Here is a 144,179-nt window from a genome sequence, read left to right as displayed (position 1 = left end):
TGCACAATGAAGACTTGCATGCGGCGCTGTTCACACTATGGTAATGCACAGCATCCAGGTTAGCAGCCTATTGGTTTTGCCCTTCTATTAGATTAGGTGGGCTGCCCAGTGCTATCCAAATGCATCCCATGTGAACAGACACCACAGTTTACAAGACCAAATGGGCCCAACTGCATCCAGAAAAATAAAATGCAAAAAACACATATGTGGTGCAACGTGACATTGGTGGATGGTGTGAGAAATGATGTCCCAGATGTGTTCTATCAGATTAAGGTCTGGGGAACGGGTGGGCCAGTGCTGCATTGGGAGGAACCCAGGGCCAACCGCACCAGCATATGGTCTCACAAGGGGTGTGGGGATCTCATCTCAGTACCTAATGGCAGTCAGGCTACCTCTGGCGAGCACATGGAGGGGTGTGCGGCCCTCCAAAGAAATGCCACCCCACACCATTACTGACCCACTGCCAAACCGGTCATGCTGAAGGATGTTGCAGGCAACATATCGCTCACTATGGCATCTACAGACTCTGTCACTTCTGTCACATGTGCTCAGTGTGAACCTGCTTTAATCTGTGAAGAGCACAGGACACCGGTGGAGAATTTGCCAATCCTGGTGTTCTGTGGCAAATGCCAAGCGTCCTACACAGTTTTGGTCTATGAGCACAATCCCCATCGGTGAACGTCGGGTACTCAGACCATCCTCATGGAGTCGGTTTCTAAACGTTTGTGCAGACACTTGCACATTTGTGGCCTGCTGGAGGTCATTTTGCAGGGCTCTGGCAGTGCTCCTCCTTTTCCTCATTGCACAAAGGCTGAGGTAGCGATCATGCTGCTGGGTTATTGCCCTCCTACAACCCCCTCCATGTGTCCTGTTGTACTGGCCTGTCTCCTGTTAGCACTTCAAGCCTCTGGACACTACGCTGACAGACGCAGCAAACCTTGTCACAGCTCGCATTGATGTGCCACCCTGGATGAGCTGCACTACCTGAGCCAGTTGTGTGGGTTGTAAAGTCGTCTCATGCTACCACGAGTGTGAAAGCGCAACCAACATTCAAAAGTCACCAAAACATCAGCCAGAAAGCATTGGTACTGAGATGTGGTCTGTGTCCCCACCTGCAGAACCACTCCTTTATTGAGTGTGTCTTGATAATTGCCAATAATTTCCGTGTATTGTCTATTTCATTTGCACATTTGTGAAATTGATTGTCAAACAGTGTTGCTCCCGAAGTGGACAGTTTGATTTCACAGAAGTTTGATTTACTTGGAGTTATTTTCTGTTGTTGTAACCCCTTCATGACCTTGGGATTTTCGGTTTTTACATGTTCGTTTTTTGCTCCCCTTCTTCCCAGAGTCATGACTTTTTTATTTTTCTGTCAATATGGCCATATTAGTGCTTATTTTTTACGAATCAAGTTGTACTTTTGAACGACATCATTGGTTTTAGCATGTCGTGTACTAGAAAACGGGAAAAAAATTCCAAGCGCAGTGAAATTGCAAAAAAAGTGCAATCCCACTCTGGTTTTTTGATTGGCTTTTTTACTATGTTCCCTAAATGCTAAAACTGACCAGCCATTATTATTCTGCATGTCATTACGAGTTCATAGACACCTAACACGTCTAGGTTATCTTTTAACTAAGTGGTGAAAAAAATTCCAAACTTTGCTAAAAAAAAAAAAATTGCACCATTTTCCGATACCCATAGCGTCTCCATTTTTCGTGATCTCAGGTCGGGTGGGGGCTTATTTTTTGCGTGCCGAGCTGATGTTTTTATTGATACCATGTTTGTGCATATTTGTTCTTTTGATCGCCCATTATTGCATTTTGATGCAATGTCGTTTCGACCAAAAAAACGTAATTCTGGCGTTTCAAATTTTTTTCTCCCTACGCCGTTTAGCGATCAGGTTAATCCTTTTTTCTATTGATAGGTCAGGTGATTTTGAATGCGGCGATACCAAATATGTGTGGGTTTGATTTTTTTTTTATTGTTTTATTTTGAATGGGGCGAAAGGTGGTGATTTAAACTTTTATTTTTTTTTTTTTTCACATTTTTTTTAAACTTTTTTTTAAACTTTTGCCATGCTTCAATAGTCTCAAGTACCTCTATGGTTACAATGTAGAAGCATCCCTGATCCCCGATCATGTGACGGGGGTCGGCGATGCACGCATTTCCAGCCGCGCGGCCCAAAGCTGTAGTTAAATGCCGCTGTCTGCGTTTGTCAGCGGCATTTAACTAGTTAATAGCGGCGGGTGAATCGCGATTTCACCTGCCGCTATTGCGGGCACATGTCAGCTGTTCAAAACAGCTGACATTTCCCGGCTTTGATGCGGGCTCACCGCCGGAGCCTGCATCAAAGCGCGGTATCTGACCTCGGACGTACTATCCCGTCCGAGGTCAGAAAGAGGTTAAGTGTTCCCTTTATTTTTTTGAGCAGTGTATATAACTGCACATACAATTCTTAGTTTAACATTCTGATCAGACTGTATCAAGCCCACTGCCACTTCATGGCAAACCTCTTTGTGGGTCCCTATTGACCTAATGGAGTGGAACCTCACAGCACCCATACTGCAAGACAAAGTCCCCATGACTCTAGACCGTGCCGCCCCACCAGCACAAAACCACAGCAACAATGTACTGTGAATTTCAGTTAACTTATAGATTCACAGCAGATGAATCTAATTTTAGGTGATTTTAACAAACTGGTGTATCCTTCCATTGACTCTACAGCAGATGGCTTCTTTGTCAAAAGCTCAGACTTTATTCATTAGTCTATCCAATTCTGCTAGACCAAGTAAGACTGCAACACCCCATTGATAAAGATTTTTGTTTTTAAGACTTAGGGTGCATCAGTAGTGTGGGCAAGGTTATATAGGGCTCATGATTCTTAGGCTACTTTCACACTAGCGTCGGTACGGGGCCGTCGCCATGCATCGGCCCGACGAACCAATGCAAACTGCGAAAAAAATGAACAACAGGGCAGCGGATGCAGTTTTACAACGCATCCGCTGCCCCATTGTAAGGTCCGGGGTGGAGGGGGCTGAGTTCCGGCCGTGCATGCACGGTCGGAAATGGTGGACACGACGCACAAAAAAACATTACATGCAACTTTTTTTGTGCTGATGGTCCGCCAAAACACGACGCAACGGTCACACGACGCATGCGACGTGTGGCCAGACTTCGCAATGCGTCGCTAATGCAAGTCTATGGAGAAAAAACGCATCCTGCAAGCACATTTGCAGGATGCGTTTTTTCTCCAAAGCGACGCATTGCGACGTACAACAAACAACGCTAGTGTGAAAGTAGCCTTACAGCATAGGAGACAATGATTTTATCACAACTGCTGCACCCACAAAACTAAGTGATATATTGCTGGAACCAGGCTTTCTGTCCTTATAACATGCTGCTGTAAAATTGTCTAGCAAAATCCTGACAGATTCCCTTCTTAGATAATAAAGAATGAAAATAATAAAGAAACAAATCAGTATGCATCTTGCTGATGCTCTTTTTCAGGTCACTAAACTAAATAAACACTGTGTACATAGGATTCAACCAATTAAGAAAAATCAACATCAATTGCACCAATTGTACTATGAAAGAGCACAATAAAGACTTACGGTAAAAATTAATTATTGGCAGAGTAAAATAGCTGGCATTTACCTATCTGTCCAACTAAGACAAAATAAGCCAAAGCAGCTCTGCATATAACTTTGATAAACATGATAACACAAAAGGATAACAAGTAGGGTTGAGCGACTTTTAGGTTTTTAGGATTGAGTCGGGTTTCGCAAAACCCGACTATCTCAAAAGTCGAGTTGAGTGAAATCGGTCGATTATCGCGAAAAGTCGGGAATCGACCGAAACACGAAACCCATTGCAAGTCAATGGGGAAGCATAGTTGGTAGTGAGTAGAGGCCAGGAAAACACCTACAGTGCCCATTTTAATGGCAAAAACATCCATTCTTGTTACTGAAGCTTGTCAATCTTAATTTACCTTTTAATAATAGTTAGGCATTGGAAATTGGGGGTCATTTGGCTAAAGTTGGGGGGGTATGGCTGGTTCAAGTATTTAGTGGGGCCAGGGAACGTGGACCACATATGGCAGTGGAGCAGTGAGAGGTAAGTATTTCAACTTTGCAAGTGCTGTGATCCTGAGCAAGCAGGGGGGGCCCACTCGTTCGCATTGGCACTGGCACAGGGCCCCTAAAAGTACGGCCGTGTGTTTGCACGGCGGGGGCGCCTCCCACCGGCAGCGACACTTTTGCGTACTATGAGAGGCCCTGTGCCAGTGACATCGCCAACGAGTATTCCCCCACACCTGATGAAGGAACCTGCACTTTCATCTGCACCTTCCTCTTTGTCCCCGTGTAAGGTGGTATAGTATGCGGGAAGGGGAACCTGACTTTCAGCAGGGTCAGATTCTGGCTGTGTAGTGTGCAAGGGGAATGTAGTGGTCTGGGTCACTGTACCAGCAGACTCATCTAGCACTGGCTGGGCAATGGGCAGGATGAGGAGGAAACACAGATATAGGCCCAAATAATAAAGTGGGCTAAATGCATTTCAAAATTGGTAACAAGACTAACCAGGCGGCATTGCTTTGTTCACTGGAGGACAACTGTAATGAAAGGCTGACACAGTGAGTAGGCACAAATCAGTTAGTAGGCTAAATGCAGTTCAAAGTTGGTAACAGTAGTAAACAGGCGGCACTGCGTTGTTCAGTAGAGGAGAACAGCGGCAGACACCGTTAGTAGGCCCCAACCAAACAAGTAGGCCAACTGCAGTGTAATCTCAAAACTACTTAATGAAAGCCTGAAGATAGAAGCTCTGGAAAGGATACCAGGAGAACACCTAGGAGCGGCAGACACCGTTAGTAGGCCCCAACCAAACTAGTAGGCCACTGTTGTGAATTCTGTGATCAAGCTCCCTCCTGTGGTCACGAGTGGTACTGCGGCTTCTGAGTTTCCTTCCTCAGGTGATGAGGTTAAGTCATTAGGTGCTGCTCTATTTAACTCCACCTAGTGCTTTAAACCTGGCCTCCAGTCAATGTTCTAGTTTTGGTCTTGCTTCCTCCTGGATCGTTCCTGTGGCCTGTCTGCTCAGCATTAGCTAAGTTCTGCTTGTGTTACTTTTGTTGCTATATTTTCTGTCCAGCTTGCTTTTTTGGTTTTGCTTGCTTGCTGGAAGCTCTGAGACGCAGAGGGAGCATCTCCGTACTGTTAGTCGGTGCGGAGGGTCTTTTTGCCTCTCTGCGTGGTTGTTTGTAGGTTTTTGTGTTGACCGCAAAGCAATCTTTCCTATCCTCGGTCTATTCAGTAAGTCGGGCCTCACTTTGCTAAATCTATTTCATCTCTGTGTTTGTATTTTCATCTTTACTCACAGTTATTATATGTGGGGGGCTGCCTTTTCCTTTGGGGAATTTCTCTGAGGCAAGGTAGGCTTATTTTTCTATCTTCAGGACTAGCTAGTTTCTCAGGCTGTGCCGAGTTGCACAGGGAGCGTTAGGCGCAATCCACGGCTACCTCTAGTGTGGTTTGATAGGTTTAGGGATTGCGGTCAGCAGAGTTTCCACGTCTCAGAGCTCGTCCTATGTTTTGTGGTTTTTGTCAGGTCACTTGTGTGCTCTGAACTTCAAGGTCCATTGTGGTTCTGAACTACCTATTCATAACAGGCCACGTGCTTTATATTATTAAAACTACTTAATGAAAGCCTGAAGATAGAAGCTCAGTAAAGGAAACCAGGAGAACACCTAGGAGCGTCCGACACCGTTGGTAGGCCCCAACAAAACTAGTAGGGCAAATGCAGTGTAATATTAAAACTACTTAATGAAAGCCTGAAGATTGAAGCTAAGGCAAGTAAACCAGGAGAACACCTTGGAGCGGCAGACACCGTTAGTAGGCCTCAACCAAGCTAGTAGGCCAAATGCAGTGTAATCTAAAAACCACTTAACGAAAGCCTGAAGATAGAAGCTCTGGAAAGGAAACCAGGAGAACACCTTGGAGAGGCAGACACCGTTAGTAGGCCCCAACCAAACTAGTAGGCCAAATGCAGTGTAATCTAAAAACTACTTAATGAAAGCCTGAAGATAGAAGCTCTGGAAAGGAAACCAGGAGAACACCTTGGAGCGGCAGACATCGTTAGTAGACCCCACCCAAACTAGTAGGCCAAATGCAGTGTAATCTAAAAACTACTTAATGAAAGCCTGAACATAGAAGCTCTGGAAAGGACACCAGGAGAAAACCTTGGAGCGGCAGACACCGTTAGTAGGCCCCAACCCAACTAGTAGGCCAAATGCTGTATAATCTAAAAACTACTTAATGAAAGCCTGAAGATCGAAGCTGAGGAAAGGAGACCAGGAGAAAACCTTGGAGTGGCAGACACCGTTAGTAGGCCCCAAAAAAACTAGTAGGGCAAATGCAGTGTAATATTAAAACTACTTAATGAAAGCCTGAAGATTGCAGCTAAGGCAAGTAAACCAGGAGAACATCTTGGAGCGGCAGACACCGTTAGTAGGCCCCGACCAAACTAGTAGGCCAAATGCAGTGTAATATTAAAACTACTTAATGAAAGCCTGAAGATAGAAGCTCAGTAAAGGAAACCAGGAGAACACCTTGGAGCGGCAGACACCGTTAGTAGGCCCCAACCAAACTAGTAGGCCAAATGCAGTGTAATATTAAAACTACTTAATGAAAGCCTGAAGATAGAAGCTCAGTAAAGGAAACAAGGAGAACACCTAGGAGCGGCAGACACCGTTAGTAGGCCCCAAAAAACAAGTAGGGAAAATGCAGTGTAATATTAAAACTACTTAATGAAAGCCTGAAGATTGAAGCTAAGGCAAGTAAACCAGGAGAACGCCTTGGAGCTGCAGACATTGTTAGTAGGCCCCAACCAAACTAGTAGGCCAAATGCAGTGTAATATTAAAACTACTTAATGAAAGCCTGAAGATTGAAGCTCAGGAAAGCAAACAAGGAGAAAACCTTGGAGCGGCAGACACCGATAGTAGGCCCCAACCAAACTAGTAGGCCAAATGCAGTGTAATCTAAAAACTACTTAATGAAAGCCTGAAGATAGAAGCTCAGTAAAGGAAACCAGGAGAACACCTTGGAGCGGCAGACACCGTTAGTAGGCCCCAACCAAACTAGTAGACCACATGCTTTACATTATTAAAACTACTTAATGAAAGCCTGAAGATTGAAGCTAAGGCAAGTAAACCAAGAGAACACCTTGGAGCGGCAGACACCGTTAGTAGGCCCAACCAAACTAGTAGGCCAAATGCAGTGCAATATTAAAACTACTTAATGAAAGCCTGAAGATAGAAGCTCAGTAAAGGAAACAAGGAGAACACCTAGGAGAGGCAGACACCGTTAGTAGGCCCCAACCAAACTAGTAGGCCAAATGCAGTGTAACCTAAAAACTACTTAATGAAAGACTGAAGATAGAAGCTCTGGAAAGGAAACCAGGAGAACACCTAATAGCGGCAGACACCGTTTGTAGAACCCAACCAAACTTGTATCCCCAATGCAGTTTTCAAATTCCAATAGGCTGAAAACCTGACAATTGCAGCTCATCTTTTTTAAGAGGAGGACAGCTGTATTGAGTGGTGCAGACAAACACTGGTAGTAGGCCTTAAACAAAAAAGTTGGCTCAATGCAGCTTAAAAAAGGTTACAGGGGTACACGGGCAGCATTGGTGTGGTCAGGGGAGGGCAATTGGAAGGAGGGACCGCAGACAGACTAACTAGGCCTAAAATAAAAAAGTTGGCTCTATGTAGGTTTAAATAGTTTCCAGGGGTACACAGGCAGCATTGGTGTAGTCAGAGGAGGAGGAGTATTGGAAGGAGGGACCGCAGACAGACTAACTAGGCCTAAAATAAAAAAGTTGGCTCTATGCAGGTTTAAATAGGTTCCAGGGGTACACAGGTAGCATTGGTGTGGTCAATGGAGGACAATTTGAAGGAGGAACCGCAGACTAACTTACTAGGCCTAAACTAAAAAAGTTGGCTCGATGCAGTTTGAAATAGGTTCCAGGGGTACACAAGCAGCATTGGTGTGGTCAGCGGAGGACAATTGAAAGGAGTGTCTAACACAATTAGTACTCCAAAATAATAAATAGATATTAATGTCTTGCAAAAAAAATAAATAAAAAAAAATAAACAGGTGGCATACCTCGGTACAGGGGTGGGCTCCTCTGCTGACTTGCAGACATTAGTATGTGGCGCAAAGTATTAACTCATGTAAATGTAGGACAAGGCCCCTGAATATTTTTACTAGCATCATACATGTCAACAAATTGGTATTGGCAGTGCCATTGAAGGATTTAATCGCGTAGACTAAGCAGTGGTGGAGCAGTGAGAGATAATTTTGCAAGTGGTAGAGCACTGTTTGAGCTTGGGGGGGGACACTTTCTTGTGGCTGGCGGTACTGGCCCAGGGCTCCTCATGTTACAACGGTGTGTCTGACGTTGGGAGCGCAGCACCACCACCAGAGACACTTCATTGTACTATGAGGGACCCTGTGCCAGTGCCGTTGCCCAAAAGTGGACACATCCACCTCTTCAGACAAACGGCACTCTCACGGGTGCTTGCGCCAAGTGGTGACCATGGCCCCGTGGGGGGAGTCAGCCCACTTAGGGAGGTGTAAAAATGTTGTATGCTGGACATACAGCAGCTGCAAATGGAGAAATTGGAGCAGTCAGTAAGACCAGTCCAAAAGCAAGACTTTTTTACAGGAAAACTAGGTGTCAGCCGGGAAAGGTGGGGCAAAATAATAAGAAATCCATGATTGGTTCATTTTAATGAAGGTTAGATAATCAACATTTTGGGTAGCCAGACGACTCCTTTTTTCGGTCAGTATTGAACCAGCAGCACTGAATACCCTTTCTGATAGCACACTAGCTGCTGGGCAAGCAAGCTCCTGCAATGCATATTCTGCCAATTCAGGCCAGGTGTCTATTTTGGATGCCCAGTAATCAAATGGGAATGACGGGTGAGGGAGAACATCGATAAGGGAGGAAAAATAGTTAGTAACCATACTGAACAAATGTTGTCTCCTGTCACTTTGAATTGATGCTGCAGTACCTGTCCTGTCTGCGGTCATTGCAAAATCACTCCACAACCTGGTCAGAAAACCCGTCTGCCAATGCCACTTCTGATTTGTGCACCTCTAACACCTGTGCCATGTTGCCCCCTGCAGCTCGTGTGAGAACCATCACCGCCGCTGTGTGCTGGGAATGCCTGAATCAGACGGTCTACAAACAAGAGTTGGTTGTTTGGTTGCCAATATTTGCTCAAGGTTCTCATGTGGCATGATATTTTGCAATTTCCCTTTATAGCGTGGATCCAGGAGGCAGGCCAACCAGTAATCGTCATCGGTCATCTTTTTTATAATGCAGGGGTCCCTTTTTAGGATACGCAAGGCATAATCCGCCATGTGGGCCAATGTTCCAGGTGTCAATTCACTGCTTGTGCTGGGTTGAGGAGCACTTTCTGGCAAATCAACGTCACTTGTCTCCCTCAAAAACCCTGAACCTGACCTTTGAACGCCACCAGTTTCTATTGCCCCCTGAGAAGCTTCCTCATCCAAAAAATATTCATCCCCATCATCCTCCTCGTCCTCCTCCTCTTCGCCCGCCACCTCATCCAGTAGACTTCCCTGACCAGACAATGGCTGACTGTCATCAAGGCTTCCCTCGTCCTCGGCTGCAGATGCCTACTCCTTTATGTGCATCAAACTTTGCATCAGCAGACGCATTAGGGGAATGCTCATGCTTATGATGGCGTTGTCTGCACTAACCAGGCGTGTGCATTCCTCAAAACACTGAAGGACTTGACACAGGTCTTGTTGCAACGTCGATTATTAGGCGGTGCTGGGGAAGCTTCAAAGATCGCTGATGGTTCTGCATACGGCTGGAGTGTACGGGCGAATGGCGGATGTGCGAGAAAAGTCTGTGCACCTTCAGGAGCAGGTCGGGTAACCCCAGATAACTTTTCAGGAAGCACTGCACCACCAGGTTCAAGGTGTGAGCCAGGCAAGGTATGTGTTTAAGTTCTGAAAGGGCTATGGCAGCCATAAATTTCCTTCCGTTATCACTGACTACCTTGCCTGCCTCAAGATGTACACTGCCCAGCCATGACTGAGTTTCTTGCTGCAAGAACTCGGACAGAACTTCTGCGGTGTGTCTGTTGTCGCCCAAACACTTCATTTCCAACACAGCCTGCTGACGCTTGCCACTAGCTGTTCCATAATGGGACACCTAGTGTGCAACAGTGGCAGCTGCGGATGGAGTGGTCGTGCGACTGCGGTCTGTGGACGAGCTCTCGCTTCTGCTGGAGGATGAGGAGGAGGAGGAGGAGGGGGGGCGAACGCCTACAGCCAACTGTTTCCTAGACCGTGGGCTAGGCAGAACTGTCCCAATATGGCTGTCCCCTGTGGACCCTGCATCCACCACATTAACCCAGTGTGCTGTGATGGACACATAACGTCCCTGGCCATGCCTACTGGTCCATGCATCTGTTGTCAGGTACACCTTTCTACTGACAGATTGCCTGAGTGCATGGACAATGCGGTCTTTTACATGCTGGTGGAAGGCTGGGATGGCTTTTCTCGCAAAGAAGTGTCGACTGGATAGGTCGTAGTGTGGTACTGCGTAGTCCATCAGGGCTTTGAAAGCTTCGCTTTCAACTAACCAGTAGGGCATCATCTCTAACGAGATCAGGCCCACTGTATTACACTACACACCTTCAGTGGCAGACAGTGGCTAGCAGATATATATATATATATATATATATATATACTAGATTGTGGCCCGATTCTAACGCATCGGGTATTCTAGAATATGCATGTCCCTGTAATATATGGACAATGATGATTCCAGAATTTGCGGCAGACTGTGCCCGTTGCTGATTGGTCGAGGCAACCTTTATGACATCATCGTCGCCATGGCAACCATTATGACATCATCGTCGCTGTGCCCGTTGCTGATTGGTCGAGGCCTGGCGGCCTCGACCAATCAGAGACGCAGGATGTCTAAGTCCTTTATGACATCATCGTCGCTGTGCCCGTTGCTGATTGGTCGAGGCCTGGCGGCCTCGACCAATCAGAAACGCGGGATTTCTACGTCGATGCTGTGCCGGTCTCTGATTGGTCGAGGCCTGGCGGCCTCGACCAATCAGAGAGCCGGGATTTCCAGGACAGACAGACAGACAGACAGACAGACAGAGACGGAAAAACCCTTAGACAATTATATATATAGATACTAGATTGTGGCCCGATTCTAACGCATCGGGTATTCTAGAATATGCATGTCCCTGTAATATATGGACAATGATGATTCCAGAATTTGCGGCAGACTGTGCCCGTTGCTGATTGGTCGAGGCAACCTTTATGACATCATCGTCGCCATTGCAACCATTATGACATCATCGTCGCTGTGCCCGTTGCTGATTGGTCGAGGCCTGGCGGCCTCGACCAATCAGAGACGCAGGATGTCTAAGTCCTTTATGACATCATCGTCGCTGTGCCCGTTGCTGATTGGTCGAGGCCTAGCGGCCTCGACCAATCAGAAACGCGGGATTTCTACGTCGATGCTGTGCCGGTCTCTGATTGGTCGAGGCCTGGCGGCCTCGACCAATCAGAGAGCCGGGATTTCCAGGACAGACAGACAGACAGACAGACAGACAGACAGACGGAAAAACCCTTAGACAATTATATATATAGAAGATATATATATATATAAAACAGGGACTGTGCTACAATAACAATCTCCCTACAATGATCGCAGGACAAGTATGGCTGCCAGAAGTAAAAAGGACTGCTGCACACAAAAGTGTGGACAAACAAAGTGTAACGGGGTCTACTGTGCTGTAGTACCTCTTTCAGCACCCCCCGTGTTTCAGGAGGTCCACTCTGCTTTTGCTAGATTCTGAACGAATGACGCTGGCAGGAATTTCTTGATTACATGAGAGCATATAAAAGCTGACTGCTTCTCCACGTATTTCCAGTCTAAAGAACACACTTTATTCACAGCACACAGAATATATTACACAGATACACAGGGCAGGCCAATAGGAAAACAGCAGGCCAGACATACATTACAATAGCCGCAGGGGGCCGGAGCCTGCCAATATTTACTGTGGGAATTACAAAGGTGGGGGAGGTCAGAAAGAGAATATCTTGTCCAGGGGCGCAGCCTGTGGACTGATGCATTTCAGATGGAAACTATTATACATACATATACTGCATAATATATTCTTGGTGCTGGGGGGTTCTGTAACACAAAGAAACAAGAGAACTGTGCAGAAAGAAGCAACAGGATTTTTGCTTTGAAAAAAGCAGTTGGTTTGCACAGCGGCGTACAAACAGCAATGCAGCTATCAGGGAGCCTTATAAGCTACAGAAATCTAGCCTCCACTGTCCCTGCAAACAAAATTTGGTGTTGGACAGTGGAAATCGCTACAGCATAAGCGGTTTGGGGGTTTATATTCCCTGTCTAACAATATCCCTACTTCTGATGAAGCAACCTCTCCCTATGCTCAGATCGGCAGAAGTAACATGGCGGTCGGCGTGCACGCCCCTTTATAGCCCCTGTGATGCCGCTGAAAGCAAGCCAATCACTGTAATGCCCTTCCCTAAGATGGTGGGGACTGAGACCTATGTCAGCACGCTGCCCACACTCTGCGTCCACCTTCATTGGCTGAGAAATGGTGCTGAAAGCGTCATATAAAACGCGACTTTGGCGCGAAGATCGCCGACTGCGTGGCCGATCCCACACTGGGATCGGCTCGGGTTTCACGAAACCCGACTATGCCGAAAGTCGGCGACTTATGAAATTGATCGATCCGTTTCGCTCAACCCTAATAACAAGCAATAGCTCACCATTGGATGTCTCCACCAATGCATATATAAAAGCAGAGATCCAGACAGCCAATCGAAATAGGAAAAATATGATTCATAGACATAAAAACTACTATTTTAAAAATTAATTATATTATTCACTAGATGGCAGCCCGATTCTAAAGAATCGGGAGTCTAGAATCCATATATACTTTATTTATTCAAATGTAAGAATAATACAATTAATAAATAATAGTAAGAAAGAACAAAAATAATAGGCAGTATAGGGAGAAAACACCAAACATAAGTTCAAAATTGGTGTGAAAATGTCACTGAACCACTTCACAACTAAATATATATAGTTTTGGTAAATGGTATTATCATTTTTTTGACGAAATTCGGCAGGAGCTTGAAGAGCAACGTCACTGGGCCCGCCTCCACGCAGTAGAAACTTGCTGTGAGGTAAAAATTCAAAAATCACACCAAAATGGCGGGCGGAGTGTGTCACAGTACGGCACGTTTCTGATTGGTCGCTCGCAGCAGGCGGCAACCAATCAGACACTGGACACTGTTGACGTCACTTATCTCCGGACATTAGCTCCGGACATTAGCTCCGGACATTAGCTCCGGACAAAGCCATGGAAGTTGGCACAAATTGCAGGAAGTAGTATTCTAGGCAATTATATATTAGATATCCCATTAGAAAAAATCGCCATAGCAGGACAGCGATGCATGTTGATGTATTTTGACATAGTGTTAATTGTAACATACAATATGCTGAAAAAAAAAAAAGACTAAATAGCCACAGCCAGCTCACCGATCCACGCAGGTGCACGGAACTTCATCTCGGACCAGGATGAGTGAATAGCAGAAGGAATAGAAGAAAGGCGTTCCAGCTCCTTTAAAAATTTCAAAAACTTTATTTCTCCATTAAAGTGCGAAACAGCAATCCTTGCCTTAGTGCAAAAATGTGAGTGCAGAGTACATGCGACGCGTTTCGATCTAAATGATCTTACTCAATGCATTGAGTAAGATCATTTAGATCGAAACGCGTCGCATGTACTCTGCACTCACATTTTTGCACTAAGGCAAGGATTGCTGTTTCGCACTTTAATGGAGAAATAAAGTTTTTGAAATTTTTAAAGGAGCTGGAACGCCTTTCTTCTATTCCTTCTTAATTGTAACATATTCTGTTATAGTACTTGATCATTTTAAAAACCCTTAGACATTCCCCTCATGAACACTTCTGGTGCATTGAAACATTTCTACGAACAAGATAATAGCAGTTTAAAAATACTTACTTTTTTGAGATTTGTAAGGATTAAAAAGCCTAAATGTGTGTTGGAGGGTAATTGGAAAAGAGTACTTCAGAGAGCTGGCAACAGAGGATGTCAGAATACCTGACATGCAGAGTCCAGTTCCGTCACTTGGAGGGAGGGAGGGGCATAGGTGGTTTTTCTTTTTGGATACTGCCCTTCCCGTGGTTGTTCCTTCCCAGTGAAAGACCTGGCTATTTATTGCTTGCGTTGAGAAACACGTGATGGTGTCTCCGCGGCTTTTCTACATTCATTTGCATATTTCCCATAAGGGATGGGAGCAGTGTTCTGGATCACTACGTTGAGAAACACGTGATAGTGTCTCCGCGGTGTTGGATGTTTTGATCTCCCCGAGGTCATTCATCCTTATGTTTATAAAACCAGTTAGGGGAACTTTCTAGTGTGGCCACTGCGTAGCTTCTGCCAATGTCCTCCGCACCTCATCTTTCAGTTCGGCAGATAGTAAAAAAGAATTTGAAATTGGCAAATATATCTCTTGTAATACAAGTAACATGATCTACTATGCAACATGTAGCTGCCCTTTAATATATATAGGCTTGACATCACGGAAAGAGTGCGTGTAAGAGAGCACGTGCGGGACATTGGTGCAGCTAGGACAGTGGAGGATGTGTTGACTCTTAAGGCCATTCCTAGACATTTTAGGATGGTACACAACTGCAGTCCCATGGAATTTTAAGGTTGGGGGGATAGATGTGGTACATGTAGGAATTGGGGGGGACATTGAAAAATTCCTAGGACAGTGAGAGTTAAAATGGATTGTGACGTTGGGGACTATGAAACCTGCTGGCCATAATGATTCCCTGAAATTTTCCCCCTTCTTGTGATGTAAATAAAGCAGTTAGGACCCCTAATGCCCTCCTTTTTGGTATTTTTAACTTTGTGTGTCTTTGTTTTTAATATTTGTATTTTTTTTGCCCATATAGTTTGATATGTTATGTTATCCCTGCGGGATCGTTCTACTCACTATGGGTTTTAATCCTGATTCAGTCATCTATAATGAGCATGTGAAGATTGGTGTCATGATGGAAGCCATTGGAAGAGGATCTAACAATTATCTCTTATCTGTGACCATGGACGGAATATAATCTTTATGTGCTTCATTATCTTCCTCCTTTTTGTTTATATATATTACTAGCTGAAGAGCCCGGCGTTGCCTGGGCATAGTAAATATCTGTGGTTAGTTAGAGTACCTCACTTCTCTTATTTTCCCATCACGCCTCTCATTTTCCCAATCACATCTTTCATTTTCCCCCTCACATCTCTCATTTTCTCCCTCACACCTCTCATTTTCTCCCTCACTCCTCTCATTCCCCCCTAACACTTGTCATTTCGACCTCACATCTGTCATTTTCCGATCACTCCACTATTTTCCCTCACTCCTCTCATTTTGCACTCACACCTTTTCATTTTCACCTCACACCTCTCATTTTCACCTCAGTATATACATGTTTGTCATCTCCCTTATATATAGCTTACACCTGTATGTCATCTCCTGTATATAGTATATACCTGTATGTCATCTCACCTGTATATAGTATATACCTGCTGTGTGTCATCTCCCCTGTATATAGTATATACCTGTATGTCATCATCTCCTATATATAGTATATACCTGTATGTCATCTCCTTCTATATATAGTATATACCTGTATGTCATCTGTTATGACCTGGTGGTTAGGACAATAATGGACCTGGTGGTTAAGAGCACACGGAAAGACCTGATAGTTACTATAATACAGGACAAGCTCAGGGACGTGGGAACTCTGCTGACCGAAATCCCTAATCCTATCACACACACTAGAAATAGCTGTGGATTGCTCCTAACGCTCCCTATGCAACTCGTCACAGCCTAAGGAACTAGCTAGCCCTAAAGATAGAAAAATAAAGCCTACCTTGCCTCAGAGAAATTCCCCAAAGGAAAAGGCAGCCCCCCACATATAATGACTGTGAGTAAAGATGAAAATCACAAACACAGAGATGAAATAGATTTAGCAAAGAGAGGCCCGACTTACTGAACAGACAGAGGATAGGAAAGGTAACTTTGCGGTCAGCACAAAACTACAAAAAACCACGCAGAGGCGCAAAAAGACCCTCCGCACCGACTCACGGTGCGGAGGCGCCCCTCTGCATCCCAGAGCTACCAGCAAGCAAGACAAAAATCAAAATAGCAAGCTGGACAGAAAAATAGCAAACAAGAGAAAAAACAAGCAGGAACATAGCTTCTGCTGGAGAATACAGGTCACCAGAACGATCCAGCAGCGGACTAGACCAACACTAGAACATTGACAGGTGGCATGGAGCAATGATCTAAGTGGAGTTAAATAGAGCAGCCAGCTAACGAATTAACCTCGTCACCTGTGGAAGGAAACTCAGAAGCCGCAGCCCCACTCACAACCACCAGAGGAAGCCCATGGACAGAACCAGCCGAAGTACCATTCATGACCACAGGAGGGAGCTTGACAACAGAATTCACAACAGTACCCCCCCCTTGAGTAGGGGTCACCGAACCCTCACCAGAGCCCCCAGGCCGATCAGGATGAGCCAAATGAAAGGCACGAACAAGATCGGCAGCATGAACATCAGAGGCAAAAACCCAGGAATTATCATCCTGACCATAACCCTTCCACTTGACCAGGTACTGGAGTTGCCGTCTCGAAACACGAGAATCCAAAATCTTCTCTACCACATACTCCAACTCTCCCTCGACCAACACCGGGGCAGGAGGATCAACGGAGGGAACCATAGGTGCCACGTATCTCCGCAACAACGACCTATGGAACACATTATGGATGTCAAAAGAAGCTGGAAGGGTCAAACGAAATGACACAGGATTGAGAACCTCAGAAATCTTATACGGACCAATGAAACGAGGCTTAAACTTAGGAGAGGAAACCTTCATAGGAACGTGACGAGATGACAACCAAACCAAATCCCCAACACGAAGTCGGGGACCAACACAACGCCGGTGGTTAGCGAAACGTTGAGCCTTCTCCTGGGACAATGTCAAATTGTCCACCACATGAGTCCAAATCTGCTGCAACCTATCCACCACAGTATCTACACCAGGACAGTCCGAAGACTCAACCTGCCCTGAAGAGAAACGAGGATGGAAACCAGAATTGCAGAAAAACGGCGAATCCAAAGTAGCCGAGCTGGCCCGATTATTAAGGGCGAACTCAGCCAAAGGCAAAAAGGACACCCAATCATCCTGATCAGCAGAAACAAAGCATCTCAGATATGTTTCCAAAGTTTGATTAGTTCGTTCAGTTTGGCCATTTGTCTGAGGATGGAAAGCCGAGGAAAAAGACAAATCAATGCCCATCCTAGCACAAAAGGATCTCCAAAACCTAGAAACAAACTGGGAACCTCTGTCCAAAACGATGTTCTCCGGAATGCCATGTAAATGAACCACATGCTGGAAAAACAATGGCACCAAATCAGTGGAGGAAGGCAATTTAGACAAGGGTACCAAATGGACCATCTTAGAGAAGCGATCACAAACCACCCAAATGACCGACATCTATTGAGAGACAGGGAGATCCAAAATAAAATCCATAGAAATATGCGTCCAGGGCCTCTTCGGGACCGGCAAGGGCAAAAGCAACCCACTGGCACGAGAACAGCAGGGCTTAGCCCGAGCACAAGTCCCACAGGACTGCACAAAAGAACGCACATCCCGTGACAAAGACGGCCACCAAAAGGTTCTAGCCACCAAATCTCTGGTACCAAAGATTCCAGGATGACCAGCCAACACCGAACAATGAACCTCAGAGATAACTCTACCAGTCCATTTATCAGGGACAAACAGTTTCTCCGCTGGGCAACGGTCAGGTCTATCAGCCTGAAATTTTTGCAGCACCCGCCGCAAATCAGGGGAGATGGCAGACAAAATTACCCCCTCTTTGAGAATACCCGCCGGCTCAGGAACACCCGGAGAGTCGGGCACAAAACTCCTTGACAGGGCATCAGCCTTCACATTCTTAGAGCCCGGAAGGTTTGAAACCACAAAATCAAAACGGGAGAAAAATAGCGACCATCGAGCCTGTCTAGGATTCAACCGTTTGGCAGACTCGAGATAAGTCAAATTCTTGTGATCCTTCAAGACCACCACTCGATGCTTGGCTCCTTCAAGCCAATGACGCCACTCCTCGAATGCCCACTTCATGGCCAACAACTCTCGATTGCCAACATCATAATTGCGCTCAGCAGCCGAAAACTTTCTAGAAAAGAAGGCACATGGTTTCATCACCGAGCCATCAGAACTTCTTTGCGACAAAACAGCCCCTGCTCCAATCTCAGAAGCATCAACCTCGACCTGAAACGGGAGCGAAACATCTGGCTGGCACAACACAGGGGCAGAAGAAAAACGACGCTTCAACTGCTGAAAAGCTTCTACAGCCGCAGAAGACCAATTGACCACATCAGCACCCTTCTTGGTCAAATCAGTCAACGGTTTAGCAACACTAGAAAAATTACTGATGAAGCGACGATAAAAATTAGCAAAGCCCAGTAACTTTTGCAGGCTCTTCACAGATGTCGGCTGAGTCCAATCATACATGGCCTGGACTTTAACAGGGTCCATCTCGATAGTAGAAAGGGAAAAAATGAAACCCAAAAATGTAACCTTCTGAACTCCAAAGAGACACTTTGACCCCTTCACAAACAAAGAATTCGCACGAAGGACCTGGAACACCATTCTGACCTGCTTCATGTGAGAATCCCAATCATCCGAAAAGACCAAAATATCATCCAAATATACAATCAGGAATTTATCCAGGTACTCTCGGAAGATGTCATGCATAAAGGACTGAAATACTGATGGAGCATTGGAAAACCCGAATGGCATAACCAGGTACTCAAAATGGCCCTCGGGCGTATTAAATGCTGTTTTCCATTCATCGCCCTGTTTAATTCGCACAAGATTATACGCCCCTCGAAGATCTATCTTGGTGAACCAACTAGCCCCTTTAATCCGAGCAAACAAATCAGACAGCAGCGGCAAAGGATACTGAAACCTGACTGTAATTTTATTAAGAAGGCGGTAATCAATACAAGGTCTCAAAGAACCATCCTTCTTGGCCACAAAAAAGAACCCTGCTCCTAACGGTGATGACGACGGGCGAATATGACCTTTCTCCAAGGATTCCTTTATATAACTCCGCATAGCGGCGTGTTCTGGCACAGATAAATTGAACAGTCGGCCCTTAGGAAACTTACTACCAGGAATCAAATTAATAGCACAATCGCAATCCCTATGAGGAGGTAGGGCACTGGATTTGGGCTCATCAAATACATCCTGGTAATCCGACAAAAACTTCGGGACTTCAGAAGGAGTGGACGACGAAATTGACAAAAATGGAACATCACCATGTACCCCTGACAACCCCAGCTGGACACAGACATAGATTTCCAATCTAATACTGGATTATGGACCTGTAGCCATGGCAACCCCAAAACGACCACATCATGCAGATTATGCAACACCAAAAAGTGAATATCCTCCTGATGTGCAGGAGCCATGCACATGGTCAATTGGGTCCAGTACTGAGGCTTATTCTTGGCCAAAGGCGTAGCATCAATTCCTCTCAATGGAATAGGATACTGCAAGGGCTCCAAGAAAAAACGACAGCGCCTAGCAAACTCCAAGTCCATCAAATTCAGGGAAGTGCCTGAATCCACAAATGCCATAACAGAATAGGATGACAGAGAGCAAATCAGAGTAACGGACAAAAGAAATTTCGACTGTACCGTACCAATGGTGGCAGACCTAGCGAACCGCTTAGTGCGCTTAGGACAATCAGAGATAGCATGAGTGGAATCACCACAGTAAAAACACAGCCCATTCCGACGTCTGTGTTCTTGCCGTTCAGCTCTGGTCAAAGTCCTATCACATTGCATAGGCTCAGGTCTATGCTCAGATAATACCGCCAAATGGTGCACAGCTTTACGCTCACGCAAGCGTCGATCGATCTGAATGGCCAAAGACATAGACTCATTCAGACCAGCAGGCATGGGAAATCCCACCATGTCATCCTTAAGGGCTTCAGAGAGACCCTTTCTGAAAATTGCTGCCAGGGCACATTCATTCCACTGAGTGAGTACAGACCACTTCCTAAACTTCTGACAATATATCTCTACCTCATCCTGACCCTGACACAGAGCCAGCAAGATTTTCTCTGCCTGATCCACTGAATTTGGTTCATCATCCTGGCGCAAGGGAAAATGCCCAGTCTTGAGGGTCACCACGTAACAAAGAAATAATGATTTTCACTTGTTGAGCAGGGTCACCTGAGGAGCGAGGTTTCAAAGCAAGAAACAACTTACAATTATTTTTGAAATTCAGAAACTTAGATCTATCCCCAAAAAACAAATCAGGAATTGGAATCTTAGGCTCTGACATCGGATTCTGAACCACAAAATCTTGAATGTTTTGTACACTTGCAGTGAGATTATCCATTCAAGAGGACAGACCTTGAATGTCCATCTCTACACCTGTATCCTGAACCACCCAGAGGTCTAGGGGAAAAGAAAGGCAAAACACAGTGCAAAGAAAAAAAAAATGGTCTCAGAACTTCTCTTATCCCTCTATTGAGATGCATTAATACTTTGGGCCACCTGTACTGTTATGACCTGGTGGTTAGGACAATAATGGACCTGGTGGTTAAGAGCACACGGAAACACCTGATAGTTACAATAATACAGGACAAGCTCAGGGACGTGGGAACTCTGCTGACCGAAATCCCTAATCCTATCACACACACTAGAAATAGCTGTGGATTGCTCCTAACGCTCCCTATGCAACTCGTCACAGCCTAAGGAACTAGCTAGCCCTAAAGATAGAAAAATAAAGCCTACCTTGCCTCAGAGAAATTCCCCAAAGGAAAAGGCAGCCCCCCACATATAATGACTGTGAGTAAAGATGAAAATCACAAACACAGAGATGAAATAGATTTAGCAAAGAGAGGCCCGACTTACTGAACAGACAGAGGATAGGAAAGGTAACTTTGCGGTCAGCACAAAACTACAAAAAACCACGCAGAGGCGCAAAAAGACCCTCCGCACCGACTCACGGTGCGGAGGCGCCCCTCTGCATCCCAGAGCTACCAGCAAGCAAGACAAAAATCAAAATAGCAAGCTGGACAGAAAAATAGCAAACAAGAGAAAAAACAAGCAGGAACATAGCTTCTGCTGGAGAATACAGGTCACCAGAACGATCCAGCAGCGGACTAGACCAACACTAGAACATTGACAGGTGGCATGGAGCAATGATCTAAGTGGAGTTAAATAGAGCAGCCAGCTAACGAATTAACCTCGTCACCTGTGGAAGGAAACTCAGAAGCCGCAGCCCCACTCACAACCACCAGAGGAAGCCCATGGACAGAACCAGCCGAAGTACCATTCATGACCACAGGAGGGAGCTTGACAACAGAATTCACAACAGTACCCCCCCCTTGAGTAGGGGTCACCGAACCCTCACCAGAGCCCCCAGGCCGATCAGGATGAGCCAAATGAAAGGCACGAACAAGATCGGCAGCATGAACATCAGAGGCAAAAACCCAGGAATTATCATCCTGACCATAACCCTTCCACTTGACCAGGTACTGGAGTTGCCGTCTCGAAACACGAGAATCCAAAATCTTCTCTACCACATACTCCAACTCCCCCTCGACCAACACCGGGGCAGGAGGATCAACGGAGGGAACCATAGGCGCCACGTATCTCCGCAACAACGACCTATGGAACACATTATGGATGTCAAAAGAAGCTGGAAGGGTCAAACGAAATGACACAGGATTGAGAACCTCAGAAATCTTATACGGACCAATGAAACGAGGCTTAAACTTAGGAGTAGGGTTGAGCGAAACGGGTCGAACATTTTCAAAAGTCGCCGACTTTTGGCTAAGTCGGGGTTTCATGAAACCCGATCCGACCCCTGTGCGTGGTCGGCCATGCGGTACGCGACTTTCGCGCCAAAGTCGCGTTTCAATGACGCGAAAAGCGCCATTTCTCAGCCAATGAAGGTAAACGCAGAGTGTGGGCAGCGTGATGACATAGGTCCTGGTCCCCACCATCTTTGAGAAGGGCATTGCAGTGATTGGCTTGCTGTCTGCGACGTCACAGGGGCTATAAAGAGGCGTTCCCGCCGACCGCCATCTTACTGCTGCTGATCTGAGCTTAGGGAGAGGTTGCTGCCGCTTTGTCAGAAGCAGGGATAGCGTTAGGCAGGGTCCATTAACCACAAAACCGCTTGTGCTGCAGCGATTTGCACTGTCCAACACCACCCTCGGTGTGCAGGGACAGTGGAAGTTTTTTTTTTTTTTTTCCCCCTCAGCGCTGTAGCTCATTGGGCTGCCCTAGAAGGCTCCCTGATAGCTGCATTGCTGTGTGTACGCCGCTGTGCAAACCAACTGCTTTTTTCAAAGCACAAATCCTCTTGTTCCTTCCTTTCTGCACAGCTATCTTTTTTGTTTGTCCACACTTTTTATTTGATTTGTGCATCAGTCCACTCCTTATTGCTGCCTGCCATACCTGGCTGAGATTACTGCAGGCAGGGAGATAGTAATTGTAGGACATTCCCTGTTTTTTTTTTTTTTTGGTGGGAGATTAAGATTGGCAATTTGGCATTTCTGCTAGAGTGCCATCCCTGTGTGTGCCATCTCTCTCACATAGTGGGCCATAGAAAGCCTTTTCATTTTTCTGTATTTTTTTTTGTGGGGTGTATAAATTCTCCCTGATAAAAATACAGTGGGAGATTAATATTAGCCTTTGGGCTTGTGTGCCAGTCCTGAGTGTGCCATCTCTCTCACAAATAGTGGGCCATAGAAAGCCTATTTTATTTTTTTTTGGGTTTTATAAATTCTCCCTGAAAAAAAGGGAGATTAATATTGGCCTCTGGGCTTGTGTGCCAGTCCTGAGCGTGCCATCTGTGCCAGCCCTGAGCGTGCCATCTCTCTCACAAATAGTGGGCCATAGAAAGCCTATTTAATTTTTTTTTTGGTTTTATAAATTTTCCCTGAAAAAAGGGAGATTAATATTGGCCTCTGGGCTTGTGTGCCAGTTGTGAGCGTGCCATCTGTGCCAGTTGTGAGCGTGCCATCTCTCTCACAAATAGTGGGCCATAGAAAGCCTATTTAATTTTTTTTTTGGTTTTATAAATTTTCCCTGAAAAAAGGGAGATTAATATTGGCCTCTGGGCTTGTGTGCCAGTTGTGAGCGTGCCATCTGTGCCAGTTGTGAGCGTGCCATCTCTCTCACAAATAGTGGGCCATAGAAAGCCTATTTAATTTTTTTTTTTGTTTTATAAATTTTCCCTGAAAAAAGGGAGATTAATATTGGCCTCTGGGCTTGTGTGCCAGTTGTGAGCGTGCCATCTGTGCCAGTCCTGAGCGTGCCATCTCTCTCACAAATAGTGGGCCATAGAAAGCCTATTTAATTTTTTTTTTGGTTTTATAAATTTTCCCTGAAAAAAGGGAGATTAATATTGGCCTCTGGGCTTGTGTGCCAGTTGTGAGCGTGCCATCTGTGCCAGCCCTGAGCGTGCCATCTCTCTCACAAATAGTGGGCCATAGAAAGCCTATTTAATTTTTTTTTTTGGTTTTATAAATTCTCCCTGAAAAAAAGGGAGATTAATATTGGCCTCTGGGGTTGTGTGCCAGTTGTGAGCGTGCCATCTGTGCCAGTCCTGAGCGTGCCATCTCTCTCACAAATAGTGGGCCATAGAAAGCCTATTTAATTTTTTTTTTGGTTTTATAAATTTTCCCTGAAAAAAGGGAGATTAATATTGGCCTCTGGGCTTGTGTGCCAGTTGTGAGCGTGCCATCTGTGCCAGTTGTGAGCGTGCCATCTCTCTCACAAATAGTGGGCCATAGAAAGCCTATTTAATTTTTTTTTTGGTTTTATAAATTTTCCCTGAAAAAAGGGAGATTAATATTGGCCTCTGGGCTTGTGTGCCAGTTGTGAGCGTGCCATCTGTGCCAGTCCTGAGCGTGCCATCTCTCTCACAAATAGTGGGCCATAGAAAGCCTATTTAATTTTTTTTTTGGTTTTATAAATTTTCCCTGAAAAAAGGGAGATTAATATTGGCCTCTGGGCTTGTGTGCCAGTTGTGAGCGTGCCATCTGTGCCAGTTGTGAGCGTGCCATCTCTCTCACAAATAGTGGGCCATAGAAAGCCTATTTAATTTTTTTTTTGGTTTTATAAATTTTCCCTGAAAAAAGGGAGATTAATATTGGCCTCTGGGCTTGTGTGCCAGTTGTGAGCGTGCCATCTGTGCCAGTTGTGAGCGTGCCATCTCTCTCACAAATAGTGGGCCATAGAAAGCCTATTTAATTTTTTTTTTGGTTTTATAAATTTTCCCTGAAAAAAGGGAGATTAATATTGGCCTCTGGGCTTGTGTGCCAGTTGTGAGCGTGCCATCTGTGCCAGTCCTGAGCGTGCCATCTCTCTCACAAATAGTGGGCCATAGAAAGCCTATTTAATTTTTTTTTTGGTTTTATAAATTTTCCCTGAAAAAAGGGAGATTAATATTGGCCTCTGGGCTTGTGTGCCAGTTGTGAGCGTGCCATCTGTGCCAGCCCTGAGCGTGCCATCTCTCTCACAAATAGTGGGCCATAGAAAGCCTATTTAATTTTTTTTTTTGGTTTTATAAATTCTCCCTGAAAAAAAGGGAGATTAATATTGGCCTCTGGGGTTGTGTGCCAGTTGTGAGCGTGCCATCTGTGCCAGTCCTGAGCGTGCCATCTCTCTCACAAATAGTGGGCCATAGAAAGCCTATTTAATTTTTTTTTTGGTTTTATAAATTTTCCCTGAAAAAAGGGAGATTAATATTGGCCTCTGGGCTTGTGTGCCAGTTGTGAGCGTGCCATCTGTGCCAGTTGTGAGCGTGCCATCTCTCTCACAAATAGTGGGCCATAGAAAGCCTATTTAATTTTTTTTTTGGTTTTATAAATTTTCCCTGAAAAAAGGGAGATTAATATTGGCCTCTGGGCTTGTGTGCCAGTTGTGAGCGTGCCATCTGTGCCAGTCCTGAGCGTGCCATCTCTCTCACAAATAGTGGGCCATAGAAAGCCTATTTAATTTTTTTTTTGGTTTTATAAATTCTCCCTGAAAAAAAGGGAGATTAATATTGGCCTCTGGGCTTGTGTGCCAGTTGTGAGCGTGCCATCTGTGCCAGTCCTGAGCGTGCCATCTCTCTCACAAATAGTGGGCCATAGAAAGCCTATTTAAATTTTTTTTGGTTTTATAAATTCTCCCAGAAAAAAAGGGAGATTAATATTGGCCTCTGGGCTTCTGTGCCAGTCCTGAGCGTGCCATCTGTGCCAGTCCTGAGCGTCCCATCTCTCTCACAAATAGTGGGCCATAGAAAGCCTATTTTTTTTTTTGGGGGGTTTTAGAAATTCTCCCTGAAAAAAAAAGGGAGATTAATATTGCCCTTTGGGCTTGTGTGCCAGTACTAAGCGTGCCATCTCTCTCTCTCTCTCTCTCAGTCAGTGGGCCATAGAACGCCTATTTTTGGTTTTATTTGTTTTCTAAATTCTCCCTGAAAAAATCATTTTATTTTATTTGGTTTCTAAATTCTTCCTGATAAAATCATATTTTTTTTATTATTTTTTTTTCTAAAGTCTCCCTGAAAAAAACAAAACAAAAAAAAAAACAAACAAAAAAAACAGTGGGGGATTAATATTGGCCTTTCTGCTTGTGTGCCAGTCTTGACTCCTGTGTGCGTCATCTCTCACTCAGTGGGCCATAGAACGCCTATTTTTTGTTTTATTAGTTTTATAAATTCTCCCTGAAAAAATCATTTTATTTTATTTGGTTTCTAAATTCTTCCTGATAAAATCATATTTTTTTTTATTATTTTTTTTTCTAAAGTCTCCCTGAAAAAAAAAAAAAAAAAACAGTGGGAGATTAATATTGGCCTTTCTGCTTGTGTGCCAGTCTTGACTCCTGGGTGTGCCATCTCTCTCTCTCTCTCTCTCTCTCTCTCTCTCTCTCCAATTGTGGTCCATAGAAAGCCTATATTTTTTTTCCTTGATTTGGGTTCCAAAATCTACCAGAGAAAATAACTACATCAATCATTGGTAGAAAAATATTGGCCTCTGGGCTTGTGTGCCACTCCTGACTCCTGTGTGCGTCATCTCTCACTCAGTGGGCCATAGAACGCCTATTTTTGTTTTTATTTGTTTTATAAATTCTCCCTGAAAAAATCATTTTATTTTATTTGGTTTCTAAATTCTTCCTGATAAAATCATATTTTTTTTATAATTTTTTTTTCTAAAGTCTCCCTGAAAAAAAAAAAAAACAAACCCCCCCAAAAAATGGGAGATTAATATTGGCCTTTCTGCTTGTGTGCCAGTCTTGACTCCTGGGTGTGCCATCTCTCTCTCTCTCTCTCTCTCTCTCTCTCTCTCTCCAATTGTGGTCCATAGAAAGCCTATATTTTTTTCCCTTGATTTGGGTTCCAAAATCTACCAGAGAAAATAACTCCATCAATCATTGGTAGAAAAATATTGGCCTCTGGGCTTGTGTGCCACTCCTGATTCCTGTGTGCGTCATCTCTCACTCAGTGGCCCATAGAAAGCATATAGTTTGTTACATTTGTTTTCTAAATTCTCCCTGCAAAAATCTATTTTTTTTTTTTTGGGGGGGTTTCTAAAGTGTTCCTGAAAAAAATAAAAATAAAAAAAAAATAATAGTGTGACATTAATATTAACATTTGTGCTTCAGTGACAGTCCTGCGTGTGGGGCATCTCTCTAATTTGCAGCCACCAAAAACAGAGTGTGTAACATTGGGCCTGATTTTCGCTGTGGTCTCACCAACCTGTAAAGGGGTAGCTAAATCATACTGAAGTTATAGCTCACCGTGTAAGTTGTGTGACTGCAACAAATAACGTTAGTTTGGTTACGTTTTTAAAACAATGAGGAAGTCTAGTGGAAGAGGTCGTGGCCGGGGGCGTTCATTGTCAGCTGGTAATGAGGGTAGTGGTAGTGGTGGAGCATCAGGTGGTCGTGGGGAAAAAAATATTGCACCTAAGTCTGGAGCTGTGGAGCCAGGTTCGTCGTCCGGCTACACAAGGCCTCGAACGCTCCCTTTTCTGGGATTAGGAAAACCGCTTTTAAAGCCGGAGCAGCAAGAGCAAGTTTTGGCTTATCTTGCTGACTCAGCCTCTAGCTCTTTTGCCTCCTCTCGTGAAACTGGTAAAAGTAAAAGCAGCGCGTCGTTAGTGGATGTTCACGGTCAGGGACAAGTCACTTCCTTGTCCTCTTCAGCAAAAACAACAACAGAGAAGAATGCAGCAGGCGACACAACGGGTTACTCCATGGAGCTCTTTACACATACCGTCCCTGGCTTAGAAAGTGAAGCAGTTAACAGTCCATGCCCATTACAAGTTGAATCTGACATGGAGTGCACTGACGCACAGCCACAGCCAGACTACTATGCTGGTCCTTTGACTCAGACCACAACATTGCCCTCGCAGGGTGCTGATCAAGAATCAGACCCTGATGAGACTATGTTGCCCCATCACGAACGCTATACCACCGAACGACACGGTGACACAGACGAAGTTGCGCAGGAGGTACAAGAAGAGTTATTAGATGACCCAGTTCTTGACCCCGATTGGCAGCCATTGGGGGAACAGGGTGCAGGCGGCAGCAGTTCTGAAGCAGAGGAGGAGGAGGGGCCGCAGCAGGCATCAACATCGCCACAGGTTCCATCTGCCGGGCCCGTATCTTGCCCAAAACGCGTGGCAAAGCCAAAACCTGGTGGAGGACAGCGTGGCCATCCGGTTAAAGCTCAGTCTGCAATGCCTGAAAAGGTATCCGATGCTAGAAAGAGTGCAGTCTGGCATTTTTTTAAACAACATCCAATTGATCAGCGCAAAGTCATCTGTCAAAAATGTTCTACTTCCTTAAGCAGAGGTCAGAATCTGAAAAGTCTCAATACTAGTTGCATGCATAGACATTTAACCACCATGCATTTGAAAGCTTGGACTAACTACCAAACGTCCCTTAAGGTTGTTGCACCCTCGGCCAATGAAGCTAGTCATCAACGCAACATCCCTTCCGGCAGTGTAGGACCACCATTTAGCGCACCACCTGCTGTATCTGTGCAGGTATCTTTGCCAGGCCAAAGCAGTCAGGGTCAGGGAATCACCAGTTTCGTAGTAGGAAACACTGCATCTAGGGCACCGGCGGCAACAATACCATCTCCCACCGTCTCTCAGTCTGCCATGTCCACCGGCACCCCCGCTAGTTCCACGATCTCCAGCTCTCCAGTCCAGCTCACCCTACATGAGACTATGGTTAGAAAAAGGAAATACTTAGCCTCGCATCCGCGTACACAGGGTTTGAACGCCCACATAGCTAGACTAATCTCGTTAGAGATGATGCCCTACCGGTTAGTTGAAAGCGAAGCTTTCAAAGACCTGATGGACTACGCTGTACCACGCTACGAGCTACCCAGTCGACACTTTTTTTCCAGAAAAGCCATCCCAGCCCTCCACCAGCATGTTAAAGAGCGCATCGTCCATGCACTCAGGCAATCTGTGAGCACAAAGGTGCACCTGACAACAGATGCATGGACCAGTAGGCATGGCCAGGGACGTTACGTGTCCATCACGGCACACTGGGTAAATGTGGTGGATTCAGGGTCCACAGGGGACAGCAAGTTTGGGACAGTTCTGCCTAGCCCACGGTCTAGTAAACAGTTGTCTGTAGCCGTTCGCACCCCCTCCTCCTCCTCCTCCTCCTCGTCCTCCTGCAGAAGCAAGAGCTCGTCCACAGACCGCAGTCGCACAAACACTCCATCCGCACCTGCCACTGTTGCACACCAGGTCTCCCATTATGGGGCAGCTACTGGCAAACGTCAGCAGGCTGTATTGGCTATGAAGTGTTTGGGCGACAATAGACACACCGCGGAAGTTCTGTCCGAGTTCTTGCAGCAAGAAACGCAGTCGTGGCTGGGCACTGTAGATCTTGAGGCAGGCAAGGTAGTGAGTGATAACGGAAGGAATTTCATGGCTGCCATCTCCCTTTCCCAACTGAAACACATTCCTTGCCTGGCTCACACCTTAAACCTGGTGGTGCAGTGCTTCCTGAAAAGTTATCCGGGGTTATCCGACCTGCTCCTCAAAGTGCGTGGACTTTGCGCACATATCCGCCGTTCGCCTGTACACTCCAGCCGTATGCAGACCTATCAGATTCTTTGAACCTTCCCCAGCATCGCCTAATCATAGACGTTGCAACAAGGTGGAACTCAACACTGCACATGCTTCAGAGACTGTGCGAACAGAGGCGGGCTGTTATGTTTTTGTGGGAGGATACACATACACGGGCAGGCAGTAGGATGGCAGACATGGAGTTGTCAGGTGTGCAGTGGTCGAAGATTCAAGACATGTGTCAAGTCCTTCAGTGTTTTGAGGAATGCACACGGCTGGTTAGTGCAGACAACGCCATAATAAGCATGAGCATCCCCCTAATGCGTCTGCTGATGCAAAGTTTGACGCACATAAAGGAGCAGGCGTCTGCACCAGAGGAAGAGGAAAGCCTTGATGACAGTCAGCGATTGTCTGGTCAGGGCAGTGTACATGACGAGGTACCGGGCGAAGAGGAGGTGGAGGATGAGGAGGATGATGGGGATGAGTATATTTTTAATGAGGAAGCTTTCCCGGGGGCACGGGAAATTGGTGGCGTGGCAAGGCCGGGTTCTGGTTTTTTGAGGGACACAAGTGACGTAGATTTGCCTGCAACTGCCCCTCAACCAAGCACAACCGCAGATTTGACAACGGGAACTTTGGCCCACATGGCGGATTATGCCTTGCGTATCCTCAAAAGGGACACACGCATTACAAAAATGATGAACGATGACGATTACTGGTTGGCCTGCCTCCTTGATCCTCGCTATAAAGGCAAATTGCAAAATATTATGCCACATGAGAACTTGGAACTAATATTAGCAACAAAACAATCAACTCTTGTTGACCGTTTGCTTCTGGCATTCCCTGCACACAGCGCCCGTGATCGTTCTCACACGAGCTCCAGGGGCCAGCAGACCAGAGGTGTTAGAGGGGCAGAAATCAGAAGTGGCGTTGGCCAGAGGGGTTTTCTGACCAGGTTGTGGAGTGATTTTTCTATGACCGCAGACAGGACAGGTACTGCAGCATCAATTCAAAGTGACAGGAGACAACATTTGTCCAGTATGGTTACAAACTATTTTTCATCCCTTATCGACGTTCTCCCTCAACCGTCATTCCCATTTGATTACTGGGCATCCAAATTAGACACCTGGCCAGAATTGGCAGAATATGCATTGCAGGAGCTTGCTTGCCCGGCAGCTAGTGTCCTATCAGAAAGAGTATTCAGTGCTGCAGGTTCAATACTAACAGAAAAAAGGACTCGTCTGGCTACCCAAAATGTAGATGATCTAACCTTCATTAAAATGAACCACAACTGGATTTCAAAATCTTTTGCCCCACCCTGCCCGGCTGACACCTAGCTTTCCTATGAAAAGGTCTTGCCTGTGGACTATTCTGAATGACTTTTCCAATCTCGTAATTTTCTTCACCTGATTGTCCAGCATACGACATGTTTCCACCTCACGAAATGGCCAAACTCCCCACACGGGGCCGTGCTATCGCCACTTTGCGCTTGGACCCTTGAGAGTGCTGTTTGTCTGAAGAGGTGGGTGTGGCCGCTTTTGGTCGACGGCACTGCCACTGGGTCCCTCATAGTACAATAAAGTGTCTCTGGCGGTGGTGGTGCGCACCCAACGTCAGACACACCGTTGTAATATGAGGGGCCCTGTGCCTGTACCGCCGGCCACAAGACAGTTCCCCCCCCCAGCTCAAACAGTGCTCTACCACTAGCAAAATTATCTCTCACAGCTTCACCAATGTGTAGTCTAGGCGCTGACATCCTTCAATGCCTGGCACTGACAATACCATTGTTTTGACATTTTTGTTATGTTAGGCCTTCGAAGCCTGTCTGCGGTCCCTTCTTTCTACAACTACTACACTGACCAGGCCACTGCTGGCCGTGTTACCCTGGAACCAATTTAAAAGTGCCTACAGTCAGCCCAATTTTGTTATGTTAGGCCTTCGAAGCCTGTCTGCGGTCACTCCTTCCACTAGACTTCCACAGACCAGACCACTGCTGCCCGTGTACCCCTGGAACCAATTTAAAAGTGCCTACAGCCAGCCCAAGTTTGTTATGTTAGGCCTTGGAAGCCTGTCTGCGGTCACTCCTTCCACTAGACTTCCACTGACCAGACCACTGCTGCCCGTGTACCCCTGGAACCAATTTAAAAGTGCCTACAGCCAGCCCAAGTTTGTTATGTTAGGCCTTGGAAGCCTGTCTGCAGTCACTCCTTCCACTAAACTTCCACTGACCAGACCACTGCTGCCCGTGTACCCCTGGAACCAATTTAAAAGTGCCTACAGCCAGCCCAAGTTTGTTATGTTAGGCCTTCGAAGCCTGTCTGCGGTCACTCCTTCCACTAGACTTCCACAGACCAGACCACTGCTGCCCGTGTACCCCTGGAACCAATTTAAAAGTGCCTACAGCCAGCCCAAGTTTGTTATGTTAGGCCTTGGAAGCCTGTCTGCGGTCACTCCTTCCACTAGACTTCCACAGACCAGACCACTGCTGCCCGTGTACCCCTGGAACCAATTTAAAAGTGCCTACAGCCAGCCCAAGTTTGTTATGTTAGGCCTTCGAAGCCTGTCTGCGTCCCGTTCTTTCAACTACAACTACACTGACCAGGCCACTGATGGCCGTGTTCCCCTGGAACCAATTTTAACTTGCCTACAGCCAGCCCTATGTTATTATGTTAGGCCTTCGAAGCCTGTCTGCGTCCCGTTCTTTCAACTACAACTACACTGACCAGGCCACTGATGGCCGTGTTCCCCTGGAACCAATTTTAACTTGCCTACAGCCAGCCCAATGTTAGGCCTTTGATGCCTGTCTGCCGTCACTCCTTCCACTAGGCCTCCACTGACCTGTCTATTGCTGCCCGTGTACCCCTTGAACCAACCTAATAAAATATTTAAAAAATTAATTTGATTATAAAAAATAAGATCGTGTTGAGATCTCAAATGCAGACATTTTAACAATCAAAACAAACACACAACAAATATCTGGAACTGTACTACAAAGGTCCAACAGCTACAATTTCTTTCTCCTGCAAGAAGTTAACTGAAAGTTTTTTGGAGTTGTTAACACAGATATGGCATCCACCGAGTGTTGTCCTGTCGCGTCTCCTTTAAATTATTTCCAATAAGATGTTAAACTATTAATTTAATAAAATCAATAATTAAAAAAATAATTGAGTAAGTCAAAAGCACATTGCAAATAAACATTAATTACAAATCAAGAAGCATGGCGCGTCCGAGGGTGAGTAGATACCGAATAAGAATATAATCACCCTCGGACGCGCAATGCTTATTTACAACAGCCTTCCTTCCTAAGAATCAGCCCTTCCGTGGTGTAGAGAGAGGTTGTGTTACACTCCAAGGTGTTCCCCAGGTTGCCTTTCCTGAGCTTCGATCTTCCGGCTCTCGTTTAGTAGCTGTTGGAAACTACGCTGCATTAGGCCTACAAATTTGGTATGGGGTGTAGAGACAGGTTGTGTTACACTCCAAGGTTTTCACCAGGTTGCCTTTCCTGAGCTTCGATCTTCATGCTCTCGTTTAGTAGTTGTAGAAAAGTACGCTGAATTAGGCCTACAAAATGGGTATGGGGTGGAGAGAGATGGTGTTTTACACTCCAAGGTGTTCCCCAGGTTGCCTTTCCTGAGCTTCGATCTTCCGGCTCTCGTTTAGTAGCTGTTGGAAACTACGCTGCATTAGGCCTACTAATTGTGTATGGGTGAAACAGTGGCGCATCTGCGGTCCCTCCTTCCACTAGGCCTCCACTGACCTGTCTACTGCGGCCCGTGTACCCCTTGAACCAACCTAATAAAATATTTAAAAAATTAATTTGATTATAAAAAATAAGATCGTGTTGAGATCTCAAATGCAGACATTTTAACAATCAAAACAAACACACAACAAATATCTGGAACTGTACTACAAAGGTCCAACAGCTACAATTTCTTTCTCCTGCAAGAAGTTAACTGAAAGTTTTTTGGAGTTGTTAACACAGATATGGCATCCACCGAGTGTTGTCCTGTCGCGTCTCCTTTAAATTATTTCCAATAAGATGTTAAACTATTAATTTAATAAAATCAATAATTAAAAAAATAATTGAGTAAGTCAAAAGCACATTGCAAATAAACATTAATTACAAATCAAGAAGCATGGCGCGTCCGAGGGTGAGTAGATACCGAATAAGAATATAATCACCCTCGGACGCGCAATGCTTATTTACAACAGCCTTCCTGCCTAAGAATCAGCCCTTCCGTGGTGTAGAGAGAGGTTGTGTTACACTCCAAGGTGTTCCCCAGGTTGCCTTTCCTGAGCTTCGATCTTCCGGCTCTCGTTTAGTAGCTGTTGGAAACTACGCTGCATTAGGCCTACTAATTGTGTATGGGTGAAACAGTGGCGCATCTGCGGTCCCTCCTTCCACTAGGCCTCCACTGACCTGTCTACTGCGGCCCGTGTACCCCTTGAACCAACCTAATAAAATATTTAAAAAATTAATTTGATTATAAAAAATAAGATCGTGTTGAGATCTCAAATGCAGACATTTTAACAATCAAAACAAACACACAACAAATATCTGGAACTGTACTACAAAGGTCCAACAGCTACAATTTCTTTCTCCTGCAAGAAGTTAACTGAAAGTTTTTTGGAGTTGTTAACACAGATATGGCATCCACCGAGTGTTGTCCTGTCGCGTCTCCTTTAAATTATTTCCAATAAGATGTTAAACTATTAATTTAATAAAATCAATAATTAAAAAAATAATTGAGTAAGTCAAAAGCACATTGCAAATAAACATTAATTACAAATCAAGAAGCATGGCGCGTCCGAGGGTGAGTAGATACCGAATAAGAATATAATCACCCTCGGACGCGCAATGCTTATTTACAACAGCCTTCCTTCCTAAGAATCAGCCCTTCCGTGGTGTAGAGAGAGGTTGTGTTACACTCCAAGGTGTTCCCCGGGTTGCCTTTCATGAGCTTCGATCTTCCGGCTCTCGTTTAGTAGTTGGTGGAAACTACGCTGCATTAGGCCTACAAATTTGGTATGGGGTGTAGAGACAGGTTGTGTTACACTCCAAGGTTTTCACCAGGTTGCCTTTCCTGAGCTTCTATCTTCAGGCTCTCATTAAATTGTGGTTAAATGGAACAACTGCATTTGGCGTACTAGTTGGTTTGGGGCCTACTATCGGTGTCTGCCACTCCTTGCTGTTCTCCTGGTTTCCTGTCCTGAAATTCCATTTTCAGCCTCTCGTTAAGTAGTTGTTAATGTTAGACTGCATTTGGCCTACTAGTTGGGTTGGGGCCTACTATCGGTGTCTGCCACTCCTTGCTGTTCTCCTCCACTGAACAAAGCTGTGCCGCCTGTTTACTACGGTTGTCAATTTTGAACTGCATTTCGACTACTTACTGATTTGGCCCTACTCTCTGTGTCAGCCTCTCATTCCAGTTGTCCTCCACTGCAATGCCCCCTGGTTATTCCTGTGTTACCAATTTTGAACTGCATTTAGCCCACTTTCTTCTTTGGGCCTATATCTGTGTTTCCACTTCATCGTGCCCATTGCCCAGCCAGTGATAGATGAGTCTGCTGGTACATTGACCCATAACGCAACATTCCCCGTGCACGCTACACAACAACATTGTGACCCTGCTGAAAGTCAGGTTGCTCTTCCCGCATACCATACCACCTTACACGGGGACAAAGAGGAAGGTGCAGATGAAAGTGCAGGTTCCTTCATCAGGTGGGGGGAGGAATACTAGTTGGCGACGTCACTGGCACAGGGCCTCTCATAGTACGCAAAAGTGTTGCTGCCGGTGGGAGGCGCCCCCGCCGTGCAAACACACCGCTGTACTTTGAGGGGCCCTGTGCCAGTGCCAATGCCAACGAGTGGGCCCCCCCTGCTTGCTCAGGTTCACAGCACTTGCAAAGTTGAAATACTTACCTCTCCCTGCTCCACTGCCGTGACGTGGTCCAGATTTCCTGGGCCCACTAATTACTTGAACCAGCCCTACCCCCCACAACTTTAGCCAAATGACCCCCAATTTCAAATGCCTTCCAATTATTATAAGGTAAATTACGCTTGACAAGCTTCATTAAGAAGAATGGATGGTTTTGACATTAAAATGGGCACTCTAGGTGTTTTCCTGGCCCCCACTCACTGCCGACTATGCTGCCCCATTGACTTGCATTGGGTTTCGTGTTTCGGTCGATCCCGACTTTACGTCATAATCGGCCGATTTCACTCGACCCGACTTTGGACATAGTCGGGTTTCGCAAAACCCGGCTCGACTCTAAAAAGGTCAAGGTCGCTCAACTCTACTTAGGAGAGGAAACCTTCATAGGAACGTGACGAGATGACAACCAAACCAAATCCCCAACACGAAGTCGGGGACCAACACAACGCCGGCGGTTAGCGAAACGTTGAGCCTTCTCCTGGGACAATGTCAAATTGTCCACCACATGAGTCCAAATCTGCTGCAACCTATCCACCACAGTATCTACACCAGGACAGTCCGAAGACTCAACCTGCCCTGAAGAGAAACGAGGATGGAAACCAGAATTGCAGAAAAACGGCGAATCCAAAGTAGCCGAGCTGGCCCGATTATTAAGGGCGAACTCAGCCAAAGGCAAAAAGGACACCCAATCATCCTGATCAGCAGAAACAAAGCATCTCAGATATGTTTCCAAAGTTTGATTAGTTCGTTCAGTTTGGCCATTTGTCTGAGGATGGAAAGCCGAGGAAAAAGACAAATCAATGCCCATCCTAGCACAAAAGGATCGCCAAAACCTAGAAACAAACTGGGAACCTCTGTCCAAAACGATGTTCTCCGGAATGCCATGTAAATGAACCACATGCTGGAAAAACAATGGCACCAAATCAGTGGAGGAAGGCAATTTAGACAAGGGTACCAAATGGACCATCTTAGAGAAGCGATCACAAACCACCCAAATGACCGACATCTATTGAGAGACAGGGAGATCCGAAATAAAATCCATAGAAATATGCGTCCAGGGCCTCTTCGGGACCGGCAAGGGCAAAAGCAACCCACTGGCACGAGAACAGCAGGGCTTAGCCCGAGCACAAGTCCCACAGGACTGCACAAAAGAACGCACATCCCGTGACAAAGACGGCCACCAAAAGGTTCTAGCCACCAAATCTCTGGTACCAAAGATTCCAGGATGACCAGCCAACACCGAACAATGAACCTCAGAGATAACTCTACCAGTCCATTTATCAGGGACAAACAGTTTCTCCGCTGGGCAACGGTCAGGTCTATCAGCCTGAAATTTTTGCAGCACCCGCCGCAAATCAGGGGAGATGGCAGACAAAATTACCCCCTCTTTGAGAATACCCGCCGGCTCAGGAACACCCGGAGAGTCGGGCACAAAACTCCTTGACAGGGCATCAGCCTTCACATTCTTAGAGCCCGGAAGGTTTGAAACCACAAAATCAAAACGGGAGAAAAATAGCGACCATCGAGCCTGTCTAGGATTCAACCGTTTGGCAGACTCGAGATAAGTCAAATTCTTGTGATCCTTCAAGACCACCACTCGATGCTTGGCTCCTTCAAGCCAATGACGCCACTCCTCGAATGCCCACTTCATGGCCAACAACTCTCGATTGCCAAGATCATAATTGCGCTCAGCAGCCGAAAACTTTCTAGAAAAGAAGGCACATGGTTTCATCACCGAGCCATCAGAACTTCTTTGCGACAAAACAGCCCCTGCTCCAATCTCAGAAGCATCAACCTCGACCTGAAACGGGAGCGAAACATCTGGCTGGCACAACACAGGGGCAGAAGAAAAACGACGCTTCAACTGCTGAAAAGCTTCTACAGCCGCAGAAGACCAATTGACCACATCAGCACCCTTCTTGGTCAAATCAGTCAACGGTTTAGCAACACTAGAAAAATTACTGATGAAGCGACGATAAAAATTAGCAAAGCCCAGTAACTTTTGCAGGCTCTTCACAGATGTCGGCTGAGTCCAATCATACATGGCCTTGACTTTAACAGGGTCCATCTCGATAGTAGAAAGGGAAAAAATGAAACCCAAAAATGAAACCTTCTGAACTCCAAAGAGACACTTTGACCCCTTCACAAACAAAGAATTCGCACGAAGGACCTGGAACACCATTCTGACCTGCTTCATGTGAGAATCCCAATCATCCGAAAAGACCAAAATATCATCCAAATATACAATCAGGAATTTATCCAGGTACTCTCGGAAGATGTCATGCATAAAGGACTGAAATACTGATGGAGCATTGGAAAGCCCGAATGGCATAACCAGGTACTCAAAATGGCCCTCGGGCGTATTAAATGCTGTTTTCCATTCATCGCCCTGTTTAATTCGCACAAGATTATACGCCCCTCGAAGATCTATCTTGGTGAACCAACTAGCCCCTTTAATCCGAGCAAACAAATCAGACAGCAGCGGCAAAGGATACTGAAACCTGACTGTAATTTTATTAAGAAGGCGGTAATCAATACAAGGTCTCAAAGAACCATCCTTCTTGGCCACAAAAAAGAACCCTGCTCCTAACGGTGATGACGACGGGCGAATATGACCTTTCTCCAAGGATTCCTTTATATAACTCCGCATAGCGGCGTGTTCTGGCACAGATAAATTGAACAGTCGGCCCTTAGGAAACTTACTACCAGGAATCAAATTAATAGCACAATCGCAATCCCTATGAGGAGGTAGGGCACTGGATTTGGGCTCATCAAATACATCCTGGTAATCCGACAAAAACTTCGGGACTTCAGAAGGAGTGGACGACGAAATTGACAAAAATGGAACATCACCATGTACCCCTGACAACCCCAGCTGGACACAGACATAGATTTCCAATCCAATACTGGATTATGGACCTGTAGCCATGGCAACCCCAAAACGACCACATCATGCAGATTATGCAACACCAAAAAGTGAATATCCTCCTGATGTGCAGGAGCCATGCACATGGTCAATTGGGTCCAGTACTGAGGCTTATTCTTGGCCAAAGGCGTAGCATCAATTCCTCTCAATGGAATAGGATACTGCAAGGGCTCCAAGAAAAAACGACAGCGCCTAGCAAACTCCAAGTCCATCAAATTCAGGGAAGCGCCTGAATCCACAAATGCCATAACAGAATAGGATGACAGAGAGCAAATCAGAGTAACGGACAAAAGAAATTTCGACTGTACCGTACCAATGGTGGCAGACCTAGCGAACCGCTTAGTGCGCTTAGGACAATCGGAGATAGCATGAGTGGAATCACCACAGTAAAAACACAGCCCATTCCGACGTCTGTGTTCTTGCCGTTCAGCTCTGGTCAAAGTCCTATCACATTGCATAGGCTCAGGTCTATGCTCAGATAATACCGCCAAATGGTGCACAGCTTTACGCTCACGCAAGCGTCGATCGATCTGAATGGCCAAAGACATAGACTCATTCAGACCAGCAGGCATGGGAAATCCCACCATGACATCCTTAAGGGCTTCAGAGAGACCCTTTCTGAAAATTGCTGCCAGGGCACATTCATTCCACTGAGTGAGTACAGACCACTTCCTAAACTTCTGACAATATATCTCTACCTCATCCTGACCCTGACACAGAGCCAGCAAGATTTTCTCTGCCTGATCCACTGAATTTGGTTCATCATCCTGGCGCAAGGGAAAATGCCCAGTCTTGAGGGTCACCACGTAACAAAGAAATAATGATTTTCACTTGTTGAGCAGGGTCACCTGAGGAGCGAGGTTTCAAAGCAAGAAACAACTTACAATTATTTTTGAAATTCAGAAACTTAGATCTATCCCCAAAAAACAAATCAGGAATTGGAATCTTAGGCTCTGACATCGGATTCTGAACCACAAAATCTTGAATGTTTTGTACACTTGCAGTGAGATTATCCATTCAAGAGGACAGACCTTGAATGTCCATCTCTACACCTGTATCCTGAACCACCCAGAGGTCTAGGGGAAAAGAAAGGCAAAACACAGTGCAAAGAAAAAAAAAATGGTCTCAGAACTTCTCTTATCCCTCTATTGAGATGCATTAATACTTTGGGCCACCTGTACTGTTATGACCTGGTGGTTAGGACAATAATGGACCTGGTGGTTAAGAGCACACGGAAACACCTGATAGTTACAATAATACAGGACAAGCTCAGGGACGTGGGAACTCTGCTGACCGCAATCCCTAATCCTATCACACACACACGAGAAGTAGCCGTGGATTGCTCCTAACGCTCCCTATGCAACTCGTCACAGCCTAAGGAACTAGCTAGCCCTAAAGATAGAAAAATAAAGCCTACCTTGCCTCAGAGAAATTCCCCAAAGGAAAAGGCAGCCCCCCACATATAATGACTGTGAGTAAAGATGAAAATCACAAACACAGAGATGAAATAGATTTAGCAAAGAGAGGCCCGACTTACTGAACAGACAGAGGATAGGAAAGGTAACTTTGCGGTCAGCACAAAACTATAAAAAACCACGCAGAGGCGCAAAAAGACCCTCCGCACCGACTCACGGTGCGGAGGCGCCCCTCTGCATCTCAGAGCTTCCAGCAAGCAAGACAAAAATCAAAATAGCAAGCTGGACAGAAAAATAGCAAACAAGAGAAAAAACAAGCAGGAACATAGCTTCTGCTGGAGAATACAGGTCACCAGAACGATCCAGCAGCGGACTAGACCAACACTAGAACATTGACAGGTGGCATGGAGCAATGATCTAAAGGTACCTTCACACATAACGATATTGTTAACGATATCGTTGCTATTTGTGACGTAGCAACGATATCGTTAATGAAATTGTTATGTGTGACAGCGACCAATGATCAGGCCCCTGCTGGGAGATCATTGGTCGCTGAATAAAGTCCAGAACTTTATTTCGTCGCTGGACTCCCTGGAGACATCGCTGGATCGGCGTGTGTGACACCGATCCAGCGATGTCTTCACTGGTAACCAGGGTAAACATCGGGTAACTAAGCGCAGGGCCGCGCTTAGTAACCCGATGTTTACCCTGGTTACCATCCTAAAAGTAATAAAAAACAAACACTAGATACTTACCTACAGCCGTCTGTCCTCCAGCGCTGTGCTCTGCTCTCCTCCTGTACTGGCTGTGAGCCGGAAAGCAGAGCGGTGCCGCTCTGCTTTCCGGCTCCCAGCCAGTACAGGAGAAGAGCAGAGAAGCAGAGCGCAGCGCTGGAGGACAGACAGCGGTAGGTAAGTATCTAGTGTTTGTTTTTTTTTACTTTTAGGATGGTAACCAGGGTAAACATCGGGTTACTAAGCGCGGCCCTGTGCTTAGTTACCCGATGTTTACCCTGGTTACCGGCATCGTTGGTCGCTGGAGAGCTGTCACACACCAAACAGCGACGCTGCAGCGATCCGGATCGTTGTCGGTATCGCTGCAGCGTCGCTTAATGTGAAGGGGCCTTAAGTGGAGTTAAATAGAGCAGCTAGCTAACGAATTAACCTCGTCACCTGTGGAAGGAAACTCAGAAGCCGCAGCCCCACTCACAACCACCAGAGGAAGCCCATGGACAGAACCAGCCGAAGTACCATTCATGACCACAGGAGGGAGCTTGACAACAGAATTCACAACATTCATCTCTTCCTGTATATAGTATATACCTGTGTGTCATCTCCCCTGTATATAGTATATACTAGCTATTGAACCCGTTCTACGCCCGGGTGGCGAGCATTTATATTGGTATATTGTCTCCATCCTGTCATGTGCTGCTCCATCCTGCGTCCCCATCCTGTCATGTGCTGCTCCATCCTGCGTTCCCCTTCCTGTCATGCGCTGCTCCCATCCTGCTTCCCCATCCTGTGATGCGCTGCTCCCATCCTGCGTCCCCATCCTGTCATGTGCTGCTCCATCCTGCGTCCCCATCCTGTCATGCGCTGCTCCATCCTGCGTCCCCATCCTGTCATGCGCTGCTCCATCCTGCGTCCCCATCCTTATGTGCTGCTGCATCCTGCGTCCCTATCCTTATGTGCTGCTGCATCCTGCGTCCCCATCCTTATGTGCTGCTGCATCCTGCGTCCCCATCCTTATGTGCTGCTCCATCCTGCGTCCCCATCCTTATGTGCTGCTCCCATCCTGCGTCCCCATCCTTATGTGCTGCTGCATCCTGCGTCCCCATCCTGTTACGTGCTGCTCCATCCTGCGTCCCCATCCTGATGTGCTGCTCCATCCTGCGTCCCCATCCTTATGTGCTGCTCCATCCTGCGTCCCCATCCTTATGTGCTGCTCCATCCTGCGTCCCCATCCTTATGTGCTGCTACATCCTGCGTCCCCATCCTTATGTGCTGCTCCATCCTGCGTCCCCATCCTTATGTGCTGCTCCATCCTGCGTCCCCATCCTTATGTGCTGCTCCCATCCTGCGTCCCCATCCTTATGTGCTGCTGCATCCTGCGTCCCCATCCTGTTATGTGCTGCTCCATCCTGCGTCCCCATCCTTATGTGCTGCTCCATCCTGCGTCCCCATCCTTATGTGCTGCTCCATCCTGCGTCCCCATTCTGTCATGTGCTGCTCCATCCTGCGTCCCCATCCTTATGTGCTGCTCCATCCTGCGTCCCCATCCTTATGTGCTGCTCCATCCTGCGTCCCCATCCCTATGTGCTGCTCCATCCTGTGTCCCCATCCTATTGTGCTGCTCCATCCTGCGTCCCCATCCTTATGTGCTGCTCCATCCTGCGTCCCCATCCTTATGTGCTGCTCCATCCTGCGTCCCCATCCTTATGTGCTGCTCCATCCTGCGTCCCCATCCTTATGTGCTGCTCCATCCTGCGTCCCCATCTTGTCATGTGCTGCTCCATCCTGCGTCCCCATCCTGTCATGTGCTGCACCCATCCTGCGTCCCCATCCTTATGTGCTGCTCCATCCTGCGTCCCCATACTGCCTCTGACCCGCTCAGCGCCGAGTGCTGGGGGGCCTGAGCAGGCGGGGACACCGGCGCGCTGTGAGGGTCAGGTGCCGGTATCGCCGCCAGCTCAGGCCCCCCCAGCACTTACTATATTCACCTGTCCTCCGTTCCACCGCTGAGCGCCGCCATCTTCCCGGTCTCCTGGCTGTGACTGTTCAGTCAGAGGGCGGCGCCGGCGCGCATTAAGCGCGTCATCGCGCCCTCTGAACTGAAGGTCACAGACCGAAGACCGGGAAGATGGCGCCGCTCAGCGATGGAACGGGGACAGGTGAATATAGGCCGATACTCACCCTCCTGGCGGTCCCTGCTTCTGCGGTGGAGATCACGGTGTGGGTTCAGTGGGAACGCACACCGCGATCTCCCGGGAGCGTCGCTCTGTGAGGCCCAGACTGCGCCGGCGCTTGCGCAGTCTATAGAGGCTTCGGACAGAGTGACGCTCCCAGCGTTATATTATAGATCTGTGTGTAATCTCCTCCTGTATATAGTATATACCTGTATGTCATCTTCTATATATAACATATACCTGTATGTCATCTCCTCCTGTATATAGTATATACCTGTGTGTCATCTCTCCTGTATATAGTATATATCTGTGTGTCATCTCCCCTGTATATAATATATACCTGTGTGTCATCTCCTCCTGTATTAGACCTCGTTCACACGTTATTTGCTCAGTATTTTTACCTCAGTATTTGTAAGCTAAATTGGCAGCCTGATAAATCCCCAGCCAACAGGAAGCCCTCCCCCTGGCAGTATATATTAGCTCACACATACACATAATAGACAGGTCATGTGACTGACAGCTGCCGTATTTCCTATATGGTACATTTGTTGCTCTTGTAGTTTGTCTGCTTATTAATCAGATTTTTATTTTTGAAGGATAATACCAGACTTGTGTGTGTTTTAGGGCGAGTTTCGTTTGTCAAGTTGTGTGTGTTGAGTTGCGTGTGGGGACATGCGTGTAGCAACTTTTTGTGTGTCGAGTTGCATGTGACAGGTTAGTGTAGCAAGTTGTGTGCAGCAAGTTTTGTGCATGCCAAGTTTTGTGTGTGGCGAGTTTTATGTGTGATGCCTTTTGAGTATGTGCAAGTTTTGTGTGAGGCAACTTTTGCATGTGTTGCAACTTTTGTGCATGTGGCAATTTTTCCGCGTGTGCAAGTTTTGCGTGTGGCAAGTTTTCCATGAGGTGAGTTTTGCACTTGTTGCGAGTTTTGCGTGAGCCTAGTTTTTGCATGTGGCGAGTTTTGCGCGTGGCGAGTTTTGAGCGGTGACTTTTGTGTTTCGACTTTTATGTGGCGAGGTTGGTGTATGTGTGGTGAAATGTGTGCTGAGGGTAATATGTGTTCAAGCACGTGGTAGTGTGTGGCGCATTTTGTGTGTGTTCATATCCCCGTGTATTGAGTATCCCATGTCGGGGCCCCACCTTAGCAACTGTATGGTATATACTCTTTGGCGCCATCACTCTCATTCTTTAAGTCCCTCTTGTTCACATCTGGCAGCTGTCAATTTGCCTCCAACACTTTTCCTTTCACTTTTCCCCATTATGTAGATAGGGGCAAAATTGTTTGGTGAATTGGAAAGCACGGGGTTAAAATTTCACCTCACAACATAGCCTATGATGCTCTCAGGGTCCAGACATGTGACTGTGCAAAATTTTGTGGCTGTAGCTGCGACGCCTCCAACACTTTTCCTTTCACTTTTTTCCCCATTATGTAGATAGGGGCAAAATTGTTTGGTGAATTGGAACGCGCGGGGTTAAAATTTCGCCTCACAACAAAGCCTATGGTCCAGACGTGTGACTGTGCAAAATTTTGTGGCTGTAGCTGCGACGGTGCAGATGCCAATCCCGGACATACATACATACACACACACACACACATACACACACACATTCAGCTTTATATATTAGATTTGTTTTTTCCATATATAAAATCTGACTTAATACATTTTGTGCCCGTCATGGCTGTAGGACACGTGCGATCGCTGGCTGCTCGTGACTGCCTCCCATTGGCCGGCATTGGCCGGTATTGTCCTGCTGATATGCGACATGGGCCCTTTGGGTGATCGCTCATGTGTGTGGCTGGATGGACAGAAAGGGGATATCTTGTCCAGGGGCGCAGTCTGTGGACTGATGCATTTCACATGGAAACTATATTACATACATATACTGCATAACATTCTTGGTGCTGGGGGGTTCTGTAACACGGCTCCCCTTTTCAGCGACGCGATCGGCATACACAGTCTGATCCTTAACGGATTGGTTTGGGGATGACCGAAGTTTATGGGGTTGGTACGAGTTCCGTTTGTCGACTTTATCCATCGGTGTTACTGTTTTGTTTGCCGGGTATGTAGTGGATGGTGAAGTCCAGAGGTTGTAGGGCTAAACTCCACCGCAATAATCTGGCGTTGTCTCCAGAGACCCGATTAAGCCAGACTAGGGGATTATGGTCCGTTAGTGGGGAAAACTGTCATCCATACAAATATGGTTGTAACTTTTTGAGTGCCCACACTATTGCCAGGCACTCCTTCTCGATGGCCGCATAGCTCACTTCATGGGGCATTAGTTTCCGACTCAGGTAAGCTACCGGGTGTTCTTGGCCGTCTGGCCCAACTTGGCTCAGTACTGCCTCCAATCCAAACATAGAAGCGTCTGTGTGGACCAGGAAACGTTTAGTTGGATCGGGTGCAGCCAATACAGGGGTATTGGTGAGGGCGTCCTTTAGCTGGCGGAAGGCTTCCTCACACTCTGGGGTCCAGGTTACCTGGTGGGGTTGGTTCTTATGGGTCAGATCAGTGAGGGGCTTGGCTACGCTGCTGTAATTGGGAACAAATTTCCTGTATTACCCCGCTGTCCCTAGAAATGCCATGACCTGGGTTTTAGTGCGTGGGGTGGGCCATTTGGCTATGGCCTCAATCTTGGCTGGTTCTGGTCTCTGTTTACCACTTCCCATCCAATGCCCTAAATACTGAACCTCTGCTTTGCCCACGTGACACTTGTTTGGGTTCAGGGTGATTCCGGCCTTGTGGATCCTGTCCAATACTGTCTCTAGGTGATTTAGATGCTCTTCCCATGTCACGCTGTAGATGGCTATGTCCTCCAGGTAGGCACACGCATAGTCCTGGAGACCATCCAGAAGCCGGTCAGCCAGCCCCTGGAAGGTCGCCGGGGCAGTCTTCATCCCGAATGGCATAACTCGAAACTGGAATAAGCCAAACGGGGTGATAAATGCCGACTTGGGAATAGCATCAGGACTAAGGGGAATCTGCCAATAGCCTTTGCATAGATCGATGGTGGTCAAATACTTTGCCCCTGCCAGCCGGTCTAACAAGTCATCAACACGCGGCATGGGATATACATCCGTCACTGTTTTCTCATTGAGCTTGCGATAGTCTACACAAAACCGTGTAGTCCCATCCTTCTTGGGCACTAATGCCCAGGGACTATCTGACTCTTCAATGACCCCTAAACGCAACATCTCTTGTATCTCTTGTCGCATCCCTTCTCGTACAGACTCAGGGACGCGGAAGGGGGTTGTCGCAGGGGGGTCTGATCCTGGGTCTCAACCTTGTGTTGTGCCAGGTGAGTGTATCCGGGTTTCCCTGAAAACATCCTCTGTCGCTGCCTCAACAACTCCTCCGCCTGCTGTCTCTCCCGGGGACCTAAGTCTTCACCCCAGTGTACCTGGTCCCATGTTTTAGACTGAGTCCTCTCCCCTAAAACATCAGGCAAGGGAAGTCCAGCTAAATCCTCTGCTTCAGGTGCACAGATGGCCTCTACCTCTTCAGGGTGCTCCCAATAGGGCTTCAGCATATTCACGTGGAACATGCGGATAACCTTGGGGTCGTCACAATTGGCGACATTATAGGTGGTGTCGGCTATTTTCCCCACTACCTGGTAGGGCCCCTGCCATGCAGCTTGGAACTTGTTCTGCCTAGTGGGCTCTAACACCAGGACCTTCTGCCCAATTTCCAAGGTGCGCTCTCTGGCCCTCCAATCGTACCATACGCGCTGGCGCCACTGGGCCACCTGCATGTTCCCACGTACAGCCTGGGTCAGCTCCTATAGGCGGTCCCGGAATTCCAGCACGTAGGGTACAATAGGTAATCCTTCTATCGTGCCCTCCCCTTCCCAGTGTTCTAGCACTAAGTCTAGGGGTCCCCTACCCGTCTCCCATATACCAGTTCGAATGGGGAGAACCCCGTGGATTCTTGGGGCACCTCTCGATAGGCAAACAGGAGGTGAGGCAAGAATTTCTCCCAGTCCCTGTAGGTCCTGGTAAAAGTCCCAATGAGTTGTTTTAACGTCCCGTTAAAGCGTTCACACAACCCATTGGTTTGCGGGTGGTACAGGGCGCTTCTAATGGACTTTACGCCGCACAGCTTCCACAGTTGGTTGGTCACCTCTGCTGTAAACTGGGTACCCTGGTCTGAGATTATCTCCCGGGGAAATCCAACCCGTGAGAAAACCTGGAGCAAGGCAGCCGCCACCGTCTCTGCCAGTATGTTAGGTAACGCAACCGCCTCTGGATACCGTGTGGCATAATCTACCACTGTCAATATATACCTTTTCCCTGACGGACTGGGTTTGGCTAACGGCTCTATCAGATCGACCGCTACTCGGCTAAATGGTTCCTCCCCAATGGGGAGGGGGCGTAATTTGGCCTTGCATCGATCTCCCCTCTTGCCAATGCGCTGGCAACTGTCACAGGTCTGGCTGTATTGACGAACATCATAGGTTACCCCTGGCCAAAATAAGTTTTGTGTCAGACGATGCCTGGTGCAACTGATGCCGAAGTGCCCGGCCAAGGGTATGTCATGAGAGATTCGCAGTAACTCCTGCCTATACTTCTTGTGAACTTACAGCTGTCGTTTTATAGTGGGGCTCGTCCCTGTGTGGTGCTGCTCTGTGATCCGGTAGAGGAGTCCCCGCTTCCATATAAACTGTTCCCCTTCCAGTACCCCTCTCCCCTCCTGTGCCTTTCCACGATATCCCTCCAATGAAGGATCCTCAATAACTCCCTCTTAAATTCGTCTGGGGTGGCCCAAGAAATGCGTCTGGCTATGGGAATACGTGTAGGGCTGGGATGTCTTACCTGGGCCTCCTCTGAGTGTGATTCCGCCTCCGCAGCTCGAGCTTGTCTCCGGGTGGTCACAGAATATGTCTCAGCCAGAGGGGCAACCGAGAAGGCAGACAACATGGGCCCCAAGTCATTTCCCAGCAAAACGTCTGCAGGCAAATCCTCCATCAAGCCAGTTCAGGTGAATCCTGGCAGTGGGCAGTCGATGTATGGCTCCCCCTGCTACACGGTCTGCCACTGTCCGGTCCGTCTTCTCTTGGTCCCGGACGAGATGAGGCTTCCCAAGGGTCAAAGTTGCTCCGGAATCTCTTAGTCCCTGCATGCGTTTCCCATTAACCCACACGACCTGTCGATGCTGTTGTCGATTATCTGCCCGGGCTGCCTGCACGGGGTCTACTTCATGCAGCACTTCCTCCATGTCTTCCACCCCTTGGTTAGTTGTAGCCCCCAATGCCGGTTCAGCTTTGCCTTGGTAGCAGTGTACAGCGGCCCGGCGGAAGGTAGCTGTTCCCGCCTTTGGCCACTGGGTATGCTGAGTCCGGTTGGGACATTGTCTTTGCAGGTGGCCCAGCTGACGGCAGGTGTGGCATCGCGCCCCAGGGGAACTGTGGTAGGCCGGGTTTCTAGCTGATCCCCCTACAATCTTTGGTGGTTTGGGGCCCTCCAGGTCCATGGGCGGACCCCTAGTGACCATCTTTGATCCTGACAACTGAGGCCTCCTGGCGTCATGATGTTCATCGGCCAGACGAGCGGCTTCCTCAAGAGTCATTGGCCACCTGTCCTGAAGCCATTCCTGTGTCTCGGGGTTTAGTCCATTAAAGAATGGTTCTAACAAGAAGAGCTGGAGGATGTCCTCCTTAGTGGTTGCTTGGCTCCCTTGTACCCACTTTAGCAGTGACCGCCGTAATATACAGGCCCATTCAGCGGAACTTTTGGCGGTATGCCTCTGGTATCAGTGCATAACGGGCCAAGATCACTTCTTTGATCCGCTCATAGTCCATACAGTCCTCATCAGGTACCGTGCGATAGGCGTCCGCTGCTTGGCCTGTCAGCTTGCTGGCCAGAATCTGAACCCGTTCCTACGGCTTCACTTGATGAAGGGCATACTGCTGCTCAAAGTCCTGCAGAAAGCCATCAATGTCTTCCTCTGCCTCCCCCAACTGTCGGAAGGCATTATACTGGATCTTTTTGTGGCTTACTGTTGAAGGTACCTGGGTGGAAGCCAGAGCTCCCCCTGCTTGCTGACTCTCCTCTCTCCGCTCTGCCATCTCCATCTTGGCCAGTTCCACTTTGGTCCATTCTGCCATCTCCATCTTGGCCAGCTCTATCCTGGTCCGCTTGGCCATCTTTTCCTTAAGATCAGTACGCACATCAGCCATCACCTCTCGTATGATCTCTACTGCAGAGTTTGGGCCATAGAACGCCAGTCTGTTCTTTACCTCCCTCTGGAATTCAGTCTCCTCCACGTTCACATTGGGGGGCGCTGCACTGTCGTGTTCCATGATGGCTGCTATCAAATCCGCTTTTGTTTTGTTGCTGGCGATTAACCCTCGGGCTTCCACCAGATCTTTTAATGTAGTCCTCTTTAACTTCTGGTAGTTGTCTTCCATTCATTCCTTTCCTCCTGTAGAAGGGGTATCAGATCCCGCTGTCTGCCACCAGTGTAACAGGGTCTACCAAGCTGGGGTACCTCTTACCGTACCACCCCGTGTTTCAGGAAGTCCACTCTACTTTTAATGTAGATTCTGAATGAAGGAAGCTGGCTGGAATTCCTTGGTTACGTGAGAGCATATAAAAGCTGGCAGCTTCTTCACTTATTTCCAGTCTAAGAACCCACTTTATTTTCAGCACACAGAATATATAACACAGATACACAGGACAGGCCAATAGGAAAACAGCTGGCCAGACATACATTACAATAGCCGCAGTGGGCCGGAGCCTGCCGCTATTTACTGTGGGAATTACAAAGGTGGGGGGAGGTCAGAAAGAGAATATCTTGTCCAGGGGCGCAGCCTGTGGACTGATGCATTTCACATGGAAACTATTATACTTACATATACTGAATAACATTCTTGGTGCTGGGGGGTTCTGTAACAGGCAGCATCAATAGTTAACAGGGTTAATAGCAGCGTTAACGGAGTGCGTTACACCGCAGCATAACGTGATCCGTTAACGCTGCCATTAACCCTGTGTGAGCGCTGACTGGAGGGGAGTATGGAGCGGGCACTGATGGCAGGGGAGTAGGGAGCGGCCATTTTGCGGCCGCACTGTGCCCGTCGCTGATTTGTCATGGCCGTTTGACCGCAACCAATCAGACACTTGGGATTTCTGTGAAAGACAGACAGACAGAAAGACGGAAGTGACCCTTAGACAATTATATAGTAGATAGTTATTCTGTAATGTCTATTATTGTCTACAAATCTCCTCTAAAATGGAAAGTGCTGTTGAATATGTTGGCACTATAGAAATAAAAACTGTTATTATAATTATTATAATGCACCCTATAGTATGCATTATAATGCACTCTGCATAGTTCATACAGTATAATGAACCCCAAAGCCCTATTGTCCATACAGTATAAATCACCCCAAAGTCCTCTATGTAGAATAGTGCACCCCCATATAGCCCATACAGTATAATGCATCCCATAGTACATATAGCATAATGTACCTCATAGTACTCGGTATAGAATAATCCACTCCATAGTCGATACTGTATGATGCACACTATAGTCCTTTTTATAGTATAATGTGCCCCTTAGTCCATTCAGTATAATGCATCCTGTAGACCTCTATATAGTATAAAGCACCCCATAGTCCATACAGTATAATCCACCTTATTGTCCTCTGTATAGTATAATACACCCCATAGTCCTCAGTATAGTATAATGGGCCACATAATCCATAATGCAGCCCTCATATTATTCTGTTTAATATAATACACCCCAAAGTCAATTCAGTATAATGCATTCTACAGTACTCTGTATAGAATAATTCACCCCACGGTCCATACAGCATAAAGCACCTCAAGGTCCTCTATATAGTATAATGCACCCCATAGTCCATATAGCACAATGCACCCATAGTCCATAGAATATAATGCACCCCATAGTCCATAGAATACAATACACTCCCCTCAGTCCTCCATGCGGTATTCTAGCAATCATAATGTTTTAAAAAATGAAATACTCATCCATCCTCCTCATTTCCCTGCTACTTTGGTCTCTGCAGCAAGCGCTCTGAGTTTACTGGGTGCCATGCAATGACATAATTTCACCTTCTCGGTAGCTATGTTACAGCTCAGGATATTTGCACAACCCCCATCCACAGTCAGAGAAGCTGTGACCAGGACTGCTGATCATGGTTGTGCAAAATGATCAGCTCATCTCTAGTTTGTACAACGCTTTGTGAATTAATATATTCAAAATACATAGTATGACTTTTGGGATTTGAGACTTGAACACACCTACACTTCAGATAATCTGTATGTGCTAACACAGGGCACGATGTTCATTATGATGATGTGATGATCTAACAATCACCATCAACTATTTAAAGCGCAATTCGGTATAAACACTTGTCTCACATTGTTGCTGGTCGTGAGGCACAAAAACATTGTTCATCGTTTTAAATGATTATCTGCTTGTGTAAGTTAACCCTTTACTGTTAGTTCTCACTTGTTGTAAAGCATAGGAGCCTACAGACTAAATGAGTAACAGATGTGTGTATACGGATAGTGAACAGTGTAAAGATGGCAAGATTACCAATTTGAATTTTTCGTTCAGATTGTGATATTGAAAAAAATTCTACTGCCAACATCTTATAAAAAATTCATGTAACATAAAACCTGATGTGATCAACAAACTATTTTGTGTTTATAGCTTCCATTTAAGCTAGCCTTGTACTTTTAAATACCTTGATTCTGAGTTTAAAAAAAAAACAAAAAAAACTACTATGTGGCTAGTTTACTATTTCACATTGCAATGTGCATGCAATTGGGCAAGTACAGTACAAAGGTCCATGCAACCATTGGCTGAGAGATGAGAATATTTAGAAGATTCTGCACCTGCCTAAACCACAACTTGCACTTTTGTCCTACAGATCTCCCAGCTGAGAGCAACACACCAATATGAGACTACGGTAAAGAATTAAAGGCACTATCATTTGCTACAATTTTCTATTGCTAATATTAATAGCTAAATAGTTAAATCATTAATTAAAAGGAGCAATTTAATTGACAATTTAGCTATATTCCGATATATTATGCCTTTGATCTTTCAGTGACGGTCACTTAAATATTAGTCGCGTCTCATCAGGATGCATTCCCACTTACTCTATGTGTTGAAAATTGGCTAACCTAGCTACGTTTATCTGTCAGCAAGACAAGTTTTGAGGCACATTAGTTTGGCATGTCGGCATTTATCCTCAGCAGCAATGGGTATAAATAAATGATATGCAGAAGACGGACTTAGGCATTGAGTTACATGATAGAGCAAAAATGGAAATAAAAATGCAGTATATATTAATGCTTCTGTTAGATCCTGCCTTCGCTTGATAAAAGACAAACCCATTCAATCCTGTTGAAGGGGCTACACTGTTACAAACCAGCTTTCTAAGTGATTACAGTAACCCTCACTTTTCAGATCAGAGGTCAAAGTCTTATTGTTCAGAAACATTTCTCATTTCCATATGAATGGATTGCCTTTCTACTATTAGAGAGTCATAAGGGATCTGTCACAATTCCCCAGGACAGAGATATATTGTTCAGGGAATCAATAGCCATTTAGTTAAATTAAAGCATGGCTAATATCTTATTTCTAAAGTGACTTGCATGAAATTGGCCGGCATTATTGTTTAGAGAAAGTACATCCTGTGGCTGCTTGTATTTCAGCTTCCGTCAGTTAAGGTACCTTCACAAATAACGATTTTGTTAACGATATCGTTGCGTCACGCTTTTTGTGACGTAGCAACGATCCCGCTAATGATCTCGTTATGTGTGACAGCGACCAACGATCAGGCCCCTGCTGGGAGATCGTTGGTCGCTGGGGAATGATCGGGACCTTTTTTTGGTCGCTGATCACCCACTGTCATCGCTGGATCGGCGTGTGTGACGCCGATCCAGCGATGTGTTCACTGGTAACCAGGGTAAATATCGGGTTACTAAGTGCAGGGCCGCGCTTAGTAACCCGATATTTACCCTGGTTACCATTGTAAAAGTTAAAAAAAAAAAAAGTACAAACTCACATTCCGATGTCTGTCACGTCCCCCGGCGTCAGCTTCCCGCACTGACTGTGTCAGCGCCAGCCGTAAAGCAGAGCACAGCAGTGACGTCACCGCTGTGCTCTGCTTTATGGCCGGCACTGACAGTCAGTGCAGGGAAGCTAACGCCGGGGGACGTGATAGACATCGGAATGTGAGTATGTACTGTTTTTTTTTTTTTTTACTTTTACAATGGTAACCAGGGTAAATATCGGGTTACTAAGCGCGGCCTTGCACTTAGCAACCCGATGTTTACCCTGGTTACCCGGGGACTTCGGCATCGTTGAAGACAGTTTCAACGATGCCGAAGTCATTGGTCGCTGGAGAGAGCTGTCTGTGTGACAGCTCCCCAGTGACCACACAACGACTTACCAATGATCACGGCCAGGACGTATCGCTGGTCATGATCGTTGGTAAGTCGTTTAGTGTAACGGTACCTTAAGAGTAGGTATTAGAAACCTGGCTATCTAAAGCACATGATATGTATGCTATAGTAAAATATATTAGAAGAGATTAGAGTAAAAAATGTAATAAACCATAATCTCTTACATTTTTTCTAAACACAACAGGTGTTGCCATTTTTCATCCATTTTCTCAGTAGCTTTTCTATTAGAAAAAGTGGGCAGATAGAAAACGAATGTACTTAAGTTATGATCTGGCTCATGTGTCTTAACATCCTGAAAAAGTTTCTCCTTACCTTATTATGTATTTCGTATCTGGCAAACCGCACAAGAGGCTGCAGTCTTGCCTCTACAGCCAATTGAAGCCTGCTGGATGGCGGCACAATGAGGACGAATGTGGATTTCATCAATGACTGTTCCACCAATGGAGGCCACTTGGTGGCATGGTGTAACGCTAAGTTACTTTCCAAATTATGCTATTCCAGCTGTTCAGAAAATGCAAAAGAGAAAATAGGTTAAACTGAAACATAAGAAGAGACAAGGCTGCATAATGAAGATTTTAATTGTCTTTAATATTCTCCATTTCACATAAATAATTGTGTAAAATCTTAGGTCTGTTCATGAAATACTGAGTGTTGCTATAAAATCTAAGAAAGTTGTTGTTCCAAGGAAGAAGCAGTAGTTATATGAGATAATTTAGTCAAGGTTAGCAGATGTATCTTGCCATAGAGCTAGTCAGGGTGTGTGAAGCGAGCTCCGAATCTGATCCTGCTCCTCATGTGGCAAGTGTAAGCTGTATTATACAATAAGAATCTTGATGTTTCTAACAGCAATTGAGAAAATCAAATCTAACTGCAGTTTCTTTATTTCTACTTTATTCTTTGTGTAAAAATGTTTATTTCAGATAGATCCTCTGTGGTCACGTGAGATGCATGAATGTGTTATGCCAAGTTCTAGTGTGTTAAATAGACCAGGTTAGCTGTTGTTGACGATGAGACTTATACGCAAGTGCTTCTCACAAAATTAGAATGTCATCAAAAAGTTAGTTTATTTCAGTTCTTCAATACAAAAAGTGAAACTCATATATTATAAAGAGTTATTACAAACAGAGTGATATATTTCTCTTAATGTTTAAATTAGAGTATGTGGCACCCCTAGGGGTATTTGCCACAAAAATAGTTACTGACAGTAAGTACAAATACTAAAATAGCAAGACTGCACTACCACCTCCGGCCAGAAGGGGGAGCTCCAGAGACTCCCCTTGATCCATTCTGGTCTGAGAGAAGAAATGGCAGTTGGGCTAAGGAGCTGAAAGTGAGAGGTCATACAGTTGAATCTCTAACAGCCCTATGACTGTTACCAGGCCTAAATCACCGGCCTGAGGAGAAGAGGGATAGAGAAAAAGGACATTGTGAGAACCGGGTAGCATTAATCACTACCCAGAACAGGCGCAAAGACGGATACCGGATCCGTGGCTGTATTCATTACATATAATACAGCAACCGGAAAAACGTGAGGTGATATCAGCTTCACTAGGGTCGGACGCAGCAACAGACACAGAGTTCAGCGGTACTCCTGGAGGGGGTAAGCCGATAAAAGGACTCGGGTTGCCCGTCGAACCAGGACCCGGAGGGGACAGATTGGGCCGGCAGCCAGTTCACATACAGCAGCAGGGCCACACAGATATTGCGTACAATAAGAGGCGAAGACCCCGGCAGGGTCAAAGTAACTCAGAGTTCCCATACAGACTCCGGTGACAGGACTGGTTGTAAATCCTTTTTTGTTAAAGTAAACTGGTTAAACGTTTCAGTGCCTCAGTCTTTCATTTGGACAATAGCCATCTATCCAGGATTGGGATCATCACCGCTGGGAGAACCTGCTGCTGATCAAGTAAGTGCCTGTTCCCTCACGATACCCTTTACACTGTGCATTGCCTGAGGCCACAGCACCGGGTCAAGCCACCCGTGACACCCCCCTCAAGAGACAGACCCCATTGGTCCGGTGCTGGGTACCCCGGTCTCTTGGGCGTCACAATTGGCGTCACGAACAGGATCTAGCCAGCCCGTATACCGGGTATTGTGTGCCGTGATTGGAGCCCAAAACTGTGAAAACTTGGATGAAAAATCTTGAAAATTGACTTTATTAAAGAAAAATCCATTCTCCATTGAAAACTATTGAAAGTGACTTTTCCCCATTGGTTATAATGGAGTAAAGATGGCCGCCATCCCCTGAGGTAATCACTTCATAACCGTTAGGCACGAGACTGTTAATTGAGCTACGCCATCACCTGAGCCCCAGTCTAACTGAAAAACTTCAGAATCCGCCATTACAGAGCGCGGTGGGTGGGAGCAGCAGGGGGCGTGTCATTGTGGGCGGCACCAAGCTGAGCGCTCTGACATCAGAGCAAGGGGAAAATCGATCCTGCTGCACAGCGGAACGAATCTACACTATCCCGACGGAAGCGGAGGACCGGAAGGGTCCGGATTAACTAAGGGGGCACAGTATGTCGCAGCACGGAGACGCCGCAGCACCCGGCGACGCTAATGCAGCTGAAAGACAGAGTGTCGATAGAGAGTCCGGTAGCGCAGCGGTGCAAGGAGTGGCGCCCATCATGCCGGTGCTGATGCCATATACCCCGGGTGGCCCATGGCTTCCAATGTATGAAGGTGAACCTAATACCCTTGACGATTTCAGAGAAAAGATGCTGGCCCATTTTGACATGTTCCCTGTGGGTGAAGTTCAGCGTGTTAGTCTCCTGATGATGCAGTTAAGTGGCCATGCTAAGCGAGAAGTCACAGCATGGGCAGCTGATCTAAAAGGCACTGTTGAACGCATATTTGCTGGATTAAAAGCTACATTTGAAACCACTGCCAGCAGCAAAGCTAAAGTACGATTCTTTAATTGCAAACAAAAAGTTAATGAGGGCGTGAGAGACTTTGCCTTAAACCTGCAGGAAGCCCTTAAATCACTTACACTGGCTGAACCCATTTTTAACACCGGAGCGGATAAACTGCTAAGAGATCAATTTATTGAGGGACTCTACACCCCTTCTCACCGGGGGCATGTGAGCATGCTTGTTTTTAAGAACCCTGAATTGACATTTGCCCAATTAAAGGAGAGCGTTATACGTCTCCAGCTGGCAGAGGCACCTCGGGATCAGGATCCTGCGCAACTCATGGCAGAGGCTCCTCAACAACATGGAGTACCAGTGACATCAGCTATGTCCGGGGCCATTGCTAAGCCCCTGGGGCCCAGTACTAATGAGGCTCTTCAACAAAAGCTTGACTCTTTAACTGATGTTGTTGCTTCAATGGCTAAAACCATGCAGGAGATGAGAGGACCCAAGATGGAGTTGTCAAACCGTAGAGAAGGTGTTCCATGGATGAGACCCCGGAGATACCCGACATGGAGAGGACGACCCCGCGACCGCTACCAACCGGATGGACAGCCCATTTGCCGCCGTTGCCAGCAGCCAGGCCACTTTGCACGAGATTGTGATTTAAACGGGAATCCCCTGGGAATGCGGGCCGCTTCGCAGGAATGAACTTTCAAGGCCCAACACCCTGGCACGACAGGTACATCGGAGGACGACCCATTATCCCTATCGTGCTGGACGGAATGCCCCTCAACGCTTTGCTGGACACAGGTTCCCAGATTTCATCTATACCGTATATCCTTTATAAGAGGTACTGGGCTGATGCAGATATTGATAAAGGGCCCTCTGATGTTGAACTAGATATATGGGCCAGTAATGGTAAGTTGGTACCGAAACTAGGATTCAGAGAGATGACCATAAAGATTGGTAAAGTAGAATTGAAGAAACAGGGTATAATTGTTGTTGATGTTGACCGGCGGAACTGTGAACCAACTGTATTGATAGGAATGAATGTGTTAGAGAACTGCTTTTCCGAAGTCATTTCTGTCTTACAGCAAATTGCTGAAACTGCCCAATCCTGCCAGCAGAGAGTTCTCCGGAGGGAAATAAAAGTATTGATGTTAAGGCAACAGGTAGAAGTTGCAGGTGGAGAAATCGGCAGTGTGAGGGTAAGTGATCCAACATCTATTGTAATCCCACCAAAAACAGAAATGCTGGTATGGTGTAGAGCAGCCATTGGTACTAAGGGACGAGATTATCAAGCCTTAATAGAACCAGTGTACACCGACAGCAGGCCCACTATACTCACAGCACGAGGGATAGTCGAGGTACACCGGGGATGAGTGCCGGTACGACTTTTGAACTGTGGAGAGGAAGAGGTCACTTTGCCAAGGTATGCTACAATGGCAAAGCTATATACTGTTGACAACAATGCCATCACAACCATTGAGCCCTTAGAACCAACCTGTCAGGTGGAAGGCAATGGCTCAGATGGAGAAATGGAGGATTGGTGCCAACAGCTACACGTGGGCATAAATTCAACACCTACCCATCAAAAACAAGGGGTGTATAGGCTAGTGACGGAATATGAACAAGTCTTCAGTAAACACCCATTGGACTTCGGACGGATAGAAGGGGTAGAACACACAATCCCCACCAGTGACCATCCCCCAATAAAAGAAAGATATAGACCCATACCGCCCGCTCACTATCAATGTGCAAAAGATATGCTGAGGGAGATGAAACAGGCCGGGGTAATAAGAGACAGCTGTAGCCCCTGGGCGGCCCCTCTAGTGATTGTCAAAAAAAAGGACGGAACCATGAGAATGTGCGTAGACTACCGGAAGATTAATAACATCACCCATAAAGACGCCTACCCCTTGCCTAGGATAGAGGAGTCCTTAACTGCTTTGAAATCTGCTAATTATTTTTCCACCTTAGACTTAACAAGCGGGTATTGGCAAGTCCCTGTGGCTGAGCGAGATAAGGAAAAGACGGCATTCACCACACCAATGGGTCTATGTGAATTTAATTGCATGCCGTTCGGACTCTGCAACGCATCCGGTACCTTCCAGCGGCTGATGGAATGCTGCCTCGGACACAAGAACTTCGAGACCGTCCTCCTGTACCTAGATGATGTGATCGTCTACTCAAAGACTTACGAACAACACTTAATAGACCTGGCAGAAGTGTTCGAAGCCTTATCCAGGTATGGCATGAAAGTCAAGCCATCCAAATGTCACCTTCTCAAGCCAAAGGTACAGTACCTGGGACACATCGTGAGTTCGGAGGGAGTAGCACCAGATCCCGAGAAAATAAGCGCCATAAGGGATTGGCCAAGACCTACCAGCGCAAAAGAAGTGAGACAATTCCTGGGATTGGTGGGTTACTATCGCAGATTTATAAAAGGATTTACCAAGTTGGCAGCACCCTTGCAAGACACCTTGGTAGGGCAGACGAAGAAACCTTCAAACCGAAACCCTCCTTTTCAGTGGAACGACGAAAGGGAAGACTCCTTTGAACAACTAAAGAAGGCACTAACCGGAGAAGAGGTTCTGGCATACCCAGATTACCATCAACCTTTCATCCTCTACACCGATGCCAGTAATGTGGGACTAGGGGCGGTGCTGTCACAAAAGCAAGAAGGTCGGGAGAAAGTCATCGCCTTTGCAAGTAGAAAGCTCCGGCCTACTGAAAGAAATTCAGAAAATTACAGCTCCTTCAAATTGGAACTACTGGCAGTAGTTTGGGCTGTGACTGAACGTTTCAAACACTATCTGGCCGCTGCAGAATTTATTGTCTATACTGACAACAATCCGTTGACCCACCTGGACACAGCCAAATTAGGTGCGTTAGAACAGCGATGGATAGCCCGGTTATCTAATTACAACTTCAAGATCAAGTATCGAGCAGGTCGCAAGAATGGAAATGCCGATGCCCTATCCCGGATGCCACACTTGAGAGATGTAGAAGAAGAAATGGGGGAGCTTGAAGAAATTGAACTACCAGCCTTCCATCATCACAAGGCAAAACATCATCAGTCAAGTACCTATCAGAAACAACAAGAGGTGAATTTAAATCCGTTAGCACACCATAGATGGGCTGACACCCAAGACAGCAATCCAGCTGTGAAGTTGGTGAAGGAACTGTTAACTGAGCAAAGTGCATATCCCGATGAGGATGCCCCAGAAGAGACGCATCAACTCTGGAAAGAGAGAGGCAAAATGTTCCTGTATCAAGGGAAGCTCTGTAGAAGGTACACCAATCCGAAAACACATGAATTGGTTTGGCAGATTATCGTGCCTAAACAAGATGTCAAGATGGTCCTCGAAGCTTACCATAATGGTGCTGGTCACTTCGGTTGGAAAAAGTTAGAAGTACTTCTAAGAGAAAGATTTTATTGGGTCGGGATGAGAAAATCAATCGAACAGTGGTGCAGAAATTGTGGCCCGTGCAAACTCAGAAGAAACGATCAAAAGAACCAAAGAGCACCACTGCAGCCCATAATCACCAAACAACCACTTGAACTTGTAGCCATGGACCACGTGAAGTTGACACCAAGCCGGTCTGGCTATGTCTATGCCTTGACCATCGTGGACCATTATTCACGCTTCTTGGTAGTAGTACCCGTAAAAGATCTGACAGCAAAAACAGCAGCCAAAGCGTTCCAAACGTACTTTTGTAGACCCCATGGATATCCGGAACAGGTTCTCACCGACCAAGGTACAGCCTTTGAATCAGAGATCTTCAGAGAATTCTGTAATATGTATGGTTGCAAAAAGATCCGGACGACGGCCTATCATCCACAAACAAACGGCTTATGCGAGAAGATGAACCATATTGTAATAGAACTACTAAAGACTTTACCTGAGGCAGAAAGGAATCAATGGCCAGAGAAATTGCCTGACTTGGTGGATCTGTATAATCATGTCCCGGTGAGTTCCACCAATTGCACCCCAGCTTACCTTATGCGTGCAAGACCCGGCCAATTACCAATCGATCTAGAAATGGGAATTCTGAAACCAGACGCAGAAGTCCAAGACTCCAATTGGGATATCATACGGCAAAAGCAGTATCGCCAAGTGCAAGAGAGTGTGGAAAGAAGCCTTCAGCAAACTAGAGAAAGACAAGAGCGAACTTTCAACCAGAATGCTCTAGCGACCCCATTAAGACCAGGTGACCAAGTGCTCAAGAGAAATCGTCGAACCAATAAACTGGACAATCAGTGGGAAGCCGTACCCTACACAGTTTTACCAACAAGAGTGGATAATCCTAAAATGTGTCTCATTAGCAAAAACGGAGGCTTAACATCTGTACTAGTGTCAAGAGACAATCTTAAATTATGTCCGGAAGCATTGAAAGAGCCAGACGTTGTCCAGCCAGAACCAGAAGTTATTCAACCCATACAGGTTCAACCAGTAAAGGAAAAAGAAGAGGAAGTGTATCACACCTGTATAGGAGACTTTCCCAAAACCCTACTAACATACCATGGTGCAGTAGTGGTTCCCATGGTGGCCTTTTACCCAACACCAAACCCAATACCAGAAGTCCCAAGACAGGAAGAGGCTGACCCCGTACTACAGGAGGTTCCAGGCCAGGAAGAACAGATTCCTGGTCAGAGTAATCCCATTCACGGTGGACTTGCCAACTCCATAGTCGTGGAATTATCTTTAGCAGAGCGGGCAGATACTACATCCGCAGTAGACAGTAGTACACCACATGAAGAGACACCGCTATTACGTAGATCACAGCGTAGTACCCAGGGTCAATTACCGGCCAGGTATGCAGATTACCAACTATAAAGCTCATAATGTGAATTGTATATATGTTATGCCGTATATAGTTAAACAGAAAATGTAGTATAGTCATTGCTATCAGTCTGCAACATTTAAGCCCAGTGCCTACAGAGACTTGTCTGTATGAACTTATTGCATATTCTTGAACTTTTTATCAGCCCGGAGGCACTAAATCAAAGCTCCGGAAAGACTGCTTTTTGAACTTTGCTTTTTGCTCTTTTTGAACTTTCTTTAGACTTTATATTGATAACTCCGTTGGAAAAATGGAACTAAATTCCTGGACACTAAGTACACTGCCGTTCCTAATACCTTTAAGGATAGAACTGTATTAATGGACGCTATTTGAAGTGACTTTTTACAGAACTCTATTTTTGTTTCCTTGAGTGGTTTTTGTAACTTTTCATTTTTAAGACTCTGTACATATTAATTGTTATTTCAAAATGTTATTGTCCCACAGTCCCGGAGTACTGTTCTTAACTAAGGGGGAATGTGGCACCCCTAGGGGTATTTGCCACAAAAATAGTTACTGACAGTAAGTACAAATACTAAAATAGCAAGACTGCACTACCACCTCCGGCCAGAAGGGGGAGCTCCAGAGACTCCCCTTGATCCATTCTGGTCTGAGAGAAGAAATGGCAGTTGGGCTAAGGAGCTGAAAGTGAGAGGTCATACAGTTGAATCTCTAACAGCCCTGTGACTGTTACCAGGCCTAAATCACCGGCCTGAGGAGAAGAGGGATAGAGAAAAAGGACATTGTGAGAACCGGGTAGCATTAATCACTACCCAGAACAGGCGCAAAGACGGATACCGGATCCGTGGCTGTATTCATTACATATAATACAGCAACCGGAAAAACGTGAGGTGATATCAGCTTCACTAGGGTCGGACGCAGCAACAGACACAGAGTTCAGCGGTACTCCTGGAGGGGGTAAGCCGATAAAAGGACTCGGGTTGCCCGTCGAACCAGGACCCGGAGGGGACAGATTGGGCCGGCAGCCAGTTCACATACAGCAGCAGGGCCACACAGATATTGCGTACAATAAGAGGCGAAGACCCCGGCAGGGTCAAAGTAACTCAGAGTTCCCATACAGACTCCGGTGACAGGACTGGTTGTAAATCCTTTTTTGTTAAAGTAAACTGGTTAAACGTTTCAGTGCCTCAGTCTTTCATTTGGACAATAGCCATCTATCCAGGATTGGGATCATCACCGCTGGGAGAACCTGCTGCTGATCAAGTAAGTGCCTGTTCCCTCACGATACCCTTTACACTGTGCATTGCCTGAGGCCACAGCACCGGGTCAAACCACCCCTGACACCCCCCTCAAGAGACAGACCCCATTGGTCCGGTGCTGGGTACCCCGGTCTCTTGGGCGTCACAAGTACTTTATAACACCAGCTTGAAAAATGATTTTAAAATCTGAAATCTTAGCCTACTGAAATGTATGTTCAATAAATGCACTCAATACTTGGTAAGGGCTCATTTTGCATCACTTACTGCATCAAGGCGGCGTGGCATGGAGGCGATCATCCTGTGGCACTGCTGAAGTGGTATGGAAGCCCCTGAGATGCCTCTGGTGTCAGTGGAGCGCCCCCAGACACAGGGCCACGAGTTCTCGATACCGGGCCCCTCAGTCTCTGTATTGGGGTCATCACGGTGGCTAGACCCGGTCCGTGACCCTGCTAAGGGGCGCCCAATGAAAGGTAATGGTGTGATGCGTGGTTCGAGGCGCGATGAATAACAAGGACACAGGGTTGCAGTCTCTTTACCTCTTTACTGAAGGCTTTGGGATCTGCAATCCAGAGCACTGCTAACAGGGCTGGCTGAGACCGGCCGGTCCGAAGGCACATCCAGAGTTTCCTTTGCAGGTGGAAATCAGTGCCTACCCACTAGCGCCGGTGTGTTGTAGTCCTTCCCTGCTGAGCACCACAGGATAGTCCTCACAACTGTTGTGTCTGTGTTCGTTGTTCTTTCTCTCTCTCTTCGTCCCCCAGATGATATGGTTAGGATGCACCCGTATGATGGGTAGGCCTGGAGTTATTCTGGGACCCTAGAGACGCCCCTCTCCCACAGTTGCCTCCCTTGTCTGCTTAGGTGATTTAGGTGAGACAGCCAACCTATAATTAACTGTCCTGCCGTGTTGAAGTAATGCGTAAAGTCTCTTACTTTCTCGGTGCTCCGGCCACCGCTATGCACCTCAGAAGGATGTTGCCTCGTTCTCACGGCATGACTCCTACTGGCTCTATCTCCTTTACACTGTGATCCCGCTTCTCACTTCTCCACAATCAACTTCGCTTCGTGTCCTTTCTAGAATACCGCCGCAAGGTAGTGCAGGCGCGGCTCTGTAACGATCTGTTCTCTTTCTAGACCGCTGTCAGGATCCCACCCTTGACAGGTCCTCTCCCGAACTCTCCCGGGCTCTTTCTGTCTAACTTCCTGTCCAACCGCCTGTTTTACCAGAGTGTGAAGAGTGACCTACTAGATAGAACCACTCCCCCTGGTGGCCGGAGTGTGAAGTGTCATGTGTGTTTGTGATACCTGGTCAGAACTCCTTTAGTGCCATCAGACGTACCATCACTCCTCTTAGCGGCAGAGTGTCATACTGCAACGACCAGATCTCGGGGGCGCTGCACTCCCCCCCGGTTAAATCCAGTACTCCTGGACTGAAGAAGAACAACAATACATGTTAACATAAAACATATAAAATTTGTGAAACATTATGAACAAATTAACATAACAGTACTTCCCTTTATGGGAGGTGAAGATGCTTGAACGTTGCAAAAGTTTGGTCACACACAGTTCTTGACTCTCAGTTCAGTTGGGTGCCACTTTAAAACAGCAGGGACCCCGGATAAACAAAGGGGCCCCTGTGAAGTTTTTGGAGCAATTCACTGTCCATTACTCCTCTGTCCATTTTTAAACTTGTAACAAAGATATTTACACAAACAATAGCACTTATCATTAGTATCTCCAAGCTTTGTAGCGAAGGGGAGTCTGATTCTGGGTGCTACGTGTGGACCTCCGCAGTGCAGGGGCTGTTATGGACCTAAAAGGGCCCGCTAAGTTTGCTATCACTGGTGTAGTGCACTGTCTTCTAGCTACACTTCTAGTGAGTCTGGGCAGTACTGGCACATTGGAGTTCTCAAATCCGCTACTACTACCGATGGGCATGGCAGATTCACCATTAGCGAGGGAAGACTTGCCGGTTCAACAGTTGGCATGGCATCTTCTGGTGAGGTCTGTTGTGATGGCGGATCGGGATGACCTGGCTCCACATCTAGTTCTGGCGAGGTCAGTTGGCGAAACGTCAGGACAGGTACAACGATGGCCTGACTTATTTGCGTCCAAGACTGGGGAAAGTCACCAAGAACAGTGTGTATCATTTTTTCTCCTTCCGCGGCCGGAGTCGTCCCAGGGTCGGCTTCCCCATCTCTCAGTTTATCAGGGCATATCTTAAGGTGGTCCCTGGATATTGCCGTTGAGGTTTCCCTCCATCTTTGCTGATGAGACAGACCTTTGTATTGTTGAAATCAGATGGCAGAATGGTATATGGTTCCGCTTCCCATTGGTCATCCAGCTTGTGTAGCCTCCTCTTCCATTTGAGTACTTGCTCTCCAGGGGACAAGGGAGCCGCAGGGGCATGCTGGTTGTAGTCCCTTTCTTGTTTCTGTCTGGCTTGGGCAAGGCTTCTTTCCACACATTCCTGTACTTTGCGGTACTTTTGCTGCCTCTCCGTATACCAATCCGCATCGGGCGAGATATCTTCGGGGGTCAGGACCCCCATGTCCAGGTCCACAGGTAACTTACTAGACCTCTCTCGCATCAGGTATGCTGGGGTGCAATTGGTGGAATTCACTGGGATGTGGTTGTACATATCCACCAGGCCTGGCAACTTTGTGGGCCACAAGTTCTGTTCCTCCACAGGTAAGGTCTTCAGCAAGTCAATCACTACCTGGTTCATCTTCTCACACATCCCGTTGGTTTGTGGATGGTATGGCGTGGTTCTGATCTTCTTACACCCGTACAGATCACAGAACTCCTGGAACACCTCCGCCTCGAATGCTGGCCCCTAATCAGTTAGTACCTTCTCCGGCTACCCATGGGGTCTACAGAAGCACTGCTGGAAGGTTTTGGCAGCTGTCCTAGCCGTTAGATCCTTGACCGGCATGACTACCAGGAATCTGGAGTAGTGGTCCACGATGGTGAAAGAGTAGGTATAGCCTGACCGGCTGGGCGTTAACTTCACGTGGTCTAACGCAACCAACTCGAGCGGTCGTTTGGTGACGATGGGTTGCAAGGGCGCCCGTTGGCTGTCACGATCCTTCCTGCGTAGGTTACAGGGACCACACTCTCGACACCACTTCTCAATGGCTTTCTTCATGCCAATCCAGGAGAACCTCCCACGGAGTAGCCTCTCCAGCTTCTTCCATCCGAAGTGCCCCGTTCCATCGTGGTATGCCCCCAGGACCATGGGCACATTTTGTCTTGGGACCACGATCTGCTACACCAATTCATGAGTGCGTGGGTCAATGTTCCTCCGGCACAGCTTTCCATCGTGAATAAACAGCTTGCCGGGATGCAATCCTGCCTGCGTCAGGAGCTCTTTCACCCGATGGACCGCAGGGTCACCATCCTGGTTCTCTGCCCACCCATGTTGGGGCAGGGGGTTCAACAGGGTGCCCTGTTTACTCTTGCGCCTATTCTCCACCTGATGAGAACACTGAGTCGCCTTGGGGCGATGGAAAGCGGGCAGTTCCACCTCTTCAAATGCTTCTGGGTCTTCCTCCGTTTCGGGCAAGTGAGGCATGCGTGACAATGCATCGGCATTCGCATTCTTGTGACCTGCCCGGTATTTGATGGGGAAGTCGTAGTTGGACAACCGGGCCATCCATCACTGCTCCAGGGCACCGAGTTTTGCTGTGTCCAAGTGCGTTAATGGGTTATTATCCGTGAAGACAGTGAATTTCGCGGAGGCCAGGTAGTGCTTGAACCCCTCTGTCACGGCTCAAACGACGGCGAGGAACTCCAGCTTAAAGGAACTGTAGTTGTCAGGGTTCCTTTCAGTGGGGCGAAGTTTCCTGCTGGCATAAGCGATTACTCTCTCCTTACCCTTCTGGACTTGGGATAGCATGGCTCCCAGTCCCACATTGCTGGCATCCGTATACAATACAAATGGCTGGTCGTACTCAGGGAAAGCCAGCACCTCTTCTCCAGTCAGTGCCGACTTTAACCCCTTTCTGACCTCGGACGGGATAGTACGTCCGAGGTCAGAAGCCGCGCTTTGATGCGGGTTCCGGCGGTGAGCCCACACCAAAGCCGGGACATGTCAGCTGTTTTGAACAGCTGACATGTGCCTGTAATAGGTGCGAGCAGAATCGCGATCTGCCCGCGCCTATTAACTAGTTAAATGCCGCTGTCAAACGCAGACAGCGGCATTCAACTCCCGCATCCGGCCGGGCGGCCGGAAATGATGTCACCGCTGACCCCCGTCAAATGATCGGAGGTCGGCGATGCTTCTCTATTGTAACCATAGATGTCCTTGAGACCTCTATGATTACTGATCGCCGGTAGCTGTGAGCGCCACCCTGTGGTCGGCGCTCAAAGCACACCTGCAATTCTGCTACATAGCAGCGAACAGCAGATCGCTGCTATGTAGCAGAGGCGATCGTGCTGTGCCTGCTTCTAGCCTCCCATGGAGGCTTTTGAAGCATGGCAAAAGTAAAAAAAAAGTGAAAAAAAAAGTGAAAAAAATAAAAAATATATAAAAGTTTAAATCACCCCCCTTTCGCCCCAATCAAAATAAATCAATAAAAAATCAATCAAATCTACACATATTTGGTATCGCCGCACTCAGAATCACCCGATCTATCAATTAAAAAAAAGCATTAACCTGATACGAGTATCAGAAAATGGCGCAATTTTTTTTTTTTATTTTAGCAAAGTTTGGAATTTTTTTTCACCACTTAGGTAAAAAATAACCTAGTCATGTTAGGTGTCTATGAACTCGTACTGACCTGGAGAATCATAATATCAGGTCAGTTTTAGCATTTAGTGAACCTAGCAAAAAACAAAAAACAAGTGTGGGATTGCACTTTTTTTGCAATTTCACCACACTTGGAATTTTTTTCCCATTTTCTAGTACACGACATGCTAAAACCAATGATGTCGTTCAAAATACAGCTCATCCCGCAAAAAATAAGCCCTCACATGGCCAAATTGACAGAAAAATAAAAAAGTTATGGCTCTGGGAAGGAGGGGAGTGAAAAACGAACACTGAAAAATGAAAAATCCCGAGGTCATGAAAGGGTTAAGCAGGTGAACGATCCTTCCAGTTCGTCGTTCCAGTCGAATGGGGCATTTTTACCCTTGGGTTTCTTGGACTGGCCCACCAACAGGTCTTGCAATGGTGCGGCCTTCCTGGTGAAGTCCTTGATAAACCTCCGGTAGTAACCCACCAACCCGAGGAATTGCCGGACTTCATGGAGGTTACTGGGCTGTGGCCAGTCCTTGATCACCGTGACTTTGTCAGGGTCTGGGGCCACTCCTTCAGCACTCACCACATGGCCCAGGTACTGCACTTTGGGTTTTAGCAGATGGCATTTGGACGGCTTCACCTTTAAGCCAAAATTGGACAGAGCTTCAAACACCTCGGGCAGGTGCTTCAAGTGGTTTTCATAGGTCTTGGAGAAGACAATGACATCATCCAGATATAGCAACACGGTTTCAAAGTTCTTATGCCCCAGACAGCACTCCATTATCCTCTGGAACGTTCCGGAGCATTACACAATCCGAAAGGCATGTAGTTGAACTCGCAGAGGCCCATTGGTGTCGTGAAGGCCGTCTTTTCCTTGTCTGCCTCCGCCACGGGAACCTGCCAGTACCGACTGGTAAGATCTAAGGTAGAAAAGTAGTTAGCGGACTTTAAGGCAGCCAAGGACTCCTCTATCCTGGGTAAGGGATATGCATCCTTATGTGTAATGCGGTTTAGTTGCCTATAATCCACACACATCCTCATGGTGCCATCTTTCTTCTTAATGAGAACTAGTGGGGCTGCCCAGGGGCTACAGCTGTCCCTCACTACCCCTGCCTCTTTCATCTCTCACAACTAGTGTTGAGCGATACCGTCCGATACTTGAAAGTATCGGTATCGGATAGTATCGGCCGATACCCGAAAAATATCGGATATCGCCGATACCGATATCCGATACCAATACAAGTCAATGGGACATCAAGTATCGGAAGGTATCCTCATGGATCCCAGGGTCTGAAGGAGAGGAAACTCTCCTTCAGGCCCTGGGATCCATATTAAAGTGTAAAATAAAGAATTAAAATAAAAAATATTGTTATATTCACCTCTCCGGCGGCCCCTGGACATCAGCGGGAGGATCCGGCGTCCGGCACGGCTTCTTTCTTCAAAATGCGCGCCTTTAGGACCTGTGGAATGACGTCCCGGCTTCTGATTGGTCGCGTGCCGCCCATGTGACCGCCACGCGACCAATCAGAAGCCGCGACGTCATTCCTCAGGTCCTAGAAGGCGCTCATTCTAGGACTTTAGCTGAGGAATGACGTCGCGGCTTCTGATTGGTCGCGTGGCGGTCACATGGGCGGCACGCGACCAATCAGAAGCCGGGACGTCATACCACAGGTCCTAAAGGCGCGCATTTTGAAGAAAGAAGCCGTGCCGGACGCCGGATCCTCCCGCTGATGTCCAGGGGCCGCCGGAGAGGTGAATATAACAATATTTTTTATTTTAATTCTTTATTTTACACTTCCGATACCGATACCCGATATCACAAAAATATCGGATCTCGGTATCGGAATTCCGATACCGCAAGTATCGGCCGATACCCGATACTTGCGGTATCGGAATGCTCAACACTACTCACAACGTGTCCTTGGCGCACTGATAATGAGCTGGGGGCACAGGACGGTACCTCTCTTTTATGGGCGGGTGATCTCCTGTGGGGATGTGATGTTGAATCCCTTTTACCTGCCCAAAATCTAGAGGGTGCTTGCTGAATACCCGCTCATACTCATGAACCACCCTGTAGGCCCCCTGTGTCTGGTGAGACGGGGAAGAGTCAATGCCCATGTGCAATTCCCAGCACCAATCTTTTGACTGTCCTGCAGAGCCATTGTCCTCCGCCGGTTCGGACGGAACCAAGGGCCCAGGTGCCTGTATTACATTATTACTAACAGTGAACAGCTTGGCAAGTGTGGCGTATTTGGTCAAGTGGACTTCTTCCTCCCCACAGTTAAGGACGCGTACTGGCACCCTGCCTTGGCGGACGTCGACCACCCCTCTGGCTGTCAGGAGAGTAGGCCTGTTATCTGAATACACCAGCTCTACCAGGGCCTGATAATTTTTACCCCTAAGGCCTATGGCTGCCCGACACCATATTAACATTTCACTCCTGGGGGTATCGCAATGGGGTTTGAATCACTCACTGTGACCCGGCCAATTTCACCACCAGTCAACTCCACCTGCTGTCTCTGCATCAGAGCTCGGATCTCTTTCTGCAAGGCACGCTGTTCGCTGTAACCAGCTGTTTCGGCTACCTGCTGCAACAAGACAATAACGTCTGCAAGACAATTTTCTATAACTTTAGAACCGATAGTCATCATGGGGTTACATTCATGTCGATCAATATCAACAATTACAATGCCCTGGGCCTCCAATTCTACCTGCCCCACTTGTTGGCATATGCAACAGATTGGGACTTATTATAAGTGAAAGGAGGACTTTATACTAACCAGACAGCAGATGGCGATAGTGTGTAAAGTAATATACTTGCTGTAATGTGGGGAGGGAAGCTCTCAGTGGTTGGTTGCTTTCTTACTTTCGGTTTTGCTTTTCTTCATGAATGTGTTGTCTTCAGTGCACGGACTGTGTGACACTGAATTGTATCTCATGTTTATCCAGTATGAAGTAAATACTGTTTATTCAAGATATCTTGCTGATTGAAGCTTTCCTAAGTACAGCGGTGACTGTAAGAAGACGCACTGTGCAACAGGTTATGGGCCCAGGCACCCCAGATAACCCCAGACATCCCAGATAAGCCCAGATAACCCCAGATAACTCCAGACAACCCAGGCACCCCAGACACTACAGGTCTGCACTACAAGCTCAGGCAGAAGGATCCTGGTTTATAGCCCAGATAATGGAGCACACAGATAAGCTCTGTAAACAGAAGGAACTAAATCCAGATACAGAGTGACAGAGGAATTCAGCATCCCAGGAGCTGGATATAATTGCAGAGAATTCACAGGACATACAGGAGAATATCTTCAGTACAACTCTCTAAACAAGTAAGACTATATAAAGATGATGAGTAACACAGAACTGAAATTTACAGTAGCTAAACTGAATAGTGAAAATTATCAGTTATGGAAATTCAAAGTAGAGATGTTGTTATCTAAGGATGATCTATGGGAAGTAATTGTTACAGCAAAACCAGATCAAGATAATCAGACATGGGATAAGAAGGATATAAAAGCTAGAGCCACCATTAGCTTATTAGTGGATGATGCTCAATTAATACATATAAGAAATGAAGAAACAGCTAAGGGAATGTGGGAAGCATTAAGAAAACTGTATGAACGACCTAGCTTGAATCACAAGTTGTTTTTATTAAGAAAGCTGTACAGTATGACATTGAGTGCAAATGACGATATGCAGAAGCACATATTCTCAATGATGGAAGTGATATCACAGCTAAGATCTATTGATGAAGATATTAAAGAAAGTCATGTAGCAGCTATATTGTTGTGCAGTTTACCAGATTCGTATACAGCCTTGATAAATGCCCTTGAGATGAGACCAGAAACTGACATTACATTAGATTTTGTGAAAACAAGACTAATAGATGAATATCAGAGAAGAAAAGAACAAAGAAATGATTCTTCTACTGAAAAGGACAGTGAAAACGCTCTTAAAGCTACAGAATTCCAAAAACCCTATAATATAGAGACAAGAGAATGCTTCAGATGTAAGAAAAAAGGTCATTTAAAGAAAGACTGTACCATATGGAAAGCAGAACAACAAAAATTACAACATAAAAAGCATACAGAGAAAGTAAAAAACACAATTTCCGATTCATGTGAGAATAATTGGAATGGCACATTTAAAGTAACAGACAAGAAATCATCACTTGGTTGGTTTATTGATTCAGGAGCAACGAGTCATATGACAAGTGACAAGAATTTCTTTACTGATCTTGATTTAGATAAGAAAGAAGCCATTTATCTCGCAGATGGAAGCAAAATAACCACAGAAGGTATCGGACAAGGTATGCTAAATTGTTCAAACAAGTTCGGGCAAGATTCAAAGATACTTGTACAAGATGTGTTGTATGTTCCAAAATTGGAAGGCGGATTATTGTCTGTGAAACGTTTAACAGCAAAAGGACTTACAGTGAAATTCAAAGACAATGAGTGTGCAATTATTGCAGGAAACAAGGTGATAACCAAAGTCAAGGCAAATGAACAATTATATCATTTTGACACACCAAAGGAACAGATGAAGGTATGTACACATGATCACAAAAACTGTATTCACATGTGGCATAGACGTCTAGGACATAGACACCCTGACAGTATAAGGGAACTACAGAGAAAAGAATTGACAAAAGATTTAAAGATATCAGATTGCTCAATTACTATAAGATGTGATTGTTGTATAAAATCCAAAGCCACAAGGATATCTATTCCAAAAGAAAGTGAGATGAAAAGCGAAAGACGACTTGATTTGGTGCATACTGACGTATGTGGACCCATGAAAGTGACTACATCAGGAGGCAATAGATACATGTTGACTTTTATAGACGATTACTCAAGATACACAGTCACATACTTAATTAAACACAAAAGTGAAGTTTTTGATAAACTTGTAGACTATGTAACAAGATCAAGTAACAAATTTCAAAGGAAGCCAATTGTCATCAGAAGTGATAATGGAGGTGAATTTACAAGTCACAGAATAGAAGACTACTTAAGACAAAATGGAATAAAACACCAGAAAACGGTTCCATACACACCTGAACAAAATGGAGTAGCAGAAAGGAAAAACAGAACTCTAACAGAGATGATAAGATGTATGCTGACGGATTCCAAACTACCAGATAAATATTGGGGTGAGGCAGCAATGACAGCTACTTATCTACAGAACCGACTTTTTTCTAGAAAACTGACGAAAACTCCATATGAACTGTGGCAAGGTATGAAACCAAGTGTCAATCATTTAAAAGTTTTTGGATGTAAAGTTTTCATATTCATTCCAACAGAAAAATGTTCCAAACTTCAAAACAGATCCATGGAAGGAATATTTGTTGGATATAGTGAAAATTGCAAAGGATACAGAATCCTAGATCCCAAAACAGACAGAGTTACGGTGAGTAACAGTGTGACATTCATTGAAGATTTAAATGAAGACATTATGATTTCAGTTGAAACAAAAAATGAGAAAACCAATAATGACACAACTGAAGAAATATCTGATGAGAAAGAAGTAGAAGTTAATGAAGAACAAAATACTGAAAGTGAAGAATCACAACTACAAACAGACACAGAACTAAGACGTTCAATGAGAGAGAACAAAGGAAAACCACCAAAACGTCTCTTATACAAGACAAGCACAAGAAAAATCTATGAGCCTACTTCTTGGGAAGAAATATCTAAACTGCCTGTTGGAGAAGACTATGATGAGACATTTGCTCCAGTTGTCAAACACACTACAATAAGAACTTTACTTACAGTTGCAGCAATGAAACAGATGCAACTGAGACATCTGGATGTAAAGACAGCTTTTCTGAATGGAGATTTAACAGAAGACATTTATATGGAACAACCTCCAGGATTCAAAGATGAAAGAAATCCAAACAAAGTTTGTAAACTACAGAAAAGCATATATGGTTTAAAGCAAGCAGCTAAAGCGTGGAATGACAAAATCACGGAAGTACTTACAAATGAAAAATTTCAAAGAAGCAAAGCTGATCCATGCTTATACACAAAAAGGCTGATTAATAGATGGATTTACATACTCATATATGTAGATGACATTTTGATTTGTTTTGAACAAGAAAGGGATAACGAAAACATTCTTAAAATCCTGAAGCGACATTTCGAAATCAAAGACTTGGGAAATGTAAAACAATACCTAGGAATACAAGTAGAAAGAGAAGAAGATGGAAGTTTCCTACTGAATCAAAATCACATGATTCAAGACATAACAGAAAAATTTGGATTAAAGGATGCAAAAACAGTAACGTCTCCAATGGAAACTAATTATCTCAAAGAGATGAACAGTGAACAAAATATGCTACCAAATAATGAAGAATACAGAACAGCAATAGGAAAATTACTGTATCTAGCGACCATTACAAGACCAGACATCGCAGCAGCAGTAGGAATCCTGAGTAGAAAGGTATCAAAACCAAATAAAGCTGATTGGAATGCCGTGAAGAGAGTAGTACGTTATTTGAAAGGAACTAGCAATGTTAAGCTGAAATTACCCACAAGCGATGATTGCATTTTAACAGGATATTTTGATGCAGATTGGGCTGGAGATCCAACTGACAGAAGATCTACCAGTGGACATATTTTTTTCCTCTCAGGTGGACCAATAAGTTGGACAAGTAAGAAACAGTCAATTGTGACACTATCTTCAACAGAAGCAGAATATGTTGCAGCAGCACATGCGAGTCAAGAAGTACTGTGGTTAAGACAATTGTTGACAGAATTAGGACAACCACAGTTGGCACCAACAAAACTAAAAGAGGACAATCAAGGATGTCTTGTTCTTGCTCAGATGGAAAGAGTCAATCCAAGAACCAAGCATATTGATGTGAAATATTATTTCTTGAGAGATCATCAGGAACAAGGAGTCTTGAAGTTAGAGTACTGTCCTACTGAAGAAATGACAGCAGACATTTTCACGAAGGCGTTGAATGCTGATAAACATCAGAGACTAATAAAAATGTTGGGTTTGATTGAATAAGTCCTTACTGTTGAGAAAGGGTGTTGGCATATGCAACAGATTGGGACTTATTATAAGTGAAAGGAGGACTTTATACTAACCAGACAGCAGATGGCGATAGTGTGTAAAGTAATATACTTGCTGTAATGTGGGGAGGGAAGTTCTCAGTGGTTGGTTGCTTTCTTACTTTCGGTTTTGCTTTTCTTCATTAATGTGTTGTCTTCAGTGCACGGACTGTGTGACACTGAATTGTATCTCATGTTTATCCAGTATGAAGTAAATACTGTTTATTCAAGATATCTTGCTGATTGAAGCTTTCCTAAGTACAGCGGTGACTGCAAGAAGACGCACTCTGCAACACCACTTTAATGGTGACCTCCTTATACCCCACTTGTGGCAGTGGCTGACCATTACTAGCTATGATGGTGAAATCATCATAGGGGCCACGGGTAATGTCTGTGTCCTCCCAATAGCGTTTATAGAGGACGTAGGGCATAGTCGTCACCTGGGAACCGGTGTCCAACAGAGCATTCATGGGGATACCGTCGATCACGATGGGGAGAACTGCTCGCCCTCTGACGTATTTGGCTCTCCAATGTTGCGGGCCTGATCGTCCTATTCCTGGGGGTTGGCCCTTTGCCCCAGGGGTTGCTCATTTAAAGGACAGTACCTTGCAAGATGGCCCACTTGGTGGCAGCGGCGGCAAATCGGTCATCCATCCAGATGAAAGCGATCGTCGTCTCGGCCTCTGGTCGACGAGATCCTCCTCTGTCGCTGCCAGGGGACATCCTCCGGTCTGGAAGCCAGCTGGATCTTCTCCTTGGGGGCCTCCTATAGGGACTGGATGGTCCGGGCTAGGGCAGCAACGCTCTTGGTCAGCTCTTGCATCTGGAGGCGTAGTCCTGCAGGGGCGTCGTCATCCAGAGTCTGGGCATCGGCCTCAGCAGAGACGGGTGTATCTGAGGTGGTACGTGAGGGCTTGACGCCTGGGGAGTACAGCACGGCTGGGCTGTCACTCTGGGAGCGCTTGGATGGCTTTATCTTTGAATTGCGCAAAGTGTTATGATAAGGTAATTCAGCACCACAATGGACATAGAAGTCAGAGCACATACAATGATCTGACAATAACCCAAAAACATAGAACGAGCTCTGAGACGTGGGAACTCTGCTGACCGCAATCCCTAATCCTCTCCAACCACACTAGAGGCAGCCGTGGATTGCGCCTAACGCTCCCTATGCAACTTGGCACAGCCTGAGAAACTAGCTAGCCTGAAGATAGAAAATAAGCCTACCTTGCCTCAGAGAAATACCCCAAAGGAAAAGGCAGCCCCCCACATATAATGACTGTGAGTTAAGATGAAAAGACAAACGTAGAGATGAAATAGATTTAGCAAAGTGAGGTCCGACTTTCTGAACAGAGCGAGGATAGGAAAGGTAACTTTGCGGTCAACACAAAACCCTACAAACAACCACGCAAAGGGGGCAAAAAGACCCTCCGTACCGACTAACGGCACGGAGGTACACCCTCTGCATCCCAGAGCTTCCAACAAGCAAGAAAAACCAAATAAGCAAGCTGGACAGAAAAAAAACAGCAAACAAAATAACAAAAGTGGAACTTAGCTATGCAGAGCAGCAGGCCACAGGAATGATCCAGGAGGAAGCAAGTCCTATACTAGAACATTGACTGGAGGCCAGGATCAGAGCACCAGGTGGAGTTAAATAGAGCAGCACCTAACGACTTCACCACATCACCTGAGGAAGGAAACTCAGAAGCCGCAGTACCACTCTCCTCCACCAACGGAAGCTCACAGACAGAATCAGCCGAAGTACCACTTGTGACCACAGGAGGGAGCTCTGCCACAGAATTCACAACAGCAAAGGTCAGGTCTGGGTTCTGCATGGCTAAGAAATATAACTGAGCCCTTTGGTTATTGCACAGGAGCCCCTCGATGAACCGCTCTTTCAGGAGTTTATCTTCATCTTGCATGCTGCTGGGGTCACTCTGCTTGATGGCCCGCAGTGCCTCCTGAAGATTGAGGGCATAGTCAAGTAAGCTATCCTGCGGCCTCTGCTTGCACCCATAGAATGTCAATTTAATTTCCGGAGCGGTGCGGGTGTCAAAGGTGGTTTTTAGCTTTGCAAGGACCTGCTGTGCAGTTTTCTTATCCGCGGCGGGCCAGGACTTCGCTTCTCTCAAAGCCGCGCCAAAGAGTTGTCCAGTTATCATATGAACCTTCTGAGGCTCTGTCAGGGGATAAAACTCGAGCAGGCTGCAAAACTCCTCTTTAAAGTCAGTGAACGTGTGGGCTTCTCCGGAGTATTACGGGAGCCACGTGGCTCCTGGTAGGTACGGCTTGGAGAAGGGCATTATGGCTGTTGTGGCTGCAGCAGTGTCAAGCTGGCCAATGGGAGCGGCAGGCCCCACAGCTTTCGGTGGTGGTACCAGGCCCGTGGCTGCATCTACTACGGGTCTGGAAGTGCCCCCGTGGCTGTGGCCGCCGCTTCTCCTGGATCTGACATGGCCGTTCCTCCTTCCTGCTAACCTCCCCGGGGTCGGAGTTCCACTTCCATAATCGGCACTTCACTGCGCCTTTTCGATACGCGCTCTTTTCAGCCGGCTCTGCCCACGAAACAATGGCTCCTCCCCTCGCGCCCCACTCGGCGTGGCAATGGTGGATTTTGGCGGCAATTAGCAATACACAGTCTTTGCGAGGGATCACAGTTCAAGTACAATTCAACACAGTTCCAAGGCACACATGACCTGATTTTTTCAGGCTTAAGTAGATCCTGTTCGTGACGCCAAGTTGGAGCGCCCCCAGACACGAGTTCTCGATACCGGGCCCCTCAGTCTCTTTATTGGGGTCGTCACGGTGGCTAGACTTGGTCCGTGACCCTGCTAAGGGGCGCCCAATGAAAGGTAATGGTGTGATGCGTGGTTCGAGGCGCGATGAATAACAAGGTCACAGGGTTGCAGTCTCTTTACCTCTTTACTGAAGGCTTTGGGATCTGCAATCCAGAGCACTGCTAACAGGGCTGGCTGAGGCCGGCTGGTCCGAAGGCACATCCAGAGTTTCCTTTGCAGGTGGAAATCAGTGCCTACCCACTAGCACCTGTGTGTTGTAGCCCTTCCCTGCTGAGCACCACGGGATAGTCCTCACAACTGTTGTGTCTGTGTTCGTTGTTCTTTCTCTCTCTCTTCGTCCCCCAGATGATATGGTTAGGATGCACCCGTATGACGGGTAGGCCTGGAGTTATTCTGGGACCCTAGAGACGCCCCTCTCCCACAGTTGCCTCCCTTGTCTGCTTAGGTGATTTAGGTGAGACAGCCAACCTATAATTAACTGTCCTGCCGTGTTGAAGTAATGCGTAAAGTCTCTTACTTTCTCGGTGCTCCGGCCACCACTATGCACCTCAGAAGGATGTTGCATCGGTCTCACGGCACGACTCCAACTGGCTCTATCTCCTTTACACTGTGATCCCGCTTCTCACTTCTCCACAATCAACTTCGCTTCGTGTCCTTTCTAGATTACCGCCGCAAGGTAGTGCAGGCGCGGCTCTGTAACGATATGTTCTCTTTCTAGACCACTGTCAGGATCCCACCCCTGACAGGTCCTCTCCCGAACTCTCCCGGGCTCTTTCTGTCTAACTTCCTGTCCAACCCCCAGTTTTACCAGAGTGTGAAGAGTCATGTGTAGTGTTGAGCGATACCGTTCGATACTTGAAAGTATCGGTATCGGATAGTATCGGCCGATACCCGAAAAGTATCGGTTATCGCCGATACCGATATCCGATACCAATACAAGTCAATGGGACACCAAGTATCGGAAGGTATCCTGATGGTTCCCAGGGTCTGAAAGAGAGGAAACTCTCCTTCAGGCCCTGGGATCCATGTTACTGTGTAAAATAAAGAATTAAAATAAAAAATATTGATATATTCACCTCTCCGGCGGCCCCTGGACATCACCGCGGGTAACCGGCAGGCTTCTTTGTTTAAAATGAGCGCGTTTAGGACCTGAGGAATGACGTCGCGGCTTCTGATTGATCGCGTGCCGCCCATGTGACCGCCACGCGACCAATCAGAAGCCGCGACGTCATTCCTCAGGTCCTAAATTCCTAGAATGAGGAGTTTAGTGCCTGAGAATGACGTCGCGGCTTCTGATTGGTCACGTGGCGGTCACATGGGCGGCACGCGACCAATCAGAAGCCGCGACGTCATTCCTCAGGTCCTAAACGCGCTCATTTTAAACAAAGAAGCCTGCCGGTTACCCGCGGTGATGTCCAGGGGCCGCCGGAGAGGTGAATATATGAATATTTTTTATTTTAATTCTTTATTTTACACCTCACTATGGATCCGATACCGATACCCGATACCACAAAAGTATCGGATCTCGGTATCGGAATTCCGATACCGCAAGTATCGGCCGATACCCGATACTTGCGGTATCGGAATGCTCAACACTAGTCATGTGTGTTTGTGATACCTGGTCAGAACTCCTTTAGTGCCATCAGACGTACCATCACTCCCCTTAGCGGCAGAGTGTCATACTGCAACGACCAGATCTCTGGGGTGCTGCATCAGTGCATATCAGGCCAAGATCACTTCTTTGATCCGCTCATAGTCCATACAGTCCTCATCAGGTACCGTGTGATAGGCATCCGCTGCCCAACCTGTCAGCTTGCTTGCCAGGATCTGAACCCATTCCTCCGGCTTCATTTGATGAAGGGCACACTGCCACTCAAAGTCCTGCAGAAAGCCATCAATGTCTTCCTCTGCCTCCCCCAACTGTCGGAAGGCATTATACTGGATCTTTTTGTGGCTTACTGTTGAAGATACCTGGTCGGAGGCCAGAGCTCCCCCTGCTTGCTGACTCTCCTGTTGTGAATTCTGTGGCAGAGCTCCCTCCTGTGGTCCCAAGTGGTACTTCGGCTGGTTTTCTCTGTGAGCTTCCGTTGGTGGAGGAAAGTGGTACTGCGGCTTCTGAGTTTCCTTCCTCAGGTGATGTGGTGAAGTCGTTAGGTGCTGCTCTATTTAACTCCACCTAGTGCTTTGATCCTGGCCTCCAGTCAATGTTCTAGTATTGGACCTGTTTCCTCCTGGATCGTTCCTGTGGCCTGCTGCTCTGCATAGCTAAGTTCCTCTTTGCTATTTGTTTGCTGTTTTTTTCTGTCCAGCTTGTCAATTTGTTTTTTACTGCTTGCTGGAAGCTCTGGGACGCAGAGGGTGCACCTCCGTGCCGTTAGTTCGGTATGGAGGGTCTTTTTGCCCCCTTTGCGTGGTTTTTGTAGGGTTTTATGTTGACCGCAAAGTTACCTTTCCTATCCTTGCTCTGTTCAGAAAGTTGGGCCTCACTTTGCTAAATCTATTTCATCTCTACGTTTGTCTTTTCATCTTAACTCACAGTCATTATATGTGGGGGCTGCCTTTTCCTTTGGGGTATTTCTCTGAGGCAAGGTAGGCTTATTTTCTATCTTCAGGCTAGCTAGTTTCTCAGGCCGTGCCGAGTTGCATAGGGAGCGTTAGGCGCAATCCACGGCTGCCTTTAGTGTGGTTGGAGAGGATTAGGGATTGCGGTCAACAGAGTTCCCACGTCTCAGAGCTTGTTCTTGTTTTTTGGTTATTGCCAGGTCACTGTATGTGCGCTGACCTCTATGTCCATTGTGGTACTGAATTACCTTTCATAACACTCTCTTCTCTCCGCTCTGCCATCTCCATCTTGGCCAGCTCCACTTTGGTCCGCTCTGCCATCTCCATCTTGGCTAGCTCTATCCTGGTCCGCTCGGCCATCTTTTCCTTAAGATCAGTACACACATCAGCCATCACCTCTCGTATGATCTCTACTGCAGGGTTTGGGCCATAGAACGCCAGTTTGTTCTTTACCTCCCTCTGGAATTCAGTCTCCTCCACATTCACATTGGGGGGCACTGCACTGTCGTGTTCTATGATGGCTGCTATCAAATCCGCTTTTGTTTTGTTGCTGGCGATTAACCCTCGGGCTTCCACCAGATCTTTTAATGTAGTCATTCCTTTCATTCCTTTCCTCCTGTAGAAGGGGTATCACATCCCGCTGTCTGCTACCAGTGTAACAGGGAAAACCGTGCTGGGCTACCTCTTTCAGTACCACCCCGTGTTTCAGGAGGTCCACTTTGCTTTGGCTGGAGTCTGAATGAAGGACGCTGGCTGGAACTGCTTGGTTACATGGGCGCATATAAAATATCACTGCTTCTCCACGTATTTCTAGTCTGACAACACTTTATTCACAGGACACAGAATATATCACACAGATACAGAAGGCAGACCAATAGAAAAGCAGCAGGCCAGACATACCTTACAATAGCCGCAGGGGGCCAGAGCCTGCTGATATTTACTGTGGGAATTACAAATGTGGGGGGAGGACAGAAGGGGGATATCTTGTCCCCTCTGCCCAGGGGCGCAGCCTGTGGGCTGATGCATCTCACATGGAACCTATTATACATACATATAACTCAACATATTCTGGGTGCTGTGGGGTTCCGTAACATGTAACACATACAACATATATACTACTTACATACAACATACTACATACATACTACATACAATACATTCATACATTACATACAATGCATACATACAGATATACAGTACATATAACATAGATTACATAGTCACCATCACTTGTCATTTTGATCCCCGAAGCCAGTGTGATCTGTAAAAAATATTAAAGTAACATACAATCAATAAACTTCCTGATCGGCAGAAATCCATGAGTGTCCCATGACAATCTCTTGTGAAGAACGGCAGCATCAGCTGATGCAACCGCTCTCTAGGGGCTCCAGGAACACAATGACGGGAGGAAGGTATCCTTCCGCACTGTATTCCTCCGCCACTGTTAAAAAAATAGTCCCTAGTCTCACTTTTGGCATTGCTGTGTGAGAAATTTTCCCTCGCAGCAATTGCCATAAAGTGAGACTTTGAAGTCTAGTAACCTCTCAGTGATGCACTGCGTCACGTCCGCCATTTTCTACAGTGCATGCGCGTCCGAAACTCCGCCCCCTCCTCCCCGGACTTTAGAATGGGCAGCGGATGTATTGAAAAACTGCATCCGCTGCCCACGTCGTGCACAAATTTCACAACTTGCGTCAGTGCATCGGCCCGACGCATAGTGACGAACCCGTACTGATGCAAGTATGAAAGAGGCTTTAATGAGTGTTTAATTTAAAAAAAAAAAAACGGCATCCAATTTTCTGCGCCAGTGGGGGAAAGCCGATGGCCAGGGGCCAATATTTGTAGCTTGCTACAAATATCAGCCTGCAGCTGTCTGCGTAGCCTTTACTGGCAATTAAAATAGGGGGACCCCCAAAAATTGACGTGGGGTCCCCCTATATTTTATAGCCAGAAAGGCTACCCAGACAGCTGCGGGCTGATATTCATAGCCTAGAGAGGGGCCATGGATATTGTAAGATGCGTCAATTCCGGCACTTAGCCCCTCTCTTCCCACTTCCGTGTAGCGGTGGGATATGGGGTAATAAGGGGTTAATGTCACCTTGCTATTGTAAGGTGACATGAAGCCGGGTTAGTAACGGAGAGGCGTCAATAAGACGCTTATCCATTATTAATCCAATACTAGTAAAGGGTTAATAAAACACACACACATTAGGAAAAAAGTATTTTAATATTCTTCATTTAACCATACTTACCATACATCAGCGCCTGCAAAAAGCATAAAATAATAAACTGTATACTACCAGTCTGCCGTAGCCGAGTGTCCCACGATGATCTCCCCTATAGAACAGTGACATCGGGGGATGTCACTGCTCTATAGGACCCTCAGTGACGCACTGACAGGAGACAATGGCTCCTGCAGTGCATCACTCATAGGTTACTAGAGTTCAAAGTCTCACTTTATGGCAATTGCTGCGTGGGAAAATTTCTCACACAGCAATGCCAAAAGTGAGACTAGGGACTATTTTTTTTACAGTGGCAGAGGAATACAATGCAGAAGGATACCTTCCTCCTGTTATTGTGTTCCTGGAGCCCCTACAGAGCGGTCACGTCAGCTGATGCTGTCGTTCTCCACGGAAGATCGTCGTGGGACACTCGTGGATTTCTGCGGATGAGGGAGAATATTGTTCGTTTGTTATTTTAATCTTTTTTACAGATGACACTGGCTTCGGAGATCAAAATGACAAGTGATGGTGGGTATATACTCTATGTTTAATATACTGTATGTCTGTATGTATGTATTGTATGTAATATATGAATGTATTGTATGTAGTATGCATGTAGTATGTATGTAGTATGTATGTATGTAGTATGTATGCAGTATGTATGTATGTAGTATGTATGTAGTATGTGTAGTATGTATGTAGTAGGTATGTAGTATGAATGTATGTAGTATGTATATAGTATGCATGTCGCATGTTGTATGTATGTAGTATGTAGTATGTATGTAGTATGTATGTATTGTAGGGATTTCACTCACTCAGGTGCGACGGCTGACATTCAGGAGGCACATTCCTTTAAAAGTTCACAAAGGTTTATTGCATCATAAACCATTTGGTAAAACTAACAGAAAACAAATAGCCTCTGGCTCAGGGAAGAAAACAAGTGTCCAGTCCTTCAGGCTCAGTCCTGGAGCCTTAACACACTCAGGAGGGTTCCACCTCCACACATATCTGCTGTGTTAAACATGAGCCCTTCTTTTATAGGACTAACCACACCCAGGAACCCATCACATGATTAGACATGTGGTTATGACATCACCACAGGTCCTGCAACACACATAGATAGGCAGGGTTATGTTACAGCGACAAGCCACCTATGTGACACATATCTCCCGTCGACTACACAACCTTTAGCCATGCTACAGTATGTAGTATGTATGATGTATGTATGTAGTATGTATGTTGTATGTATGTAGTATGTAGTATGTATGTAGTATGCATGTAGTATGTAGCATGTATGTAGTATGTATGTAGTATGCATGCATGTTGTATGTTTGTAGTATGTATGTAGTATGTAGCATGCATGTAGTATGTATGTAGTATGTATTTATGCAGTATGTATGTAGTGTGTATGTTGTATGTATGTAATATGTATGTAGTATGCATGTTGCATGTATGTAGTATGTATGTAGCATGTTGTATGTATGTATGTAGTATGTATGTAGTATGTTGTATGTATTGTGATGCAGTGAACCCTGTAACAGGTAGGGGGCGCTGCATGGTCTCCCCAGTATGCGCACAGAGGTGTATTGAGGCTGTGAGAGTGCATGGCAGTTGCATGCATGGGTGTGATGATGTGACAAAGTACGGCATTGTGGTGAATGGCTGATATATGTGTTGCAGAGGAGGGGACTCTGCGCTGCCAGCCTGAAGCGATAGTATTTTGGGACCTGTAGTCCTATTGTTATAGTGTTGAATAATAGTCATTGGAGGTTTGTCAGGGTTAGTTATGTGAGATGGGCAGGACAAACTAGCCACACACCCATACTCCCAATCAGGGGAGTGGTTTAAGGGTATATAATGTGACCAGGGTGTGGGTCACATGGTGCTGTGTATGTTCCTGTGTTGGAAGACCTGGGAGTAGGCTTCCTGAAAAGCACATGCTGGTGTTGGGAGGTCCTGGGAGTAGGACCGGATCCCTGAGCAGCAGTGTGCCACCCAGGCAAGTTGGTGATCCCCGTGAGGCAGCTTAGCAAGAAGGGTGGACTGACAAGGAGTCAGCAGGTGGAGCAGGAGCTCCCGTCAGGTACCTGTACAGACTGTTGGTACTTGTGATATGTTTTGTGGTAACCCACGGCAACTGGTCAGGGGAGGACCATCGTGTTTAGTTGCTGCAACCGTAATGTCATATGTTGGTGCCTGTTGTGCTCCATGGACATTAATCAACTGTATGGCATGCGGTCACCCACGATAACGGGACACAGTGGTTCAGCGTGATTAGTGACTGCGTTTTTAAAGCCGTATCCTGCTAATGTGAAGATTGATGCAAATACTGTTTGCTTATTGTTCATATTTCTATGGTTTATGATGCCATAATAAACCATATGGACTGTTTTGTTTGGAAAAAACCGTGCCCGTGTAAGTGAATCCCATGCTAAGCGAGTGTCCCCCAATACACTCAGTAAAAGCAATCTTACAGTATGTAGTATGTAGTATGTATGTAGTATGTTTGTATGTAGTATGCATGTAGTATGTATGTTTTTCTTTGCTTTTTACATTCAACACGTTATCCGGATGATGGGACTACTACTTTGCATCATTGGCTAATGTGTCAGTCACTGCCATTGTGGCAGGCATAGCCCGATGGGACTTGTAGTCCCATGCCTGCACACCCCACAGACCCCCAACAGGCCGCACAGACCCCCGAGAGGCCCGTACAGACCCCCTGCAGGCCATATAGACCCCTGAGAGGCCCATACAGACCCCCGGCAGGCCGCACAGACCCCAGCAGGCCGCACAGACCCCAGAGAGGCCCATACAGACCCCCGGCAGGCCGCACCGACCCCCGGCAGGCCGTGAAGACCCCAGAAAGGCCCGTACAGACCCCCAGCAGGCCGCACAGACCCCCTCAAGGTCACACACAGACCCCGCCTGCACACACAGATGCAGTCTCTGCCCACGCACCGCCCATGCTCCACTATAATGCATCATTGCACTATAGGAACTTCCGATTCCGGTATCCAATATCTTAAAAATATCGGAACTCAGTATCGGAAGTCCGATACAGCGAATATCGGCCGATACCCGATATTTGCAGTATCGGAATGCTCAACACTACTTATAATATTTTCAAAAAAATTCCACATTCCAAAAGTCAAGCATCACTCCTTCCCTTTCAAGCCCTGCCATGTGCCCAAACAGCAGTATATGACTAATTGTGGGGTATTGCCACATTTGCTAAAAATTGCACAACACATTATTTGGTTTTCTTCTATGAAAACAATTGAGCAATATCATTTTAATGCAAAAAATATAATTATTTGTTTTTGTGGCCCAATGTAATAAAATATAATCAAACACCTTAAAATTCAAAATGTACAGTTTACCTCTAGATGAATTTCTGGAAGGCTTAAGTTTCCAAATTAGAATCACTTTAATTGTAGGGGTTTTGACACCTCCAATTTTAGATGCTGTGGAAATGTGATAAGTGACAAGTTTGTTGAATAAAATAAGTGAAAGTCAGCTCACCGGTATTGAATGCATTTCCTAAGCCAACCAACACCCAGCAGGGATCATGGCAAGCAGCCACAATGAACCACAGGAAAAAGGGGAAAAGTGATCCAGCTGGAAACGGAGGTGGCTAAAACATGAAATTTATTCTTTAAACAACCTTATAAAAAATGCAAGAAAAAATATGTATGTTGAGAACCGGCACGCCAGTGAAGAAGATCGACACGTTTCAACCTTAAGTCTTACTTATGATCTACATGAGTATTTTAATAAATAAATGTAATGTTTTAGCCATCTCTATTTCCAGCTGGATTACTTTTCCCCTTTTTTCCTAAGTTTCTTGAATGATATATTTTTCAAAATGGAGTCACTTGGGAGTTTCTAATGTTTTGGCAACGCAGGGATTTTCAAATGTTGATAAAGTTGCGCATTTGGTAAAATTGTGCTAAAATATCTGGTGTACATAAAAACACACTGGGGGACTGAAGTACATTTGCAACAAATTTTTTAACTTTTTCTACAAAATGATGATTCAGACAAAAACATCTAGAAACCATACAGTCCACCCACAACGGCAAACACACAAAAAAACAACAAAATAAAAACAGAAATGCAGGCAATAAAATAATCACAAAACGCTAAAAACTCGACAAAAAAATAATCCCAAAAGCAGCAATGAATCGGCTCCAATATGTTTAAAAAAAAATTCTAAATCACTGGGATATGTAGAAGTAATTCTCAGTTATCATGCAAGTTATTTTCAAAAGTTTTTGACGTGTCAGTTGTGACAAATGGAGCTTGGTCACGAACACCAAAACTGGCTGCGTCATTAATGGGTTAAAGTTTTGATAAGTCTTTTCTAAATTTTTACCCTCAGCTCCAGAATGAATGGCAAATGAATCCGATTCAAGTGGCTTTGAAAAGTGAACTTTTCAGATGGATCCAGTCTAAAGGCAATGATAGCCAGTTACAAGCTGTAAAAGCAATGTAGAAATTCACTAGTGTACCAATTATTTTTAGTCCCTCTAGATTATTTTCTGCTCATGTTTCTTTCCAACAACTAGAATATTGTGGCTGTAGACAGAAGAAAAAAAAGTCATTTGTAAAAGAGGAAACATATTTCACTGTTGCTGTCCTGCAGACTCTGCTTTGCAAGGAAAAGCTGCAAATGAGGATTTTAGGCTCCAGCAAGTGTATATTTTATGTGTGTTCTCTGTTTATTTTTGTGCCTCTTCTATCCATTCCACTGATCCTCTCCCTGGGGGAAAGAATATACAGGCAAAGGATTATGTCTTATTTGAGCCTGCTATTTGTGCTCTCCTACAGGGGTGACCTTAACTAATCCAGTAAAGTTCTGAATTGCTATCAACTCAAGAACAGTCGGTGGGCTATGTAAAAATCATCCACCCCCATCTGTTTACTTTTTTAGCCCATCTGGATATGATATTTATGGAGAGAGATGTGTTATCGACTGTAAGCTGTTAAAAATGTTAAATAATACCTTAAAGGGAAAAAAATACACATTATATTTTACAATAACTGACAATGTTGTATAAAGTTATTTACTTGAGTTTAAACAGGTATGGTATATCTTTACAGAGATGCACTTCCAATTAGCAAATGTTTCTGAAATATCAAATATGGTCGTATATAAACACCGATTAACTATAATATTAGACACTTTTGACATGCAAAATGAACAAAAATTATTATCTAGTTACAATAGTACCTGTAAAGGGTTAGGGATAGTGATGAGGGCAAGTGCTCCTTGCTTGAGCTTGCCTAGGGTGTTCAGGTATTATTATTATTATACATTTTTCATAGCACCATTTATTCCATGGCGCTTTACATATGAAAAGGGGGTGCATATAGACAAATACAATAAACATGAGCAAAAGAATAGGCACTTTCAGGTACAGAAGGAGGGAGGACGCTGCCCATGAGGGCTCACAGTCTGCTGGGGATGGGTGAGGATACACTAGGAGAGGGTAGAGATGGTTGTGCGGTGGTCCAGTAGGCTGAGGATCACTGCAGGCTGTAGGCTTGTCGGAAGAAGTGAGTCTTCAGGTTCACATTGAAGGTTTCTATGGTAGGTGAGAGTCTGATGTGTTGGCGTAGAGAGTTCCAGAGTATGGGGGAAGCATGGGAGAAGTCTTGGATGCGGTTGAGGGAAGAAGAGATAAGAGGGGAGTAGAGAAGGAGATCTTGTGACGATCGAAGGTTGCGTGTAGGTAAGTACCAGGAGACCATGATGTCACAGATGTATGGAGGAGACAGGTTGTGGATGGCTTTGTATGTTATAGTAAGGGTTTTGAACTGGAGTCTCTGGACGATAGGAAGCCAGTGAAAAGCGTGGCATAAAGGAGAGGCTGGGGAATAGCGGGGAGATAGGTAGATTAGTCGAGCAGCAGAGTGTAGGATGGATTGGAGTGGTGCCAGAATGCTAGAGGGGAGGCCGGCAGTAGGAGGTTGCAGTAGTCAAGGCGTGAGATGATAAGGGCGTACACTAGTATTTTTGCGGTTTCATGGTCAAAGAATGTGCGAATCCAGGAAATATTTTTGAGTTTGAGTTGGCAGGAGGAGGCAAGGGCTTGGATATGTGGCTTGAAAGAGAGGGCAGAGTCGATGATCACCCCGAGGCACCGAGCATGCGGGACAGGGGAAAGTGAGCAGTCATTGACATTGATGGATAGGCACGTTGGAGGGGTAGAGTGAGATGGGGAAAGATGATGAATTCTGTTTTGTCCATGTTCAGTTTTAGAAAGCAAGCAGAAAAGAAGGCTGAGAGAGCAGACAGACAGTTTGGGGTTTTGGTGAGTAAGGAGGTGAGGTCAGGTCTGGATAGGTAGATCTGCATGTCATCAGCGTAGAGATGATACTGCAAACTGTGGGCTTCTATAAGCTGTCCCAAGCCGAAGGTGTAGATGGAGAAGAGTAGGGGTCCTTGAACTGAGCCTTGAGGAACACCAACAGACAAGGGGCTAGGTGAGGAGGTGGTGTGGGAGAGGGAGACATTTAATGTTCGGTCTGTTAGATATGATGAGATTCAGGATAGGGCCAAGTCTGTGATGCCAAGAGATGATAGAATCTGCAGCAGGAGGGAGAGGTCCACAGTGTCAAAAGCAGAAGACAGGACAAGGAGAAGGAGGACAGAGTAGTGTTGCTTGCTCTTGGTGGTTAGTAGGTCATTGGTGACTTTAGTTAGGGCAGTTTCAGATAAGTGATGTGGTCGGAAGCCAGATTGTAACCGGTCAAAGAGGGAGCAGGAGGAGAGGTGAGTGGACAGTACAAGATGGACATGCTTTTCCCGTAGTTTTGAGGCTTAGGGGAGAAGAGATATTGGGTGATAGCAAGACACAGATCGAGGGAGGGCTTTTTGAGGATGGGTGTGATCTTGGCATGTTTGAAGGATGAGAGGAAGATACCGGTTGTGAGTGAGAGGTTAAAGAGGTGTGTTAGGGTTGAGATGAAGACTGTGGCAAGGTTAGGGATGAGGTGGGACATGATCGGGTCAAGCGTGCAAGTGGTGAGGTGTGATCTTGACAGGAGGGTGGAGAGCTGATCTTCTGTCATTGTGGAGAAGCTGGTTTTGGAGGAACAGGGTTGAGCAGCTAAGAGGGGCATTGGGCACTGTGGGCCAGAGCTTTCTCTGATCATATCGATCTTCTGTTTAAAGAAAGAGGCAAAGTCTTCAGCAAAAATGAGAGGAGAGGGAGGAGGTTCTGGGGGACGGAGTAGCAAATTCAAAGTGATGAAAAGCTGTTTAGGGTTGGGAGACAGGGAGGATATGAGAGATGAGAAGTATGTTTGTTTTGCGGCAGTGAGCATGGACTTGAAGCTGGTGAGGGACTCCTTCTATGCAATTAAGTGGTTGGCAGAGCAGGATCGCTTCCATCTCTGCCTAGCGACCGTGGAAGCCCGTCTCAGTTCTTTGGTAAGGCTGGACAGTCAGGGCTTCCTGTTGATTGCACGAGTTTTGCTATGCAAGAGGGGGCAGCCAAATCGAGTGTTGCTGTTATTGTGGTGTTTTAAAAAGAGGCAGCGGCATCTGTCTCATCAAGGGAAGCTATGTCTGTAAGAGGGAGAAGGGACTCAGTGACAGATTGTAAATTGAAGTGTTTGAGATTTCAGCGAGGGTGAGTTTGTGAAGTGGGGGTTGCGCACTAGGAGAGGAGAGGGAAGAGAATGTCAGTAGGCTGTGGTCAGACAGGGGGAGGGGTGAGTTAGTGAGATTAGTAAGGGAACAGAAGCGGGTAAAGATAAGGTCTAGTGTGTGACCATCTTAGTGTGTGGGAGCCCATGCCAATTTTTTTCCGTGATTTAACCCTTCATTTTAACAGCTAGAGCCACAAAATTTTGCACACAGACACTTCTAGTGAGTAGGGTTGAGCGAAACGGGTCGAACATTTTCAAAAGTCGCCGACTTTTGGCGAAGTCGAGTTTCATGAAACCCGATCCGACCCCTGTGCGTGGTCGGCCATGCGGTACGCGACTTTCGCGCCAAAGTCGCGTTTCAATGACGCGAAAAGCGCCATTTCTCAGCCAATGAAGGTAAACGCAGAGTGTGGGCAGCGTGATGACATAGGTCCTGGTCCCCACCATCTTAGAGAAGGGCATTGCAGTGATTGGCTTGCTGTCTGCGGCGTCACAGGGGCTATAAAGGGGAGTTCCCGCCGACCGCCATGTTACTGCTGCTGATCTGAGCTTAGGGAGAGGTTGCTGCCGCTTCGTCAGAAGCAGGGATAGCGTTAGGCAGGGTCCATTAACCACAAAACCGCTTGTGCTGTAGCGATTTCCACTGCCCAACACCACCTTCGGTGTGCAGGGACAGTGGAAGCTCCTTTTTTTTTTTTTTTCCTCAGCGCTGTAGCTCATTGGGCTGCCCTAGAAGGCTCCCTGATAGCTGCATTGCTGTGTGTACGCCGCTGTGCAAACCAACTGCTTTTTTCAAAGCACAAATCCTCTTGTTCCTTCCTTTCTGCACAGCTATCTTGTTTGTTTGTCCACACTTTTTATTTAATTTGTGCATCAGTCCACTCCTTATTGCTGCCTGCCATACCTGGCTGAGATTACTGCAGGGAGATAGTAATTGAAGGACAGTTCCTTTTTTTTTTTTTTTGTGGGAGATTAAGATTGACATTTCTGCTAGAGTGCCATCTCTGTCTGTGTCATCTCTCACTCAGTGGGCCATAGAAAGCCTATTTATTTTTTTGCTTGATTTGGGTTCCAAAATCTACCAGAAAAAATCACAACATCAATCAGTGGGAGAAAAATATTGGCCTCAGGGCTTGTGTGCCACTCCTTACTCCTGTGTGTGCCATCTCTCACTCAGTGGGCCATAGAAAGCCTATTAATTTTTTTGCTTGATTTGGGTTCTAAATTCTACCTGAAAAAATCAATAAATCAATCAGTGGGAGATTAATATTGGCCTCTGGGCTTGTGTGCCAGTCCTGAGCGTGCCATCTCTCTCACAAATAGTGGGCCATAGAAAGCCTATTTATTTTTTTGCTTGATTTGGGTTCATAATTCTACCTGAAAAAATCAATAAATCAATCAGTGGGAGATTAATATTGGCCTTTGGGCTTGTCTGCCACTCCTGACTCCTGTGTGCGTCATCTGTCACTCAGTGGGCCCTAGAAAGCCTATTTTTTGTTTTATTTGTTTTCTAAATTCTCCCTGAAACAATCATTTCATTTTATTTGTTTTATAAATTCTTCTGTAAAAAATAATTTTTTTTTAATTTTTTTTTTTTCTGAAGTCTCCCTTTTTAAAAAAACAAACACAAATCAGTGGGAGATAAATATTTACATTTGCGCTTCAGTGACAGTCCTGCGTGTGTGCCATCTCATTTGTTGCCAACAACAACAGAGTGTGTAACATTGTGGCTGATTTTCGTTGTGGTCTCACCCACCTGTAAAGGGGTAGCTAAATCATACTGAAGTTATAGCTCACCGTGTAAGTTGTGTGACAGCAACAAATACCGTTCGTTTGGTAACGTTTTTAAAACAATGAGGAAGTCTGGTGGAAGAGGTCGTGGCTGGGGGCGTTCATTGTCAGCTGGTAATGAGGGTAGTGGTAGTGGTGGAGCATCAGGTGGTCGTGGGAAAAAAAATATTGCACCTAAGTCTGGAGCTGTGGAGCTAGGTTCGTCGTCTGGCTACACAAGGCCTCGAACCCTCCCTTTTCTGGGAGTAGGAAAACCGCTTTTAAAGCCGGAGCATCAAGAGCAAGTTTTGGCTTATCTTGCTGACTCAGCCTCTAGCTCTTTTGCCTCCTCTCGTGAAACTGGTAAAAGTAAAAGCAGCGCGTCGTTAGTGGATGTTCACGGTCAGGGACAAGTCGCTTCCTTGTCCTCTTCAGCAAAAACAACAACAGAGAAGAATGCAGCAGGCGACACAACGGGTTACTCCATGGAGCTCTTTACACATACCGTCCCTGGCTTAGAAAGTGAAGCAGTTAACAGTCCATGCCCATTACAAGTTGAATCTGACATGGAGTGCACTGATGCACAGCCACAGCCAGACTACTATGCTGGTCCTTTGACTCAGACCACAACATTGCCCTCGCAGGGTGCTGATCAAGAATCAGACCCTGATGAGACTATGTTGCCCCATCACGAACGCTATACCACCGACCGACACGGTGACACAGACGAAGTTGCACACGAGCTACAAGAAGAGGTAATAGATGACCTAGTTCTTGACCCCGATTGGCAGCCATTGGGGGAACAGGGTGCAGGCGGCAGCAGTTCTGAAGCGGAGGAGGAGGGGCCGCAGCAGGCATCAACATCGCAACAGGTTCCATCTGCCGGGCCCGTATCTTGGCCAAAACGCGTGGCAAAGTCAAAACCTGTTGGAGGACAGCGTGGCCATCCGGTTAAAGCTCAGTCTGCAATGCCTGAAAAGGTATCCGATGCTAGAAAGAGTGCAGTCTGGCATTGTTTTAAACAACATCCAATTGATCAGCACAAAGTAATCTGTCAAAAATGTTCAACTACCTTAAGCAGAGGGCAGAATCTGAAAAGTCTCAATACAAGTTGCATGCATAGACATTTAACCACCATGCATTTGCAAGCTTGGACTAACTACCAAACGTCCCTTAAGGTTGTAGCACCCTCGGCCAATGAAGCTACTCATCAACGCAACATCCCTTCCGGCAGTGTAGGGCCACCATTTTCTGCACCACCTGCAGTATCTGTGCAGGATTGTTTGCCAGGCCAAAGCAGTCAGAGTCAGGGAATCTCCAGTTTCGTAGTAGGAAACACTGCATCTAGGGCACCGGCGGCATCAATACCATCTCCCACCGTCTCTCAGTCTGCCATGTCCACCGGCACCCCCGCTAGTTCCACGATCTCCAGCTCTCCAGTCCAGCTCACCCTACATGAGACTATGGTTAGAAAAAGGAAGTACTTAGCCTCGCATCCGCGTACACAGGGTTTGAACGCCCACATAGCTAGACTAATCTCGTTAGAGATGATGCCCTACCGGTTAGTTGAAAGCGAAGCTTTCAAAGACCTGATGGACTACGCTGTACCACGCTACGAGCTACCCAGTCGACACTTTTTTTCCAGAAAAGCCATCCCAGCCCTCCACCAGCATGTTAAAGAGCGCATCGTCCATGCACTCAGGCAATCTGTGAGCACAAAGGTGCACCTGACAACAGATGCATGGACCAGTAGGCATGGCCAGGGACGTTACGTGTCCATCACGGCACACTGGGTAAATGTGGTGGATTCAGGGTCCACAGGGGACAGCAAGTTTGGGACAGTTCTGCCTAGCCCACGGTCTAGGAAACAGTTGGCTGTAGCCGTTCGCACCCCCTCCTCCTCCTCCTCCTCCTCGTCCTCCTGCAGAAGCGAGAGCTCTTCCACAGACCGCAGTCGCACAACCACTCCATCCGCAGCTGCCACTGTTGCACACCAGGTCTCCCATTATGGGGCAGCTACTGGCAAACGTCAGCAGGCTGTATTGGCTATGAAGTGTTTGGGCGACAACAGACACACCGCGGAAGTTCTGTCCGAGTTCTTGCAGCAAGAAACGCAGTCGTGGCTGGGCACTGTAGATCTTGAGGCAGGCAAGGTAGTGAGTGATAACGGAAGGAATTTCATGGCTGCCATCTCCCTTTCCCAACTGAAACACATTCCTTGCCTGGCTCACACCTTAAACCTGGTGGTGCAGTGCTTCCTGAAAAGTTATCCGGGGTTATCCGACCTGCTCCTCAAAGTGCGTGGACTTTGCGCACATATCCGCCGTTCGCCTGTACACTCCAGCCGTATGCAGACCTATCAGCGTTCTTTGAACCTTCCCCAGCATCGCCTAATCATAGATGTTGTTACAAGGTGGAACTCAACACTGCACATGCTTCAGAGACTGTGCGAACAGAGGCGGGCTGTTATGTTTTTGTGGGAGGATACACATACACGGGCAGGCAGTAGGATGGCAGACATGGAGTTGTCAGGTGTGCAGTGGTCGAAGATTCAAGACATGTGTCAAGTCCTTCAGTGTTTTGAGGAATGCACACGGCTGGTTAGTGCAGACAACGCCATAATAAGCATGAGCATCCCCCTAATGTGTCTGCTGATGCAAAGTTTGACGCACATAAAGGATCAGGCGTCTGCACCAGAGGAAGAGGAAAGCCTTGATGACAGTCAGCCATTGTCTGGTCAGGGCAGTGTACAGGACGAGGTAGCGGGCGAAGAGGAGGTGGAGGATGAGGAGGATGATGGGGATGAGTATATTTTTAATGAGGAATCTTTCCCGGGGTCATTGGAAATTGGTGGCGTGGCAAGGGCGGGTTCTGGTTTTTTGAGGGACACAAGTGACGTAGATTTGCCTGCAACTGCCCCTCAACCAAGCACAACCGCAGATTTGACAACTGGAACTTTGGCCCACATGGCGGATTATGCCTTGCGTATCCTCAAAAGGGACACACGCATTACAAAAATGATGAACGATGACGATTACTGGTTGGCCTGCCTCCTTGATCCTCGCTATAAAGGCAAATTGCAAAATATTATGCCACATGAGAACTTGGAACTAATATTAGCAACAAAACAATCAACTCTTGTTGACCGTTTGCTTCTGGCATTCCCTGCACACAGCGCCCGTGATCGTTCTCACACGAGCTCCAGGGACCAGCAGACCAGAGGTGTTAGAGGGGCAGAAATCAGAAGTGGCGTTGGCCAGAGGGGTTTTCTGACCAGGTTGTGGAGTGATTTTGCTATGACCGCAGACAGGACAGGTACTGCAGCATCAATTCAAAGTGACAGGAGACAACATTTGTCCAGTATGGTTACAAACTATTTTTCATCCCTTATCGACGTTCTCCCTCAACCGTCATTCCCATTTGATTACTGGGCATCCAAATTAGACACCTGGCCAGAATTGGCAGAATATGCATTGCAGGAGCTTGCTTGCCCGGCAGCTAGTGTCCTATCAGAAAGAGTATTCAGTGCTGCAGGTTCAATACTAACTGAAAAAAGGACTCGTCTGGCTACCCAAAATGTAGATGATCTAACCTTCATTAAAATGAACCACAACTGGATTTCGAAATCTTTTGCCCCACCTTGCCCGGCTGACACCTAACTTTCCTATGAAAAGGTCTTGCCTGTGGACTCTTCTGAATGACTTTTCCAATCTCGTAATTTTCTGCACCTGATTGTCCAGCATACGACATGTTTACTCCTAACAAAATGGCCAAACTTCCCACACGGGGCCGTGGTATCGCCACTTTGCGCCAGCACCCGTGAGAGTGCTGTTTGTCTGAAGAGGTGGGTGTGCCCGCTTTTGGTCGACGGCACTGCCACTGGGTCCCTCATAGTACAATAAAGTGTCTCTGGCGGTGGTGGTACGCACCCAACGTCAGACACACCATTGTAATATGAGGGGCCCTGGGCCTGTACCGCCGGCCACAAGACAGTTCCCCCCCCAGCTCAAACAGTGCTCTACCACTAGCAAAATTATCTCTCACAGCTTCACCAATGTTTAGTCTATGCGCTGACATCCTTCAATGCCTGGCACTGACAATACCATTGTTTTGACATTTTTGTTATGTTAGGCCTTCGAAGCCTGTCTGCGGTCCGTTCTTTCTACAACTACTACACTGACCAGGCCACTGCTGGCCGTGTTCCCCTGGAACCAATTTAAACTTGCCTACAGCCAGCCCAATTTTGTTATGTTAGGCCTTCTTAGCCTGTCTGCCGTCACTCCTTCCACTAGACTTCCACTGACCAGACCACTGTTGCCCGTGTACCCCTGGAACCAATTTTAAATTGCCAACAGCCAAATGTTATTATGTTAGGCCTTTGATGCCTGTCTGCCGTCACGCCTTCCACTAGACTTCCACTGACCAGACCACTGTTGCCCGTGTACCCCTGGAACCAATTTTAAATTGCCAACAGCCCAATGTTATGATGTTAGGCCTTTGATGCCTGTCTGCCGTCACTCCTTCCACTAGGCCTCCACTGACCTGTCTACTGCTGCCCGTGTTCCCATGGAACCAATTGTAAATTGCCTACAGCCAGCCCATTTTATTACGTTAGGCCTTCGAAGCCTGTCTGCGGTCCCTCCTTCCACTAGGCCTCCACTGACCTGTCTACTGCTGCCCGTGTTCCCCTGGAACCAATTTTAAATTGCCTACAGCCAGCCCATTTTATTATGTTAGGCCTTCGAAGCCTGTCTGCGGTCCCTCCTTCCACTAGGCCTCCACTTACCTGTCTACTGCTGCCCGTGTTCCCCTGGAACCAATTTTAAATTGCCTACAGGCAGCCCAATTTATTATGTTAGGGCTTCGAAGCCTGTCTGCGGTCCCTCCTTCCACTAGGCCTCCACTGACCTGTCTACTGCTGCCCGTGTTCCCCTGGAACCAATTTTAAACTGCCTACAGGCAGCCCAATTTATTATGTTAGGGCTTCGAAGCCTGTCTGCGGTCCCTCCTTCCACTAGGCCTCCACTGACCTGTCTACTGCTGCCCGTGTACCCCTTGAACCAACATCATAAAATAAAAAAAAAAGTATTTTGCTTATAAAAAAGAAAATACTGGTGAGATATCAAATGCAGACATTTTAACATTAAAAACAAACACACAACTAAAATCTGGTACAGTACTAAAAATGGCCACCAGCTACAATTACTTTATCCTGCAAGTATTTAACTGAAAGGTTTTTTAAATTGAAAACACAGATATGGCATCCACCGAGTGTTGTCCTGTCGCGTCTTCTTTATATTATTGCCGAGAAGATGCAAAACAATGAAAATAATAAAATCATTAATTACCAAAATAATAGAGAAAGTCAACACCACATTGCAAATAAACATTCATTCCAAATAAAGAAGCAGGGCGCGTCCGAGGGTGAGTATATACCTAATAAGAATATAATCACCCTCGGACGCGCAATGCTTATTTCCAACAGCCTTCCTTCCTAAGAATCAGCCCTTCCGTGGTGTAGAGAGACGTTGTGTTACACTTCAAGGTGTTGCCCAGGTTGTCTTTCCTGAGCTTCGATCTTCCGGCTCTCGTTTAGTAGTTCTTGGAAACTACACTGCATTAGGCCTTCAAATTGGGTATGGGGTGTAGAGAGAGGGTGTGTTACACTCCAAGGTGTTCCCCAGGTTGCCTTTCCTGAGCTTCGATCTTCCGGCTCTCGTTTAGTAGTTGTTGGAAACTACGCTGCATTAGGCCTTCAAATTGGGTATGGGGTGTAGAGAGAGGGTGTGTTACACTCCAAGGTGTTCCCCAGGTTGCCTTTCCTGAGCTTCGATCTTCCGGCTCTCGTTTAGTAGTTCTTGGAAACTACACTGCATTAGGCCTTCAAATTGGGTATGGGGTGTAAAGAGACGTTGTGTTACACTCCAAGGTGTTCCCCAGGTTGCCTTTCCTGAGCTTCGATCTTCATGCTCTCATTTAGTAGTTGTCGGAAACTACGCTGCATTAGGCCTACAAATTGGGTATGGGGTGTAGAGAGAGGGTTTGTTACACTCCAAGGTGTTCTCCAGGTTGCCTTTCCTGAGCTTCGATCTTCCGGCTCTCGTTTAGTAGTTGTTGGAAACTACGCTGCATTAGGCCTTCAAATTGGGTATGGGGTGTAGAGAGATGGTGTGTTACACTCCAAGGTGTTCCCCAGGTTTCCTTGCCATTGCTTCGGTCTTCCGACTCTCGTTTAGTAGTTGTAGAAAAGTACACTGCATTAGGCCTACAAAATGGGTATGGGGTGGAGAGAGATGGTGTGTTACACTCCAAGGTGTTCCCCAGGTTGCCTTTCCTGAGCTTCTATCTTCAGGCTCTCATTAAATTGTGGTTAAATGGAACAACTGCATTTGGCGTACTAGTTGGTTTGGGGCCTACTATCGGTGTCTGCCACTCCTTGCTGTTCTCCTGGTTTCCTGTCCTGAAATTCCATTTTCAGGCTCTCGTTAAGTAGTTGTTAATGTTAGACTGCATTTGGCCTACTAGTTGGGTTGGGGCCTACTATCGGTGTCTGCCACTCCTTGCTGTTCTCCTCCACTGAACAAAGCTGTGCCGCCTGTTTACTACGGTTGCCAATTTTGAACTGCATTTCGACTACTTACTGATTTGGCCCTACTGGTTATATGCCCCCTGGTTATTCCTGTGTTACCAATTTTGAACTGCATTTAGCCCACTTTATTCTTTGGGCCTATATCTGTGTTTCCACTTCATCGTGCCCATTGCCCAGCCAGTGATAGATGAGTCTGCTGGTACATTGACCCATAACGCAACATTCCCCGTGCATGCTACACAACAACATTGTGACCCTGCTGAAAGTCAGGTTGCTCTTCCCGCATACCATACCACCTTACACGGGGACAAAGAGGAAGGTGCAGATGAAAGTGCAGGTTCCTTCATCAGGTGGGGGAGGAATACTAGTTGGCGACGTCACTGGCACAGGGCCTCTCATAGTACGCAAAAGTGTTGCTGCCGGTGGGAGGCGCCCCCGCCGTGCAAACACACCGCTGTACTTTGAGGGGCCCTGTGCCAGTGCCAATGCCAACAAGTGGGCCCCCCCTGCTTGCTCAGGATCACAGCACTTGCAAAGTTGAAATACTTACCTCTCCCTGCTCCACTGCCGTGACGTGGTCCAGATTTCCTGGGCCCACTAATTACTTGAACCAGCCCTACCCCACACAACTTTAGCCAAATGACCCCCAATTTCAAATGCCTTCCAATTATTATAAGGTAAATTACGCTTGACAAGCTTCATTAAGAAGAATGGATGGTTTTGACATTAAAATGGGCACTCTAGGTGTTTTCCTGGCCCCCACTCACTGCCGACTATGCTGCCCCATTGACTTGCATTGGGTTTCGTGTTTCGGTCGATCCCGACTTTTCGCCATAATCGGCCGATTTCACTCGACCCGACTTTTGAGATAGTCGGGTTTTGCGAAACCCGGCTCGACTCTAAAAAGGTCAAGGTCGCTCAACTCTAGTAGTGAGGAATATGTACAAAAAGAAGGGATATGAAATGGTTTACTGTATGTAAACCATATCTCATATCCTGTCGGGTTTGGGAAGGAGATAGCAAAAGCTATAGTATATATAGCTATACTATGTGTAGACATTTATTCTTTCTTTTACTTTACACCGCCCTGAATTGCCGGCTTTTCTATAGATCACTGTTACGCATTTCTCGCAAGTCACACTGATGGTTCATGTGTAATCCGTATTTTTCTCACCCCCATAAACTTTCATTGGCGGATTTTTTGCCCAATAAGCTGACAAACGCAGCATGCTGCGATTTTCTATGCCCGTAAAATACAGCTGAGAAATATACGGCAGATAGGAGCTGCCCCTTAGAAAAACATTGGTCAGTGTGCAATGCGTAGTTTTTGTGCCTCTCATATGTCCGTAAAACTCTATTGTGTGACGCCAGCCTAAGAAAGCAAAAATTCTTCTAAGGTATGTAAACTTTGGAGGACAACTGTATTCTCATATTTTTGCAGCCATAATAAACTGTTCTCAACATGGGACTAATTTATGAAAAACCAAAACTTCTTCACAATCAAAATAGCACTCCAGAAAGAAAGGGAATATTTTTAGTAATGCTTGATAAAAAGCCTTTTGCAATTGTCTAGTCTTTTTTTTTGTTTATCAAACCTGTTGCTGACCCTCCAAAAAAGATTTTTCTTCTACGTACTCTAGTTGAGAAGCTATTACTTCTTCACATTCAAAATAGTATAGTACAACTGTTGTGTCTCCTTAATTAAAGGGATATCTGTTAGAATTTATCAATATCAGTTCTTTATTAAGCAAAGTGCAAAACCTTTTAAAATTCCAAAAGCAAGGATAATTGTTGCACCCAACTCTAAGAAAATGCCACAGCTTCTTCTGTTTGCATCAAATGTCTATTAACAACATCAATGCATGCTTTTGTCCACCAAATGGGATAACTTTTATACCGTCTTTACAATTTAAAAGTCTGATACTGCAGTATGTTGCTAAATAGGGTGTTGGCTACCTCTGGTTACCATCTGCTTTTTCCTAGCCATCTCAGTTGAAGTCATTTGGACATTTAAAATGGATGTTTTTTTTTATTACAGAGCTCAAGACATGTTCACTTGATTCCAAGGAGAAGTCACAGTGTTTTACACATTTTCCCTGGCTATTTAGTCTTGTGATCTGTGCAAGTTAATGCAAATCAAATTTTTGGTGAAAATTTTGCAAAACCGCTAAATTCGAATTTCAAATTATCCTCTTATTTCTATTCATCACCAAATTGCTCCTGCATCATTGGTAGAAGTTTCTCTTGGAAGATGTTTAGATACTATACTTGGCAGTGGCAAAATTGTGAATGAAACCACTCACTTGGATGAAATTTAACTCCACACATAAAAGGATAGATTATGCTAGTTTTGCATCAATGTTTAAGTGTGCTTCAGAAAGGTATATTCTTTTTTTTGACAATAGAATGCCAACAACATGGGCCTATAGCAATTGTGAGTCATACAATATAAATTTCACTGTAATGTAAGCCACAGATTGCTATGTGCCTGATGTAGATGTCCCTCACAAATTCCTATCATATATGAATATTTCCTTGTATATCTGCACAAAACCCATTGTACCCAAACACTCAGCAACGTGACTCTGTGGCAAGGAGTGTTGCTTTATGGAGCTGTTGTCCGGGATTCACATGCCACTAAAAACTACTGTCACAATTCCATCGCTCACAGTGTCCTAAGGACATTGTGAGAGACTGCTTAGCCGCCATATAGGATCAAAGGCATGCTGAGTTGTTTCAAATATATTTAAACAAAGTTTGTATGTTCTCCACATGTATACAGTTGTGGCCAAAGTATTGACACCCCTGCAATTCTGTTAGATAATACTCAGTTTCTTCCTGAAAATGATTGCAAACACAAATTATTTGTTATTTAATTTGTCTTAAATGAAAAAACACAAAAAGAATTGTCCTAAAGTCAAATTGGATATAATTCCACACCAAACATAAAAATGAAAAATAGTTACATACTCACCCTCTGTTGGCCCCCGGATCGAAGTGACCGGTTACCGATGCTCCTCGTGACGCCCCGGTGACCGCTCCATGCATTGCGGTCTCGCGAGATGATGACGTGCAGTTTCGCGAGACCGCTAAGTCATCATCTCGCGAGACCGCAATGCACTCTTCAGACCGGAGTGCGCGAGGAGCATCGGTAACTGGCCGCTTCGATCCGGGGGGCTCCGGAAGGTGAGTATGTAACAATTTTTTATTTTAATTCTTTTTTTAATAGGGATATGGTGCATGCTACGTGACTGGCCAATATACTACATGACTGGCCAATATACTACGTGACTGGGCAGTATACTACATGGCTCTGTTCTGTATACTATGTGACTGGCCAATATACTACGTGACTGGGCAATATACTACATGGCTCTGTTCTGTATACTATGTGACTGGGCAATATACTATGTGGCTGGGCAATATACTATGTGGCTGGGCAATATACTACGTGGCTGGGCAATATACTACGTGACTGGCCAATATACTACATGACTGGCCAATATACTACGTGACTGGGCAGTATACTACATGGCTCTGTTCTGTATACTACGTGACTGGGCAATATACAACGTGGCTGGCCAATATACTATGTGGCTGGGCAATATACTACGTGGCTGGGCAATATACTACGTGGCTGGGCAATATACTACGTGACTGGGCAGTATACTATGCAATATACTACGTGGTTGGGCAATATACTGCGTGGCTGTGCAATATACTACGTGGCTGGGCAATATACTACGTGGCTAGGCAATATATTATGTGGCTGGGCAATATACTACATGGTTGGGCAATATACTACGTGACTGGGCAATATACTACGTGGCTGGGCAATATACTACATGGGCTGTGCAATATACTACGTGGACATGCATATTTTAGAATACCGGATGCGTTAGAATCGGGCCACCATCTAGTTTTATATAAAATGGGAGCAAATCCCTGCAAGGATAGATGACATAATGACATTGCTATATGACAACTAATTAGCTTTAACAACGAAGAAGTGAATGGATTTCTTATTATATTAGCATATGCACTTTCCAAAGGCATACAAGAAGACAGGTAATAAGAATTTAATGCAAACAAGCATATAAAGTATAATAATTGTATAGTAAATAAAATTACCATGTTACCTTTGCATACCTGAAGCTTTATCTTCTTGGGATGCTATTAATCATATCTTAAACTACAAAACAAGCATTAAAAGTATTAGCCCCATGTTGCATGCCTGACTGCTTTCAATTTATTGCAAATTCAATATACATTAGTAAGTGGGACTGGGGGCTTTAAAAAGCCAGATACTTTTATTGCCTCCCTGCCCAGTGAACCAGGAGATGCGATTGCAGCTAATGGTAATTTGAACACATTTGCTCATAACCGAATTGAAATATGAAAACGGCTGACAAACACACAGCTGATGTATCCGCAATCATTCGGCTGTAAACTTCGAAGATAGGAAAAGAAAGGATTTTGCTAGAGCATGATTGCATCTTCAGCTTTGACTTTGAGACAGTCATCATCAGTCTGCACGCTTATATTTCATATTCTATATAGAATTTATATTTTTTCTAGTATCAAGCTATGCTGCATGCCATACATTATGATGCCAATTAGAGTCTTGCGCTCTTCCCTATCTGCATAATGTAGAAATCTGCATGTTCAATATTTGTTCTTCTGTCATTCAGGTCTCTCATAATCAAAGTAAACTGTAGAATCGGTATGATTCTGGGCATATAGGCATGGCATGTGTCACCATAAATGGACCAATTAATTAAAGAGCTGGTCCGCAATCCAAAGGAATGTTCAACCTAAATCTCCACCGCTTTTGATGTCATAATCTAAACTATTTTCTAATATACATGAATTAAAAATAACTAAACTATCCAACAGCTATTCTCTCTTTTGTTTTCTTCTCCTTTTTGATGACAGTAGTATCCAATAAACGGGAAAAGGATCTCCTAATGTATTTCTCATTAGTGCAACAGTTCTACGAAACTGCCTATTGATATCTTATTAATATTTATGTTATGTTGATTTGTGGCTAGCATGGATTTCCCATAAGCTATAAGCATTATTATTGCTTTATTACCAGTGTGGTAGGTAAACTTGATATAACAGGTTTTAATAGTTCTAATAACAGCCACTTGCTTATGGGACATTAGTGCATCCATGTTAGCCATGTCTGCCTGAATCAATAAAAAATAAAAATAATAAGATATAGTGATAAGCGCAAGTGTTAGTTACTCGAGTTTGCCTAGCATGCTCGGGTTTCCACCGAGTATGGCGGGTGCTCAAGTGATATGTTTGAGTCCCTGCAGCCACATGTTGTGAACCAGGCTAGGTTCACATTGCATTAGGGCAATCCGTTAAGCGCATAGCGCTAGCGGATTGCGCTAACGCAATGTTTATTTTGGGTCCGCATTCGCCGTCCCCGCTAGCGCAGATCCCCGATCTACGCTAGCGAGGGATGGACCTCGGATGCACCTGCAAACAGCGTCCGAGGTCCGTCACAAAAAAACGGCACATCGCTAGCGTGTGCCAAAAATGGCATGCGCTAGCGATGCGCTACAGGCACAAATCACATTGCTATCAATGGGTGCGCTAACGGACCCGTTGCACAGCGTTAATTGCAATATTTTCGCTGTGCAACGCAATCCGTTAGCGTTAACCCATTAACGCAATGTGAACCTAGCCTTAGACAGCCACAAAACGTGCAAGGATTGACTGATAAACATTAGTAGAAGAGCCACTGTCAATGAGCCGCGAGGACTCGAACATGCCACTAGAGCAGCCGCAATACTCGATACATATCCAAACACCCTAGCCAAAATCGAATAACGAGTACTTGCGGTCATCACTAATAAGACATCAATAGGAAGATTCTCAGTACTGTTCCAATAGTGAGATCAGTGACATGTTTATTGGTTTTCATTGTCTATTGTCCACTAACCTTGGGTTAAGCATGTTTTTAATTTCACTCTAGTGATAATTGACACATACTTTGCAAATAAAATATAATGTTTTATATGCTCACATGTAAAGTGCCATGGAATAAATGGCGCTATAATAATAAATAATAATAACTAGCTGAAGAGCCCGGCGTTGCCTGGGCATAGTAAATATCTGTGTTTAGTTATAGCACCTCACTTCTCTTATTTTCCCATCACGCCTCTCACTCCCCCTAACACTTGTCATTTCGACCTCACATCTGTCATTTTCCGATCACTCCACTATTTCCCCTCACTCCTCTCATTTTGCACTCACACCTTTTCATTTTCACCTCACACCTCTCATTTTCACCTCAGTATATACATGTTTGTCATCTCCCTTACATATATAGTATACACCTGTATGCCATCTCCTGTATATAGTATATACCTGTATGTCATCTCCCCTGTATATAGTATCTACGTGCTGTGTGTTGTCTCCCCTGTATATAGTATATACCTGTATGTCATCTCCCCTGTATATAGTATATACCTGCTGTGTGTCATCTCCCCTGTATATAGTATATACCTGTTTGTCATCTCCTCCTGTGTATAGTATATACCTGTGTGTCATCTCCCCTGTGTATAGTATATATCTGTGTGACATCTCCTCCTGTATATAGTATATACCTGTATGTCATCTCCTCCTATATATAGCATATACCTGTATGTCATCTCCTCCTGTATATAGTATATACCTGTAGGTCATCTGCTCCTGTATATAGTAAGTACCTGTATGTCATCTCCTCCTCTATATAGTATATACCTGTGTGTCATCTCTCCTGTATATAGTATATACCTGTGTGTTATCTCCCCTGTACATAGTATATATCTGTAAGTCATCTCCTCCTGTATTAGACCTCGTTCACACGTTATTTGGTCAGTATTTTAACCTCAGTATTTGTAAGCTAAATTGGCAGCCTGATAAATCCCCAGCCAACAGGAAGCCCTCCCCCTGGCAGTATATATTAGCTCACACATACACATAATAGACAGGTCATGTGACTGACAGCTGCCATATTTCCTATATGGTACATTTGTTGCTCTTTTAGTTTGTCTGCTTATTAATCAGATTTTTGAAGGATAATACCAGACTTGTGTGTGTTTTAGGGCGAGTTTCGTTTGTCAAGTTGTGTGTGTTGAGTTCCGTGTGGCGACATGCATGTAGCGACTTTTGTGAGATGAGTTTTGTGTGGCGACATGCGTGTAGCAACTTTTTGTGTGTCGAGTTGCATGTGACAGGTTAGTGTAGCAAGTTGTGTGCAGCAAGTTTTGTGCATGGCGAGTTTTGCGCGTGGCAAGTTTTATGTGTGGTGCGTTTTGAGTATGTGCAAGTTTTGTTTGAGGCAACTTTTGCATGTGAAGACAAAAAGAGAAATGATCCAGCTGGAGGTGGAGGCAATTCAGACTTTATAAGACTTTATTAGACAACTAAAGCAATAAAAAGTTCTTCAACAAGAAAAATCTTAACATAGCAAACACCTGGCACACCAGTGAGGAGGATCAACGCATTTCAACTATGAAGTCTTACTCATGATCTATAGATCATGAGTAAAGGCCCCTTCACATTAGCGACGCTGCAGCGATACCGACAACAATCCGAATCGCTGCAGCGTCGCTGTTTGGTCGCTGGAGAGCTGTCACACAGACCGCTCTCCAGCGACCAACGATGCCGGTAACCAGGGTAAACATCGGGTAACTAAGCGCAGGGCCGCGCTTAGTAACCCGATGTTTACCCTGGTTACCATGCTAAAAGTAAAAAAAAACAAACACTAGATACTTACCTAACGCTGTCTGTCCTCCAGCGCTGCGCTCTGCTTCTCTGCACTCCTCCTGTACTGTCTGGGAGCCGGAAAGCAGAGCGGTGACGTCACCGCTCTGCTTTCCGGCTCACAGCCAGTACAGGAGGAGAGCAGAGCACAGCGGTGGAGGACAGACGGCTGTAGGTAAGTATGTAGTGTTTGTTTTTTTTTACTTTTAGCATGGTAACCAGGGTAAACATCGGGTTACTAAGCGCGGCCCTGCGCTTAGTTACCCGATGTTTACCCTGGTTACCAGTGAAGACATCGCTGGATCGGTGTCACACACACCGATCCAGCGATGTCTCCAGGGAGTCCAGCGACGAAATAAAGTTCTGGACTTTATTCAGCGACCAACGATCTCCCAGCAGGGGCCTGATCGTTGGTCGCTGTCACACATAACGATTTCATTAACGATATCGTTGCTACGTCACAAAATGCAACGATATCGTTAACAATATCGTTATGTGTGAAGGTACCTTAAGACTTCATAGTTGAAACGCGTTGATCTATAGATCATGAGGAAGACTTCATAGTTGAAACGCGTTGATCCTCCTCACTGGTGTGCCAGGTGTTTGCTATGTTAAGATTTTTCTTGTTGAAGAACTTTTTATTGCTTTAGTTGTCTAATAAAGTCTCACAAAGTCTGAATTGCCTCCACCTCCAGCTGGATCATTTCTCTTTTTGTCTTCATTTGCTGTGGGCGCTCACCCCGAACCGTGCTGGGCGTTGGCAGGTCTGGGGATTTCGTCTAAGACCGGTAAGCTGACTACATTCCTTTTTTTTTTAGTTTAACTTTTGCATGTGTTGCAACTTTTGTGCATGTGGCAATTTTTCCACGGGTGCAAGTTTTGCGTGAGCCTAGTTTTGCATGTGGCGAGTTTTGCGCGTGGCGAAATTTGAGCGGCGACTTTTGTGTTTCGACTTTTATGTGGCGAGGTTGGTGTATGTGTGGTGAAATGTGTGCTGAGGGTGATATATGTGTTCAAGCACGTGGTAGTGTGTGGCACATTTTGTCTGTGTGTTCATATCCCCGTGTGTGGTGAGTGTGTGGTGAGTATCCCATGTCGGGGCCCCACCTTAGCAACTGTACGGTATATACTCTTTGGCGCCATCGCTCTCACTCTTTAAGTCCCCCTTGTTCACATCTGGCAGCTGTCAATTTGCCTCCAACACTTTTCATTTCACTTTTTCCCCATTATGTAGATAGGGGCAAAATTGTTTGGTGAATTGGAAAGCGCGGGGTTAAAATTTCACCTCACAACATAGCCTATGACGCTCTCGGGGTCCAGACGTGTGACTGTGCAAAATTTTGTGGCTGTAGCTGCGACGGTTCAGATGCCAATCCCGGACATACATACACACATACACACATACACACATTCAGCTTTATATATTAGATATGATAACAGTGGCTCAGTGGTTACCACTTCAACCTTGCAGCACTGGGGTCATTGCTTCAAATTCCATCAAAGCAACATGTGCAAGGAGTTTACCTGTTCTCCCTGTGTATGCGTGGTTTTCTGATAGGGAATTTAGATTTTGGGGACAGTGATGACAATGTTTGTTAAGCGCTGTGGAGTTGATGGGGCTTAATAAGCAAGTGATGTAAATAAATATTAGTGCGGGAGGCTTTTGGCCTTTAGGCAATTGGTGTTGTAAATTATTTACTATTCCCTTCCAGATTAAAGAGCAAAACGGCATTTTTTAAACAATATTACTATCATTTGTGTTAACATTATTTAATATGTCTAGCAGTGCCGCACAATCTCTATGTAAGCAATATTATGCAGTGTCAAATAATACTAGCATACAGTGACCAAATAACTTCTCTAAATAAAGAATAATTTAAAAGCAGTACTTTACAATATCAAAATATTACTATAGGCATCCAATGCTAAAATTTCTCTTAGCTGCAAACCTATGGTATCTTACCATGATCAATGCCCTCTTTAGCATGCACAAGTTCTGTGCACCATGTGGCCACACAGGACCCTATAGCTGGCCCTGCCTCAGTACAGCAAAGCATGGGCAGACATAAAGTACATGCACTTATAAGTCTATCGAGGATTCTTGGTGATACAGCCACAATGGAAACAAAGAAAGCCAGGAGGTTCTAGATAATGTTCACCTAACGATAAGAAGCATGACATGATATTCTGGTAAGTCTACACATTATTACTAATGTCTAGGACTTACTAGAGTATCATGTCATTCATATACACACACACAAATATTTTTATTATTTATTTATATAGCACCATTAATTCCATGGTGCTGTACATGAGACGGGGTTACATACAGGGTTATAGATATCGTTTACAGTAAACAAGTTTACAGTGACAGACTGGTACAGAGGGGAGAGGACCCTGTCCTTGCGGACTTACATTCTATGGGAACATATATATATACTGTATATATATATATATATATATATATATATATATATATATATATATCTATATATATGCAATTGCTAAGTGTAAATCGAACTCGGCACACTAACAGCATTTATTTTCTTAAAATCTTTGCCAACTTTGACAGTACTGCATTGTAAAGTATAGATATGATAAATAATGGCTAACAATGCAATTTATGTTGATTTAGTTTTATCTTGATTTTTCACTTTGTTCCGCAATTCTGCGCAAAATATGGTTGGTAAGGGATCTCCTAGTTTGTTCGGAAAGGGATACTATGAGATTTTGTGGATATACCACAAAATTCTGCACATTGTGGCAGTCAGATGACTTAATCTATTTATGAACCTGCTTACGAAGATGCTCAAAATGGGACTTAAACATGTTTATTATAATTTGGACGGAGGTTTAGGTTTAGGTCAGTATATTGCTGAATTATTAGAGGTTAGCGGATTTGTCAAAATTCAAATTTGCCTCACCACATTTTTACCAGGAAATTTGGTTCTCAGAAAAGTTATTCTGTACAGATTAAAAGTTTTCTACTATGTTCTGAAGTCACTTCAGACCCCAAAGCATAACAAGGTATAAAAAAGAAAAAAACTCATATTCACCTCACTGCTCATCTCTCCTTGCCTGCTGTCTGCTCCTTGCCTCCATGCTTCCATCTTGCCGCATCACTGGCCCAGTGTTTACTCTAGGCTGGGGCTTCTAGCAACAAGCATGCTCTGATTTTAACTGTGCTTGCGCAGTGAACTCCGCAGACTTCTCGCAGCTGGACCTCCAGGCCTAGATAAATGTTGGCAGCAAAGAAAAAAGGGAAAACCGAACTGTAAGGTCAAATAATAAACACAAATGCAATAGTATATGCAAAAAATTGTTGTTTATTGATATTAAAAACAAAAGAAGGGAGAAAGGAATGGCAATATGGTACTGATGACATACAGTGTGTATCTGCCCATAAAAGACACAAAACCAAAAGGATGAATAAAAACAAAACTGAACACAGAACTTGTATGTAGAGTTGAGCGACCTTGACCTTTTTAGAGTCGAGCCGGGTTTTGCGAAACCCGACTATGTCCAAAGTCGGGTCGAGTGAAATCGGCCGATTATGACGTAAAGTCGGGATCGACCGAAACACGAAACCCAATGCAAGTCAATGGGGCAGCATAGTCGGCAGTGAGTGGGGGCCAGGAAAACACCTAGAGTGCCCATTTTAATGTCAAAACCATCCATTCTTCTTAATGAAGCTTGTCAAGCGTAATTTACCTTATAATAATTGGAAGGCATTTGAAATTGGGGGTCATTTGGCTAAAGTTGTGGGGGGTAGGGCTGGTTCAAGTAATTAGTGGGCCCAGGAAATCTGGACCACGTCACGGCAGTGGAGCAGGGAGAGGTAAGTATTTCAACTTTGCAAGTGCTGTGAACCTGAGCAAGCAGGGGGGGCCCACTCGTTGGCATTGGCACTGGCACAGGGCCCCTCAAAGTACAGCGGTGTGTTTGCACGGCGGGGGCGCCTCCCACCGGCAGCAACACTTTTGCGTACTATGAGAGGCCCTGTGCCAGTGACGTCGCCAACTAGTATTCCTCCCCCCACCTGATGAAGGAACCTGCACTTTCATCTGCACCTTCCTCTTTGTCCCCGTGTAAGGTGGTATGGTATGCGGGAAGAGCAACCTGACTTTCAGCAGGGTCACAATGTTGTTGTGTAGCGTGCACGGGGAATGTTGCATTATGGGTCAATGTACCAGCAGACTCATCTATCACTGGCTGGGCAATGGGCACGATGAAGTGGAAACACAGATATAGGCCCAAAGAAGAAAGTGGGCTAAATGCAGTTCAAAATTGGTAACACAGGAATAACCAGGGGGCATTGCAGTGGAGGACAACTGGAATGAGAGGCTGACACAGAGAGTAGGGCCAAATCAGTAAGTAGTCGAAATGCAGTTCAAAATTGGCAACCGTAGTAAACAGGCGGCACAGCTTTGTTCAGTGGAGGAGAACAGCAAGGAGTGGCAGACACCGATAGTAGGCCCCAACCCAACTAGTAGGCCAAATGCAGTCTAACATTAACAACTACTTAACGAGAGGCTGAAAATGGAATTTCAGGACAGGAAACCAGGAGAACAGCAAGGAGTGGCAGACACCGATAGTAGGCCCCAAACCAACTAGTACGCCAAATGCAGTTGTTCCATTTAACCACAATTTAATGAGAGCCTGAAGATAGAAGCTCAGGAAAGGCAACCTGGGGAACACCTTGGAGTGTAACACACCATCTCTCTCCACCCCATACCCATTTTGTAGGCCTAATGCTGTGTACTTTTCTACAACTACTAAACGAGAGTCGGAAGACCGAAGCAATGGCAAGGAAACCTGGGGAACACCTTGGAGTGTAACACACCATCTCTCTCCACCCCATACCCAATTTGTAGGCCTAATGCAGCCTACTTTCCGACACCTATTAAACGAGAGCATGAAGATCGAAGCTCAGGAAAGGCAACCTGGGGAACACCTTGGAGTGTAACACACCATCTCTCTCCACCCCATACCCAATTTGTAGGCCTAATGCAGCCTACTTTCCGACACCTACTAAACGAGAGCATGAAGATCGAAGCTCAGGAAAGGCAACCTGGGGAACACCTTGGAGTGTAACACACCATCTCTCTCCACCCCATACCCATTTTTTAGGCCTAATGCAGTGTACTTTTCTACAACTACTAAACGAGAGTCGGAAGACCGAAGCAATGGCAAGGAAACCTGGGGAACACCTTGGAGTGTAACACACCATCTCTCTCCACCCCATTCCCCATTTTTTAGGCCTAATGCAGCCTACTTTCCGACACCTACTAAACGAGAGCATGAAGATCGAAGCTCAGGAAAGGCAACCTGGGGAACACCTTGGAGTGTAACACACCATCTCTCTCCACCCCATACCCATTTTGTAGGCCTAATGCAGCGTACTTTTCTACAACTACTAAACGAGAGCATGAAGATCGAAGCTCAGGAAAGGCAACCTGGTGAAAACCTTGGAGTGTAACACAACCTGTCTCTACACCCCATACCAAATTTGTAGGCCTAATGCAGCGTAGTTTCCACCAACTACTAAACGAGAGCCGGAAGATCGAAGCTCATGAAAGGCAACCCGGGGAACACCTTGGAGTGTAACACAACCTCTCTCTACACCACGAAAGGGCTGATTGTTAGGAAGGAAGGCTGTTGTAAATAAGCATTGCGCGTCCGAGGGTGATTATATTCTTATTCGGTATCTACTCACCCTCGGACGCGCCATGCTTCTTGATTTGTAATTAATGTTTATTTGCAATGTGCTTTTGACTTACTCAATTATTTTTTTAATTATTGATTTTATTAAATTAATAGTTTAACATCTTATTGGAAATAATTTAAAGGAGACGCGACAGGACAACACTCGGTGGATGCCATATCTGTGTTAACAACTCCAAAAAACTTTCAGTTAACTTCTTGCAGGAGAAAGAAATTGTAGCTGTTGGACCTTTGTAGTACAGTTCCAGATATTTGTTGTGTGTTTGTTTTGATTGTTAAAATGTCTGCATTTGAGATCTCAACACGATCTTATTTTTTATAATCAAATTAATTTTTTAAATATTTTATTAGGTTGGTTCAAGGGGTACACGGGCCGCAGTAGACAGGTCAGTGGAGGCCTAGTGGAAGGAGGGACCGCAGATGCGCCACTGTTTCACCCATACACAATTAGTAGGCCTAATGCAGCGTAGTTTCCAACAGCTACTAAACGAGAGCCGGAAGATCGAAGCTCAGGAAAGGCAACCTGGGGAACACCTTGGAGTGTAACACAACCTCTCTCTACACCACGGAAGGGCTGATTCTTAGGAAGGAAGGCTGTTTTAAATAAGCATTGCGCGTCCGAGGGTGATTATATTCTTATTCGGTATCTACTCACCCTCGGACGCGCCATGCTTCTTGATTTGTAATTAATGTTTATTTGCAATGTGCTTTTGACTTACTCAATTATTTTTTTAATTATTGATTTTATTAAATTAATAGTTTAACATCTTATTGGAAATAATTTAAAGGAGACGCGACAGGACAACACTCGGTGGATGCCATATCTGTGTTAACAACTCCAAAAAACTTTCAGTTAACTTCTTGCAGGAGAAAGAAATTGTAGCTGTTGGACCTTTGTAGTACAGTTCCAGATATTTGTTGTGTGTTTGTTTTGATTGTTAAAATGTCTGCATTTGAGATCTCAACACGATCTTATTTTTTATAATCAAATTAATTTTTTAAATATTTAATGATGTTGGTTCAAGGGGTACACGGGCAGCAATAGACAGGTCAGTGGAGGCCTAGTGGAAGGAGTGACGGCAGACAGGCATCAAAGGCCTAACATTGGGCTGGCTGTAGGCAAGTTAAAATTGGTTCCAGGGGAACACGGCCATCAGTGGCCTGGTCAGTGTAGTTGTAGTTGAAAGAACGGGACGCAGACAGGCTTCGAAGGCCTAACATAATAACATAGGGCTGGCTGTAGGCAAGTTAAAATTGGTTCCAGGGGAACACGGCCATCAGTGGCCTGGTCAGTGTAGTTGTAGTTGAAAGAACGGGACGCAGACAGGCTTCGAAGGCCTAACATAACAAACTTGGGCTGGCTGTAGGCACTTTTAAATTGGTTCCAGGGGTACATGGGCAGCAGTGTATGGTCAGTGGAAGTCTAGTGGAAGGAGTGACCGCAGACAGGCTTCCAAGGCCTAACATAACAAACTTGGGCTGGCTGTAGGCACTTTTAAATTGGTTCCAGGGGTACACGGGCAGCAGTGGTCTGGTCAGTGGAAGTCTAGTGGAAGGAGTGACCGCAGACAGGCTTCCAAGGCCTAACATAACAAACTTGGGCTGGCTGTAGGCACTTTTAAATTGGTTCCAGGGGTACACGGGCAGCAGTGGTCTGGTCTGTGGAAGTCTAGTGGAAGGAGTGACCGCAGACAGGCTTCGAAGGCCTAACATAACAAACTTGGGCTGGCTGTAGGCACTTTTAAATTGGTTCCAGGGGTACACGGGCAGCAGTGGTCTGGTCAGTGGAAGTCTAGTGGAAGGAGTGACCGCAGACAGGCTTCGAAGGCCTAACATAATAAACTTGGGCTGGCTGTAGGCACTTTTAAATTGGTTCCAGGGGTACACGGGCAGCAGTGGTCTGGTCTGTGGAAGTCTAGTGGAAGGAGTGACCGCAGACAGGCTTCGAAGGCCTAACATAACAAACTTGGGCTGGCTGTAGGCACTTTTAAATTGGTTCCAGGGGTACACGGGCAGCAGTGGTCTGGTCAGTGGAAGTCTAGTGGAATTAGTGACCGCAGACAGGCTTCCAAGGCCTAACATAACAAACTTGGGCTGGCTGTAGGCACTTTTAAATTGGTTCCAGGGGTACACGGGCAGCAGTGGTCTGGTCTGTGGAAGTCTAGTGGAAGGAGTGACCGCAGACAGGCTTCGAAGGCCTAACATAATAAACTTGGGCTGGCTGTAGGCACTTTTAAATTGGTTCCAGGGGTACACGGGCAGCAGTGGTCTGGTCAGTGGAAGTCTAGTGGAAGGAGTGACCGCAGACAGGCTTCAAAGGCCTAACATAACAAACTTGGGCTGGCTGTAGGCACTTTTAAATTGGTTGCAGGGGTACACGGGCAGCAGTGGTCTGGTCAGTGGAAGTCTAGTGGAAGGAGTGACCGCAGACAGGCTTCGAAGGCCTAACATAACAAAATTGGGCTGGCTGTAGGCACTTTTAAATTGGTTCCAGGGGTACATGGGCAGCAGTGTATGGTCAGTGGAAGTCTAGTGGAAGGAGTGACGGCAGACAGTCTTCGAAGGCCTAACATAACAAAATTGGGCTGACTGTAGGCACTTTTAAATTGGTTCCAGGGTAACACGGCCAGCAGTGGCCTGGTCAGTGTAGTAGTTGTAGAAAGAAGGGACCGCAGACAGGCTTCGAAGGCCTAACATAACAAAAATGTCAAAACAATGGTATTGTCAGTGCCAGGCATTGAAGGATGTCAGCGCCTAGACTACACATTGGTGAAGCTGTGAGAGATAATTTTGCTAGTGGTAGAGCACTGTTTGAGCTGGGGGGGGAACTGTCTTGTGGCCGGCGGTACAGGCACAGGGCCCCTCATATTACAACGGTGTGTCTGACGTTGGGTGCGCACCACCACCGCCAGAGACACTTTATTGTACTATGAGGGACCCAGTGGCAGTGCCGTCGACCAAAAGCGGCCACACCCACCTCTTCAGACAAACAGCACTCTCAAGGGTCCAAGCGCAAAGTGGCGATAGCACGGCCCCGTGTGGGGAGTTTGGCCATTTCGTGAGGTGGAAACATGTCGTATGCTGGACAATCAGGTGAAGAAAATTACGAGATTGGAAAAGTCATTCAGAATAGTCCACAGGCAAGACCTTTTCATAGGAAAGCTAGGTGTCAGCCGGGCAGGGTGGGGCAAAAGATTTTGAAATCCAGTTGTGGTTCATTTTAATGAAGGTTAGATCATCTACATTTTGGGTAGCCAGACGAGTCCTTTTTTCTGTTAGTATTGAACCTGCAGCACTGAATACTCTTTCTGATAGGACACTAGCTGCCGGGCAAGCAAGCTCCTGCAATGCATATTCTGCCAATTCTGGCCAGGTGTCTAATTTGGATGCCCAGTAATCAAATGGGAATGACGGTTGAGGGAGAACGTCGATAAGGGATGAAAAATAGTTTGTAACCATACTGGACAAATGTTGTCTCCTGTCACTTTGAATTGATGCTGCAGTACCTGTCCTGTCTGCGGTCATAGAAAAATCACTCCACAACCTGGTCAGAAAACCCCTCTGGCCAACGCCACTTCTGATTTCTGCCCCTCTAACACCTCTGGTCTGCTGGCCCCTGGAGCTCGTGTGAGAACGATCACGGGCGCTGTGTGCAGGGAATGCCAGAAGCAAACGGTCAACAAGAGTTGATTGTTTTGTTGCTAATATTAGTTCCAAGTTCTCATGTGGCATAATATTTTGCAATTTGCCTTTATAGCGAGGATCAAGGAGGCAGGCCAACCAGTAATCGTCATCGTTCATCATTTTTGTAATGCGTGTGTCCCTTTTGAGGATACGCAAGGCATAATCCGCCATGTGGGCCAAAGTTCCCGTTGTCAAATCTGCGGTTGTGCTTGGTTGAGGGGCAGTTGCAGGCAAATCTACGTCACTTGTGTCCCTCAAAAAACCAGAACCCGGCCTTGCCACGCCACCAATTTCCCGTGCCCCCGGGAAAGCTTCCTCATTAAAAATATACTCATCCCCATCATCCTCCTCATCCTCCACCTCCTCTTCGCCCGGTACCTCGTCATGTACACTGCCCTGACCAGACAATCGCTGACTGTCATCAAGGCTTTCCTCTTCCTCTGGTGCAGACGCCTGATCCTTTATGTGCGTCAAACTTTGCATCAGCAGACGCATTAGGGGGATGCTCATGCTTATTATGGCGTTGTCTGCACTAACCAGCCGTGTGCATTCCTCAAAACACTGAAGGACTTGACACATGTCTTGAATCTTCGACCACTGCACACCTGACAACTCCATGTCTGCCATCCTACTGCCTGCCCGTGTATGTGTATCCTCCCACAAAAACATAACAGCCCGCCTCTGTTCGCACAGTCTCTGAAGCATGTGCAGTGTTGAGTTCCACCTTGTTGCAACGTCTATGATTAGGCGATGCTGGGGAAGGTTCAAAGAACGCTGATAGGTCTGCATACGGCTGGAGTGTACAGGCGAACGGCGGATATGTGCGCAAAGTCCACGCACTTTGAGGAGCAGGTCGGATAACCCCGGATAACTTTTCAGGAAGCACTGCACCACCAGGTTTAAGGTGTGAGCCAGGCAAGGAATGTGTTTCAGTTGGGAAAGGGAGATGGCAGCCATGAAATTCCTTCCGTTATCACTCACTACCTTGCCTGCCTCAAGATCTACAGTGCCCAGCCACGACTGCGTTTCTTGCTGCAAGAACTCGGACAGAACTTCCGCGGTGTGTCTATTGTCGCCCAAACACTTCATAGCCAATACAGCCTGCTGACGTTTGCCAGTAGCTGTCCCATAATGGGAGACCTGGTGTGCAACAGTGGCAGGTGCGGATGGAGTGTTTGTGCGACTGCGGTCTGTGGACGAGCTCTTGCTTCTGCAGGAGGACGAGGAGGAGGAGGGGGTGCGAACGGCTACAGACAACTGTTTACTAGACCGTGGGCTAGGCAGAACTGTCCCAAACTTGCTGTCCCCTGTGGACCCTGAATCCACCACATTTACCCAGTGTGCCGTGATGGACACGTAACGTCCCTGGCCATGCCTACTGGTCCATGCATCTGTTGTCAGGTGCACCTTTGTGCTCACAGATTGCCTGAGTGCATGGACGATGCGCTCTTTAACATGCTGGTGGAGGGCTGGGATGGCTTTTCTGGAAAAAGTGTCGACTGGGTAGCTCGTAGCGTGGTACAGCGTAGTCCATCAGGTCTTTGAAAGCTTCGCTTTCAACTAACCGGTAGGGCATCATCTCTAACGAGATTAGTCTAGCTATGTGGGCGTTCAAACCCTGTGTATGCGGATGCGAGGCTAAGTATTTCCTTTTTCTAACCATAGTCTCATGTAGGGTGAGCTGGACTGGAGAGCTGGAGATCGTGGAACTAGCGGGGGTGCCGGTGGACATGGCAGACTGAGAGACGGTGGGAGATGGTATTGTTGCCGCCGGTGCCCTAGATGCAGTGTTTCCTACTACGAAACTGGTGATTCCCTGACCCTGACTGCTTTGGCCTGGCAAAGATACCTGCACAGATACAGCAGGTGGTGCGCTAAATGGTGGTCCTACACTGCCGGAAGGGATGTTGCGTTGATGACTAGCTTCATTGGCCGAGGGTGCAACAACCTTAAGGGACGTTTGGTAGTTAGTCCAAGCTTTCAAATGCATGGTGGTTAAATGTCTATGCATGCAACTAGTATTGAGACTTTTCAGATTCTGACCTCTGCTTAAGGAAGTAGAACATTTTTGACAGATGACTTTGCGCTGATCAATTGGATGTTGTTTAAAAAAATGCCAGACTGCACTCTTTCTAGCATCGGATACCTTTTCAGGCATTGCAGACTGAGCTTTAACCGGATGGCCACGCTGTCCTCCACCAGGTTTTGGCTTTGCCACGCGTTTTGGGCAAGATACGGGCCCGGCAGATGGAACCTGTGGCGATGTTGATGCCTGCTGCGGCCCCTCCTCCTCCTCTGCTTCAGAACTGCTGCCGCCTGCACCCTGTTCCCCCAATGGCTGCCAATCGGGGTCAAGAACTGGGTCATCTAATAACTCTTCTTGTACCTCCTGCGCAACTTCGTCTGTGTCACCGTGTCGTTCGGTGGTATAGCGTTCGTGATGGGGCAACATAGTCTCATCAGGGTCTGATTCTTGATCAGCACCCTGCGAGGGCAATGTTGTGGTCTGAGTCAAAGGACCAGCATAGTAGTCTGGCTGTGGCTGTGCGTCAGTGCACTCCATGTCAGATTCAACTTGTAATGGGCATGGACTGTTAACTGCTTCACTTTCTAAGCCAGGGACGGTATGTGTAAAGAGCTCCATGGAGTAACCCGTTGTGTCGCCTGCTGCATTCTTCTCTGTTGTTGTTTTTGCTGAAGAGGACAAGGAAGTGACTTGTCCCTGACCGTGAACATCCACTAACGACGCGCTGCTTTTACTTTTACCAGTTTCACGAGAGGAGGCAAAAGAGCTAGAGGCTGAGTCAGCAAGATAAGCCAAAACTTGCTCTTGCTGCTCCGGCTTTAAAAGCGGTTTTCCTAATCCCAGAAAAGGGAGCGTTCGAGGCCTTGTGTAGCCGGACGACGAACCTGGCTCCACAGCTCCAGACTTAGGTGCAATATTTTTTTCCCCACGACCACCTGATGCTCCACCACTACCACTACCCTCATTACCAGCTGACAATGAACGCCCCCGGCCACGACCTCTTCCACTAGACTTCCTCATTGTTTTAAAAACGTAACCAAACTAACGTTATTTGTTGCAGTCACACAACTTACACGGTGAGCTATAACTTCAGTATGATTTAGCTACCCCTTTACAGGTTGGTGAGACCACAGCGAAAATCAGGCCCAATGTTACACACTCTTTTTTTGGTGGCTGCAAATTAGAGAGATGCCCCACACGCAGGACTGTCACTGAAGCACAAATGTTAATATTAATGTCACACTATTATTTTTTTTTTATTTTTATTTTTTTCAGGAACACTTTAGAAACCCCCCCAAAAAAAAAAAATAGATTTTTGCAGGGAGAATTTAGAAAACAAATGTAACAAACTATATGCTTTCTATGGGCCACTGAGTGAGAGATGACGCACACAGGAATCAGGAGTGGCACACAAGCCCAGAGGCCAATATTTTTCTACCAATGATTGATGGAGTTATTTTCTCTGGTAGATTTTGGAACCCAAATCAAGGAAAAAAAATATAGGCTTTCTATGGACCACAATTGGAGAGAGAGAGAGAGAGAGAGAGAGATGGCACACCCAGGAGTCAAGACTGGCACACAAGCAGAAAGGCCAATATTAATCTCCCACTGTTTTTTTTGTTTGTTTGTTTTTTTTTTTTTCAGGGAGACTTTAGAAAAAAAAATAATAAAAAAAATATGATTTTATCAGGAAGAATTTAGAAACCAAATAAAATAAAATTATTTTTTCAGGGAGAATTTATAAAACAAATAAAAACAAAAATAGGCGTTCTATGGCCCACTGACTGAGAGATGACGCACACAGGAGTCAGGAGTGGCACACAAGCCCAGAGGCCAATATTTTTCTACCAATGATTGATGTAGTTATTTTCTCTGGTAGATTTTGGAACCCAAATCAAGGAAAAAAAATATAGGCTTTCTATGGACCACAATTGGAGAGAGAGAGAGAGAGAGATATGGCACACCCAGGAGTCAAGACTGGCACACAAGCAGAAAGGCCAATATTAATCTCCCACTGTTTTTTTTGGTTGTTTTTTTTTTTTTTTTTTTCAGGGAGACTTTAGAAAAAAAAATAATAAAAAAAATATGATTTTATCAGGAAGAATTTAGAAACCAAATAAAATAAAATGATTTTATCAGGGAGAATTTATAAAACAAATAAAAACAAAAATAGGCGTTCTATGGCCCACTGACTGAGAGATGACGCACACAGGAGTCAGGAGTGGCACACAAGCCCAGAGGCCAATATTTTTCTACCAATGATTGATGTAGTTATTTTCTCTGGTAGATTTTGGAACCCAAATCAAGGAAAAAAAATATAGGCTTTCTATGGACCACAATTGGAGAGAGAGAGAGAGAGAGAGATGGCACACCCAGGAGTCAAGACTGGCACACAAGCAGAAAGGCCAATATTAATCTCCCACTGTTTTTTTGTTTTTTTTTTTCAGGGAGACTTTAGAAAAAAAAATAATAAAAAAAATATGATTTTATCAGGAAGAATTTAGAAACCAAATAAAATAAAATGATTTTTTCAGGGAGAATTTAGAAAACAAATAAAACCAAAAATAGGCGTTCTATGGCCCACTGACAGAGAGAGAGAGAGATGGCACGCTTAGTACTGGCACACAAGCCCAAAGGGCAATATTAATCTCCCTTTTTTTTTCAGGGAGAATTTCTAAAACCCCCCCCAAAAAAAAAATAGGCTTTCTATGGCCCACTATTTGTGAGAGAGATGGGACGCTCAGGACTGGCACAGATGGCACGCTCAGGACTGGCACAGAAGCCCAGAGGCCAATATTAATCTCCCTTTTTTTCTGGGAGAATTTATAAAACCAAAAAAATATTTAAATAGGCTTTCTATGGCCCACTATTTGTGAGAGAGATGGCACGCTCAGGACTGGCACAGATGGCACGCTCACAACTGGCACACAAGCCCAGAGGCCAATATTAATCTCCCTTTTTTCAGGGAAAATTTATAAAACCAAAAAAAAAATTAAATAGGCTTTCTATGGCCCACTATTTGTGAGAGAGATGGCACGCTCAGGACTGGCACAGATGGCACGCTCACAACTGGCACACAAGCCCAGAGGCCAATATTAATCTCCCTTTTTTCAGGGAAAATTTATAAAACCAAAAAAAAAATTAAATAGGCTTTCTATGGCCCACTATTTGTGAGAGAGATGGCACGCTCAGGACTGGCACAGATGGCACGCTCACAACTGGCACACAACCCCAGAGGCCAATATTAATCTCCCTTTTTTTCAGGGAGAATTTATAAAACCAAAAAAAAAATTAAATAGGCTTTCTATGGCCCACTATTTGTGAGAGAGATGGCACGCTCAGGGCTGGCACAGATGGCACGCTCAGGACTGGCACACAAGCCCAGAGGCCAATATTAATCTCCCTTTTTTTCAGGGAGAATTTATAAAACCCCAAAAAAAATAAAATAGGCTTTCTATGGCCCACTATTTGTGAGAGAGATGGCACACTCAGGACTGGCACACAAGCCCAAAGGCCAATATTAATCTCCCACTGTATTTTTATCAGGGAGAATTTATACACCCCACAAAAAAAAATACAGAAAAATGAAAAGGCTTTCTATGGCCCACTATGTGAGAGAGATGGCACACACAGGGATGGCACTCTAGCAGAAATGCCAAATTGCCAATCTTAATCTCCCACCAAAAAAAAAAAAACAGGGAATGTCCTACAATTACTATCTCCCTGCCTGCAGTAATCTCAGCCAGGTATGGCAGGCAGCTACTATCTCCCTGCCTGCAGTAATCTCAGCCAGGTATGGCAGGCAGCAATAAGGAGTGGACTGATGCACAAATGAGATAAAAAGTGTGGACAAACAAAAAAGATAGCTGTGCAGAAAGGAAGGAACAAGAGGATTTGTGCTTTGAAAAAAGCAGTTGGTTTGCACAGCGGCGTACACACAGCAATGCAGCTATCAGGGAGCCTTCTAGGGCAGCCCAATGAGCTACAGCACTGAGGGGAAAAAAAAAAAAAAACTTCCACTGTCCCTGCACACCGAGGGTGGTGTTGGCAGTGCAAATCGCTGCAGCACAAGCGGTTTTGTGGTTAATGGACCCTGCCTAACGCTATCCCTGCTTCTGACAAAGCGGCAGCAACCTCTCCCTAAGCTCAGATCAGCAGCAGTAAGATGGCAGTCGGCGGGAACGCCTCTTTATAGCCCCTGTGACGTCGCAGACAGCAAGCCAATCACTGCAATGCCCTTCTCTAAGATGGTGGGGACCAGGACCTATGTCATCACGCTGCCCACACTCTGCGTTTACCTTCATTGGCTGAGAAATGGCGCTTTTCGCGTCATTGAAACGCGACTTTGGCGCGAAAGTCGCGTACCGCATGGCCGACCCCGCACAGGGGTCGGATCGGGTTTCATGAAACCCCGACTTAGCCAAAAGTCGGCGACTTTTGAAAATGTTCGACCCGTTTCGCTCAACCCTACTTGTATGGCCTAATCATGCACAATGATGGAAATAATAATTATTATTATCTACTACATAATTGTCTAAGGGTCACTTCCGTCTGTCCTTCTGTCTGTCTGTCACGGTTATTCATTCGCTGATTGGTCTCGCCAGCTGCCTGTCATGGCTGCTGCGACCAATCAGCGACGGGCACAGTCCGGAAGAAAATGGCTGCTCCTTACTCCCTGCAGTCAGTGCCTGTCGCCCGCATACTCCCCTCTGGTCACCGCTAACACAGGGTTAATGCTGGCGGTAACGAACCGCGTTATGTCACGGGTAACACACTCCGTTACCGCCGCTATTAACCCTGTGTGTCCCCAACTTTTTACTATTGACGCTGCCTATGCGGCATCAATAGTGAAAAATGTAATGTTAAAAATAATAATAAAAGAAAAAAACCTGCTATACTCACCCTCCGTAGTCGCTCGCGCCGGCCGCCATCTTCTGTTGCAGGTTCCGGTGGCAAAGATGGTATGGGAGAAGGACCTGCCATGACGTCACGGTCATGTGACCGCGACCTCATCACAGGCCCTGCGCACCTGCGCTAGAAAGACCTGCCATGACGTCACGGTCATGTGAACGCAACGTCATCACAGGTCCTGCGCTCATACCAACCCTGGGACCGGAGGCTGCCGTGGACTACAAGGGGCCCTCGGAAAGGTAAGTATATGTTTATTTTTTATTTTTTAACGTGTGACAAACCTAGCTGGGCAATATACTACGTAGCTGGGCAATATACTACGTGACTGGCCAATATACTACGTGGCTCTGTGCTGTATACTACTGCGCTGTGCAATATACTACGTGGCTGTGTGCTGTAAACTACGTCACTGGGCAAAATACTACGTAACTGGGCAATATACTACGTAACTGGGCAATATACTACGTGGCTCTGTGCTGTATACTACGTCACTGGGCAATATACTATGTCACTGGGCAATATACTACGTGGCTGCGCAATATACTACATCACTTGGCAATATATTACGTAACTGGGCAATATACTACGTGGCTGGGCAATATACTACGTGACTGGGCTATATACTACGCGACTTTGCAATATACTACATGGCTGGGAAATATATTACGTGGTTGGGCAATATACTACGTGGCTGGGCAATATACTACGTGAGTGGGCAATATACTACGTCACTGGGCAATATACTACGTGGCTGGGCAATATACTACGTGGTTGGCCAATATACTACGTGACTGTGCAATATACTATGTGGCTGGGCAATATACTACATGGCTGGGCAATATACTACGTGGCTGGGCAATATATTACATGGGCTGTGCAATATACTACGTGGACATGCATATTCTAGAATACCCGATGTGTTAGAATCGGGCCACCATCTAGTTTATTTATATAGCACCATTGATTCCATGGTGCTTTACATGAGAAGGGGTTACATACAAGTTACAGATATCACTTACAGTAAACAAACTTACAATGACAGACTGATACAGAAGGGCGAGGACCCTGCCCTTGCGGGCTTACATTCTACAGGATTATGGGGAAGGAGACAGTAGGTTGAGGGTTGCAGAAGCTCCGGTGTTGGTGAGGCGGTAGCTTCGGTAGTGATGAGGCTGCAGCGGGGTCAGTGCAGGCTGTAGGCTTTCCTGAAGAGATGGGTTTTCAGGTTCCGTCTAAAGGATCCGAATGTGGTTGATAGTCGGACGTGTTGGGGCAAAGAATTCCAGAGGATGGGGGATATTCGGGAGAAGTCTTGGAGGCGGTTGGATGAGGAGCGAATAAGTGTGGAGGAGAGAAGGAGGTTTTGGGAGGACCGGAGATCACGTGAGGGAAGATATCGGGAGATTAGTTCAGAGATATATGGAGAAGACAGGTTGTGGATGGCTTTGCAGGTCAGTATTAGTAATTTGAACTGAATACGCTGAAGGAATGGGAGCCAGTGAAGAGATTTGCAGAGGGGGGAAGCAAAGGAGTAGCGAGGAGAGAGATGAATTAGTGGGCAGCAGAGTTAAGAATGGACTGGAGAGGTGCAAGGGTGTTAGCAGGGAGGCTGCAGTAGTCAAGGCGAGAGATGATGAGGGCGTGCACAAGCATTTTAGTAGATTGATGGTTGAGGAAATTACGGATTCTGGAGATATTTTTGAGATGGAGGCGACAGGAGGTGGAAAGAGCTTGGATGTGCGGTTTGAAGGACAGGGCAGAGTCGAAGGTTACTCCGAGGCAGCGGACTTCCGGTACAGGGGAAAGCATGATGTCATTGATTGCGATAAATAGGTCAGGTAAGGAAGATCTATGGGATGGAGGAAAGATGATGCGTTCAGATTTGTCCACACGTTTGAGGAAGTGAGAGGAGAAGAAGGAGGATATGGCTGATAGGCACACTGGGATTCTGGACAGCAGAGCGGTGACGTCTGGACCAGAGAGGTAGATCTGAGTGTCATCAGCATAGAGGTGGTACTGGAATCCATGGGACTTTATGAGTTGTCCCAAGCCAAGTGTATAGATTGAGAAGAGTAGGAGTCCTAGAACAGAGCCCTGGGGGACTCCAACAGAGAGAGGGTGGGATGAGGAGATAGTGTGGGAGTGGGAGACGCTGAATGTGCGGTTGGAAAGGTACAAGGAGATCCAGGATAGGGCGAGGTCTTTGATGCCAAAGGAGGAGAGGATCTATAGTAAGAGGCAGTGGTCAACCGTGTCAAAAGCAGAGGACAGGTCTAGAAGGAGGAGTACAGAGTATTGTCCATTAGCTTTCGCGGTAAGTAGGTCGTTAGTGATTTTGGTCAGGGCTGTCTCAGTTGAGTGATGGGGGTGGAAACCAGATTGTAGATTGTCAAAGAGCAAGTTAGATGAGAGGTGGGGGGAAATTCCAGCGTGGACATGCTGCTCCAGGAGTTTGGAAGCGAATGGGAGCAGTGATATTGGGCGATAGCTGGACATAGCAGTTGGATCGAGGGTTGGCTTTTTAAGAATAGGCGTGATTGTTGCATGTTTGAAAGCAGAAGGGAAGGTGCCAGAATATAGTGATAGGTTGAAGAGGTGGGTTAGGGATGGGATAAGTGTGGTGGTGAGGTTGTGGAGGAGGTGGGATGGGATGGGGTCGAGCGCACAGGTGGTGAGGTGCGATTTGGAGAGGAGACAATTAAGCACCCCTTCAGTGATGTTGGATAGGGAGACACAGAGAGCACTATGTGGCAGGTGTCATAATGACTGTGCGCCAATGTACTTTCAGATATATTAAATCAAGTAAGATAATAAATGTAACATAAACCATGACCTGCAAACGTAACTAGCACCCAAAAATTACTTAAAACACATGTGTATAAGTGTGTGATAAATATAAGAGGTGCAGAGTGCACTATATGGCGGGTATATAACAATTCTTACCATTTGCTGGACTTATATGGCATTATTACATTTACCATCTTGTTTGATATATTATACTTGCTAGTGCATTGGTGCACAGACACCTATATACCGGCCATATAGTGCCCTCTGCACCTCTTATTTTTATCACACACTTATACACATGTGTTTTACATTATTTCCGAGTGCTAGTTACGTTTGCAGGTCATATATGTTTATGTTACATTTATTATCTTATTTAATTTAATATATTTGGAAGTATATTGGCGCACAGTCATTATGACACCTGCCACATAGTGCTCTCTGGGTCATTATTTCCATCATTGTGCATGATTAGGCCATACAGTACTGTGTTCAGTTTTTTTGATTCATCCTTTTGGTTTTGTGTGTTTTATGTGCAGATACACACTGTGTCATCAGTACCACATTGCCAATCCTTTCTCCCTTCTTTAGTTTCTAATATCAATTAACAACAATTTTTTTCATATACTATTGCATTTGTGTTTATTATTTGACCTTACAGTTCGGTTTTTCCTTTTTTCTTTGCTATCTGCGTTTTGCCGAATGGTCTGCCAAGACACACAGTGAACAATGGATCGGACAACATGCAGGATGCATTGGAGCGTGCACTTCTAGCTCCAGGGCCTAATCACAGCCGGAAGCTGTGGTATAAAGTGAACACAGAGAGATGTGGTGCGCTGGAAGCACACATGACTGGACAACAGACAAAAAGTATCAGTTGATTGGAAAGGTGAGCAGTAGGGTTTTTTTTTTCTTTTTTTTTTTTTTACCTTTTGCCGACACTCAACCGCTTAGAAAGATGGTGGTCATAGCTGACCCCCAATTTGCTGAAACAAATTACAAAAAAGTCCATATGCTCCAGAATCTAATTTTTGTAAAATTTGAGTAGAATTCAATTACACTCAAATATATGTGTCCATATACACTGATTAAGAGTAGTCAAACATTTTAAAGCCATGTAAGACTTAAGAAAGTTACATTTTCTTAAAGGAAAAAGTGATAATCTTGTTTATAGACTTGGTATGGAAACTAAGCCAATGGGGATAAAGTATATTTGTCACTAATAAAAATGCAGCCATGTATTATTTTTAGTTTTTTATCTTGCACTTGGCATCTAGGGTGTTCAATGCATAGGACAATCTTTGCCTACAGACTCCTGACATGTAAATAAAATAACTGTCTGTCCATGAAAATCTTCCCTCTATTATAAAAACTATCAAAAATAAAAAATTACAATATACTATCTTAATGTCCAATTAAGTTTTCATACTGAACTGAGTTACTGATAGAGGGAGTTTCTGCATGCTAGAAAGCTACAGGGGGGTTTAGCTGTAAGTTAAGATTAGAAGCATTAGGTAACATTAAAAAAATCAGTGAATCATAAAAATTGAAATTGAAGCTTTTCATTCACTTTTTCTCCACGATTCATCCATAATGACAGAAAATGAAAATTTGGATCTAGCATTGTACTGAAACTAATCCTGTCACATGTTTCAATAGGTTATATGTATCAAATTACTGATGAAGCATACACTAGACTATTCCTTTGAAAAATCCAGTGCTAGACTGCCATTTCCACCATCCTTACTATACTGAATAATATGTATAATTGATTATATGTCTAATACTAGGAAACACTAATTAATAAAGTAGTCTGCCTCTTTATTTAATGCATTTATACATGTTAAATTGAAAGAACCTCACCAAGGCTTGAAAAATTGTAGTTTCAGACAGCTGGAAACCCTACACAAATCAAGAATAATTTGAAGGTTAAGATCGAGTTCGGCGGTGTCAATCAATTGGATCTCTTATCTAAGGCCTTCTTCACACGTCCGTTTTTTGTGTCCATTTATTGTTCGTTTTTTAAGGGCCACAAATACGGACACATGGACAACCGTTGTATTCAGGGGTGTTGCACACATGTAAGGTTTTTAACATGGACCTGCCTGGGAAGGAGTCAGAGTTATTACCACCCCAGGCTACCAACATCAGCCCTCAACCGACGACCGAGAAATCATGCATTCAAAAATGGTGCTTTGCCTTGCTCTCCCACTTGCCCTGTGGCGGTGGCAATTGGAGTAATAGGGTTGGGGTTAATGTTACTTTTTTGTCAGGTGACATCAAGCACAGTGGTTAATAAGGGAGAGGCATCTAAAAGCTCCCATTTCTAACTGATGTCTTGATGATTCTGAGAATGTGTTTTATTATACAATATCACTATTAGATTAGTAATGGGCGGTTTATGGACACCTCTCTATTATTAACCTTTGGGCATGACGTCACATGACAATACAAAGGTGACATCAACCCCAACCCTATTACCCCACTTGTGACCACCAAAGGACAAGTGGAAATAGTGAGGCTAAGCATCAGATTTAGCACATCTTATTTATGCGCCATTTCTAAAGTGGCCAAGGGCTGATGTTGGTTGAATGGGGGAGCAATATTTCTAATCCCTTCCTAAACTATTAATATCAACCTCCAGCTGTCTGTTTAGCCTTTGCTGGTTTGAATTTATAGGTGGACCATAAGTAATTTTTTTTCTAGGGACCCTATTAATTCACCAGGAAAGGCTAAGCAAAACAGCTGTGAGCTGTTATTAATAGACCTCACGGGATATTGCCCTTTTTCCTATATTATTAACATTAGTCCCCAGCAGTGGGCTTTCCTTCTGGTGGTTTTGAAAATTGCGTGAGAGCTAACATCATGTTTTTAATTTAATTCTTTATTTTACACAAGAGTTACACAGCTGCTGCTGAATAAAACTCCCATCAATGTCTTCAGGCGTCATGAGGATACACAGATAACAAAAGGATGTGAAATGCAGACACACGGACATGGACATTAACTGGACTTTCTGAAGTCACACAGATCTCAGATACATACATACGGATAGCACATGGACAGTAACTAAGGATCTCACTAGTTCTGCTTTTTTCCTGTACAGGATTCACCAGGATGTGTAAAGGAGGCCTAAAGAACAGTGATCTATCGAAGGCTGATCTCTACAACACATGTCTGTGTAAGCTAACAAAAGAAATTTCCAAGTACTTCAGAAGCTGTTGATGTTTATCAGAATGAAAAAGATTTCAAAACCATGACTAAACAATTGTGAAACTATTAACTCAGTGAGACAGTTTACGTAGAAAGTGATGAAATTGAAGACATTATTACCCTATCTAAGAGTGGTTGACCAACATATCAATTTAAGAGCAAGTGTTTATAATAGTCCCTGATCACAAGGGAATGGAAATGAGCAAACCTTTCAAGGTTCGGTTCGATTCACTGAACGTTTAGACATTCACCTAACATCTTCGTTGAACAGTTCTACAAAAGTACCCAAACCCATTAAATTCAATGGGAAGCCAAAAGAAATGTATGCACACCTAAAGGGGTGACAAAAAGCTTCCCAAACAGCTAAAATTAGAGTAGACACCATGAAAAGTGGAAGCAATTGTTGCAAAAGGCACAGCAGCAGTCAGCCGTGGGCCATGCGTGAGGAATCAGGGTCTAGGCTAGCATTTACAGCTTTGAATTGAAGTTTCAATGAAGACCTCGTAGTTAAGGAGTTAAGGGAGTGGTGTAAGCCTTCTTAGCTGAGAGCCTCATATAACACCTCCCAAAAAAATTTGCAGCCAAACTCAGGTGGCAAAAACATTAGTTTCATACAGTACTATAGGTAGAAAAATGTAAGGAAAGTAACACAGGTTGACTGATCAATTGACTCACAGTAGAACCTTTTGTAATAGCACCGAAGCAGTCAGCCATGGGACAGGCATAAGGTATCGGGGTCTCGGCCAGCATTTACAGCTTTGAATTGAAGTTTCAATGAAGACTTGGTGGTTAAGGGAGCGGTGTAAGCCTTTGCTGTGAGTCCTGATACCTCATGCAACACCTCCAAATTTTTTTCTCCAGCCACACTCAGATAGCACAAACATCAATTTACACAGAGCAGAAACAGTATAATAGGACTCTGACACACCTTCTACTACAATTAATCCACTAGATAGAGACCCAACTTGTAGTCTCCACATTTCAAAATATTATTGTCACACAACACTAAAGTGGAATACATTTCCAAAGCATAGAAACACTATAATAGGCCTTTGACATGCCTTTCACCAGATATAGACCCAAATTGGAGTCTCCACATTTCAAAAGATAATTTTCAACATCAGCAGCAGTAGCAGCAGAAGGCACAGAAGCAACATCAAAGGTGTCACAAACTGCAATAATGTTAGATAAATGTATAAGACTAAAAACTACACCAGTTTGCAACTGGGGTGCAAAAGTCATTGGAGATCTTTGACTTGTTAATTTTGATGAAAGTTAGGTGATTTATGCTTTCAGGGAAAAGTAAACAACCTCCTGGCTAGCTACTTAAATATCTAGCTGCTAACAGTGCCAGCATCAGGAGCAGCCTGTCTGTGCTGTTACAGTGTCAAAATGACGCTAAAACAAGATGTCTGCTCTTTTTATATGGAGAGGGACATGTGATTTCAGCAGCCAATGAAACAAACTGTAGTGTCAGCACATTGTGGATGTTTCCTGCGCCCTGACAGGCTAGCCGCAATGTGCACACATAAAGTTAGAAAGAAACATTTAAAAATGACAGTTTTCAAGCAGGCCGCTTGTTTGACCTCTGCAAACCCCTCCCCTCATCAAACATATGCCCCATGCTCATGATACACCACCATTATCGCTGCTAAACTGCTAAAAATACTTTAGTGGCAACGCAAATATTTTCCCACACTTTTTAACCAATATTACCGATTTTTTCCTGATTTTAAAAAATTTTGCTCGTGTTTACGATCACAAATTCTAATGTGCCATATTCTTGCTGAATTAATGTTTGGCAATCGTTATTCGATTAAGTTTGATCATCACTAATCGCAGCATGCTGTTAAATTTTTCCTGTCCAATCGCAATCAGTTGAAAGAAGGAAAAAAAAGCAACTGAGAACACAAGCATAGGATTAAATTCGTATGAATACAATCAGATATTTAATCGGATTGCCTTTGTCCGATTAATTCGCAAGTGGGAGTGAGCCCTTACAATGAGAAAAATCACTCATCTAAAAAAAAACATTGCTGCCAATTCGAATTTTGCTAAAGATCACCTGGACAAGGCAGAAGGCTTTTGGAACAATGTTTTGCAGACAGATGAGGCTACGGGTGCGCTCATACTAGCGCAAAACACGGATGAGTGCTATCTGATGTTTTATGTTATGGCCCAATGTTAACCCCTTCCCGACCTTTGACGCATACGCTGCGTCATGAAAGTCGGTGCCATTCCGACCCATGACGCAGCATATGCGTCATGGAAAGATCGCGTCCCTGCAGATCGGGTGAAAGGGTTAACTCCCATTTCACCCGATCTGCAGGGACAGGGGGAGTGGTAGCTTAGCCCAGGGGGGGTGGCTTCACCCCCTCGTGGCTACGATCGCTCTGATTGGCTGTTGAAATTGAAACTGCCAATCAGAGCGATTTGTAATATTTCACCTAAAAAAATGGGGAAATATTGCAATCCAGCCATGGCCGATGCTGCAATATCATCGGCCATGGCTAGACACACTAATGTGCACCCACCCCACCCCTCCGATCGCCCCCCCAGCCCCCCGATCTGTGGTCCGCTCCCCTCGGTCCTGTGCTCCGCTCCCCCATCCTCCTGCCCGCTCCCCCCGTGCTCCAATCACACCCCCATGCTCCAATCAAATCCCCCCGCACAGCGATCCCCCCGCACAGCGATCCCCCTCCCCGCACAGCGATCCCCCCCCCCGCACAGCGATCCCCGCCCCCGTGCTCCGATCCACCCGCCCGCACAGCGATCCCCCACTCCGTGCTCCAATCCACCCCCCCGTGTTCCGATCCACTCTCCCGTGCTCCGACGCCCCCCCCCCCGTGCCCTGATCTCCCCCCCCTTATACTTACCTGGCCTCCCGGGGACCGTCCGTCTTCTTTCCTGGGCGCCGCCATCTTCCAAAATGGCGGGCGCATGTGCAGTGCGCCCGCCGAATCTGCCGGCCGGCAGATTCGTTCCAGAGTGAATTTTGATCACTGAGATAGGTTATATCTCAGTGATCAAAATAAAAAAAAGTAAATGACCCCCCCCCCCTTTGTCACCCCCATAGGTAGGGACAATAAAAAAAAAATATATTTTTTTTTCCACTAAGGTTGGGGTAAGAACTAGGGTTAGGGTTAGGGTTAGGGTTAGGGTTAGGGGTAGGGTTAGGGTTAGGGGTAGGGTTAGGGCTAGGGTTAGGGTTAGGGGTAGGGTTAGGGTTTCGGTATGTGCACACGTATTCTGGTCCTCTGCGGATTTTTCCGCTGCGGATTTGATAAATCCGCAGTGCTAAACCGCTGCGGATTTATGGCGGATTTACCGCGTTTTTTCTGCGCATTTCAATGCGGTTTTACAACAGCGATTTTCTATTTGAGCAGTTGTAAAACCGCTGCGGAATCCGCAGAAAGAAGTGACATGCTGCGGAATGTAAACCGCTGCGTTTCCGTGCAGTTTTTCTGCAGCATGTGTACAGCGATTTTTGTTTCCCATAGGTTTGCATTGAAATGTAAACTCATGGGAAACTGCTGCGGATCCGCAGCGTTTTCCGCAGCGTGTGCACATACCTTTAGAATTAGGCTATGTGCACACGGTGCGGATTGGCCGCTGCGGATTCGCAGCAGTGTTCCATCAGGTTTACAGTACCATGTAAACCTATGGAAAACCAAATCCGCTGTGCCCATGGTGCGGAAAATACCGCGCGGGAACGCTGCGTTGTATTTTCCGCAGCATGTCAATTCTTTGTGCGGATTCCGCAGCGTTTTACACCTGTTCCTCAATAGGAATCCGCAGGTGAAATCCGGACAAAAAACACTGGAAATCCGCGGTAAATCCGCAGGTAAAACGCAGTGCCTTTTACCCGTGGATTTTTCAAAAATGGTGCTGAAAAATCTCATACGAATCCGCAACGTGGGCACATAGCCTTAGGGCTAGGGTTGGGTTGGAATTAGGGTTGTGGTTAGGGTTAGTGGTGTGTTGGGGTTACGGGTGTGTTGGGGTTAGGGTTGTGATTAGGGTTATGGCTACAGTTGGGATTAGGGTTAGGGGTGTGTTGGGGTTAGTGTTGGAGTTAGAATTGAGGGGTTTCCACTGTTTAGGCACATCATGGGGTCTCCAAACGCAACATGGCGCCACCATTGATTCCAGCCAATCTTGTATTCAAAAAGTCAAATGGTGCTCCCTCACTTCCGAGCCCCGACGTGTGCCCAAACAGTGGTTTACCCCCACATATGGGGTGCTAGCATACTCAGGACAAACTGCGCAACAATTACTGGGGTCCAATTTCTCCTGTAACCCTTGAGAAAATAAAAAATTGCTTGCTAAAACATCATTTTTGAGGAAAGATAAATTACTTTTTTATTTTCACGGCTCTGCGTTGTAAACGTCTGTGAAGCACTTGGGGGTTCAAAGTGCTCACCACATATCTAGATAAGTTCTGTGGGGGGTCTAGTTTCCAAAATGGGGTCACTTGTGGGGGGTTTCTACTGTTTAGGCACACCAGGGGCTCTGCAAACGCAACGTGACGCCCGCAGACCATTCCATCAAAGTCTGCATTTCAAAAGTCACTACTTCCCTTCTGAGCCCCCACGTGTGCCCAAACAGTGGTTTACCCCCACACATGGGGTATCAGCGTACTCAGGAGAAACTGGACAACAACATTTGTGGTCCAATTTCTCCTGTAACCCTTGGGAAAATAAAAAAATTCTGGGCTAAATTATTTTTGAGGAAAGAAAACGTATTTATTATTTTCACTGCTCTGTGTTATGAACTTCTGTGAAGCATTTGGGGGTTCAAAGTGCTCACCTCACATCTAGATAAGTTCCTTTCGGGGTCTAGTTTCCAAAATGGGGTCACTTGTGGTGGGTTTCTACTGTTTAGCCACATCAGGGGCTCTGCAAACGCAACGTGACGCCCGCAGAGCATTCCATCAAAGTCTGCATTTCAAAACGTCACTACTTCACTTCCGAGCCCCAGCATGTGCCTAAACAGTGGTTTACCCCCATATATTGGGTATCAGCGTACTCAGGAGAAACTGGACAACAACTTTTGGGGTCAAATTTCTCCTGTTACCCATGGGAAAATAAAAAATTGCGGGCTAAAAAATCATTTTTGAGAAAAGAATTTTTTTTTTTATTTTCATGGCTCTGCGTTATAAACTTCTGTGAAGCACTTGAGGGTTCAAAGTGCTCACCACACATCTAGATTAATTCCTTTGGGGGTCTAGTTTCCAAAATGGGGTCATTTCTGGGGGATTTCCAATGTTTAGGCACACAGGGGCTCTCCAAACGCGACATGGTGTCCGCTAATGATTGGAGCTAATTTTCCATTTAAAAAGCCAAATGGCGTGCCTTCCCTTCTGAGCCCTGCCGTGCGCCCAAACAGTGGTTTACCCCCACATATGGGGTATCTGCGTACTCAGGACAAACTGGACAACAACATTTGTGGTCCAATTTCTCCTATTACCATTGGCAAAATAGGAAATTCCAGGCTAAAAAATCATTTTTGAGAAAAGAAAAATTATTTTTTATTTTCATGGCCCTGCATTATAAACTTCTGTGAAGCACCTGGGGGTTTAAAGTGCTCAGTATGCATCTAGATAAGTTCCTTGGGGGGTCTAGTTTCCAAAATGGGGTCACTTGTGGGGGAGCTCCATTGCATAGGCACACAGGGGCTCTCCAAATGCGACATGGTGTCCGCTAACAAATGGAGCTAATTTTCCATTCAAAAAGTCAAAAGGCGCGCCTTCCCTTCTGAGCCCTGCCGTGTGCCCAAACAGTGGTTTACCCCCACATATGAGGTATCGGCGTACTCGGGAGAAATTGCTCAACAAATTTTAGGATCTATTTTATCCTATTGCCCATGTGAAAATGAAAAAATTGAGGCAAAAAGAAATTTTTTGTGAAAAAAAAGTACTTTTTCATTTTTACAGATCAATTTGTGAAGCACCTGAGGGTTTAAAGTGCTCACTAGGCATCTAGATAAGTTCCTTGGGGGGTCCAGTTTCCAAAATGGGGTCACTTGTTGGGGAGCTCCAATGTTTAAGCACACAGGGTCTCTCCAAACGCGACACGGTGTCCGCTAACGATGGAGATAATTTTTCATTCAAAAAGTCAAATGGCGCTCCTTCCCTTCCGAGCCTTACCATGTGCCCAAACAGTGGTTTACCCCCACATGTGAGGTATCGGTGTGCTCAGGAGAAATTGCCAAACAAATTTTAGGATCCATTTTATCCTGTTGTCCATGTGAAAATGAAAAAATTGAGGCTAAAAGAATTTTTTTTGTGAAAAAATAGTACTTTTTCATTTTTACGGATCAATTTGTGAAGCAGCTGGGGGTTTAAAGGGCTCACTATGCATCTAGATAAGTTCCTTGGGGCGTCTAGTTTCCAAAATGGGGTCACTTGTGGGGGAGCTCCAATTTTTAGGCACGTGGGGGCTCTCCAAACTTGACATGGTGTCCGCTAAAGAGTGCAGCCAATTTTTCATTCAAAAAGTCAAATGGCGCTCCTTCCCTTCCAAGCCCTGCCGTGCGCCCAAACAGTGGTTTACCCCCACATATGAGGTATCAGCGTACTCAGGACAAATTGGACAACAACTTTCGTGGTTCAGTTTCTCCTTTTACCATTGGGAAAATACAAAAATTGTTGCTGAAAAATCATTTTTGTGACTAAAAAGTTAAATGTTCATTTTTTCCTTCCATGTTGCTTCTGCTGCTGTGAAGCACCTTAAGGGTTAATAAACTTCTTGAATGTGGTTTTGAGTACTTTGAGGGGTGCAGTTTTTAGAATGGTGTCACTTTTGGGTATTTTGGGTTTCGCCAAATTTCCGTTTTTATCACAAATAAACACAGAATTTATTGACCTAAATTTACCACTAACATGAAGCCCAATATGTCATGAAAAAACAATCTCAGAACCGCTAGGATCCATTGAAGCGTTCCTGAGTTATTACCTCATAAAGGGACACTGGTCAGAATTGCAAAAAACGGCAAGGTCTTTAAGGTCAAAATAGGCTGGGTCATGAAGGGGTTAAACTATGGGCTTTTGCAGATCTGAGATTTGTTTCTCATGCCAAAGGCAGCGTGCTGTGAGTGCAAACAGATCATGCTCACCCATATAAGTCTATGGGTGCATGGAAACCATAGGACTGCATTTGTATGTCATCTTAGTGCAATCCGATGTACGAGCACAGAGACAATTGGAAAAGATTGAGAAATTAATTTCTCCATCTTCTCCGCACCTGTGCTGCAATTCTTTCATGCAAGAGAATTGCAATACAGTAAGATGATACTTGGCTTAGACTTATTAGAATAGTAATCGTCCCTCTTCTCTCTCACGAGAGAATATACACCAGTGTGAACGAGCCCTAAAAATAATTTTTTAGTCTAACCCCTTAACATTCAATGATGGATATATCCGACATTGGATGCCTCCCCCTGTTTGGTGTGGGCTCTAGCAATGAGCCCACACTTTTTCTGGCACATGACAGCTGTTCTGATCTGATAATATGTCTGATTTTCTTCTCTTTATCTACTTTTAGAACTTATCTTATGTAGTGGTAGGTCATATTTATGCAGAAATATGTAATATTCTGAAGGGTTCACAAACTTTCAATTCCAATTTTCAATTGAAAAAACATAGTGTAATGAGTATTTTACATATTTTAGTAAATTAAAAATGCTTTGAAAGGTTAATCTAATCAAAACTTCCTTCTGAAGTATAGCCTTTGGAATTTGGTGCTAAATTCAAAATACACAATTGATTTTTCCTAGCAATTTCTACTCTAGCTATAATATTTGAACATTATTCAACTCCTTAAAACGTCAATATACCGTTTTACAGTGGTCATAAAGGGGCCTTATTCCTCTGCCCTGCACTGATGAATAATTGAGCAGCACCCTCTATGAGCAAAGATACAAGAATTGTCAGCTGTCTATGACAGCTTTCAGCATCCGGGCCATTTAACCCCTTAGATAATTTAGTTAATTATGACAGCAGCTCCTGGATGATTAAAAGAATGACATGATTTCTACCAAGCTCAGTGGGGGAAATAAGTACTTGATCCCTTGCTGATTTTGTAAGTTTGCCCACTGACAAAGACATGAACAGTCTATAATTCTAAGGGTAGGTTAATTTTAACATTGAGAGATAGAATATCAAAAGAAAAATCCAGAAATTCACATTGTATAAATTATATAAATTTATTTGCATTTTTCAGTGAGAAATAAGTATATGATCCCCTACCAACCATTAAGAGTTATGGCTCCTAATCAACTCGTTACCTGCATTAAAGACAGCTCTCGTACATAGTCACCTTTATAAAAGACTTCTGTCCACAAACTCAATCAGTCAGACTATAACCTCTACAACATGGGCAAGACCAAAGAGCTTTATAAGGATGTCAGGGACAAGATCATAGACCTGCACAAAGCTGGAATGAGCTACAAAACCATAAGTAAGATGCTGGGTGAGAAGGAGACAACTGTTGGTGCAATTAGAGAATGGAAGAAATACAAAATGGCAGTCAATCGCCATCGATCTGGGGCACCATTCAAAATCTCATCTTGTGGGGTTTCCGTAATCATGAGTTAGGTGAGAGATCAGCCTAAAACTACACATGGGGGAACTTGTTAATGATCTCAAGGCAGCTGGGACCACAGTCACCAAGAAAACCATTGGTAACACATTACGTTGTAAATGTTTAAAATCCTGCAGTGCCCGCAAGGTCCCCCTGCTTAAGAAGGAACATGTGCAGGCTCCTCTGAAGTTTGCAAATGAACACATGGATGATTCTGTGAGTGACTGGGAGAAGGTGATGTGGTCAGATGGGACAAAAATTGAGGTCTTTGGCATTAACTCAACGTGTCATGTTTGGAGGAAGAGAAATGCTGTCTATGACCCAAAGAACATTATGTTTTGGGGGTGTTTTTCTACTAAGGGGACAGGAGTACTTCACCGCACCAATGGGAGAATGAATGGATCCATGTACCATTAATTCCTGAGTGACAACCTCCTTCCCTTCGCCAGGACATTGAAAATGGGTCATGGCTGGGTCTTCCAGCAAGACAATGACCCAAACTATACAGTCATGGCAACAAAGGAGTGGCTCAAAAAGAAGGTGATGGAGTCGCCTAGCCAGTCTCCAGACCTTAATCCCACAGAAAACTTATGGAGGGAGATGAAGCTCCATGTTGATAAGCGACAGCTGCAAAATCTTAATGATTTAGAGATGATCTGCAAAGAGGAGTGGACCAAAATTACTCCTGACATGTGCCCCAAGTATTAAGTCTTGTTTGCCTGAGGGATCAAATGCTTATTTCTCACTGCAAAGTGCAAATTTATATAATTTATACAATGTGATTTTCTGAATTTTATTTTTGATATTTGATCTCTCAATGCTAAAACTAACCTACTCTTAAAATTATAGACTGTTCATGTCTTTGTCAGTGGGGAAACTTACAAAATCAGCAAGGGATCAAATACTTATTTCACCCAATGTTTATCTCTTCTCGTCAGAGGGGTGATCTTTCTCTGTCATGCAGAATGTAAGCTTTTATGGTCAGCAGGGTCTTATGTAGAGTGTAAACTCTTATGGTCAGTGGGGTCCTCTCTCTCTTTCTTGGCTGTAAAGTCTAAGCTCTAAATTTGGCAATGTCGGCAAATTCAATTTTCCAAAGATTTGTTCATCTCTACATGCTACTAATGCACTGCAATATTTCGAAGGATCCCATGATAAAAGGTAGAAGAAGCACATGTACATTTTGCTGATGAACAACCACACACACCTACTATTAATGGGTAGAGGGGCAGTTGCCTATCATTACAAATGCACTTGTACATTAGTATTGTGACCAGGTATTGGTAATTATGATGGCTTTTCATAAAAAATGCACATTTTCAAATTTGTCATTAAAATTCAGATACTTTTCTTAAATAAAACAAAAGGTGTATGAGCCTAAATTTACTGCTAACATAAAGTACAATGTGTCACTGAGAAATGGTGTAGCATTAAGGCTATGTGCCCACATTGCAAAATGCTGCAGAAATTTCCGCAGGATTTCCGCAACTCCCTGCCAAGGGTAAAACACAAGCGGAATTCGCAAGCGTTTTCCCGCAAAACACAATCGTTTTGCAAGCGTTTTTAGCTTGCAGAATGCTTGCGTTTTCCAAGCGATTTGAAGCATCGCTTGGAAAAATGATTGACAGGTTGGTCACACTTGTTAAGCATAGTGCGCTTGACAAGTGTGACCAACTTTTTACTATTGATGCTGCCTATGCAGCATCAATAGTAAAAGATAGAATGTTAAAAATAATAAAAAAATATAAATATGGTTATTCTCACCTTCCGATGGCGGCGCTCTCGGTATGTTCCATTCCCTGGGATGCTTTGCACATCGGACCTTTGTGATGTCACAGTTGCATGACCGCCATGTCATCTCAGGTAATTCGCGCAATGCGTCCCTGGGAACAGAAGCCGCCGCGTACACCCCTGAGAGGCAGGAGGACTATGGGGGCCATAGAAAAGGCAAATATATTCATATTTTTTATTTTTATTATTTTTTTTCCAGAAATATGATTCCCAAGGGCCTGGAGGAGAGTCTCCTCTCCTCCAGACCTGGGTACCATCCACACATGAAGCGCTCACTTTACACATGGTGGGCATAGCCACATGCGTAAAGTGAGCATTTCATTGCAATCCTATGGCAACTAGAGGGTTGAAGAGAAGACATGTTACTTTTTAACACAATTGGAAAGATTTATAATTTTATTTTCATTTGAACTTGGATTCCTATTGGAGCATCTTATTGGCATATAATTGATTATTTGTGTAATTAAAAACTAAAAATATCAAATCCTTATGCAAAAAAAAATACTTCTTGTTCCAAACAAAGAAATATCAATTGTTCACATTCTGGCACAGTGAGTCAAATAGCATGATGAACCAAATGAAAAAAGGGACTTTTTCCCATAGTAGAAAATCAAAAACTGTTGATAAAAGGTAACTTAAAATAGAGGCTTTTGCTTTTGTTACAGTTGGTTCGGGCATCATTTTAAATACATATACTTTAAAGAATTAATTATTTTTCATTATTACAGAAATTATTATGATTAGTAGTAGTAAAGTACTGCACTGCACAGATACCTGGAAAGGTCAATGAGCCCCAATGCCTTCGCACTGCAGTACTTTACTCTGCCCTAGTCCGGACAGAGAAGTACACCTGCAAATGCCAGGGAGACAGTGTGAAGTTGTAGGCACATGTTATCCATATGAAGCGAGATGGAGGACGGCATTGCAAGAAGAAGGCAGGCACGGGACCAAGACCAGCGACACTCCTCAGAAAGGATCGGCTTGCAGATGAGTATAATAAAAAGGTCTTTTTCTTGTCATGCTGTATATCAGGCCTGAAAGGTGGAGGCTCTATCTCATAGTGGTCAAACTTGGTAACAGGTTCACTTTACTTTGATGACACCCTAATTAATTCAGATAACCATTTAACCTTGTCATCTGTTCATTATATAATTCCTGCAGTAAAACTTGATAGAGTAACAGTAGCCCAAAAGAAATGAGGGTTCTGACATAAGATTCATTCTTACTTTCTATCCTGAATAGGTACAAGTGTTTCTCACTAAATTAGAATATCATCAAAAAGTTAATATATTTCAGTTCTTCAATACAAAAACTGAAATTCATATATTATATAGTCATTGCAAATAGCGTGATCTTTTTCAAGTGTTTATTTCTGTTAATGTTAATGATTATGGTTTACAGCCAATGAAAACTCAAAAGTCATTATCTCAGCAAAATTAGATTAAATAACAAAAAACACCTGCAAAAGCTTCCTAAACATTTAAAAAGGTCCCTTAGTCTGTTTCAGTAGGCTTCACAATCATGGAGAAAATTGCTGACTTGACAGATGTCCAGAAGGCAGTCATTGACACACTCCACACAGGAGGGTAAGCCCCAAAAAGTAATTGCTAAATAAGCTGGCTGTTCACAGAGTGCTGTATCCAATCATATTAATGGAAAGTTGAGTGGAAAGAAAAAGTGTGGAAGAAAAAGGTGCACAGACAACGGGATAACTGTAGTCTTGAAAGCAAATAATGGTGAACTGACTGAACAGAGAACTAGTCTGAACTCATGCAAAACCAAAAAAGACTTACATAGCAAATAGATCAATGACTGCACTCAATTATACTAAAGCAAGGGAATGTGCGATACATGAAATGTGAATAGCATAATGTCTTGTGAACTCTATGAAAAAACACATGAGATGCTTAGCACAAAAATTGGCCAAAAAATGTGATCCCATCCACCACCGTCAAGGTAATCTCTTGGATCGGATGGGTCCCTGACCTGTCTACCTAGTGTGAACACTTATCTCTGGCTAATAACATGGTAAAGCCTGCATTTACAGGAAGGTCGGAACCAATTGTGTTTGGATGGAATTAAAATCACAGCAGAGTTTGAGTTTGATAATTTATTTGACCTATTAATCAACTTACAGAAAATTTCTTGACATGAAAAGTACTCTATACTGTGATTGATTCCCTGAAGAGTGCAATAAAAATTATAAGTTCAGATTACTTTCCATCTTTATGGATAGCAATGAGAATATTATGAGACAGCAATATTTATATTTTATTCTCTGTTATTTTTCATGGCACTGTCACAAATACTCTAAAATCATTTTTGAAAGGCCTTTAATGTGGCTGGAGACCAGATCACAGCTTATGCTTTCGAAAGAATATTACTTAACCAAGGAAAACTGATTTTAGGCCTTCAATAGTGATGAGCGAACGTGCTCGCCGTTACTCGTTACTCACCGGAGTATCGCTATGCTCGCCATACTCGGCGAGCAGCAAGCATTTCTGGGATTATTTGGCGGAAACTGCAGTCCACCCAGCAGTTTTGGCGGACTTTAGAGACCCAATCACGGTGCAGGGATTGTCTGCCAGGCCATGAAGCGCCGCAGCCATCTTTGTTGTGGTCGTGCAGTGATTGGCTGGGCCGCACAGCATCATCCCGAGTATAAGAGACCTGGTGCCACCCTGCTGGCCACATTCTGTTCCTGTTTCAGCGATAATAGGGAGAGCTGGTGCCGAAATATGGTCAGAATCGTGGTTTTTAGAGGCAGTGTAGGTTTGCAACTCTTACATCCACAACTCCTGAGAAACCAACAGTTCTTTTTAGGGCTAATTCGTGGGTCCCGATATTGCAGCGCTAGGCAGGCAGGGCACAGCATATCCACATCAGTGCAAGGCCTGCAGGCACTGTATGTGCGTCCATTGGTCCCACTGTAGCCTTCCCAAAGCTCCATAACTGCCTGCTGCTGCAGCTTATTTACTGTCTATATACCTTTTTTTTTGCCCATAATTCCCTCCCCCCAAAAAAATATATACAGTCTGTTCTGTCAGACTGAGGCATGTTGAAAAATTATAATCAGGCATATATAGCATAGTTGTGTGTGCTACCCTTGTGCCCCTTTTTATGTGGTGTTTTAAATTCACAGAAAAAGGCCTCATATATCTGCGTGCTCCAAGTTTGGTCATTGGAGGCCGGTATATGTTTTTTTTGGCTGTCTGATAGTCAAAATCTATACAGCACTATTTCGTCTAAAAAAATTTTGTAAGTCCACAGATTTGCCAATGTGGTATTTCTGTTACAGCCGTCATATATCTCTGCTCCAAGTTTTGGCATTGGAGGCCATTGTTCTAATTTTTTGCCTGTGTTAAACTCAAATTCTATACAACGTTATTCAGCCTAAAAAAAATTTGCTGGGAATGCCTGAATCAAACGGTCTACAAGAGTTGCTTTTTTGGTAGCCAATATTTGCTTAAGGTTCTCATTTGGCATAATATTTTGTAATTTTCCTTTATATCATGGATCCAGGAGGCAGGCCAACCAGCAATCGTTATCAGTCATCATTTTGATAATGTGGGGGTCCCTTTTTAGGATACGCAAGGCATACTCAGCCATGTGGGCCAATGTTCCAGGTGTCAATTCACTGTTTGTGCTGGGTTGAGGAGCACTTTCTTGCAAATCAACATCACTTGTGTCCTGCAAAAACCCTGTACCTGACCTTGCAATGCCACCAGTTTCTATTGACCCCTGAGAAGCATCCTCCTCCCATAAATATTCATTCCCATCATCCTCCTCCTCCTCCTCTTCGTCCACCACCTCGTCCAGGAGAGTTCCCTGAGCAGACAATGGCTGACTGTCATCAAGGCTTCCCTCCTCCTCGGCTGCAGACGCCAGCTCCTTAATATGCGTCAAACTTTGCATCAGCAGACGCATTAGTGGGATGCTCATGCTTATGATGGCGTCATCTGCACTTACCAGCATTCCTCAAAACACTGAAGGACTTGACAGAGGTCTTGGAGGTTTGACCACTGCACACCAGACAACTCCATGTTTGCCATCCAACTGCCTGCACGTGTGTGTATCCTCCCACAAATTAATTACAGCATGCCTCTGTTCGCACAGCCTCTGAACCATGTGCAGTGTGGAGTTCCACTTTGTTGCAACATTGATTATTAGGCGGTGCTGGGGAAGATTTAGCAATTGCTGATGGTTCAGCATACGGCTGGAGTGTAAAGGCGACCGGCGAATGAGCAAGCAAAGTCTTTGCACCTTCAGGAGCAGGGCTGTTAACTCCGCATAATTTTTGAGGAAGCACTGCACCACCAGGTTCAAGGTGTGAGCCAGGCAAGGTATGTGTTTCAGTTCTGAAAGGGCTATGGCAGCTATAAAATTCCTTCCGTTATCACTGACTACCTTGCCTGCCTCAAGATGTACACTGCCCAGCCATGACTGAGTTTGTTGCTGCAAGTACTTGGCCAGTACTTCAGCGGTGTGTCTGTTGTCGCCCAAACACTTCATTTCTAACACAGTCTGCTAACGCTTACCACTAGCTGTTCGATAATGGGACACCTCAAGTGCAACACTGGCAGCTGCAGATGGAGTGGTAGTGCGACTGTGCTCTGTGGATGACCTTTCGCTTCTGGAGGAGGAGGAGGAGAAGGAAGGGTGGCGAACGCCTACAGCCAACTGTTTCCTAGACCATGGGCTAGGCAGAACTGTCCCACTATGGCTGTCCCCGTGGACCCTGCATCCACCACATTAACCCAGTGTGCCGTGATGGACACGAACGTCCCTGGCCATGCCTATTGGTCAATGAATCTGTTGTGAGGTGCACCTTTCTACTGACTGATTGCCTCAGTTCATGGACAATGTGGTCTTTGACATGCTGGTGTAGGGCTGGGATGGCTTTTCTCGCAAAGAAATGTCGACTAGGTCATTTTGTGGTACTGCATAGGCCATCAGGGCTTCACTTTCAACCAACCTGTAGGGCATCATCTCTAACGACATTAGTCTAGCAATGTGAGCGTTTAAATCCTGTGTATGCGGATGAGCGGATGAGTACTTTCTTTTCCTAAAGAGAGTCTCATGTAGGGTGAGCTGGACTGGAGAAGTGCATACGGTGGAACTAGCGATGGCGGTGGTGGTGGACATGGTGGATTGAGAGAGTGTTGGTGATGGTATTCTCGATGTTGGCCTACATACAGTGTTTCCTACCAATAACCTTGTGATTCCTTGACTACTTTGGCCTTGCGATGATACCTCTACATTTGCTCCTGGTGGCGTCCTAACCGGTGGTTATCTTCATTATGAGCAGGTGCACCAACGGTACGGGACGTTTGGTAGTTAGTCCAGGCATGCAAGTGCATGCTGGTTAAATGTCTAAGCATGCATGTTGTATTTAAATTTTGAAGGTTCTTCCCTCTGCTAAAGGTCTTTGAGCATTTCTTACAGATAACTTTTGACTGATCATTCGGATCTTGGTTAAAAAATTGCCACACTGCACTCTTCCTACTATGGAATACCTTTTCAGGCATTGCACGCTGTGCTACTTTCACCTGATGGCCACGCTGTCCTAAAACTGTTTTTGTTTTTGACAAAAGTTTTTGGCCTGATACGGGCCTGCCAGATGACAGCTGTTGCGATGTAGATGGCTGCTGCAGATGATCCTCCTCCGCTTCTGAGCTACTGGCAGCGGCACCCTCTTCCCCCAATGGCTGCCAATCTGGGTCAAAAACTGGGTCATCTATCACCTCCTCCTCAATGTCATGTGCACCTTCCTCTGTGTCACCGTGTAAGGTGCTATAGCGTTCGGCACTTGGCACCATAGTCTCATCAGAGTCAGATTCTGGCTCAGTACACTGCGAGGGCAATGTAGTAATCTGAGTCAATGGAACAGCATGATAATCTAGCTGTGGTTGTGCATCAGTGCACTCCATGTCCGTTTCATCTTGTAATGGGCAGTATTGTGAATTCTGTTATCGAACTCCCTCCTGTGGTCATGAATGGTACTTCGGCGAGTTCTGTCCATGGACTCCCTCTGGTGGCTGTGAGTGGAGCTGCTGCTTCTGAGGTTCCTTCCACAGGTGACATAGGTTATTCTTTGGCTGGCTGCTCTATTTAACTCCACTCAGATCGTTACTCCATGCCAGCTGACAATGTTCTTGTACTAGTTCAGTTCGCTCTTGGATCTTTCTGGTGACCTGTCTACTCCAGCAGAAGCTAAGTCCCTGCTTGTTAATTATTTGTTCATTGTTTCCTTGTCCAGCTGGCTATCATGACCTTGCTTTGCTAGCTGGAAGCTCTGGGATGCAGAGTGGCACCTCCGTACCGTGAGTCGGTGCGGAGGTCTTTTTGCACACTATGCGTGGTCTTTTTGTAGGGTTTTGTGCTGACCGCAAAGATATTTTTCCTATCCTCAGTCTGTTTAGTAAGTCTGGCCTCCCT

This window comes from Ranitomeya imitator, chromosome 3 (genome assembly GCF_032444005.1).
Source record: "Ranitomeya imitator isolate aRanImi1 chromosome 3, aRanImi1.pri, whole genome shotgun sequence".
Classification (NCBI taxonomy): Eukaryota; Metazoa; Chordata; class Amphibia; order Anura; family Dendrobatidae; genus Ranitomeya; species Ranitomeya imitator.
Note: the sequence above shows the minus strand (reverse complement) of the source record.